The sequence below is a fragment of the Dermochelys coriacea genome, chromosome 3 (genome assembly GCF_009764565.3).
Source record: "Dermochelys coriacea isolate rDerCor1 chromosome 3, rDerCor1.pri.v4, whole genome shotgun sequence".
Taxonomy (NCBI): domain Eukaryota; kingdom Metazoa; phylum Chordata; order Testudines; family Dermochelyidae; genus Dermochelys; species Dermochelys coriacea.
Window position 1 is genome coordinate 169489507 of NC_050070.1, and position 124580 is coordinate 169614086.

General features: G+C 44.3%; 1 protein-coding gene and 2 long non-coding RNA genes across 3 annotated transcripts; all 3 read left to right on the forward strand.

Annotated features, from left to right (window-relative positions):
- The first annotated feature begins 15622 nt into the window (after nt 1-15622).
- Nucleotides 15623-115635, forward strand: LOC122459514. Its single transcript, XR_006280259.1, has 3 exons — nt 15623-16351; nt 28688-28810; nt 115515-115635. It is a non-coding gene; the product is annotated as an uncharacterized LOC122459514 (long non-coding RNA).
- Nucleotides 16348-24410, forward strand: SLC30A1 (solute carrier family 30 member 1). The gene is made up of 2 exons (XM_038394269.2): nt 16348-17133; nt 19261-24410. Exons 1-2 carry the CDS (start codon nt 16512-16514, stop codon nt 20163-20165), a joined length of 1527 nt encoding a protein of 508 aa, XP_038250197.1. The 5' UTR covers nt 16348-16511; the 3' UTR covers nt 20166-24410.
- LOC122459513 lies at nt 69827-71182 on the forward strand. The gene is made up of 2 exons (XR_006280258.1): nt 69827-69863; nt 70567-71182. It is a non-coding gene; the product is annotated as an uncharacterized LOC122459513 (long non-coding RNA).
- Nucleotides 115636-124580: the final 8945 nt, after the last annotated feature.

Below are 124580 nucleotides of genomic sequence, written 5' to 3' on the forward strand. Positions count from 1 at the left end.
CATTTTGTGACACAGTTTTGAAATTTTGCTCCCAAAAAGGAATAGTCCCAAACCACCTTGGAAATGCAGCCACCTCCAAGAGCAAAAGCAGCTCTTTGCCCCAGCAACAATAGACCAGAGTGTTTTTAGGACTGACTTACCTAATTGGAAGTATTAGGAATGTAGAATGTAGCACTGAAAATAGCATACTAAGTGAGACCTAGTATTTACCTTGGGTGTCTGAATAATCCTTTGATATAAAGGAGAGCTGTATTCTTCCTAGTAGGTGCTATGGAAGCATTTTTCTAGCAGCGAAACTAAAAAACTAGATTTAATTATCAGCTCCCTTGCCAGCACACCAAGTTCAGCAGGCTGCTCATGTCCTCCAGAGATAACAATGCTCTGCCACACCCAAAGGCTAGCACACAAAGGTGTTCATTACAGTGGAAAGATTTGGGCATACATTTCTCTTTATAGGGCTGTGTCTAACTGAGATAAACCCATGTTTGGGAGTCGGGGTGGGGGAACCTTTGCAAACCAAACTTTGGGAACTGCTGCAGCTTGTTGTATCCCTCTTGCTGGGAGGAGCAGTCTTAATGCTCTCAGTATCCAAGCAGTCCCAGAGAGGAAGAATCTATGCCCTTTTTATTTTTTGGGCTTTCTGGGTGGAGCACTGAATGTGAAACATGAAACTGTCCTGCATTTAAGCATAGGTTTATATTAGGACATGTCAGTAAGTGGATTTCTACTCTGAGTCTAAACACCACAATACGCTGTGCTTTGTTCGTCAGGAATCTAAGGATGGAATAGGGCTATATCCTCCTGGTGGAGAATCTGTAGGGGGATTTCTCAAAGTTCAGCAGGTCACTGGGCAACATTTCTAATCCCCTTCTTTCTGCCAGGCTGGTTTGGTGTTTGTGACTCTGGTTGGTGGAAGGCTGTGATAAGGCTGGTAAGCATTCAGACACATTTATTATCATTATTATTTGTGTTATTGCAGTCATGGACCGGGACCCTACTGTGCTTGGTAGTATACACACACAACAAAATGCCAGTCTCTGCCCCCAAAGAGCTTACAATCTAAGACAAGAGACAACAGCTGGGGAATGCAAGGAAACAATGAAACATACTGGTCAGCATGATAGGTGATGGTCTGTGCAGTAAATACCAGCAGCCTAACTTCTAGCCCCATATGATGGTTAGATGGCATATGTGTTACTGGGACAAGATGCTGTATTTTAGCTGGCAAATAAAGACCCGAAGAAAAACTCTGTGTGCGCTTGAAAGCTTGTTTCTTTCACCAACAGAAGTTGGGCCAATAAAAATTATTACCTCACCCACCTTGTCTCTCAAATAAAGACTTCACTCCCCATTCTCCACCATCACCAGTGTGTACAAAGATGATCATCCTGACACAAACAGACAGAATCGGTTGTGATATACAAGAACTCCACACTTAACGTTGTAGTTATGTTCCTGAAAAATGCGACTTTAAGGGAAACAATGTTAAGTGAATCCAATTTCCCCATAAGAATGAATGTAAATGAGAGGGTTAGGTTCCAGGGAAATTTTTTTCACCCGACAAAAGACTATATATATATATATACATACACACACGCACACACAGAATATAAGTTTTAAACAAACAATTTAATACTGGTACACAGTAATGATGATTGTGAAGCTTGGTTGAGGTGGAGGAGTCAGAGGGTGGGATATTTCCCAGGGAATGCTTTACTGCCAAATGAACTAGCAATTGACTGAGCCCTCAAGGGTTAACTTGCACACTACAAGGCAGCAGGAAAAGAGGGAGAGCAGACAGAGACACAGACACACACCCTGTGTGGGAGAGAAAAAAATGCACATTTCCAGGCTTAAGTACACTGCCTTGTTAATTAAATCAGCTTGCTGAGACCTGAGACCACAGCTACTGCCTAGAAGCTCCCTCGGTGGTGTGTCTCCCCCTGCTCTATGGAAGATGGGGTAAGTGGGGTGCAGGAGCAAGGGGAGACACCCTGACATTAGCCCCCATCTTTCCCCCTCCCCCATACAGCAAGAAGGAGTCTCTGGGAGCAGCTCCAAGGCAGAGGGCAGGAGCAGCAGATGGCAGTGGGGGGAGGGACAGCTGCTGCACAGGGAACTTAGGGGAGTGGGGAGCTGATGGGGGGGCTGCTGGTCCACCCTAGTTCCAACCACCCACCAGCTTGCTGCAGTGGGCTGCTCTTCCTGCAAGCAGTGGACAAAACAGGTGGCTGCCAGACGTTAGAAGGGAGCAGTTCATAACTTTAAACCAGCATGTTCCCTAACTGATCAGCAACTTAACATCGAAACAAGTTAACCTGGATGACGGTTAAGTGAGGAGTTCCTGTATGTGTATGTGATGGGATATTCACCACACTCTAGCCTGGAAAAGGGAATTACTGATGCTGAGAAGGGGTTAATTAAGCAGATAGGCCATGCCTGAGGAGAACTAGGTGGCCTAAGTAAGCCCTGGTTGAAGATCGAGCCCAGCTGAGAAGGAGCAGGTAAGGCTAATATAAAGCCAGGAAGCTGGCAGCATGAGAACTGTAGTCACTTTTCTGATATAAGAGAAGGAAAAGAGAAAACCAAGCAGGAGGAGTAGAAACCGGGGGGCTCCAGACCCTGCTGGAAGGGTTTTCCCAGAAAGCTGGTAGTGCAAAAGGCAGAGTAGGAATAGACTCAGGGAAATAGCAACAAGGTGGGATGCTCCAGGCCTTGATTAGAAGGTCCTTGAGCTGGAAGCTGGAGTAGAGAGTGGGTCTGGGTTCCCCTACCAGCCGCTGGGGAAGTGGCACAGTCAGGGCAGTGGATTTGAAAACCTCTAAGGACAATTCTTCCTGTGGGAGTTTGATAACCCAAAAGGGGGGAAACCCATAGTAAGCTGGCTGGAGGACCAAGTCATGAAGACTGAGAGCAAGAGAGGATGTGGCAAGAGCAAATGATGGAAGGGGGCGTGAGACCTAGACAGAACTAATCCCCTGAGCAGACAGGAGGAAGTGCCCTGGCAGTAAGTAATAAAAGGGTCAAAGGGAAAGCATGGCTATGAGGCCATCATTAATCTTCTCAGTAAGCAGAACCTAACCATTTCCTATAGTAGACAGCCTAGAGCACCACATAACAACTTTGCAGGACTGTCCAACAAGTCCTCATTGTTGATACTAACAGTTTAGACCCAATACCAGGATAATACTACACATAATTACAGTGTGACAAGTCTCTATTAAAACAGAATGAAGAACCACAGCAATAGCTATAACCCATCCCTTGTTATCCTGCATCTCTTAATAAAGTAGAATTGAGTAAGGGTTCAATAACATCCAACATTTCATGTCTTTGACTCCATTAATAACACATCCTAGAGGACAATTCACTGACAGTTGCCACATGTCCCCAAATATAGCACTAAGTTGTCATACTGTTGGGTTCCCTCACACAAATGAACATAACAAACATTCTTGACCCATTTCATTGTAATGTGGATGCACAGTCACTTAGTGATGCAGAGTAATATTCAACTGTGTTTCTGGGTGCCTACATGCTGGAATGTGAGACTCCAGATGTTCTGAGTATCATGTGGGATGGATCACATATTTCACAAGCTGCCACCCTGATTACATGGAGACTCTGTGGACACGTCCTTCCAGGGGTGGCTACAATCCATTCCATATTCCTGATGGCTAATGTTTGTCTTGTGATCTTAATAGTGGCAGTGTTGTTGTACAGATGGTTTCACTCAGTTGCATCTGCAGAGGGTGTTGAGCAGTAATTAATCCTTGTGTAGGGTGGAGGATCTTTTCTGCAACATGTAGTCTGTGTTTTCACAAATGGTGAGATAGGAGAGTCTATATGGGTGCTGCGCTGTGCTAAAAATGCCCCTTTTGGGGGATCCTTTTGAGCTAAAGCAGATGTGTTGTGCCAGGTTCAGAAATCCCTTCTGGGTATACAGATGCCTCTGGAAAAGCCACATTTTCACATTGCAATCCAGGCAAACAGATGTATCTGCTTCTTATCTCAGATCTACCATGCAAACCTCATGGATGTATATGGTTTAATATTTAACTAAAGTAGATATAAAGTAGGGAAATACAAGTTGTGCTCCCAGGTACATGCCACTCACAATCACCATTTTATCATATGAATGACTTAATGATCTGTATAGAATAACAGTATGAGAGGTTTGGACCAAGAGTTTTAAAACTGGGTGCCTAAAGTTAGGCTTCTAAATCCTCATTTAGGTGCCTAAATAAATGGCCTGATTTTCCAAATGGTTGAGCACTCAGCAGTTCCCATTCGCTGCCATTTATTTAGGCAACTAAATTTGGATTTAGGGACCTAACTTTATGCACCTGTTTTTGATAATCTTGGTTCTGGTTTAGTGGTGTGACGATGGGAATGGGAGGAAGGACCACTGCGTTTTACTTCTGGCTCTGACACTCTCTCTGTGGCCTTGGGAAAGTCACTTAGGCTCAGATCCTCAAAGGTGTTTAGGTGCCTAACTACCCAGGCCTGTGGAGGGCCATTTAAAGTGGGGTGAGGATTTAGCTTTGCCTGCCCTCCTGAACCTCTTCTTCCTCTCGCAGGTGCCCCCCATCAGCAGTCTGACCTTCCATGAGCACCTATGCCATTCCCCTTCCAAATTTAAGCAAGTGGTGTTGCACTCTGACACATGGGGTCACGGTGCCACTCAAATTTGGCCCGGCCGAAAAATGGTTGGGTCATGGGCTGGGTAGCCCCCGGGCAGCTCCAAAGCGTATGCTCCCATGGATTTCCATCAGAATTAGGTGCCTAAATACAAATACTTTTGAGAATCTGGGCCTTATCCCCTCTATCTCAATTAACCCTGTCTGGAAAATGATGATGATAACAACACTTACTTGTCTAACTCCAAGAGCTGTTGTGAAGATTAATTGGTCATCTAGCTGAGGGATTTAAAGGTAGAACACTTCAATTCTGCAAGATGTTAAAACCCCTCTTCCCCCACTGAAGGCCATAGGAATAGAGGGTACTCAGCACCTTGTAAGACTAGGTCTGAAAAGCATCAAATGCTATTGTCCCTTCCAACAGAAAAGCAGTTTTTAAAATGTAATTAGATTTAACACACATACTGGCTGATCATTCGTTTGAATCTCTGTCCGAATTTAGAAGGTATGTTTAGCATACAAAGAAAGCAATAGAATGCACAAGAGCTCAGAGTCTGGAATGCAGCATGAGCCAAACCATGGAACAGAACAGCTGGCAGGTCCAGGTAAATGTTGGTATTAGATGACTTAAAATGAGCAGTGTTGGCAGACAATAAAATGTAGCTTTGCCTCTGGGTGAAACTGGTGTTTCAAAAGAACCAAAAGCAGGTATTGAAAGAAAATGTTTATTGTGACTGTGTAGATCCAATTGTGACTGTGTAGATTTGATTGCCCAATATTTCATGCCACAATAGGACATTTCTTTTATGGCAGCATTTACATATTTAATAATGTCACACAATTAGGGTCTGTTTCCCCATTGCATGTGTTAACTAATTTTAAACTAAAAGTGGTGTCTTTTCATGACAGATGTGCACACTCATCATTTCCCCACAGCATTCATTTTTATAAGTGTCATAGTATCTCATGTGTATCAAGCATCTTGCCTTCTGATGGATTTCTTCACAAACCCTACAAAATGCATCACTGAAATTCAGCTGCATATTGAAAGAATTTCCCCAGGTTCCTTAAGATGTGAATTCTCAACCTGGGGATTGCAATTGTCAGGATGGTCATGAACAAGTGTCAGAGGCCACCCTTATCCTTTCCTTATTGCTAACTGGCAGGGGGCTCACAGGGGAGTCTTGGTATGAAAAAGCAAGTCCTAGTGTAGGAAAAGTTGAAAATTACTGCAATGAGAGATTGGGGGAAGGGCAGGAGAGGCCCTTGCTCCAAACACACAACACAAGAATGAGAAGAAAGCCTTGCTCTTACAAAAGCACCATGGGATCTTTAATGTCAGCACAGAGCAGACAGGACCTTCGTCCGCAATTTTCAGTGCCTAAGTTTGGCACCTAAATGTGTGGCTTGGTTTTTCAGTAGTGCTGGGCTTTTGCAACTGCCTTTTGTTTCAATGATAGTGCTCAGAATCTCTGAAATTCAGACTATTGGCCTAAATATGGATTCAGGTGCCTAGCTCTAAGGGCCAAAGTTTGAATATATTGGCCTTAGTTTTTAAGGTCTCTTCTGAAAGACGCTTACAGTGCAAATGTCTCTGCACTTACTTTATCTACTGTGCATCAGAGACTGATGAACTGAACTTGCTGGGATCTGAACCTATGGTTCTAGGGAACATAAGCATGCCTAATAAGCTGCTTAGATCAGTAAGCCACTCCTATTGGTGATAGAGCTATATCTCTTAGGTTCTTTTTAAAGATAATAAATATGTAGTCTCAGCAAGAATTATGATTTGACAATGTGATTTATTAAAAATATCACATAAAGGACTATTCACTTCAGCAATAAGATACAAGTATTCCCCACCAATCACTTGAAAGATAGTTTTTCCTTCCATGGGTTCAATATTTATAGACTTCCCCCCCCTCTTTGTTGAATCATTATTACTTGTCTTTCCAGCAGAGAACAGATGATAGTCTGGAAATGTGCATGACATTCAAAGTAATTTTTTCTAGAAGGTGATTAACACAGTGGTGAATATTTTTCAGTTTAGAACCTAATTCAGAATGCATGAGAGCTAAAACTGCTACAGAAAAAAGTGTTAGCTCAAATAATTTTGGAATGATTCTGAACTTCATAGCTGATGAGAGCAATAGTTTTGCCTGTTTACATGTGAATTTGGAGAAAATGTCTGTCTGGAACTTAAATTAGATCAAATAGTAATTAAAGGAAATCTGTTGGAAGTTCAAAGGAAAGTACACATTCAATGGAGATATTCATAGATTGGGTCTGTATTTAATTATGGCAGATGGTCTGGAGGTGTTGCCGACTGTCATGCAACTTAATCAAATGAATAGATTACTAGCAGGAACACACACTGGTTAAGTCTAATCACGAAGGGAAGGCTCAAAAGTTGGTGGAAATGGGTCATTTCCCCCTGCCTTGCAAGGGTTAGGTTAAAAAAAAAAAGGGTGAAATCCTGTTCCCATTCAAGTCAATGAGAGTTTTGCCACTGATTTGAATGGGGGCAGAATTTCACCCAGTGTCTCCTTGGAAGAAGAAAAGAAGTACTTGTGGCACCTTAGAGACTAACAAATTGAGCATAAGCTTTCATGAGCTACAGCTCACTTCATCGGATGCATTCAGTGGAAAAGCATCCGATGAAGTGAGTTGTAGCTCACGAAAGCTTATGCTCAAATAAATTTGTTAGTCTCTAAGGTGCCACAAGTACTCCTTTTCTTTTTGTGAATACAGACTAACACGGCTGCTACTCTGAAACCTGTCATCTTGGAAGAAGAAATATCTTTGCTTTCCCGAGTGATAAGATGCTCTTCATGTCTTATCTCTAGGCTGATAACAGCAATATGTTTTCATTTTAAAACCACAGTTCAAGAAATCAACTAAGCACATGCTTTAGTCGATCCCTATTCAAGAAAGCACTTACCCAGCTCTACGCACATGCTTAAGCACTTTCTTGAACAGGGATGCTTTTGTGAATTAGAGCCTCAGATTGAACTGAAATAGGGCTATATATGTAGCTGATTTACTTTTCATTTGTATTGTTTTCCATCACAATACATAAACTTGTTTGTGTAGACAACTGTAGAGTAAATGCTGTTGTTATTGCTGACTGGATGTAATCTGAAGGTATATTTTAAGGACAGCTAACTGACAGAGACATTGCCTACTAAAATGAACACAGTCTCTGTAGGCTTCAGAGCTACAGTCTCTGAATTGGAACAGACTGATAGAGTCATGCTCACCAAACAGAGTCCAAAAAGCCTCTCTGAGAAGCAAAGACAGCTCTGGTGACTGTACAGAAGGGGAACAAGTTAAGGGTCCATAGAAGTCAGAGTGCACTGTGAGGGCCAGTGTTGACAGAGCATAGAAGAATGGATGATCATGAGAAGGATCTCTGGGATTATCCATCTGTCATTATAGCATCTGAGCACATCCCAAAGTCCCCGGGTGAAATACTGGCCAAACTGAAGTCAGTGGGAATTTTGCCATTGACTTCAGTAAGGCCAGGATTTTACCACAAATATCTGATTACTGCATAAAACACAACTTAATGTAAGTAAGCTTTTTTTTTAAACAAAAAGAAAAAAAGAGGGGCAGGGGGAACTTCAGCAATGTAATTGCAAATTACAACCCACAAGAGGAATTTTGTGTGTGACTGTTCTAGAGGTTTATGGATAAAGTTTCACCCTTACCTGTGGGAATGCCATGGAGTGATGCAATGTCCTAGATGGCTGGAGTCTTGGCACATACGACTTGTGATTTGGCACACACATTCAGAGGAAAAGAAGTGACTTTATTTACACAGCAAACATGCAATAGTTCTTTTCTTTCCACAGCTCTCAGCTGCTTTTAGATATTGACTGAAAGATCACTCTTTCAATGGAATTCAGCGCAAAGCACTTTGCACAGTAACTGACCATGGAAAGAAGCTCTTTGGCAAGACATAAAGAGACTAGACTATGTCCAGGCAGTAACAAGCCCTAGATGGGAGATTCAGAATTATTCTCCTTTTGAAACACAGATAAAGTGATTGAATACATTTGAAAACTCTTCTTCACACATGTGGACAGGAAGCAAACTCTATAGAAAAATCAGAGGAGCCATTAACGATGCCTGGAAGCCTTTAAAAAACAGTCCTGACTGCTCTAGAGGTATGGTACTCAAGGAGTTAATTCAAGTTGGGAGAAAATGATCTCCTATAAGCATACCTGCATATGGCTTAAATCTGTGCATTCCTACTTAGGCTGCATTTTATGAGGCAGTCCTATGGATTTGTCCAATGACCTACAAATCCCAAACGTTGGGTCTGCTCCTGTTTTATTGAAATGAATGGGAATTTGGAGTCATATTACAATAGAAATGTGTGGGAATGGCAGTATATGGCAACCTAGTTTATGGGAATGACACTGGGGTATGGTCAAGGAGATGCAATATTGTGAGGACAGGAGGAAGCGGCAGCACACTGAGCATGGTAGATACATTTGCCTGGCATCTTTGAGTAGGGTAGGATCTTCCTTAGTTGAGACATTTGAGATCATGTAACTTGGGGGCGGGAGGGAACCAAACCAATCAGGCCCTTTTTATGCTTCAGAAAGGAGCAAAGAAAGGGCTTAAGTCACAGGATCATAAGGTTTAAGACCATAAGAGACCACCAGATCATCTAGACTGACCTGCTGTTTATCACAAGCCAATAAATGCTACCCAGCCACCTCCCACACCAACCCCAGCAACCAGAATTAGACTAGCTCTCAGAAGACTAAACTTTTGTGTGCCACAGACAGAGGAAAGCTAAGGTACACCAATGTCCAAGTCCCCTGCAATGGTAGGGAATTGATTAAATGAGATACAATCAGAAAGCCTCTCCCACACTTTTCCCTTCCTTCCAAATCACCTTTAAGAACGAATAATGAAATAACCCTGGGTCTTTTAGCATTTTTTTTTCTAGTGGGGGCCCAAGTCTCAGAAGTGAAATAAAATAAGGGGCTTAGCGATCATAAATTATTGTGATTTAAGCTGTATTGATTAAACTGATATTACTATATTGATACTTTATATGACTGAGGAGCGAGCCCAGTACTTTCAATCATCAATGAAATCCCACAGTGAGAGAGATGAGGAAAACCACTAACATCCCTGTCAATAATAGCAGCTGTAATGCAATAAAGGACAGAGTTTAGAGTCCTCCAAAATGCCTCCTGTCCCACAAGTAAAATTCCACTGGATAACACAGAGTTCTTATAAAATTAAGACACTCTCTACCTGTAGGACAGGAGGGATTTTAAAGAATGAAAGACATATTACCTATTTTGTCCCCAGTTTATGAATAATGCTTCCTTATTAACTCACACTTTGATATAGAAGATGGTGGTGATAGCGGGGAACATGGAAATGCTCCGTGTCAGTATAATTGGTCACCAACTTTCTGCTTATGTATAATGATGTATAATGTATTATTAAATCATATTTTGAAACAGAGGGAGTCAGATGTTTGGGAAAACATTTCAGCAGTCTAATTATCAACTCTATTATAATGCCTCTCTTTATGAAACTCATTAAAGCATTGCATGCAGTTTTCTCCGCAGAACAATTAAAAAACAAACAAACAAACAAACAAAAAAGACCTAGATTTTTACATATAAACAGACGCAGACAAAATGAGGTTCTGGAAATTGTATATAAGTTAGTATAACTGGACTTATTTGTACTGCCTGGGCAGTCTGAGTAATATGAGGAAGATGATCTTAGTAGGAGGGGGGAAGAGGACATACAAGATGGCATGTAGGATGATGATAATAATAAGGGAATCATTAGACTATGAAATGCTTGGCTGAGGTTGGTGGAAGCCAGTGTTAAACTCCTGGGCCTGGTTATGCTGCTTAGGTATTTCTCACAGGAGTAGGAACCTCTTCAGTAATCTTATAAATGCACTGGGCCTAGTTTTCAATCTCAGTCTGTCTGAAACATATTGTATCCTCGTGTATTACGATGCCTTTGATATTTCTACCTGTAGACTCAGTCTCTTGTCCTCCTATTGTATTCTCTTCTCATATTCTTTCTGCATTCTCTCCATTTTCCAGCTGTCTCTGCTGCCTCTGCTTATATTCATCTGAATTAGTTACAGCTTCAGTTCCCTCCCTCTTCACCTCACTCTATAGCTCCTCCAAGCATATTTCATTCCTTGATTTTTTTTTGTGTGTGTTTTGTTTGCTATCCAGTGTTTGTTCTCTTTTGGCCTCTGAGAATACCACAGGTGAGGCAGGGAAAACATCTCTGGCGCTCATCTGGACCTTTCTCATTCATTGTGAAATTCATCTCAGTACAGAGGGCCCAAGCAAGGTTTCGTGTAAATCCCCTATTTTTTGGCCAGCTCTAGATTGGAAACGATTTAATGAAAAAAAATTGAAATTTCAAAGTTGTTTCTATTTCACGTGATTTGAAACAGAATAACCAGTCATGTTTTTCTACATTTTTCTGAATTTGTTAAAGATATTTCAAAATTTGGGTTTTCCCCTTTCTCTCTCTTCTCTTCTTTCCCCCACCCAACACTTTCCTGCACTGAATACAAAGGTGCTGGAACTGGGGGTGCTGCTACACCCCCTGACTTGAAATGGTTTCCTTTATATACAGGGTTTACAGTTTGGTTCAATGGCTCTCTGCACCCCCGCTGTACAAATTGTTCCAGCACCCTTGACTGAATATAATAAAATGAATGATGTCTAGTGTAGTAATGGTGATGATTGGGGTTATTTTACTCTTTTAATTTATTTATTTATTATGGTACATGGTAACTTTCTCAAACTTTCTCAAGTTTGGAAAAGTTATAGAATGGCAAAAGGAAAAGAGAAAAAAGGAGGATGAAAAAGTAAAAATACCCCCTTTCTCTCCCCCAGAACTAGACAATTCATTTTGTTGTATTCAGTAGCAAAAAGAAATAAAGAGAAAAATGGGGAGGAAGGGAGGGGAAACAAACAAAACATTGAAACTTCAAAATTCAGAATTCAAAAACTTCGAAATTTGAAATTCCAAACATTTTGGTTCCAACAAAAAATGAAAAATTTGGAAAAATGTAACCCTTTTGTGAAAATTTTTGGTTAAAAGGCTATTTTTCATCAAATAAAAGTCTAAAATGATTTTTTTTAACAAGTTCTAATCTAAACCGCCATGGAAGGAGCATGGCAGTATTAATGGCATACAAGGAACAGATGCTTTGGCTCATAACTTGGTTGCAGAGCTGAACAAGATGACCAAAATATTTTTCACGCAGATAGTGGGGGAACTAGAAAAAGATTACATCTAGAATCAACTTTTATCTGGATTAAGTATCTTTCTCAGTCGCAGTCACCCTTCCCCACAAGTCTCATTACACTGGTTAGATTTGTATTGGCTCGGCCACTGATGCTATGTAAGACTTGGTACAACAAACAGATGCAACTTCTTAATATTCATGTTTCCTATTCAACCTTCTTAAACTCCATAGAATTTGGCCACCACTTCAGGGCATTCTCCAATATGGGGCCAGCTAATGGAAGTGGAATTCTGCCCTGACAATGGGATATATTCGCTATAAAAATAATAATTATTATGCCCGGGAACTGATTTTTCAGAGTGGTGAGATAACTGGACTACAGAGGTGGTAGGGGAGTGGTGAGGAAGGACCAAAGATTCACAAAATTAATGTAATTTTCTGGGGAAATTCTTGTTCACTCATGCTCCTCTCTGAGTCAAGGTCAGTCCTGTTAAACCTCCTCTAGACCACTGGTGCTCAACCAGGGGTCCGAGGCTTCCTGGGGGCCCATGAGCAGGTTATGGGGGGGGGGGCTGCCAAAATAAATTCGGTTTCAGCCAGGTGGCCGGGGGCTTGGGCTTCAGCCTGGGTGGGACTTGGGGAGGGAATGCCACTTCCACCCCCTGACTCACTTCAGTGGGCCACCCAGACTGTCCGGGTTGGAGAGGGGGCTCAACCAAAAACTGCAGAGTCACTGGAGAAGAGAGATCTCCCCCTGCCATTAGAAGGGGTTGCCACACAGCCATTGACTCCATGAGCAGGCAGCAGCTAGCCAAGGAGATACACCACTGCTCTGCACATCACAGAGCAGGGCCAAATGGAAGGCAGAAATCTTGGGGGGGGGGGGAAGGATGTGTCCTCACATGACCCCCATATGTCACCTCTGATTGGGGGTCTCCTGGCTTGTCTATTTAAGGTTAGGGGCCACGAGTAAAAAAAGGTAGATAGCCACTCTGGACAACAGAAAAACAGGAATAGCTATTATGTTTATCTGTCTAAACATAACAGTAATGGTTACTCTGTAAATATAGGAATGGTCACATAGCAACAGTGGCAATAAGTGATGTCTTCCACAGGAAACCACCTGTTTCATTTCATGTATCTAAGACTGAAAAGTTGGAGACAACATTGGCTCCTACTTTGCTTCCAATGTCAATTCAGAGCATTGGTCTTCACAGTCATGAAGGCTGTGAATGGGTTAAAGTCTGGCTATATCAGAGACTACTTCTCCATTTATGATCCACCCAAAAATGGTCAGTCCTTGGGGGTAATGCAGCAAAACATGACCACGGTGAATCTATAGAGTGCCAGAGATTTTCTGTTAATGACCGTTGTCTGTGGAGTGAATTACCAGAGGAGATAGGACTTAACTTAAAACTCAGTCGTTTCTTAAATTTTGCATATCACTAAATAACCACCATAATTGGCTCCCTTGTGTGCAATCTTAGTAGAGGCAAAGGGAAACTGTCCATTCATTTCAAGAAAGGTTCCTGCCAAACATTTTACACCCCACATTTTCCAGGATCCTCCCTATTTCATTAGCATGATTCTATTTCCTCTCATTGTGGTGCTAGGATGTTTGCAGCAAGAGGGTGGGGGACATGAAAGATTGTGATATAATGTTTTGATGCAATGCGATAACTCTTTCAGCCTAGGAGTTTCAGCCTGTGTGACTGAATGCTACTGGCCAGGCCAAAAATCCAGTGGAGTTTGGCCAGTCCCAGTCCATGTCTAATTACTATTTTCATCATAACTGTGGCATCCAGAACAAGCAGTCACTGAGGGTTCAGTCTTATGGTTGAGCTGAGGTCATGGGAGGAGGAGAAACTTTGCATGTGGAAAGAAGGTAGCCACAGGGTGATATTATTTTCCTCACTGCTGGTCTTGAAGTGGTGAGCAGAATGGTTTGGAGGATACCCCATTAACAAGAGAATGGATGAAATGCTGGAATCCGAAAATTTCATGGCAGTTGGGGGCTTGGCAATTGGGAATGACTGTTGAGTTGGCTATTGGGAGTAACACCGGAGGTTGGCTGTCAGATCTGGCAGGTGGAAGATTGGCTAGTGGATTTGGTAGTTGAGGGAATGGCCATTGGAACCAAGAGATTGAGGGTTCGTTGTTGGCACCATCTGGCTGAGGAGAGCTGCTCTCATTATGAGGTCCTTCTGGTGGAACAGAAGAGCTGCTGATCGTTAAAGTAATAAATAGCATGTCTCAGTGTCTTATGACACTACATTCTATGACCGTGTCTCTCTAATATCTCCCAGCTGAATCCAGCACAGCTGACTACAACAACACTGCAAACCAAAGTCTTATAAGTGTGAGAGTTTTAAGAAAAGGAAATATTTCAAAATAGTTAATGATCACAGGAGAGGGAAAGAATAAGATTTTTATAGAACAGGGAAAGAATTATAGGAATGACTTATGGTGACTAGGGACCAAGAGACACATTTCTGTGGCACTTCCAGTCTTCTGCCTTCTCCAGTGCAGCTCTAGTTAAGTCTCAAACATACATACCCTATCAACCTCTGTATCCAGACATCCAGTTGTTGTGCATGAGAACCACAAATGAGGAAAGTTACACAATGGTAACTGTGGGATGATGAGACTGAAAAGTCTTTAGCTACAATTAAGACAAAACCCTTTGCAGTCTATGTACTAGGAAATCATGGAGTGTTTTGCATTATTTTTAACTTGTTTATGATTCTTTTTTACTCATTGTAGAAACATTTGATTTAACAAACGTCTGGTTAAGAATCTGATATTAATTTAGGATACAGTGATTATTATGGATAACTTCTAGTCCAGGTCTGCCAAGCTGACAGTCAATAAAGCCAAAAACTTCATGTTTCCCTCCTTTCCTCTCCCATTCCTAGCTTTGATGCTTACTGTGGGCAGGTGCTATTGGTTTACATAAGCATTATCCTGGTATGACCTACTGGCAACTCCAGTGCTTTACACAGCCGCACTAAAATTAACTTTCAAAATGTTGCAAAGAAGAAAAAATGGTTCTCCGAGGGGTAATGATTATCTTGAAACTAAACAAGCTGCTAAGTTTCTGGTACTATTTCCGCAGGCTGGCCTGAGTAGGCTGACCAGATAGCAAGTGTGAAAAATCGGGACGGGGTGGGGCGTAAAAGGAGTCTATATTGAAAAAGCCCCAACTATCAGGACCGTCCCTATAAAATCGAAGCATCTGATCACCCTAGGCCTGAGCCACCTGTGGCAGTATCCCATTGAAGCGGGTGTTACTTTTGTAGTCTTGTGGGGGCTGTAAGGGCCCCTCATTCCGCTGTTTGCGGGGCAGCCCTGCAGGGGTGTTGGCCCCAGTTAAGGGGTTAGGAGGCGGAGGGGACTCCGTGGGAGCAGGACTCACTTTAATGGGTTCAGAGGGCCGCCGATGGGTGCTCAGAGAGCTGTGTGTTTGCTCCTAAGGGTGCAGGCCGCCTCCGCAGCGCCCCTAGGGCCCCCTTACAAGAGAGGTGGCTGGCGGGTGTCCGTGTCTCCTAGAGGGGCTCGGCCCCCCCGCGGTGAGGCTTGTGGGGGTGCCCAGTCCCGGGAACTGCAGACCAGTGATGCGGGGGGAGGGGCTCACTTCGAAGCCCGAGTTCACGGGGCGGGGGGTGCCCTTTGCCCACCCCCGGGCGCTGCTCTCGCGGCGGCGGGGGGGGGGGGGATTTCCGTGCTCAAAGGGACCCGGGCCCCCTCGGCGTCGGCGGCCCGGCCGGCCCCAGTGCCGCGGGGCGGCGTGCGGGCAGGGGGGCCTGCCACCGCTCGGGAGGGGCGGCTCCGCGCAGACGCTCCCTGGGTGGGGCGAGTACCCCGCCCAGCCCGTGGCGCCGGGCAGGCAGCGAGCAGCCGCCCTCGCCCTCAGGCCCGGCCGGGCCGTGTGAAGAGCGGGCGCGGCAGGACGATACTCGCCCCTCGTAACCCCCTTTTTGCACCAGTCCCGCAAACAGCCTTTCGGGGGGGGGGGGGGCTAAGGGGACACGGCGAGAGCGACAGGGAGAAGCGTCCAATGGGCTTCCTCGCCCCGCCTCATTGGCCTCCTCCCCGCTTCTGGCCCGGCAGAGTTGGCGGCCGGAGCCTATGGGCGCCGCGCTGGGGGCGCGGCCGAGCGCTGGTCGTGAGGGTTGCGGGCCAATAGGGGAGAAGATGTGAGGCAGCCCCCGCCCCGCCCGAGCTGGGGCCGCAGCCAATAAGACGCGCGGGGGGGGGGGGGAGGCGGCGAGCGGGGGTTCCGTGTGGAAAGAACAGGGGGCTCGGGTGCAAAGTTTCGCTTCAAACCGTCTGCAAAGAGCGGCCGAGGAGGGGGAGTTGTTGGAGACCGACGCCCCGCTCGGCCCGGCTCCTCCTGCCGCCGCCGCCGCCTCTCGCGTTCCCTTCGCGGCGGTCCTTGCCCCGCCAGGTGAGTGCGGAGCTCGCCGCCGCTGCCCGGTCCCCTCGCTGCGCCCCGCCCCGCCCTCCCGCGGGCTCCCTTCCCCCCCCCCCCCTTCCTGGAGCCGGCAGCGCCGAGTCCCGGGTCCTCCCCCGCTGGGCGCCGCTCCCCGCCGGAGCGGAGCGCGAGGATGGCGGAGAACGGGGCGGGCGAGCCCCGGCAGCCCCGCTACCGCCGGGTGCGGCTGATGTGCATGCTGGCGCTCACCTTCCTCTTCTTCGTGGTGGAGGTGGTGGTGAGCCGGGTCACCGCCTCGCTGGCCATGCTCTCGGACTCCTTCCACATGCTGTCCGACGTCATGGCCCTGGTGGTGGCCCTGGTGGCCGTGCGCTTCGCCCAGCGCACCCGCGCCACCCACAAGAACACCTTCGGCTGGGTGCGGGCCGAGGTGATGGGCGCCTTGGTCAACGCCGTCTTCCTCACCGCCCTCTGCTTCACCATCCTGCTGGAGGCCATCGAGCGCTTCACCGAGCCCCACGAGATCCAGCAGCCGCTCGTGGTGATTGGGGTGGGGGCCGCCGGGCTGCTCGTCAACCTGCTGGGGCTCTGCCTCTTCCACCAGCACGGAGGTGGTGGCGGGCACGGGCACGGGCACGGGCACTCGCATGGGGGGGGCCAGCACCACCGCAGCGGCAGCCGCACCAAATTGGAGCCGCCTTCCGGGGAAGGGGATGCTGGGCTGCGCAAGGAGGAGACCAACACGCTGGTGGAGAATTGCAGCAGCACCAATGGAGTCAACCGGGAGAAGCTAGGTAAGCAGCCCTGCCTCCGGGAGGAGCCCTCCCTTAGCCTGAGGGATGGAGGGGGCGGGGGGGGGGGAATCTCTCTCCCTCCTAGCAAATTTAGGAAGGAGAGGGGCTGGTAGACACTCTCAGTGTCAGACTGGGAGGTGGGTAGGGGAGGGGTTCGCTTCCTCGTTCTCAGAGGAGATGAAGTAGGACAAAGTAAGGGAGATCAGACTTTGTCAAGTAACGTGATAGAGGGGCAACGACATAGAATCATAGAATCCTAGAAGGTTAGGGTTGGAAGGGACCTCAGGAGGTCATCTAGTCCAACCCCCTGCTCAAAGCAGGACCAATCCCCAATTTTTGCCCCAGATCCTAAATGGCCCCTTCAAGGATTGAACTCACAACCCTGGGTTTAGCAAGGCCAATGATCAAACCACTGAGCTATCCTGGAGTGCGCAGTGGATTTTGGAGGCCACCTGCACGCTGGTGGAAGAAAGATAAGAGACTCCCCTATTAGATAGTAGTTTATGTAGTGATATCTTGGCAACAGTTTCTGTTCCTATATTAGCTGGTCAAGGGATCCACAGGTACTCAGTACACTCATGCACACTCCTTCTCTGACAACTTGCTTTCTGCATTGTGCCCTTATTTGGCAGTCCAGCAGTCTTCAGTGTGGGTTCGGGGGAAATGCTTCTCTACCAGACACCTGTTGGGTAAACAATGAATTACTTTACAGATTCTTGTTCTCTCAGTGTCTAGCGTAACATAAAATCAATCAGCTAATCATTGTGTAGTTGGGCTGTATGTTGATTTTTAAAAGATGGGCTTTATGATGATATAGGAAGGTTGCTCTAGTACCTTAAGCGTTAACTTGACCACTTAATAAGCCTTAGTGTTGTTTAACTTCCTAGGTAAGTATCCTAGTTTCAACATAAGTAACTCACTGAGTTAGAGCAACAAGGTTGGTAAGGTAATATCTTTTATTGGGCCAACTGCTGTTGATTTGAGACAAGCTTACACAGAGGTATTCTGTTACATGGAGCTGTACTTCAGGTCTGGGAAAGCTCAGAAACTTGTCTCTCTGACCATTGGAAATTGGTCCAATAAAGATATTACCTCACCTACCTTGTCTCTGTAAAATCCTTAGGCAGTTAAAGTTAAGTATATCTGTGACAGAACCTCATTAGACTATTGTGATTTGTAAAGTTGAAATGCTTGGAAATCAGAAAATGCAGAGTTAAATTTCCATGAAAAATGCTAATTCTTTCTTGTCATACCTGAACACCATATACCTCTGAAATTTGTAGTACCCACTACATGCCTGCTATACTGTCATGGGTCTCTTCTACACTAGAAAACATTATATAAATACTAGGGTTAAGCATGACCACCTGATAAACTTAAAATGTGGTAGTACTCCGCATAGACAATGGCTAACATGTCTAACATTGCAAACATTGCGAATACAGACTAACACGGATGCTACTCTGAAACCTGTCATTATGCAAGGCACTGAATTTAGCCGTATAGAGTGGATTTTTTAAAAAATTTGTTAGTCTCTAAGGTGCCACAAGTACTCCTTTTCTTTATGTCTAACATTGTGTGTGTTAACATGTGTTTTTAACACTGTTGTATCCTAGTGCAGACAAGCACCAACAATCTACATTTTAATCTAAGTACGTCGACTTCAGCTACATTATCCATGAAGCTGCGTAACTTAAATCGATTTCCCCTCTCTTCCTTCCCCCCCCCCCGCCTCCCCAATGTGTAGACCAGGCCTTTGAATTAACTACAACATCTTTTTTCTTACCTGTTTTATACAGACTTCTACTTTCTATAGTAGAATAAGAAAGGGACAACCGTTTCACAACTTACTCTGTACAGATAATCAATAAACACACTTCTCCATCCACTGTTCTGCTATAAGCTACAAGGACACAAATTGAATTGCTGGGATATAACTGTAGCTGAATTGTGCAGTGGTAGAGGATTTAAAAAACAAAAACCTAAGTGAAGTCACTTTGCTACAATATTTCACTGTAGTAATGTGGTTTCTAAACTTACTGTGAGTTAATACCATGATATAGTAAAATGTTTCTAGAATCTGATATTGTGATGTAGCATACAACTGTTTCACTGTTTTCTTTGCAGGTGATGGCAAGGCGGAACTACAAGCGAATGGGAGTATTGGCCCTAACTCTCTGGACATTGAGGTCGAAGAAGATTCCAGTGGACAGCTTAACATGCGTGGAGTTTTTCTGCATGTGCTTGGAGATGCCTTGGGTTCAGTGATTGTGGTGGTGAATGCCTCAGTCTTTTACTTTTCTTGGAATCCATGCCCCAAAGATGGGTCCTGTTTTAATCCATGTGTTGATAGCCATTGCATAGAAAATGCTACTGTAGCCCCACTGCTTGACAGTGCTGATCTGCTCACACAAGAGGGTATTCATGTAGCTGGTCCCTGCTGGGTGCTGTACTTAGATCCCTCTCTTTGTCTGATAATGGTTTGTATACTCCTTTACACAACTTATCCATTACTTAAGGAATCTGCCCTTATCCTTTTGCAAACTGTTCCCAAACAAATTGATATTTATTCTCTGAACTTGAAACTACGTAAACTTGAAGGAGTTGAAGCAGTCCATGAACTACATGTTTGGCAGCTGGCAGGCAGCAGGATCATTGGTACTGCTCACATAAAATGTCATGACCCTGCATCATACATGAAAGTGGCAAAGCACATTAAAGAGATTTTTCATGATGAAGGGATCCATGCCACTACAATTCAGCCTGAGTTTGCCAGTGTAGGCTCTGAATCAGGTGTTGGCAAATGTGAGTTTCCCTGCAGAACTCAGTGTGCTCTGAAGCAGTGTTGTGGGACAGCAGAAGGCAGTACTGAAAAGAAGACCACAAAGACCTCTTCAATTGCTATTTCATGCTCAGAAATAATCATTGACTCTCCACACCACAAAACTAGGAGGACTAAATCTGAAAGTATACCTGCTGTTAGGCTAGAGGCAGACGATGACCCAGACACGCAATTTGAATCATCTTTATAATTCCCAAAGTTGTGCTGTTTGAGTTTTGATGGCTTCAACTGCAGCTTTATTGCAAGAGGAGGAGTAATATTTGAGATGCAAGTTTGTCAAGCAGTGTAATTGCTGAAGTCCCTGTTCTTGTCACGTTGCTAAATCTAGAATGCTTGTTTTAAAGAACATAATAGCATTGTCATGACACAATGTGTTTGTGTTGACTTTGTAATAAGCGGCACTGAAAGTGTGCCAATGCTGTAAAAAATTTGGAAAACTAGTTTCAACACTTCAGCAGAAAGACTTTTTTGTGCTTCAAATTAAAATATTTTCTCCCCTGAAAAGCTGCTTGAGGGATAAGTACATTGGAACTCAGTTTGTGTTAGACTTCTCATTGGGGCTACTCTTTCCCTTTAATATTTGATTTGTAGATATTTTAATATATTGTTTGTAACCCATATGAAAACCAAAGTTCATAGAATGTTTTTATGGAAATAACATCAAATTAGAAACCACTTTGTCAGTTTCACACTTTTCCTTAAACTTAAACAGTGAACTATGTGAGTGCTTTTTTTGGTGGATTTATTGCATAGCATAAATAGTAGCATATTTTAAAGGAAACATATCACATGATTGATAGAAACCTGTCCAGTTTTTTTCCCCACTGGGGCTATGGGGTAATTAAAATTGGCTGTAAAAATATCGGTTGTGAAAGTTATGTTCTGTTAAAATGTAAGTTCAACCTGCTGTATACTCCTCTGATCAGACTGAGAGATGAAGTGACTGATAAAGTAACTAATTGTTGGCTAATTCATAAAATATGCATTCTGTGTTCTTCCTTCTTCACAAGTTCAGTTGCACTCTTGATTTCATTAGATCATTATGTAAATATAAGAATTTGCCAGAACCTTTTAAGTTCCAGTGCTGCAACATTGGAGTTGGAACCTTTATTTAAAGGAGTTGGTATTTATCATCGTAACTCCAACCTGCACTGTTAAAGTGGAGCATCTGTCAACATTGGCATTCTATTTCCTGGGTTTCAAGGGTTTAAATTATAACTGCAGTAAGTTTCAATGCAGCAGTAAGTACTTTTTACAGTAGGTGAAATCCTGGCCCCATTGAAGACAATTGACGCTTTGCCATTAATATCAGTGGGGCCAGGATTTCATCCAATATATTTTACCCTTTTTAAAGTAATGTGTGTCAAAGAATTTTACCTATTGAATTTGTAAATATTCAGTTTAAAAATGTTTAACTCAACTAAATAATAGACTAGCTCTGAAGAAGCTGTTAGTGTGCCATCAACTCATACTTTCTCAAGAATTGGGTTATTGACTCTTTTTGAGTCAGTAGGGTATTGGGGAGAACAAAGGCAATGTAAAAGGGGACACTAAGGGACTTTGGTCCCATGCTGAGAGTTGTGTTCCAGGCCAAAATGTACCCTTAAATCCACCTTTTGAGTTGCATATGTACAATGAGAAACAATGATTAGTAATTAAGCACAGGACTGAGAGTTGGAAGGACCTAGTTCTTTTCCCAGCTCTGCCACTTACATTGTGTGACCTTGGGCTAGTCGCTTAACCTTTCTCTGCCTCATTTTACCCATTTTTAAAATGCAGATAATGCCTACCTCATGGGGTATTGTGAGGCTTAATACATTAGTTTCTAAAGACCTTTGAGATCTTCTGATGGAAGGCCCTATAGAAGTGCAAAGTTGTAAAATTGCTTATTTTCCGACAGTGGCTCCTTTTACATATGTGCTGCAATAGCCAGGCACAACAGGATAACTTAAGGACCGTTTTGGCCTTATTTATGGATTTACTGCATACTGTGTTTTTAAGGCCTTAAACAGTATTTAAATTTAATATATTTTGTATTAAAAATGTTTTGGTTAGTGAAGGAAATGTAGGTTCTCTCCCCCCGCCCCCGAATATAGAGCTCTTCACTAATTTGCACATCTCTAATTAATGTTCCCTATAATACTCACTCATAAGTGGTTCACAACTGACTGGTGCCCTTCCAGAGGGGGACCAGGCCTGTTTGTGACAGTGGGCTTCCTCAGCTTCTCAGAAAAGCATTATAATGAGGTTTTACATTAAGATTGTTTGTTTGCAAAATATACTACCATATATTTACTAATGTGAAATGAATGAAGCATTGTCAAACTGCACCTCTGACATGAACAAAGTGCACTTGAAATAGATAACCTTGCGTTTTTTTTTTTTTTTTTAACACTGTAAGCTGTTTGACTAGTATGGTTAATAGTTTGTATTTGGTCTCCCAGTCACTAATGGGAATTGGCAAGGTCCTGCTGTATAACTGTCACTAACAAAATATAAAACAGTTTATTGCCAAAAATATAGTAGTACTGAAAGTCACGACTATTTGTTTTCCTTTTGCTTTTATAGCGAGGCTACTAGTCCTGACATGGTTGTCCTCTTTAGGTAACAGTCACAGATAAATACATTTGAATAGGTCTAGAAATGTAGACACTAATTCCATTTTAAATTTTTAATCTGTTTGTGCCAGAAGTCATATTTTTCTAGTGCTATGTCCATTGCAGTCAATGGTTATCTTTAAATAAAAGGAAAAAACTTTTCCCCCCTCGGACTTGAGTACAGTATATATTCCGTATTAGGCCCAAGGTGGGAGTTTGTACAGCAGTGGCAGTAAGATTTGTACATTCATGTTGCTGTAATTAGCCCAAATCGTAGCCTGATAACTTGCAATACATCTCAATCTTTTAATCTGATTTATGCAGACTTGATTTAATTCTGAAGACCGTAATTCCAGAATACTGGTAGCTTTCTTGAATTATTGCATAAATTGTTTTTTAAAGCATGAAATTAGTGACTCTCGTATGAGTAAGCACTTTACCAGGTGGGACAGGAAAGCAGCTAATTGTCTGCATTGTGCATTCCTGGGTGTAAGGTGTGTGGTTTTTTTTTTTTTATTATAAATTAAAACATGGAACACTGATTTTTAGGAAAAAGAAAAGTGATACTTCAGTGTCTGTTTTTGTTTGCTTCCCATTAAATGTTACTTGGTAGAGTATCTTATATCTGCTAAAATGTTTCATTCATAAATATATTTACTTTAGAGTCCACTTCCTAGAGGTGGTAGTAAACAAGTAGAAGTAGATCAAAATTGTGACCACTTGAGGAAAACTATGTAGGGGCTTGATACTACAAACATTTATATTCCTGAGTAGTCCTGTTGAACTCGGAGGGAATACGTTGTGTGAGTGAAGTTACTTGCCTGTGAATAAGTGTTTGCAGGATTGGACCCTAAATATGCAATGTGGGGGCCTATGGCTTTTCAAAACAAGCCTCAAAAGCTAGGTGCTGATTTTTAGTGATTATTTTAAAATCAATATAAAATGAAATGGGTGGTGGTATAGAGTTTTTTTTTTTTTTCCCATCAAAATTATGTTACATAAGTAGTACTGGCTCTTAACTGAACTTTTAACTTTTGATCTGACTTTTTTTTTTTTTTTTTCAAAGGCCTTGAGCACCAATGCTCTTACTGACTTCAGTTGGAACTGGTGTTGCTTAGCACCTTTGAAAAATAGGCAATCAAGTAACTCAATGGGTAGTTAAGAGGGAAACAACATTTATTTTTAGAATGCACATGCTAACCTATTCTGCCATAGGGAACTGTTTTTTTGTTTTGTTTTTTTTTTCTGAATTTTTATATCTAGACATTTTGATTTTTCATGTGATGGGAGTGAGAAATGCTCTATTTAAGGGTATTTAAAAAGCATATTAAAACATTGGATTTATTTCATAACACAGCATCAGTTATTTAGCATTCTTAGAATTCTGATTTTTATGTTGCTTACTCAATTCTGTGATTGATTTTAGCCTTCTACTTTGAACCTTTTATTTCTCTCATGGATGGAAAGAGGGGGTTCTTCGTGTGCCTGAATTGAGACAGTCCTGAAAGCTTTCCTGCAGCCTTACTGATAACAGGAGGTCTGATTCTTCTTTATGACCTTTAGTTTGTGAAATTAATTGCCTATATGGGATACCTTTCAATATTGTATAAATGTGAGCCTGATACCGATTCCATTCATATATCTGAGTATTCACTTAAAAAAACACAACACCTTTGGGCTATATTTCCCAAAGCATGTGGGTTTAGTTAGGATTCTTTACTCACACCATGAGTTTAATTTTGTAACCACTGTTGAGGGGACCTACTTGACATGTTTGTACCTATTGTCTAGACTTCATCAATGAAAAACTGGGTTTGGCTACTATTAAATCAACATTACTATTTTACAATATGCTGTTTCTTTTAAAGTCCTGTGAGAAAATGTATCTATGTAATGAGAAGAACTTAAATAATCTTGCTGTTCTGCTTACAAGGTCAGCTGCTTGACCACTAGCAGTATACTTTTACATGCATTCAGTCTTTGTTTCTACTTACAATATTCATATCTTTAAAAAGTTGGGAACTGAGTTGTAAAACCAAATTATCATACCTCCTGTCATGGTTTCTGGTGCAAATATATGAATACTTACTGAGTTTGTGTCATAACAATAAAGCCTCTTTCAACGTTTTTTAAAGAGGTAATCTTTGAATATCAAAATCTCCCCACATCGCTGCATAACAGTAATTAAACTTTTAACATGTAGGTCTCTCAAATTTAAGGTAGGTTTGCTAGATCTATGACATACACCTTTCACTTTGCTTTCAGAGTTTTGTAGATTTTAACTACTTAAAACATTGTTTTGTGTTCTATAGTTTAAATTTTCAATCCAAAAACATTGCAGTCCTAAGGAGTTGTTGCTAGAAAAGTATATGTAGGGTTCATTAATGAGTCGTAGGACAAGAATGCTCTTAAGTTAACAGCACACTGACATGCATCAGTGTGTTCTTCATGAAGCCCTTATTTTATATAACTTTAGTGTTTGCCTGGGGAAAAAGTGATGCAGTTTTATGCAGTTGTCATCTTCCTAACTGCAGATCTGTATGTTTGGGTTCTTTTACTTAAAAACATTGTAATGTCTATGAATATATGTAATAATGTACATCATTTTACAAAGCTGTTTCTACCTCAGTATGAGGCTTTGTGAACTGTTCGTGTATTATAAATGTTCTATGAGACACGCTATTGTGTTTATTTTTTTGTTTAAAGTTCAGTGAGTGGTGGGAAGCTGTAACTAATTTTGTAGTCCTGTGGGTATGGTTCTTTCATCTATGCACAGATATTTTAATCACTTTATTACAGGAATATAAGGCCCCAGGTGTCACCATTGCCCCCTAGGAAAACTACATGTAATGTATATCTCTGTCTGAGTTGCTTCAATGTTACATTACTGGTGGTGGTTGTCAAAGTGCTGCATCAAAGTCTCCCTCATTCAGTAGCTCCCCTCTGACCTCTAACAGCCCTGGTATCAGTGGCCAAGCAGTCTGCCTCATAACTCCACCCCCGAGCAAACGTTTCATCTTTCGCTTCACAGAGAGAATGCAATGTACAGCATGTAGCTATGACCATAGTAATGTTATCCTTGGTGAGATCCAACCTGCCATAAAGGCATCACCAGTGCACCTTTAATCTGCCAAAGGCACATTCAGCTGTCATCCGGCACCTACTGAGACTGTTGAACCGCTCCTTACTGCTGTCCATGTGTCCCATGTAAGGTTTCATGAGCCATGGCTGTAAGAGGTACACAGGGTCCCTCAGGATAACTATGGGCATGTCAACACCCCTCCTCACCCCACTGTAATCTTCTAGTTAGGAAACAAAGTCCCCGCTTGCAGCTTTCTGTACAGGCTGGTGTTCCTGAAAATGCATGCATCATGCACCTTTCCAGACCACTCCATGTTGATGTCAGTGAAATGCCTAGAAACACCCACAGTGATCCACAAGCATCCGCAACACCATGGAGAAGTACCTCTTCCTCTTGATGTACTCTGTCGCAAGGTGGTCTGGTGCCAAAATTGGAACATGTGCCATCTATAGTCCCTCCACAGTTAGAGAAGCCCATTTCTGCAAAGCCTTCCACTATTTCATGCAAATCCTGGGTTGTGACCACTAACCTAAGCAGGCTTTGAGCCTGGTTCCTATTCAGATGGGAGACCTCTGGAGAAAATCCTTATGCTACCAGAAGTGGTGGTTATTGTAGAGTAAGTGGCATTTGCACATGCATCATTATTTTGCCAATGCCCTAGCATCATGATAGGGAACACTGCCGTTGTGAAGATACAAGAGCACTTGACCTCTTCAGTTCATGGTGTGTTTTTTTTGTTTTTGTTTTTTGTGTGTTAAATCTTTATAGTAAATATAAATTTTAAAATAGGACTGTCAGACTTGTTAGTCTGGCCAAATTTTAATTCCACCTGAACTTTGTTGGGTAAGGTAGTCACTTGCTGTCCTATTAAACTGTTAGGTAGTCTTTTTGCTGTAATTAGTTGCTGTCTCCCATCGTGGACATACTTAATCCACTACTGAACTGGAGCTATGTAGATCTGAGTACATCCTGCAAATCAGTGTGAAGTATTGTGCCATCCGCCTATCTGGAAGGTGCTATTAGTGTCACTGTCATTGGAGATCTTAAGCCTTGGGTACACTACCAAGTTTTGTCACCAGAACTGCTGTTTGTCAACTCAAACAGTGAGTGCTTACACACTGCAAGGTGACTTTTGTCTGGGAAAATGCCCAGTTTTTGTGACAAAATACATCCACCCTCACGAGAGATTTACATTTTTCCTCTACATTTTTGTCAACAAAGTGCAAGTGTAGACACCACACTTCATTTCATCGCTTTAATTGGCCTCCAGGAGGTGTCCTACAATTGCCATCCTGACCACTCTGGTCATCAGTTTGAACTCAACTGCCTTGCAGCCAGGTGAACAACCATCCACCTCCCCCCTTAGAAGCCCTGGGAATTTTTGACTTCCATTTCTTGTTTGCTCCTCCTGGAGAGGTCTCATCGCATCTTTCCCAGGTGACCATGGCAGGTTATCGTAGCAAACGCTCTCCTGCTTGGATCATTGCAGAGCTGTTGGATCTGCTCAGTATATGGGGAGACGAGCCTGTGCAGTTCCAGCTGCACTTGAGCCATAGGAATTGGGATACCTATGGGCAGATTTCCTGAGGCTTTTGCAAAAAGGGCTATGATCAGGACATGCTGCAGTGCAGAGCGAAGATAAAGGAGCTGAGGCAGGTGTACCATAAGGTGAGGGAGGCAAACTCGCTCCGGTGCTTCACTTAAGACCTGCTGGACCATATCCTTGGTGACCCCACTTCCATCGCCAACAGCCCTGTGGATACTTTGGAGGGCCCAGAGGCAGTGGAAAGAGGACCTAACTTCATCCTCTGGGTTATTGATGATGCGGATGTGCAGCTCCTAGTGGGGTTGCCCAGTGGGGCAGGTAGCCAGGAACTATTCACCACTCCAGAGGTGTCTAGCCAGTCTCAGCAGTTGCTCTCTGGCGAGCAAGAAGCAGGAGATGAGACTCCTGGTAAGTGGCTGTGGCTTGTATAGGGTGGAGGTCGATTCAGGGCATAGAAATGTGGGAGGCTGGCTGTGTTTCTTTGAGCTGGGCATTTCCCTGTGTAGCTAATCAATACGGTGGAACAGGTGTTGATGCATGCTGAGATCTCATGGGAATCCTCCAAAGAGATCTCCAGGGAAGTTTCTGTGTTAGTCTGTATTGGCAAAAATAATGAGGAGTCCTTGTGGCACCTTACAGACTAACACATTTATTTGGGCATAAGCTTTCATGGGCTAAAACCCACTTCATCAGATGCATAGAGTGAAAAATACAGAAAGCAGTATAAATATTACAGCACATGAAAAGATGGGAGTTGCCTTACCAAGTGTGGGGTCAGTGCTAACGAGGCTAGTTCAATTAAGGTGGAAGTGGCCTATTCTCAACAGTTGACTAGAAGGCGTGAATATCAAAGGAGGAAAATTACTTTTATAGTGCTAATGAGGCCAATGCAATCAAGGTGGACGTCTCCCATTTCCAACAGTTAATGTGGGTTTTAGCCCATGAAAGCTTATGCCCAAATAAATTTGTTAGTCTCTAAGGTGCCACAAGGACTCCTTGTTGTTTTTGGAGGTACTGTAATCCTCTGCTGAAGGTTCTATGGCAGAGCAGCTTTGTTCTTCCCCCATTGTAGGAAACTCTCCCGTGCCATTCGGCAATCACTTGTGCAGGGACCAAGCGGCACATAGGCAAACAGCATAGGGAGCAGGGCAGAAGCCACAAGCATGTAGTAGATGTACCCTCGTTTCCCTGCTTACCCTTAGTGAAATGTCTGCTAGAATTACTCCTGCCTGTGGAATAGTGTGGGAGAATTTGTTCCCTAGAATGCTGCACCACGACCCTTGCAAAGAGTGCGTGCTCTTTTTCCCATGTGGAGCACCCCTCCCAACACTCACCATGCTTTGGGCGTTTGCCGTCACTTTCTCACTGACCCTAACCAGGCATACTTCTCTGCAATGTTGCAAAAGGTGTATTTAACAGAAATGTTTCAATGTTGTGCGTGAATTTAACATTCCTGCTTCTATGCATTGTCCTCTGTGCTTCACTAGATGTGGCCTTCAGGAACACCCCAGGCACCCGGCCGAGCATCTCCCCCAGATAAGAAAGTGCCCAAGACACAGCAAAGATGACGTGTTCTGGGAGGTCCTGCAGAGCTCCAATGCAGAAAAAAGGTAATGTAAGGAGTGCTGTGAAGCCAAAGGGCAGGACAGAAAAGAGAATTATGCTTTTGTTAAGGATGTTACTAAGCAGATTAAAGTAATTAGAGGAGCAAATGCAGATGCTGAAGTTCTTAATAAAGCTGCAGACTGAGCAGATCAGTGCTCGATCTCCACTGCAGCACATTCAGAACACTTTTTTCCATGCCCCTCCCTTCCCCCCCCCCCCCACGCTGCCTGCACATTCCTTTCTACCTTCCTGGACTTCTCGGTTTCCACATCACTCCACCCTCTGACAAATTTTACAATGATAGCTAGACCCTCACACAGTAGTGAAAGTCTGCCGTTCCCTGGTTCCTCCTTTCCCACCAAGCATCTGTCTGTGCTGTTTCCTGTGCAATAAAAGCAAACTTTTGTAAGGTAAATCATCTTTATTTTTTTTCTACAAGGTGAAATATATGCACAGGTATTTTAATCACTTATATTCCTGTAATAAAGACCCCAAATTGTCACAATTGCCCCCTAGGAAAACTACATGTAATGTAACATTGAAGCAACTCAGACAGAGATATACATTACTGGTGGTCAAAGTGCTGTCTGAAAGCCTCCCTCATTCGAATAGCTCCCTTCTGGCCACCTCTAACAGCCCTGCTATCAGTGGCCAAGCAGTCTGCCTTGTAACTCCACCTCTGAGCAAACCTTTTGTCTTTAGCTTCACAGAGATAATGCAATGTACAGAATGTAGCTATGACCATAGTAATATTATCTTCAGTAAGATCCAACTTACCATAAAGCCATCGCCAGCGTACCTTTAATCTGCCAAAAGCACATTCAACTGTCATCCGGCACCTACTGAGCCTGTTGTTGAACCACTCCTTACTGCTGTCCAGGTGTCCTATATAAGGTTTCATGACCCACGGCTATAAGGGGTACACAGGGTTCCCCAGGATCATTATGGGCATGTCAACCCCCCCCCCCCCACTGTAAGGTTCTGGTTAGGAAACAAAGTCCCCGCTTGCAGCTTTCTGTACAGGCTAGTGTTCCTGAAAATGCATGCATCATGCACCTTCCCAGACCACTCCACGTTGATGTCAGTGAAATACCTAGAAACGCCCATGGTGATCCACAAGCACCTGCAACACCATGGAGAAGTACCTCTTCCTCTTGATGTACTGTGTTGCAAGGTGGTCTGGTGCCAAAATTGGAACGTATGCCATCTATAGTCCCTCCACAGTTAGGGAAGCCCATTTCTGCAAAGCCTTCCACTATTTCATGCACATTTCCCAGGGTCATGGTCCTTCGTAGCAGGATGTGATTTATTGCCCTGCCCACTTGCATTAACGCAGCCCCAATGGTCAACTTCCCCACTCCAAATTGATTCGCAACTGACCAGTAGCGGTCTGGATTTGCCAGCTTCCATTCCGCAATTGCCACACACTTCTCTACTGCGAGGGCAGTTCTCATTCTAGTGTCTTTGCACTGCAGGTTTAGGGCAAGCTCCACGCACAGTTCCAGGAAGGTGACTTTCCACATGCGAAAGTTCTATAGCCACTGCTCTTCATCCCACGCCTGCATCATGATACGATCTCACCATTCAGTGCTTGTTCCATGAGCTCAAAAGCACAGGGAAGACCATCGCACGTGCTCTGTGAACGCCAAAAGCAATCTAAAGTTGCTCCTATCCATAGTGTGTAGAATGTCTGGTGCCTGTGAGTCTTTTTCAATTAGGAACTTCATGATTAACTGCACTGCCATCTGCGATGTCTTCCTGACAGTTAACAGAGCATAGGAGAGCAGTGCAGGATCCATCCATTCTCACAAAGATGCCGGGGTGCACAGCAAAGAAGGGCCATTTGAAAAAATGCCAAAGAATGGAAAGAAAGGTGGAAGCCCATGGAGTGATGGGACAGAAAGCACTGATCATGGGACATTGAGCTCTGTCCCAAGATGCGCTCCGATCCGCTCTGTCATCCCACAACACCTAGTGAGAGACAGACTGTGGGATTGGTACCCACAGTGCATTGCTCACACTGTCAATGATGGTGGCCCCACTGTGGATGCAATCTGCTGACAGAGGGAGTAAGTGTCAACACAAAATTGCAATTTTTATTATGTCGACTTTTGGGTAGTGACATCATTTTTGTCAACACAAATTGGTAGTGTAGACGTGGCCTTAGTGTATCTGACAAATATGGTATTACTCCCACATTCCTGTTTAAGTAGATAGTTACTTCTAACTTTTCAAAGGTATTGCATGGTGTTTTAGCCACTTTTGGTAGTTGAGGGGTGGGGAGGGGCATGCAGACTTACTGCTTTTTGTGCCTTTTGAACATCTCCTCTGTATGCATGTATATTACCTGACCTTCTAGACTATATTATGTCTGAATAAACTATATGTAGTAACACATAGTTTATTCAAACACAATACAGTCTAGACGGGCAGATATTCAGATTGCACAGATTAAACTTTTTTTTAAAATGAGGAAGGTATTCAGGCTTAACCAAATCAATCACATTGGCCCTTGAACAACCTCTTCCCAGATACTCTTCTTGCAAGGGAACATCATCAACCAAATTTTGACTTCTTATAATAATCATAGAAATGTAGGACCAGAAGGGACTTTGATAGGTCACCTAGTCTAGTCTCCTGCACTGAGGCAGGACTAAGTATTCTCTAGACCAGAGGTGGCTGAATTTACTAAGCCTCATACAACAATCTTCAGAAGTTCAAGAGCCAGGGCACACGTGCTGGGAGTCCAGGCTTCAGCACCTCGGGAAGTGCTTGCTGGGGCTCGGGTTTCAGCCTTGTTCCTGCTGAAGCCCTGGCAGGTGTGCCCTGTGGGTCTGAAGCCCAAAGGCCCCCCCTTCCCACTGGGCAGAAGCCCCTACTTCACCACCCCACCATAAGGCAGAGGCCCCGAGCTCTTCCCCCCTGCCCCTTAGTCTGGTAGGTGGAGAATTGGGGGCAGGAGGCTCCAAGAGCCACACTTTAATTGTAAAAGAGTTGCATGTGGCTCGCGAGTCACCGTTTTTCCACCTTTGATCTAGACCATCCCTGACACATGTTTGTCTGACCTGTTCTTAGAAACCTCTGATGAGGGAGACTCCGCAACTTCTTCCAGTGCTTAATTACCCTAACAGGAAAAATTGCCTAAATCTCCCTGCCTGCAATTTAAGCCCATTACTTCTTGTCCTATCCTCTGGTTAAGAACAACATTTTATTATTCTCTTCTCTTTAACAACCTTTTACATATGTGAAGATTGTAATGTGCCCTCCCCCCTTTTTCTCCAGACTAAACAAACTCTTCACAGATCTTGTTTTCTAGACCTTTAGTCATTTTTGTTGCTCTCCTCTGGACTTTTTTCCAATTTCTATACATCTTTCCTGAAGTGTGGTACCTAGAACTGGACAGAATACTCCAGTTGAGGCCTTAGCCGTGCTGAGTAGAGTGGAAGAATTATTTCTCATGTCTTGCTTAGAACACTCATAGTACATCCCAGAATGTCGTTCACTTTTTTTGCAATAGTATTACACTGTTGACCTATATTTAGTTTGTGATCCACTAGAACCCTCAGATCCTTTTTGGAAGTACGCCTTCCTGGGAAGTCATTTCCCATTTTGTATTTGTGCAATTGATTATTCCTTCCTAAGTGTAGTACTTTGCATTTGTCCTTACTGAATTTCATCCTATTTAATTCAGACCGTTTTTCCAGTTTGTCAAGATCGTTTTGAATTCTAATCCTGTCTTCCAAAGTGCTTGCTACCTTTACTGGCTTGGTATCATCTGCAAATTTATAAGTGTAGTCTGTATGCTATTATACAAATTATTAATGAAGATATAGACCAGACCAGACACAAGACAGATCTCTGCAGGACCCCATTCAATATAACCTTCCAGTTTGACTGTGAACCACTGTTAGCTATATTTGAGTGTGGTTTTCCAGCCAGTTGTGAATCCACCTTATAGTAGGTTCATTTAGGCTATATTTCACTAGTTTGTTTGAGAATCTGATGTGAAATGCCCTTCATATTCCAAATGATGTGTCTCTACATCAGTGACAATCTTTATCTGTGCTGCAATGAGACAACTGTGCTTTTCTGGGCAATAAAGGTCATGGATGAAGTGAATGTGAGAACCTGGGCTGAGTGGGGGAATACATTCCTGGTTGAGATAGATCAGGCTGGGAAATGAACTCCAAGGGGAGGTCAGACTAATTCAATGTCTTTAGCCCTTGTTGAGAGCTTTTCCATGATAAAGCCAAGCAGAATCTCTCCTAACCAGGGAAAAGAGAAGAGCAGATTTCTCCATGAAGTTCACTAGGGCCTTTCCTTTGTAGAGCTAAGCCCTTCCCAAGTAAATTAGATACTATGGTAGTGGGTGCTATAGAAAGATTTCAATATATTTTTCCATTTCACATGGATCTAAGACAGCATTTCTCAAATGCAGCCACCAGGGGCTTTTCTTGCAGCCACAGCCTACTGGGAAATGACTGGGAGAGAGAAAGCAGTGGCCCTTCCCCCAGGGCCACCAGCAGTAGTTGGGCCCTGGCACTTCCGCCACCCCCCGGAGGCACAAAAAGCTGGAGGAGCAGGCAGCCAGTGAACTCCCCACCTTCCCGGGGGCAGTGAGGTCGGGCTTCAGCCCAGAGGTGGTGGGTGGCAGGCTCCAGCCATGGGGCTTCAGGCTCTGTTCCCCAGCCTTTTCATGGCAGGCTCTGGCTCTGAGCTCACCCCTCCCCAATCACTCCTGACCTCCACTGCCTCCATACCCACCTCCCCATTCAGGACTTAATTTGTCCCCAGGCTTGCCAGGGCTGAATAAGTCTGCTGTGAAGTGATATTTATTTGTATGTTAATAGCACTTTTCACAGCAGACTTAGTAGCTAGCAAGTCTTAAAAGAAACAAGAAAAAAAGACAACATGCAAAGCACCTTATTTGTGTTTCTATTCTGTTTAGGTCCAGTAAAGCATAGCAACAACTGTACATTATTTTTATTATTGAGTCTGCAAAAAAAAAAACCCAAAAAACAAAACCCTACATAAATAAATTACAATGATTCGGACATGTATATATGCATATTTATTTGTTTTCCCCAAAGTTAATTAAGTATTTTAGGAAAAAGTGTCAGAGCGGCCAGAAGCAAGAGTTGGTGGCCACACTCTAAGGCCACCAAAAAATATGAGAACCCCTGATCTAACATATCTTGCATGGATTAAGGGCTCTAGGCGCCCTTTAGAGTTTAAAAAAAAAAAAAGGGGCACTTTGTGTTCTCTTAGGTGTATAAGTTTACAATGGGATGCAAAAAAGTACTTCATTTAGAAAGGAACAATTAATTGCAGACATGCAAAATGGGAAATGACTGGCTAGGAAGGAGTACTGCAGAAAAGGATCTGGGGGTCATAGTGGATCACAAACTATATATGAGCCAATAGTGTAACACTGTTACAAAAAAAGCAAACATCATACTGGGATGTATCCAGGGGTGAAAGTAATATAAAAGACTTACTGGTATGGGGGCCCGGAGCTGGGCCCCTGGAAGGGGCGGGGCCTGAGGCAGAAGGGACAGGATTAGGGGGAAAGCCTCCCCCAGCTAGCCCTTCCACTCTGCCCAGCCCACGCTGCCTGGGGCTCTGACAGCCGGGAGCCCTGGGCCCTTTTAAATCCCGAAGCAGCTGCCCCTTTTGCCACCCTCCATCTGCGGCCCTCAGGGGAGACAAAAGGGACAGCGACATTAAAGCACTGCCGCAGCAGCGCTTTAATGTTGGCTGTGTACAGGCCAGTACTGATTGCCACATCTTACCCGTACGCCATACTGGCCCACTTTCACCTCTGGATGTATCAGCAGGAGTGTTGCAAGCAAGACACGAGAAGGAATTCTTCCGCTCTACTCTGTGCTGGTAAGGCCTCAACAGGAGTATTGTGTCCAGTTCTGGGCACCACATTTCAGGAAAGATGTGGACAAATTGAAGAAAGTGCAGAGGACAGCAACAAAAATGATTTAAAGGTCTAGAAACTGTGACCTATGAAGAATTGGTTTGTTTAGAGAAGAGTGAAGGGGGGGACATAGCAGTTTTAAAGTACATAAAAAGGTTGTTACAGGGAGGAGGGTGGAAAATTGTTCTTGTTATCTCTGAGGATAGGACAAGAAGCAATGGGCCTAAATTGGAGCAAGGGCGGTTTAGGTTGGATATTTGGAAAAACTTCCTAACTGGCAGGGTAGTTAAGCACGTGAACAAATTGCCTAGGGAGGTTGTGAAATCTCTGTCATTGGAGGTTTTTTTAACAGGTTAGATGAAACCCTGTCAGTAATGGTCTAGTTATTACTTAGTCCTGCCTTGGGTGCCTGGGACTGGACCAAATGACTTTTGGAGGTCCCTTCCAGTCCTACCTTTCTATGATTCCCCACTATTGAAATATCAGTCTGAGGATGGAGCTCCCTGGGGACCATTTGTGAATGGTGACATATCTTCTGAGAAATCTAAATTGTTGGCCCCTGGAAGATGAAAAGCAATTGGAGTTATCTCATAAGACTGATGGATTGCCTCTTGGCACAGAAGGGGTAAATGGGCACCTCCCTGCTTGTTTACCATAATACATCATAGATGTGTTTGTAAGCATGTGTATAATGTAATTCTTTAAAGTTGAGAGGAATTCTTTGTTTGTCCAGAGTTCTAGGATGTGTATAGAAAGACTCATTTCCTTCTGAGACCATATCCCATGTATCTGAAGATGGTCCAGGTGAGCATGGATTCCCAAACTGTTCCTGATCAGCATCTGTGTAGGCAGAGGTGTGGAGAAGGATATTCCTTTCCAAATGTTCTGAGCATCCATCTACCATTTCAGTGCCAATAGAATATGAGCTGGGACCAAGGAATATGTCCGTTCAGTGTTTCACAGATTGATACAGTGACTCAGACAGCCCTGTAAGAGATGTAGGTTAAGTCCGGCTAGAAGTGCCACATAAGTGAAAGCTGACATATGGCCCAACATATTTGAGACAGGTTCATACTGTGATAGATTTATCTTGATACTGTAGAAGATTGTCTGGACAGACAGAAGAGCATGTAGTTCCACTCACCAGACTCACATACTGATAGATTGAAATCTGTCCTTGGGAAGGTATGCCTTTACTGATTCAGAGTCTATATGTGCTCCTCTTAATTCTGTTGTGTGCAGTGAATTACAGGACTTCCTGTGGGACAGATGGTCACAGTCTGGAAGTATGCATCTTGCAGGTCAAGCCAAAAACCGGTCTTGAGCCTGTGAGGAAGGGATGATAGAGACTAACATTACTATCTTGAATCTGAGACTACACATATATTTTTTCAGTCTTTTTTTCCTTTAGAGTAAGAAAATATTAGGAGTAGAAACCTCTTCCCTTGAATTTCTTTGGTTCCAAGGTGAAGCAGGGGGGCAACTTCTTTCAGTTGGCTTTCATGAGAAGGGCCTCTGAACAGGGATGAAGAGGGGCTTGGTTATGAGGCAGGGACTAGAATTTAATTGTGTGTCCATGGTAGGGGATTTCTCGTACACATTTGTTGGTGACTATTCAACCCAAGCCTGGTAGACTAGGGAAAGATGGCTTCTGAAGACAGGGTTTGCGGATAGCTCTAGTCTGGCTAGGTTGTTACTCAGACATGATGGTTGAAACCTGCTTTCTTGATGATGTAGGTTGGCTACTGACTGTAGAAGATGGAGGCCACCTTCGAGAGATCCTGAATTCCTGTAAGCATAAGTAGGAAGTTGTTGAGAGTAGGTGAGTGCTTCGTTTGGTCTGAGATTGGTGTCTGAAAAGCTTCCATCTTGAAGCTGGGATATAAATACTCAGAGATCTCAAAGTGGCTCTGGAGTTTTTCAAGGAGCTATTAAATTGCTAACCAAGTCTGTGCCCTCAAAAGGCAAGTCATCTATGGTGCTCTGAACCTCCTTTTGGGATAGCTGATACTTATCACCACTAAACTTTCCTCCCTGAAACTTCTGTGGGCATGGAACGAACTCTGTCTCAGACATGTCTGTGGCTGCTTGTAACAACGTTTTCTACCAGTTGCCCTTCAGAGATCAGGTTTTTAATTCCCCTCTGGCACCTGGAGGAAGCTTGTTCACAAAGGGAGGTTTTTTTGTCATACTTAGTAAATAACGCTTGGTACTTTGCTATGTGTAGAAGGTGTGAAGCAAAGGAGTAAGATTTACTTCCAAAGGGATCCAGCTTTTTGTAGTCTTTATCTTTGGTAGTAGCCTTTGGTATGTCAGGCAGTCTATCTTTCTCCTGAATCACAGAGACCACCAGAGATCCAGAAACCTTGTAGGTGCGCACTCGCTGTGGTCTGAGATTAGTGTCTAAAAGACTTCTGCATTGAGGCTGGGATTTAAATGCACATATATCGCAAAGTGGCTCTGGAGTCTTTCACGGAGCGTAAGGTCTCATCTGTTAAATGAGTGTAGAATTGTTTGAAACCCTTCTGCGGCATTACACATCTTTTTTTACTACTCTCTTTGCAGTTGGGGCTAAGGTGACAGGGGTCAGCCAGAGACCTTTGACAGGGTCCAACATGCCTTCCTTTGTTTATAGGTTCTGTTCAATGGCTTCATCAATGATTTAGATAATGGCATAGAGAGTACACTTATAAAGTTTGCGGACGATACCAAGCTGGGAGGGGTTGCAAGTGTTTTGGAGGATAGGATTAAAATTCAAAATGAACTGGACAAACTGGAGAAATGGTCTGAAGAAAATAGGATGAAATTCAATTAAGGACAAGTGCAAAGTACTTCACTTAGGAAGGAACAATCAGCTGAACACATACAAAATGGGAAATGACTGCCTAGGAAGGAGTACTGCAGAAAGGGATCTGGGAGTTAAAGTGGATCACAAGCTAAATATGAATGAACAGTGTAACACTATTGCAAAAAAAAAGCAAACATAATTCTGGGATGCATTAACAGGAGTGTGGTAAGCAAGACATGAGAAGTAATTCTTCCACTCTACCCCTCACTGATTAGGCCTCAACTGGAGTATTATGTCCAGTTCTAGGTGCCACATTTCAGGAAAGATGTGGAAAAATCGGAGAAAGTCCAGAGAAGCACGACAAAAATGATTAAAGATCTAGCAAACATGACCTATGAGGCATGGGTGGTGGGTGAAGTTTCCCCTTGGGGAAGCTAGCCCCCTTCCTGCTTCTTCCCACCGAGGCACTGTGCTTGTTCCAGTTTTCTGATCTACCTCTTGGTGTAGAGGAGAACTAATCTTTGGTGCTGGAGCAGCCATCAGTGCTGAGCTGGTCTGTGGTGTGTCATTGCTTCTGGCCTATTGGTGCTAGGTCAGACTTCTTACTGGCCTTGGGAGTCATGTTCTGACTGACTAGCACTGACAGACTAGGACTTAGACATGGAAGGTCCTGTCTTGAAGTTCTGTGCCCATTCTTCTGGATCCAAAGTACCCCAGACAGACTGCTGCAGAAGATAAGCAGCTAAAAGTCTGTCTCTAGATTGTCTCTCTTAAGGAGAACAACTGGGAGACAGAGCAACAGTCAAGTATATAACTCTTGCTGAGACAAAATAACTGCTTATGACCATCTGTAAGGGAAATGAGGCCATCATAAGACGGACAGCATTTGAAGCCTGAAGGCTTTGAACCTGCTGTTGAAGTGCTTGTGGTGCAGAGCCTAAGAGAAATGCTTTTAAAAGGAGTAAATTTAAAGGGAAAAGGGGGGAAAGGTCTATGTAATTAACCTTAACTATCTTGATCTAGAACAGGTTTGGAGAATGTGCTAAGAGATACCAGGCAGATATAGCCTGGTTCCATCTCACTGCCGTGGATGGTAAGCATGAACTGAGGGAAAGTTGTGCCTGCTCTGCCCTGGGCTGGGAGTGAGGGGGCAAGGACGTACAGGGTGCAGGTGTGGCCTGGTGAACACTATGCAAAGAATCAGGTCTTATGCTCACAGGATATGTGCACACTGGGTGGGATCCACATGGACGCATACTCTAAAAAGAATCTAGTTTTCCTTCATGAAGCATTACCATGGATGGAAATGAGAATTGCCTGTGTAATAGAATTGATAAAAGATGTGCACAAATTATATAAATTGTTTATAAATTGTTAAAGTCTGCATGTTCACTCTTCTGAAACCACTAAAATGCTGAACCTTAATGGATTTTATTATTGGCTTTTCTTTGGTGCTTATCACGGTAGTGTCCAAATGCTTCACAAACATTCATTAGTTTAGCCTCACAATATCTCAGATATAGAGCAGTACTATTATCCCTGTTTTCCAGATGTGGACTCTGACCCAGCAAAATAAAATGGATTACCTATGGCCACATTGTGTGGCAAAACCTGAACTACAACCCTGGTCTCCTGGGTCAAAGTCTTGTATCTTAAGCATAAGATCATCTTTCGGCTTTCAAAGACCGTGAAAAATCTGTGTACGCTAGCAGTAAATGGGAAATCTGGCTGTTAATGAAAAAGTTCCACTTCCTCATTGGTGGTGGTGGCTGAATGCATATGCTCCTCCTCAGTGGTGTCCTATCTCTTTTACATCAGTCTCGTACTGCCTGCTCATTGCACTGTTTAATTACTCTTAAAGTCACCACCCAAAAGTGATGAAACCTTGGTTATGATCATCGTGCTCAGGTGTTTATTTCATTCCTGCAATATTATGCAGGGTAAATGGTTATGACTGTTTTGAGGTGAGGAATACAGCTTTAATTTTGCTGTGCGAAGATTTATACACATCTTATTAACATAAATGACAGGTGAAACTGAAGAGACAAGGTGAGGTAATATCTTTTATTGGACTGACTTTTGTTGGTGAAAGAGACAAAGTCTGGAGCTTACACAGAGCTCTTCTTCAGGTCTGTGTAAGCACGAAAGCTTACCTCTTCCACCAACAGAAGATGGTCCAATAAAAGATAATACTTCACCCACCTTGTCTCTCTAATATCCTGGGACGGTGACAACAACATTGCAAATAGGTGAAATTGCAGATTCTGCAATGCGCTGAGACTGTACCTCTGAGTTGTGCAATAGGAGACTGTAATCAGTTTATCTGTTACCACAAATGCTAACACTCTGGCAGCATTTACACTGAACCCTATGTTTTGGTTTTGAGGGAGTGTATTAACTTAATTTTTAAAATCTGCTTTTCAGGAGTTTGTAAGTCCAGTAACCAGTTCACTCTGAATTCTACCCTCAAATTATTATAAATACTAGAACCAGAGGCACCAACTTCCCCAGTTCCCGGGGGGTGGTTGACTCCCACTCCGCCCCAGACCCCTTCACTACTCCTCACCTTCCCCCAAGCCCATCCTTCCCCCCACCTTTGTGCCCTTCCCCCCACCTCTTCCTGGTCCAGCTCCTCTCCCTTCCCCCTGAAGGCCGCTGAACAGCTGATTGCGGCGGGTGGGAGATGCTGGGGGGGAGGGGAAGGAGCTGATCAGTGGGGCTCACCAGTGGGTGCTGAGCACCCCCTATTTTTTTCCCATGGGTGCTGCAGCCCTGGAGCACTCACGGAGTTGGTGCCTATGACTAGAACACCTTTGGGCTTCTTAAAATTAGAGCTAGAATTACAATGGAATTATGATCTGATGGAAAATAGTTTCCACAAAATTGAAAACTTTGATTTTTGCTGAAAATCATGTTTTCCATTGGGAAAAATCTAAATGAAATGTTTTGGTTTGGGTCAATTTGACCCAAATAAAAATATTTATTTTTGCTGAACTGACTCAAAATGTTTAATATTTTGTTGAAATGATTTGAAACTAAACTACTTTTCCTCATCAGTGCATGCCTTGTGGGAATTGTAGTTCAAGCCCCCATTCTCTCTTATGGGTTTGGATACCTGGAGGACTTCATCTCCCATAATGCAATATGGATTCCTCTCTTATTGAGTTGTGTGGAGCATCATGGAATTCACATGACTTCTTTTTAATTGAAAATGTTTAATGAAACATTTTGATGTTTCCAAATCTAAATTGATAAGAATTTCTGTTCTGCTAAAAGTTTCAAACTTTCAGCTTTTTGTCCCAATCTGTGATGAAACAAACCTTGAAATGTCAAACTATCCCAGGGGATGGAAATTCCCAATTTCATTGAGCTCTGCTTAAAATGTATAGTAGTGGGTCTCCAAAGGGTGGTGTCTGGAGCACTTGCTAGCTGTGCACATGGGACAGGCTCTCCTTGTTTCCAGCTGAGATCATTTACTTTCCTGATACTGTTTTTCCAAGTAGACGATAGCTGCAGAAGCCATAGCATGAGAGGCGGTGGCCTATGTAAGAGACAACCACCTACTCTGGGGGGAGTAGGATCCACGTCGTGTCTCCTTTCCCTCCACCCCTCTCAGCCAGAGACTCCAGAAGATAGGAGAAGAAGCTGCCAAAGCTGGGATTGCTGCACTGGAGGAAGAGGGTAAAATAGGTCCCAGCCAGGGCCACCCCTCCTCTGAGAACTTCTCAGCCCAGAACTGTGTAGGGAAGATCCTCCACATATTGGGGTACTAGGACCCAGGTATTGTCTCCCTCTTTCCCCCAAATCCCCATGTGGAGGGGGTGACTGCACAGAGGAGCCAACCAGAGACTCCAGCTGGTAGGAGCAAAAGAGAAATTCCTGTACTTTTCACTGGACTTTCTCGGCCCTGTGCCAATTGGCTGTTTGCTCCAACCTTCTCACTCCCTCAAAGTCTCTTCACCTCCTTCATTCCACCCCACTGCCTCTCTTACCATTTTCTCCCCTGCCCTGGACCCTTCCTCACCCCCCTCCCCTTCACTTTTCTTTCCACTTGGCTTATCCCCTGCTAAATTCCCCCCACAAATATGGAACTAGCTTGTTTGCTGCCATCGCCTTGTTCATTCTGCTTGTCTCCCCTACTCTGTCTGTCCTAGCTAGGACTCTACAACAATTGAAGCAGAGAGAGCTACCCATAGAACTGATGCTTGGTTTTAGCTGAGATCCAGTACATGCTGGGATTGGTGGGGTTTAATTCGTTGTATATAACTATGCACCTGAGTGGCTGGGATGCATGAATAAAGCTTGAAATTAGTTGCTTAAATACTGAATCTATGGGCCTGATAAAAACCCATTGAAATCAATGGGAGTCTTTTCACTGATTTCAATGGGCTTTTGGATCCAACTCATAGGAGTTGTCTACCCTTAAAATGCTACAGTGCCACTATAGCTCTTCAGTGTAGACATTACCTACACCAGTGGGAGGTGGTCTCCCATCAGTGTAATTAACCACCTCCCCAAGAGGCGGTAGTTAGGTCCATGGAAGAATTCTTCTTTTGACCTAGCGCTGTCTATGTTGGGGGTTAGGTCAATTTAATTAAGCTTTTGAGTGAATAGTTGAGTCAACTTAATTTTTGAGTTTTGAATTTTTGAGGCCTTAGTGTATTAAATTAGGAGTTGCACTCTTAAAATCAGAGTCCCCCGTCTATGTAAAAAAAAAAAAAAAATTAAAAAAAAAAGTTAGGCTAATATCTTGGGCTAGTTTTCTTTCCTTTTCCACCAACCTCAATCCTCTGAACATGCCTCTTTGCTCTATATTGAGGCTTGTCTGAATTTGATTTTTATTTTTGTATAATTTTGATGGATATCATCGATGTTTATTTTTAAGCATGTCTATTTTTATCTATTTACATTTTCACAATTGTGGGAAACTGGAGGGGTCAGACAGTTGGGGAAGTCAGATAATTATTTAATGGCTGCAGACACTGAGATTCAAAAAGTTAAAGCTTTATAACAGCTAAAACACAAATTGTCAGCATCACATGTCACAATATACCAAGTAAATATCCTTAAATCAAACTAAGTTCTCACACAGCTGCATTTTCTTTACTTTGCCTATTAGTAAATGTTTATTATCAATGGAATAAATTTTCATTGGTTTGTGAGTGTGAAATTGATGTTTACCAACATTTATTGATAAAAATCTAATCCTTCAAGCCTAACTATATCCTATCTCTTACATGGAGGAGAGTCAGTCTGTTGTGCTTTCATTAAAATTACACAGGTGCATGATGAGTGTGTTTGATTTTATTTGATTTTGGCAAATTTGTGAACACTAGAAATTGAAAGTTGCATGAACATGGCATAGCTTCCAGCAAAATTGTAGAAATGCTATATTCTGCCACTAAGGCCTTGTGTGTACTAGAAGTCTAATGAATTAGATTTTTTTTAAACCTATCTAGTTAAACTAGCACAAAACCGGAACACACACTTAAAATGGTTTAATTGTTGGTTATATGGATCTAGCTTATGTAAATTACTGATTTTAAAATAAATTGATATAAGTAAGAGTTAAACTGGTTTGTGTGTCTAAGTGAAGTGTTTGGAATGGTTTAACGAGATTGATTTGAAACTACTGCACTTTGAAAATAGATAAGATCTAATTATGACTTTCAAATCTATCTTTCATATATCATAAATTCCAGGGAGTTAGAAACTAGTGGGAAATAACTGCCTTAGGAACTGAGCAGTGAAACAACCAATTTAGGTTATACAGTATAAAGAGTCCTGTGAGTAAGGCTACTAATTGGTTTGGACATCTCTGAATTGTTCACACAGCTAGCATAGTATAAAATTCTCTTACTGTCGCTGCATCTACCCTCCCCACTCCAGCCTTTTTGTCTCACCCACCTGTTACATCTTATCTTTTAGGCTGTAAGTGCTTTGGGGCCAGGACTATATCTCTTATTTGTACAATGGAACTCCAACTTGGTGGAGGCCTCTAGGTGCTATCCTAATACAGATTAACACTAGTGAAAAGTCTAGTTCTACTGAACAGTGGAGCTAGTTTACAAACTACTTACTAAATGAACAGTGCCAGCTTGTAAGTCATGACAAAGCCATGGTATCCATGGCTGTAAAATGACATCAGCACTGACCTTCTATGCAACATTATAATGTGTCACTTAGATGCCAGAAAAAGATAAACCTATGCTGCTTTTTGTGTGTGTAGTAAGACTATACTACAACATCCAGGCAGAAATGGCAACATCCAGGGCAGAACGAATGTAGCTTCCCTTGGTAATGGAAGTCAAACTGACACGGAGGAAAGAGATTATAAACTATTATTATTATTAAATATAAACTTTTTTTCTTTGCATAACTTGTTAGATTGACAGAAACGGACATCTGTTCTTAACTGTTGGTTATTAAAAACAAAAAAGTCTTGGAAAGAAGTTGGTGTCTGAGGACACAGCAGGGTTGCAGGACGCTTAATAAATACCCTGTTGTTATAATAGTCATCATTTTAGCATTTACAACCTCATGACTTTAGTTGTCTCATGATCACAGCTATGTTCTGTAGATTAGAGGAGAGAGCGATTGGTAGACTTAAGTATAAAGCATCCAGCTGTGCAGAAAGCTTTAAACTCTCACATCCTAAATGCTGTTGTAAAGCAAGCAGGCTGAAAGTGATATTGAGTAAGACTGCCATGCTAACAGAGCAGGAGGGAAGCTGAAGCAGTTGGGCTCTGCATGGTTTGGGTTTTCTTTGATGCCCAGAGAAGCTGGCAGAGTCAAAATAATGGGAGTTCTTTTATTCTCATTTTACTAAAATTGGATTCTCCCAGAAGCAGGGCCGGCTCTACCTTTCTTGCCACCCAAAGCAGCGAAGGAAAAAAAAAAAAAAAAAAGCAGCCACTGAAGAAGAAAAAAAAAAAAAGCTGCCCATTCTGATTTGCCGCCTCAGGCACCAGCTTTCTTAACTGGTGTCTAGAGCCGGCCCTGCTCACAGGTTCTACATAGGGAGAACATTCTACCTGGAGAGGAGATTTCCTACAAAGGCTAAAGAAAATGGACATTCTGGACCATATTCTGCTGCTGTTGATTGGTATAGGGCTATTCAATTCAATGGAGCAGCACCAATCTGGAGCAGCAGGAAATTTGCTCCAATACCTTTATGCTGTAACCTGAGGCCCGTCACCCTGAACTGAAGCTGAAGCCCCAGGCAATGGGGCTTGGGCTTCAGCTCCGGGCCCCAACAAGTCTAACACCAGCCCTGGCGACTCCATTAAAACAGAGTTGAGACCCACTTTGCGGTCCCAATCCACAGTTTGAGAACCACTGTTAGGCTGCCAAAACACAAAGATTTTCTTTTTTAAACTAAAACAAAACAAACCTGGCTAGGACCAACCAAAGTGTCAATTTTCAATTGAGAAACCATGTTAACAAACAATTTTTCTTTTTAAAAATTTCTCTTTAAGAAAAGAAAGTAAGCAAAATTCAACATAAAAACACCCTGCTGATACCTGCCAATTTTTCAATCTTTAATTAGGAAAATCACAGTGGTGCCAATCAAAATGTCTTAGATACTATGGCAATGGGTGCTCTAGAAAGGTCAGAGAGTATGTTAGATGCATGGCCTTTTCTGGTTGGATACATACTTGCAATACACATCTAATGGCATTCCTTTCAGTGTATTCAGCAAATAACTAAGTTCCAGTGGTATGGACTTGAGTGCCTTATAAGCTTGTGTTGTTCACTAGCATATTTATATGTTGAGGTGTCCAAGTGCAGCTTCTCTGTTGTGTAAGTGGTGTTATAGGGGAGATCTCTCTTAAGCTGCTTTACAGATGACTAGACTGTACACAGAGTAGGAGGGGCAGGTTGATTGCCAGATGACTGGAGTTCAGGAGATTGCAGCACACAGCTGGAAGGAGGGCAACTAAGTAGAAGCACTGGCAGCTGAGGGCAGGGAGGAAAGCAGCATCATGAAAGAGTGAAACTGAGCTGGAAGTCTGCAAGTTGGTGGGTGTACCTGGCTTGAAGTTAGTGGGCCAGGAGGGTTGAAACACTGAAAGGGGTATGTGGAGGATAGGTTTCCTGCAGCAGGAGGGACTCCATTTTGATGGGGCTGCTCTTTATAGAGGATCCCCAGAATATTTTGCATGACAAAGAAGTTTGCCTTGGAGAAAGGGATCATTCTGGAATGATGATGCATTTATATTAAGGTAGTGCTCAAAGGGTGCTAGGCACTCTGCAGACAAATACAAGGAGACCTCAAAGAGCTTTAAATGCTGATGTTTCAAGTCCAGAACGCTGAGCGCGGCTGGAGCAAAGGGAGGCAGGTGAGAGCCCTTCTGTTTGGGCATCAGGAAGGCAGTGGTACCCGAGAGAGAAGCTCAGAGAACAGGTGTCTGGATTTCAGCAGAGTGCTAGCACCTCAGTGGGCTTGGCCAGTAACAGAAGTTCAAAGGATGAACTGGAAAGGGGAACAGGCTGGAATGCTGATATTTGGGGGTTAGAAGGGTTGTGGAAGCTCAGTAGGGGGATTTTTGACTGGGAATAAGTCAGCTGCTGAGGTGGGAGGGGAAATTGTCCTTGCACTCTGCAGCAGGGTGGGACTCACCCCTGTAGCGCCTCCTGCTGGTCATCCAGGAAATTAGCGCTTCTAGCCTCTGGAGCACCCTCTGCAGGCTGGTGTCCCACTTGCCACTGGGCCCAAGTCCCTCCTGGATCCCAGTACCCCTTTCAGGCTGGGGTGCTGCCCCCAGCAGTACCCCCACAGATCTGGGTCTCCCCTCCCCAGGGAATCTCTACCCTCTATCCCCACCTCACCTCAGTCTTTGGCCACTGCCAGTCATCAACTAACCCCCATTCCCTGGGGCAGAGTGCAGTGTAAGTGCCACTCATCACCGGCAAGCAGGGTTTGGACCTGCTGCCTCCCCCTACCCTTGGGCTGCCCTCTGCAACCCCAGTACCTTTCTTTGGCCTTTAACAAAGCCTGGGGGCAGGGGAGTTTCCAGGGCAAAGTTCCCCAGTTCCTCTGGCCTTCCCCCAGCCCTGCTCCAGTCTTTGTACCCTGCTTAGCTCCTAGCAGCCAGGCCCATCCCTCTCCACATCTAAAGAAAGAGTATTTGCTCCTGTCCCAATGCCCTCTTATAAGGGCCAGCTGGGCCCTGATTGGGCTATGGCTGCATCTGTGGCTGGTTCTCCAATCAGCCAAGGCTTGCTGCTTTTCCTAGCAGCAGTCCTCTCGCCATCTCAGCCCTCTCTGGGGCCTGATTTCAGGGCAGTAGTGGGTGGCTACCCTGCTACATGCTCTGACATTGAAGAGCGGCACGGGCCAAGGGCCGTACTGGCCGCCGCTTCCATCAGCTCCCATTGGCCTACAGCAGCAAAACACTGCGAGCCGCGATCGGCCGAATCTGCGGACGCGGCAGGTAAACGAACTGGCCCAGCCCGCCAGGGGCTTTCCCTGCACAAGCGGCGGAACAAGTTTGGGAACCACTGGGCTAGAGAACTTATATGCCTAGAGATTTGCAGCTCAGAGGAGGAGCTGGATCAGAGCGCTGATATGTAAGGGTTAGGAAGGTGTTGGCAGGGGAAATGGGCTGATGTTACAAAGGTTTAGGCGTAAGGATAGGTATCAACTTAGCTTATGGCAGTGACTATGCTAATGCCTGTGCTAAACCTCTGGGCATGCCGGGTGTGAGCTGGATGGTTTCTGAAACCTGGCCAGGCACTGGCTTGCTTAGTGTTCACTTAGTTAGTAAAAAAAATGCTGTACTCTCCATCTGCCTCCAGCATGTTTTTAAATGTTATAGGGAGGGGAGGGGCAGCTTGGGGTGATATGTGACTGTTGTGTTGTTTAGGGACGGTAAGTCTAGGTTCAGCATAGGGGAGTTATCCTGCTTGGGGACTAGTATGGACATGCCAGTTGAGCAGTCCCACCCGGACATGACCTGTACTTGCAAATAATATCAACCCTTTACTCCAACAGTGGCTTGTCTCCTTCTGGAATGGCCCAGTGAGCACCCCAGAAAACACAAGTCACCCCGGTGGAACCCTCCCATACCAGAGTTCTTCAGATAGCCAATGTCTTTGAGAACAATTGCTATCGTGGAGGTGAAGCTTACAAACAAACAGAGCTGTAGGGCTTGTCCACACGATGGGGTAATGTGGTCTATGGGGGTGTGATTTTTTAGGCACGCTACTGTGGTGCACATTAATTGGTTCATGCAGACCCTGCTGGTGCACTTTAACATAGCGTGGTTTGAAACAGTACTCCATGAAAGCACTCTAGGGAGCCTTTAGTGCATACCAGCAGGGTTTACACAGACTGATGCCACTTTGTGTAGCCAGGCCTGTTGTCAGGCTCATCAAGTTTCATCTGTTCTTTTGAGAGGAAAATGGCCCAACAGCAAACCTGTTACTCTAGCAGTTGCTGAAATGCTATAAATTGCTCTTTGCAGAAATGAAACTGCTAATGCCAAACACGTCCGATTAGAATGTCTGAGCAGCACAATAGGTATTGTTAGCAGGAGCAAACCGACAGCACCAATTTCCAATGCAATTAATTTTTACCAAATCAGCAAATAGGTCCATAATCTTCTACCCAATTTTTAGGGCAGTGGTGGGATGTAGGTTTCAGAGTAGCAGCCCTGTTAGTCTGTATTCGCAAAAAAGAAAAGGAGGACTTGTGGCACCTTAGAGACTAACGAATTTATTTGAGCATAAGCTTTCGTGAGCTACAGCTCACTTCATCGGATGTATCTTTCCTGTCAGGTAAGCCCTAGCAGTGAAATAAAGGGATCCAAACCCCCAGGAATTGTGGGAAAGTTCAGAATAGATCTGCATCTGAACTCTTCATGTCAAGACCACCAGTACTAAGAATGACACTGGCTATTGAAGAGACTGGATCAGTTAGTGCCAGTGCTGCAGGGAGCTGTCCTCATTTATTTATGGCTACAATATTCGCTGAGACAAGGGCAATGTGTCATGGGTTTCTGCAGGAAGGTGATAAGGCATTTAGAAGTAGATGGAAAGGTGTTCACCAAATAAATTAAAAGGAAGAGGCAGTGGTGCAATTTCTCATGTTACCAAAGCGTGCAACAGTGCATGGAAGAGAAACTGGATGAGAAATGACATGACACGGAAGTAAAGTGACAAGCCACATTTGAGCTGCTTTCTGTGTTTTTGTTCTGCTTTTTGTTCTGCCTGTAGCAGGACAATCAATATCCCTTTTTCACCATTTAATGTTCCATCCCTGAAAATGATGATGTATTCACAGGATAGGAAAAATTAAGTAAGGGTGATTGTAGTCTTTTATAAGGGCTGGCTCTGAGGTTCTTACCTGCGTTATACAAACAGGAAAGTTAGAGATGGGCCTGAACCAGAATGTCTGCTGAGAACATCTTTGAACCACAGGAAAGGCTGGATCTGGCTTCATGCCCAAGCTTAAACTGGCCCCTGTTCTTTGCTGGGCCTAAGCAAAATCCTAGATTTGAACTCACAGAGACTTTGAGGAAGTAACACTTGGGCTGAACTTTGCCTGTTGAGCTCATCTTGCCGGGAAACATTCGACTCACAGACAGACACGTACACACTAAACACTCTTCTGCCTCTCTTATTGCATCACCCTAGTTCCTCATGGAAAGAGTCCTCTTGAATAGTGATTCACCCAATAGGCTTATAGAAAAAATATTCTAAAATCCTGTATATTTTAGAGAATAGTTTTACTTAACTCACTTATAGAATTCCACAGTAGGGATATTATCTCTTAAATTATATTAGATGATCTTGCCCCAAAAATCTATAGTAAGGTTCTGATTTTTCTCTTCAGTTCTGTAGGACTTTTCCATAAGAGGTTATTTGCAGGTATGCTTCAGCAAAGATACCCAGGGACCCATTAGGATAATCTAGAAGGTGATTGAATCCACACATACCCTACCCTCCAACATAGGGGGAGAGAGAGTGAGGTAGCATGCCCATAAGACTATGTCTGAGTACTCAGTATGGTTATGTGGTAACCAGTAAAGAGGATGTGGGAGTTGACAAGGGGAGGCAAGATAAGTGAGGAAGCCTCTGGAAGACAGGAGGAAGTCTTTACGTTTACTAGTGCAGCTGGTAGCGGCTCTGAGAAGCTTGTAGTGGCTGGAACGGATATGATAGAAATAGCTGGAGAACATGCAGCACTTCGCAGGTGGGGTTTTCAGAAGCACTCAGCACTGGCCGAGCTGCCCCCATAGAAATCAACAAGAGTTTTACTGTAGATTTTAGTGGGAGCTGAGGCAGGTCAGTGATGAATGCTTTTGGAAGCCCACCCTACAGGGAACTGCAGTTTGCTGTAGGGGCAGATCTGCAGGTGCAGGTAACTCTCATCTGAAATTCCAGCTTCTTCAAAGATGTGGAGTGACAGAGTTCCACGTGGCAGGCAAAATAGCTTGCCTTGGAGGCCTGACAATAGCATGCTATGCAACGGTGTGAGATATGGGATCAGAGAGAGGCTCCCCTATTGCTCCCTGTATTAGTAGGCAAGAAGGGACTGTGGAATGAATTCCCTCAGCAAAGCAGATAAGAACAGGTCCCTTTCTGACTAATGACTTGCTAGGTGGCTGCTCCCACCATGGCTAGAGAATGGGTGTTGATTTTTCAAAGAGAAAGCATTTCTGTGGGAAACAAAAAGCTTTTTATTCTATTGTGTAATCCTGATATGCATATAGGGAAGGACAGCAGCACTGCTCTGGCTTAACACTCTTCATATGGAGATGAAGTCCTTAGCCAAATTTAGCCTTGTCCTAGGCAGTCACTACTTCCATTAAATTCAGTGGGAACTGAGCCTGTCTACGCAAGGATAAATTTGGTCTTGTGTGCCTAATAGGAAAAGGAACTTGCTTGAAAGGAAGAGGAGGAATAAAATAGGGTAAAATTAAAGAATTTATGCAATTGGCTACATGGAATGCTCTGATGCTGTGAAAAAGGAAGAGGTGCTTCTAGATTAAGAGCCTGATTCCCAGGTTTCTTACTGAGAGGGGTATATTGTCTTTTCCCTGTGAATACTTTACTTGGGCAACCTAATATCATAGAGTATCAGGGTTGGAAGGAACCTCAAGAGGTCATCTAGTCCAACCCCCTGCTCAAAGTAGGACCAATCCCCAATGTTTGTCCCTGATGGCCCCCTCAAGGATTGAGCTCACAACCCTGGGTTTAGCAGGCCAATGCTCAAACCACTGAACTATCCCTCTCCCTCATGTTGAGAAATATTCAGGCATTGTCTAGTTGGGGATTTTGCAATCCTCTGGCATATATTGGGGCATAAATTTGGGGCAGGTGTGGGCTGCTGTGAACTTTCAAGGCAGTAAGCGCTGTTTGCCCAGTGGAAGCATTGCAAGATGCATTACAAACATCACTGTGCTGGAGCAAGCCAGCTGGTTATCGGAGGCATTTCCAATGATTGAGAGCTTTTTAGCATGCATTGATGAAAAACTTAAGGATCTGATCTTCTTTGATCTTCTAACTCCCGGCTGTTAATAAAATTTTGTGTCTTTATCTTGGCATGTTTTAAAAAAACAAACAATTTTTCTTAAATGCCCTACTGAGAAAAACATCAGTTAGTGTCACAGACTCCTAGGAGTTGGAGCAATTTGCCAGAGTAAGAATTGCAGGATTATTATGTGTTATATTTGTAAAAATGTTTGTTTGTTTTTTTTTAAAGAAAAGAGCTAAGTTCACATTGTCCAGGAACCCCCATGCAGAAATATTCCCTCCATTATTTTTCTTAAAAACTCTCTCCGGTTGAGTTTTAAATGACTCAGACCAGAACTAATAGGTCAAATGAGTGAGTAATTAGATCCCATAACCGAATGGAAGCTATGTCTCCATTGCCTTTGGTAACTATTGTGAGCGTGACAGTCTCAAGGACATACTATTAAGATATAATACAACTGGGAAAAGGCAACTGGACAGTTCTGATTAATTGTGATTAATTTTTATTTGTAAGAGAATGTGGTGCTTTACGAAATCTAATAAGCCCGGATCCCCGCTGCAAATAATTTACAATCTAACACAGAGTAATATAATTTAATGGGAGTGAAATGCTATTATTTAATATATCATAACATTCCTTGTACCTTTTTATGTAAAATTGTTGTATTTGGAGTTATTGTGAAGAGTCTGGAGACAAATTAGAGTGTGTGTGTGTGTGTGTGTGTGTGTGTGCATGCACACACGTGTTTGTTGGGGCTGACTTCCTTTTCTCAATGGTAAAATCAGTTGCTTAATTAAAATGACATGACCCTGTTGTCATTGAAGGCAATGGTAAAACTCCCATTGACTTTAATGGAGAAGGAGCAAACCCTTAGCTTTTAAGTTGCTTGGGACAAGGACCAACTTCTTTGTTTTGCCCTGTGCTCACTAATGATGATAGCAGCAGCAGGAAGAGTTGCTATTTCTGGCCCAACTACCAGAAAGCTTGTTCTTACCAGACTTTCCATCCAGGGTTGCAGATGTAAAATTATTCAGCGGAATATCAGGGTACACATCTGAGCTGAATCACTTAGGCTCGGTTAGCAGCTCATAGTTTCCTAATTCTAACCCACAAGGCTGAGAAACACTTAAACTCCTATATGTTTCCAACATGGGGGTGCTGAGAGAATGGAAAAGTCATTTGGAATGATGACTGGTCACGAGCGCTCATATTTAGAAATACAAATAGTTCCTGTGTAATCCTCCAGGAGTTTTGCTGCTATATGTTGGTTGCCTCCTCTTCCTATAGAATGTATGTGGCGCCTCATAATCCCATTCTGGGACACTGAAACCCTACTTACTTAACTACACATTTCTAAGGTGCTGATGGAGCAATGGCCAATTTCTCAATTTCTCACACAGCGTGTCTGTCAGGCTGGGGGTGGGGGTTGTTTTTTTTCTTCTTTCAATCCCATAGGTAAGGATCAAGTGGCTTCCATTTACTTTAATCCAGATGGTAGGCATCTCAGTGTCTTTCACTCCCTGAGTTTAGTGGTAGAGACTAGTTTAGATCAAATCTCCAGCCCAAAACGCTCTGGTCTTGTCTACATTATAAAGCGGAACCGTTAATGTTGTTAACAACATTCACAGTGCTGAGCATCATTCAGCTGTAAGTGTATACAAAGATAACCATGTCCAGCACCATATTCGCTAAATGTTGCTGCTGTTAATTCTTGTTCGAAAGTGAGATTAACAACATTTAGCTGACATAATGAGCATGTTCGTCTGCAGTCGGTATTAATAACTGTTGTCAGCAACAGTGATAGGTTGTGGTATAGACAATGCCACTGGGAGAGGTCAATGGTGACTCCAAACACAATTAGAACCAGATCCAATACCCACTGAATTCAATAGGGTTGTTTCTATTGGAATAGGCATTAGACTGGGCCATTGAAGAATAAGGATAAAAATTTAAAAACTGGCTTAGCCTTGGTCTACACCACAGAATTACTTCGGTACAACGTCACTCAGGATGTGTATCATCCACCCCTCTGAGCAATATAGCTATACTCACCTCAGCGCTTGTGTAGACAGTGCTATGTCAGCAGCAGAACTTTTCCCACCAACATAGCTACCGCCTCTCACAGAGGTGAATTAACTAAGCCAGTGGGAGAAACTGTCTCCTGTCGGCTTAGAGAGTCTTCATTAAAGTGCTACTGCAGCGCAGCTGCATCGGTGCAGCTGCACCAATACAGCGTCCGATGTATAGACCTGCCCTTAGAAGATTTATATCTTCCATGAAAATTAAATATGAAAGGAGATGCCTGAATGTCTTAGATCAGTGGTGGGCAGCCCGCGGGCTGCACGCAGCCTGTCAGAGTAATCTGCCGGCAGGCCGTGAGACAGTTTATTTACATTGACCGCAGGCAATGCCCCCTGTAGGCATGGCCCCCCGCAGCTCCCAGTGGAAGCTGCGGGAAGTGGCGGCCAGCACGTCCCTGCGGCCCAAACCTCAACCCAAATGGCTGCATAAAATCCCAAAATCTTCTCTTCTCCCTTCTTTTACTGTAAGGATCAAGAGTTTTCTAAGTGGTCAAGTCTGATAGATGGCCTATATGCAATCACAGCTGAAATATTTCCCTGGTGTGTTGATCCCTGGCTATTTCCATCATAACATTTTAATTACTACATCCAGTCTGCAAGTTACATTAGTAACTGTCTTTGGCATTTCCTGTTCTTGGGGTGGAATTTTCACCTGTGCCTTTCCTGGTTTCATACATTGAGGAAAATAATTATGTGTTTGAGATTGAAAAGTGGGACCTAAAACACTAGCTAACGGGCTGTTAAACTCTGAATCCCCTTTTATGGATAGGGGAAAATAGGAATCCCTCCTCTCCCTTTATTCTTTCATTCTGTGTTATTTTTGTTCTCTGACTCAATGAAATTCTCCAAACCAGAGAAATGTACACAGCAGGACAAAGAAAGTATGTGGTTTGGATGCTGGGGGAGAAGTGTAAAATGCTGACAGTACAGTAGGAATAATCAGAGAAACATGCTGACCAATACAGAATCTTTATGTATGATTGCTTATAGCCATGTGACCGCTAATGTACAAGAAAGGGATTCCTTAAAAGGAGTCGTCAAAAGGTTTCATTTCCCGACAGCAAATTCACATGATACCAAAATGTTTCTGCTCTTCCCCATTGCATGTGTGTCTGCAGCGCTGATGGTTTTAGCATACTGGCTGGATTGTGCAGCCAATTAGCTGATGCTAAAGTTTTCATAAGGCAAAAGCCTGTGGACTTAGCATGAACAGGTATGTGGAATCATTCCAGAAAATGTACTAAATAAAGCTAAATACACAGAGCAGTGCTTGTGTCTGGGGAACCAGAATACTTCGCTCAGTTCTGAAATCTGTGCAGTCAGTTGTGGGTGCTTAATTAATAACAACCCATGAACGGGGCATTTCCTGAGAAGTGATGATTTCTGGAAGGATATGGGGACTAGGTTCAGTGACTGATCTAATAGTGCTTAGCACTTAGGAGCCTAAATATCTTTGTGCATCTGGGCCTAAGCCTCAAAGCTACAACTGGTTTCAGAATAGCAGCCGTGTTAGTTTGTATTCGCAAAAAAGAAAAGGAGTGAGCTAAAGCTTATGCTCAAATAAATTTGTTTGTCTCTAAGGTGCCACAAGTACTCCTTTTCTTTTTTTAAAACTACAGCTGTCTGTCCCTCCTCGCTGGAGGGAAGGTGCTGAATTGGGATTGGGGAATCAGCTGTAACAAGGAGTGAAAAAAGAGTTAAAGCGACCCACAATCAAGGCAGAGGAGAAAGCTCACATTGGTTTTCCATGGGGACCCTTGTTTAAATAAGTTATCTTTTTCATAAACATAAGGAAAAACCCCAATAGATGTATTTAACCTCCTGTGTCGAGAAATTTGTTTGTTTAGCCTGAGCTAATCTTGCCCTTTGTTTCCTGAAGCCATTAGTACCCTCCCAGGCAATATACTATCCCAGGAGGTATGATGTGAAGACAATCCCTAGCCACTCACCTCTCCTACAATCAGCAGAACTTTGAACTCTGTTCTCCTGTTAGTTATAGTTACTGAGGTGTTGAAGGTGATAGTTAAAGCTGGACTGCCCAGATTTCATGCGATTTCACAAATGGAAAAAATATATAGATATAATTATCACCGATTAAACTTTTTACACAATTACATTTTCCTTAAGAGCTTGAGGTGTCTGAGCTGTAAACTTCCTGGTTTCTCTGCCAAGGTGAATGACTCCACGGTTATTGCCAGCATGGGGAGGTTGAAAGAAAATCTTCATTTCAGTTTCTTTTGCTTATGTTAGTTGTGATGTTACTCATTCTGACAAAGAAACCAGGGAGGGTGCATCTCAGATTTTGGGGATCTTTGAGCTGTAATATTGTTGAAGTGCAAAAGATACTTTTCAATGAACTCTTTGGGGGTGGGGACTGTCTTTCTGATCATGTGTTTGTACTGACCCAAGCACAACAGGGTCCTGGTTTTGACTTGGGCTCCTAGGCACTACAATAATACAAATAATAGTTACAGCCATATACTTTCCCCCTCTTCTTGAGTCTGACTGACAAGTTGTATAACTTTGTGCCAAGCCTGTGCAGTTTCTTGCTACAGTTAGAACCTCATTTCCATTATAGCATGACACTTTGGGCTGGTCTTCACTATGGAGCAAAATTGGTGCTGCTGCAATCGATGAAGCAGCATTGATTTAGCAGGTTTAGTGAAGACATGCTCAATCAATGGGCAAGTGCTCTCCCATTGGTTTCTGTACTCCACGTCAACGAGATGCAGAAGCAATGTTGGCAGCAGAGCGTCTCCCGTCGACATAGCATAGCATGGACCCCGTGGTAAATAGATCTAAGCTACGTCAACTTGAGTTGTGCTACTAACGTAAAACAAATTGCCGAGCTTAAATCAACCAGCAGCTGTAGTGTAAACAAGCCCTTTGTGACTTAAACACCAGGCTGGACGTTGGGGTAGCTCAGATCTGTTCCTGGTTTTGCCATATCCTTCCTGTGTGCCTTCATCCACTTCGCTGTGCCTCAATTTCCTACCTTATAAAATGACAAGACCAAAACTAATTTTACCCAGTGGGGTGTTGTGAGGCTGAATTAATTTAATGTTACATTCTCTAAGGTGTTTGGACAAAAGTAACCATAGAACTACAAAATATGACTATTTTTGAACCTCTTTATCAGCTGCACATAAATTCATGATAAAATATTTGTTTCTATTTGATGTAGGTTTTTATACTGCTCCCATCGGCTCCTGTAATTGTCAAAGGTTGTGTATTTGCAGGGCTCAAAATGTATGTCCTTTTATTAGCCTAACAGTTAATTTGTGTTTTTTTTTTTGAAGCTTGAGAAAAATCTATTCAGTCATTTTTGAGTTAGGTGAGTGAGAAAACAAATATAGAAGTTGTGGTGGAAGAACAAGGCGTTTGAGCGGGAAATACTTCTGGAGCAAAAATGTCAAGTTCTGTGGCAGTTTGAAACATCTGTAAACTGAAAAATATTTTATTTTCCAGAATTGGTTCTATTTTTTTTAATCTCTGTCCATTGCAGTTGACAAGGGCGTAACATCGCTAGGAGAATGGGAGGAAGCAGAATTCAATGAGAGGCATAATTATTAGTTACATAATGTGGTAGGTGTGCAAGAAATAGTTTAGAAGGAATGAGAGGAGCTGGCAACTGTTGCAAATGTCTGAGCGCACCAGCTGATTCTGGCAGGCCTACAACAGCCCAAGGATTAGAATGCAAAACTTCCCTTCGAGGGAAAGAGTTACACCCTCAGAAATACAATTTACAAATGGGATTGAAGTTCAAAATTGAAGAAATCTCTAGAGGTTACTGATGTGACATCTTCAAAAGTTTCCGTCTGATCAACTGGTTTTGAGTCAGCATTCTTTGCTCTTCAGTTGTTATATGCCAATGCAATCCTAAAGCAATTGGACTTAATGGATGTCTATGTTTTATCCTGCAGACCTAAATGTTGTTCATTTAATTGGCTGGGTCCCCCCCAGCTCTCGGACCCACATTACTATACAGCAAATTCCCTTGTATAAACACAGTTCTACTGACAAAAAAACTTTTTTTGTCAGCTTACTCCATTTGGGGAACTGGAGTAAACTACACTGGGAAAGGCACTCTATTGTTGGTATAAACTGTGTCTCCCCCTAGATGGATTTGCCATGTTGCTAAGCTGGTATATCTATACTGGCAAACCCTTTCCAGTGTACACAGGGCCTTCGATAAAGGGCTACTGAAAGTGGAATGAGGTGACCTATTAGGCTACCTAACCTACACACCCATAACACTGTAAGATTGTTCCTCAGATTGTGCGAGTGTGTGTGTATCTCTCTGTTTGGGGAACTGGTATAAGTTATACACCAACAGTAACTTACCCTGAAGGGGGTTCAGATTTGAGGTTCTGTTCTGGTTTTGACCGACTCTGCCACAGAAACACTTAAACCAGCTTTTAGAGCAGAATTCTCAAACTTTTCCATGGTGGGCCCCCTCACTGAGGAATATGGAAGGACAGGATGGTCATGACCCTCTAACAAGGGGTTGCTTACAAACCCTAGGTTAAAAACCTATATCTTAGAGTGCCAGATGGCAAAGGAATAGAGAAGAGCAGATCACCTTCTTTAATCATAGTCTGTTATGCAATGTTATTCTCTCAAATTGTCTGTATTACCCCCTTTTCTGCACTAAACTTGAGCAATAACCTTCCATAGGAGGCAGGGTGAACACGAAAGACTCTGTATTAACTTCCTCAGCTCTCTAAAATTAGAAACCCTTAGTTTTGGTACACCCATCGAATAGCTAAAGGACACTCCAAGCAGCATCACACCTGACCTATGAGGGTTGTCCTTCAAGGCACCTCACATCTTTCTACAACAGTAATTTTCAGTAATCAGCATCAGACATTGCTATATACAAGCATGTCTACAATAGTGGCCTACTTCCTAATATATCTGCAGTCATGTTGACAATGCTGGGATGGATACACGGAAGTTGACGTGAGGAGGTATAAGTCACACTTTCATGAACTACCCAGGTGCTGGAACTAGGAGTGGGTGTGCGGAAGGGTGCTGCCGTGCCCTCTGACTTGAAGTGGAATCCATTATATACAGGGTTTACAGTTTGGTTCAATGGCTCTCAGCACTTCCCACTGTAAAAATTGTTCCAGCATCCCTGCTATCTAGGCACCTTATGCTGAAGCAAGGATTCCCCCAGGCAGTATTCCTACCACCATCCCTTTGGGTTCCCAGCATAGAGAACAGCTTTAACTCCCAACGGGAGCACCACATTCTCTGAGCAGGCCCCATTCATGGTCAGGACTGGCTATTTTTTGTCTGTCTGCAAAAGAGACTCGGGAATTACTCTATCCTGTTAAACCTAAAACTTGTAAGGAGTGTTTGACAACTGTACCTTCCTCTTTCCTCTCCTATCTGAGCTGTCCAAAAATCCATCATGTCAACAAAGGGATTTGTTTAGCAATACTCCTAGTGTCACATTGTAAATTTCCTTGGAATTCCAAAGTTTGTCCAAGATGGGAATTCAAACAGGAGGGCAATTAAATAAGCTACAGGTTATCAAGGCATTAGGTTTCTATTTGTCCTAACAAAATGAAAATTATTTTAATAAATTATTGCATGTAACCAATCTGTCGCACTTTGAGTTTTGTGACATTTTCATAAAAGATCAACTATTGATTGAATAACTAGCTATCAAACGTTTACACTTCTGGCAAAAAAGTTAGAAAATAAATGGATTTCAGGATTGCTCTTTCTCCGAGAAAATATAAGATTAACTCTTTTCTTCATCCTACAATACCGGATAATGACATCCTGAGATATCATGGTACAGGTGTAATAACAATAGCTGTATCCTGGAAATTATGTCTTCTTGTTGTAGCAAGTATTGGTAAAGGGACAACGCTTGAATTGTTTTAAATTGATAATTTTTTAAAAAATTCCAGGTTCTTGCAGAGTGAGCTCTTTCAACAGGATGTGCTGACATTTTTTAAAAAGTTATTAACTTTTTATAACAAGTGGTTCTGCTTCCTTGCTGATGTTTACAAGGGTCTTTTTGGAAAGAAGAGACTGATCAAAGTGTGAATCCTGCAACTACCTGTATGTGGGTAAATCCTCCAGCTTCACAGAGCCACATTATAGTTGATGTGTCATATAGGCACAAAGGTGCATATGTGTGCAGTTAGTTGTAGGATTGGAGCCTGAAGAGCTGATCCTCCAAAGACTTGTGCACATGCTTAGCTTTCAGCACTGTGCTTCACTTTACACTTGTTGAGTTCATGGAGCTATTTGTGTGTATGACATTGCACTCCATATGACTTTATGAAAATATGCTAATAAGTGTGAATATAATGTAACTAGAATATGCTTCATGCAAAAGGTATCATTACAAAGCTTATAATCTACTGAGTGTGGTCATCCTATTTGTATAAAAGTATCGCTCTTGTATCTGAAACTAGAAATATGAAATATAACTCTGAGGTCCTATTGTAATTATGCAAAGTGTGGGCCATTCATGGTGGTTTGGAATCTTGATGACTCCCATCAACTAGGACAATTGACTGTAGATGGCTCTGTTTACTTGTAAGTCTTCCTGAATACCTGTGTACTGGCAAGTGGGTAATGAAGTCTTACAGTGACATGTGATCATGTCACCTGAACTGAAATCCATCTTTAACCTGGTGCTTTTCCATTTAGAAGGAGGTGTGGGAACCCAGAGAGGGACAAAGGATTCCCACCTTGTGCAAAAGATATATAAGGGGGTGGAATAGAACAAAGGGGGCGGCAGTCATGAGATATCCCCTAGCTACTACCTGAGCTGGAACAAGGACTGTACCAGGGGAAAGGATTGTGCCCAGACTAGGAAGGCATCCAGTTTGTGAAAGAAGCTTATTGAAACATCTCTGAGGGTGAGATTTTATCTGTATTCAGTTTTCTTATTGTATTAGGCTTAGACTTGTGTGTTTTATTTTATTTTGCTTGGTAATTCACTTTGTTCTGTCTATTATTACTTGGAACCACTTAAATCCTACTTTTTGTAGTTAATAAAATCACTGTTTACATTAATTAATCCAGAGTGTGTATTAATAACTGAGGGGGGCAAACAGTTGTGCATAACTCTCTATCAGTGTTATAGAGGACGAACAAGTTATGAGTTTATCCTGTATAAGCTTTATACGGCGTAAAACGGATTTATTTGGGGTTTGGACCCCATTGGGAGTTGGGTATCTGAGTGCTGGAGACAGGAGCACTTCTTAAGCAGTTTTCAGTTAAGCCTGAAGCTTGTGGGGGATGTGGTTCAGACTTGGATCTGTGTTTGGAGTAGGCAAGCGTGTCTGGCTCAAACAAGGCAAGGCACTGAGATCCCAAGCTGGCAGGGAAAACAGGCTCAGAGGTAGTCTAGACACATCAGGTGGCAGTCCCAAAGGGGTTTCTGTGATCCAATCCGTCACAATATGCATGTGTAAGGCTCTGCAGGGACAATGGCTCCCTGACTGGATGCAAAGAACTGTCAAGTGCACAACATAAACAAGCTGGAAAAAACTGGAAAATATTTATCCTTACTAACTTCTTCAGTTAGGGTAATCTTAGGGGTCATGTCAATCAGTGTAACGTTTTCAGACAGAAATGTGATTTCCAGTCAAAGTTTTCCCTTTAATAAAGTTTTTAAAAAATCTATACTGCAATTCAACAGGAGAGAGGGATGTTAGGCCCCAATCCTGCAATTCACTGCCTGGATGCAATGAAGATTTCAATGATGCTCATGCAGTCACAGCAATCCATCAGCACATAAGTTGCAAGAGAGGGCCCCTAACTGGTAGTAAATGGCCTCAATGTAGCACAATAGGGATTCAAACCTTTTCTTGCTTCCCCAGCACCACCCCACCTCTGTTTCAAGGAAGTGCTGATGCTGAAACATCATCTTGAACCAAATTGTATGTTTACTTTTTATTGAATAAATATCTGGACCCCTAACAAAAGGCACAAGAATGGGGCCTTTTGCTATATGGAGGTAGGTGCCGCCAGAGACTCAGGGCTCCTGCTCTCCAAGCTTTGAAAGGTATCTGGCTGAAATTACAAAGTCCTATTCTACCATTAAACTTTTCTGAGGGCATAGTCCTCTTTCCCTGCACTAAGCTGAAATCTATCTTTTTAGTGCTCTGTACTGCTGACCTCAGTGATAACATGACTAATGGAAAAAGACTAACTCTGTGCTGGCTTGCATATGTAGGTGTTAGGGCAAATGTTTATCCAATTCCCGCTCGTGTGGGGTCACACCCTAAGGGGGGAGCATGTGTGCTGCTGTTCTTGGACCTGAGTTTAGGTGAGGGCTGGGATCTGCTAGCTTCATTGTGAGTGGCGCTGAATGCAACACGCAGTCAGGCAGCAGCAGGCTGCTTCCCAAGCTCAGGAGGGGTAACAGGCCTGCCTTTGAATCCTGCTAACTGAGGAGGAGTGGGAGGTCGAGGGCATGTGGAATATGTAATGGAGCAAGCTTTAAAATGGCCGGGAGAGGAGGAAAGTGGGATCAAGGTACAGAGCAGGTAAAGGAGCTTAGAAATGGGTGAAGAAAAAATGGGGAAAGGCAAAGTGAGAAGACGTGCTAAAAATGAAGGGAAAGGAGAGGCAATGGAAAAACAGGAGAGACAAAAGCATAGAAAAAGCCAAAACCCAAGAAGGATAAGCTGGGGGGAAGATGGTGTGTGTTTGTGGGGGGGAGGGGTAGGGTTGAATGTCTGGCTTCTACATTTACCCTTTGTCCTGTAAATCCTGGCCGAAGCCCTCTTTGTACTCCCTGAGTCTCACTTTGATTCTTTTTTTTAATCAGACCCCAAGATCTCCAAGTGAAACTTCATTCAACCCTCCAATTTTGGGCCCAAACTATGTGAAACCCTTTGAGTTTTGGTGCTCTCACTCCAAAACCATAATTATGGCCACAGCCCCTCAGAAGTGGCCTGCACCTGCCTCGAGGCTCATGAAGTTAGTCCATATTTGGGGTTTGCAGTGAAACCAGGTGAGAGCTCAGTCTGGCCTGCGGTTTCACTAGCAAGGTTTTACAGCGCCCTTGACACGAAACTTGGACACTCAGCCAACACCGTTAATTTAAATGGGCCAGTCACATAACATCACTTTCTGGATGATGGTATCTTTTAAGTTGCTTTTAGGAAGTGGGTCAGAGATAAATAGGGGACTGTTTACTTAGCACCCCTCACCCCACCCCTCCTTCCAAGATTATTATTATTATCATAATTAATAATAATTAATAATAAGCAGTACTCACCTATGTTTGCCAGGGGTATTTCTTACTGCTTTTTGTATCACTCAGCATCTCCCAATAGTGTTTACGAACACTGGTGCAATAGCATTGCTATTAGCAATGGTTGGAATGTTTTGTAAATATTTCCTAGTGCAGACGAGGCCAAAAGAGCAAATCCAGCTTGCATTTAATCTGTGTAACTTCACTAATATCAGTGGGGTTGCAATTAAGAACAAAATTTGGCCATTAACCTCTCTGGCCGTGCTCTTCAAATCTTGGGGCTTCTAGTTAGTTGCTGCTAAATAAGTGACCAGATTTTCAAAAGTTCTGAGCACCTATTGACTTCAATGGGAGCTATCAGAGATCAGTTCCATGAAAGGACTCAGGAGCCTAATTTAGACACCGATGTTTGTTTGACAATCTATGCTTCTGCCTCAGTTTCTCCTCATGAGGCTTGCGCACTAACAGGGAAGTTGTGAGGGTTCATTTGTTAACATTTGCAAGTGCTTTGCAGATTGGAAGTGCTAAGTCTCAATGTTCTTCCTTCCACTTGAGCCACCAAGACCCCATTTTTTGCCATGATTCCTCCTTTTCCCTAAGGCTGCAATCTCTCAGACCGAATCATTGACCTCCACAGGCATTGCAATAAGCCTGCCAAAAAAAAAAAATGCTTTGAGTAATGCCACAAGAGATGATGATGCCTGGGAGATTCAATGACAGTGGTAACGTTTGTTGAGCAAGCAGAGTTAAGTGTCACACACTTTAATAACCTGCATGTGTCAAATATTGTGAGGTTCTGGCCACATCCTTCAACATGATGGTGAACACCAGCAGAACTGAGGAGGCTCTAGTTCAGCTGTAGGCTGATGGCTGATAACGATGAAGCATAGATAACAGCTTCTATCATATAAATACCCAGGTGTTTGTCATGTATGCCACAGCATAAAACTTTGAATTGCCGAGGACATTTCTTACAGTTACTGATAGGAGCTATGCATCACCAATACATCCCTCCATCCATTCCTCACTGAGTATATTTCCCTGTGCTATGAATCCTTTACAAAAGTCTGCCTTACTCTCCTCTGCAGATTTTTTTTGTGGTACTATCAGCTTCTCTGCATTTTGCTCCTTATTATGCTAAGAGGTCTGTGGTGGGGCGGATCGGCCCTGCACTGGTATGGAGGAGGTTAATCTTTCCCTCCTAGCAGAGGAAGCCCCACCCCTGAGGCTCTGCTGGGCATGTGCCACCTGGAAGTCAGGTATAAAAGCCTGCAGAGCTGCTCAGTCAGAGTGGACTGCTGAGGAGGAAGGACAGTTGGCAGGGGTGCCAGCCCAGGAGCTATTACAGCCCTTACCTATGGGGGCTGAAGAGCCAGAAACCTGGACAAGATGCCTGTTGCTATCAGAACCCCAGGGAGTGTCTGGTGCTGAGGAGCCTGGGGACCATGATACCATAAGGACCACTGCTGCAGGAAAGCTGGTAGAAAGTGACCCAGGGTGCCTAAGGGAGTGGTACCTCCCACCCTTATGAGGTCAGCGTGTTTCAGTAGGATTCCCCACTGACCCTGTGGTGGACCACTCCACTGCTGGCAGGGCTCTGGGTTGGGGCCTGGTGGAGTTGGGTGGGCCCAAGCCCCCCTACTGGGGACTATGGCTGCAAGGCTGTGCTACCCCATTAGGAAAAGGGGAACTAGGTGAGCTCTGGCCATTGGACTGCACTACCCTACAGGCACATTGAATGGATTCCAGCCGCTAGGCTGCATTACCCTACTTGGGAAGAGGCAGTAGATGGACTCTGACCATTGGGCCACACTGTGCTGACTACCGGGGGTGGGTTTAGAAAACAGGTGTAGGCATAGTGAGGTGGGGTTACCTCCTGCCCCCCTGACTTAAGGGGTTAATGAGGTACAGAGCCCACCACAAGGTTTCTTTATGAGTGTAGTGTGAATATGTTGCCTACTGACATATGCAGTGTGGCTTCTGTGATCTTTATTACCCCACTCTTGGTATACAGTACAAATTAAGGTGTTGATAAAAGTAACCATGATGCTTATTCTGTGAGGTACTCAGCACCACCTGTGAGGTATGGAGCACCCTCATCTACCTAGCTGATAGGAGTTGAAGTTGAGGGGAGCTGAGTTCACTCTCCAATTCATAGAAGGTTCAGCACTTGACAGTAGTGGGACCCACCTTTGCAAATGGACTATATTTAACAAGGTGAAAATAACACATTTATTTCCTCTTGTCATCACACTAAATGGGATTGATTTGATTGATAAGCATTGGAGATGGGCCAGAAGTCGAAACTCATCAGACTCAGCTCCTTTGGGGACTTTGGGCAAGCTTGAATCTGTATTCAAAGCCACAGCTGGCTCCTTGTCAGTTTAATGGGCTGACCGGAAAACTCAAGATGTGAACGCTCTTGAACCTTCGTATAGCTGAGATCTTAATATACGCTTGGCTGCTTGGAACCATCCCAAGTATCCATGATTTTGCTCAGGCAGTGGTCCAGCAAGGAGCTGGCTGGCTCAGGCTCCTGGCTCTCCTCTTTCCAGCTGCTAAATGGCACTAAAAAGTTAAAACACATTAAATATTTCCCTAATATTTGCCTTCCATGTAAGCAATAAATGTAGTTTTCCCAGGATGCTGCAAGATCACAAATGGGAAGGGAGTTCGTCTGCATGCTGGCAAATAAGAAGGGAAGTGGTCCATAGCTTACTCTCTTGCCCCCCTCCCCCCGCAAAATATTTTTATGGAATTTTCCCCCTTAGCAAACATTTACAAGATGAACTAGTCTATTTTTATTTTGTTTCTTTATTAATTATATATACATTTATCCTTTAATTTTAAAATTGATGTTATGAAAAGATTTGAGACTCCCTGTGCTAAGGGATGGGCAAACTGGCCTGGAAAACTTAAGAGCTAGCCTTGACCAAAAACCACAAGGTGAGGTTATTTTTGAGTCTAAACATACTGGATTACTTTATTGCATGTGTTTTATTATTTTCAGCGGCTCTGCAACTCCTGGCCCTTGTTGGGACTAGTGAAGGAATATCCTATGCTGTTTCTGGCTCCACAGGAGGCAGGGCATGCCAGAAATCTCACAAGAGAATCTGCTCTTGTGAAATAACCACCCTCATTTTGCAGACTGACAAGGTCCTGATCATTTGGATAAATGACATCAGAAACACAGGATTTACTATACCACAGCCTTGCCAAATTCTGCCCACACACTTGTCCTAGGTGATTAGCTTTTTGATGAGTGAGTAAAATGTGTTTCTTTGTTTGTTTTTTTCCTTATCCCCCAGTTGTGGGTGAATAACTTTTTGTGCTTGGGCTGGTAAATGTTTGCGACAATTATGAGCAGCTGCCATATTGAGTCAGAGCAATTAGTTTGTGAAGTCTGGTATCCTGCCTCTAGGAGTGGCCAATAGCAAAGGATACAGAGGAAAGCAAAATCCCTTCAGAGGACTCTTGGCTGATATTGCAGTGCTGTGTGTGTATATAAGGAATAGAAAGGGGCAGTTCCTTTCTCATCCCTCTAGTAAGTTTTCCCCCCCCCCCCCCCAAAGCAGGAGATTGATTACCCTTTTAAGGACAAATATTGTAATAGTTCATAAACGTATCCAGCCCCTTTATACAATACATTCACCTGTGGTATTTGGGGTCAATCCTAACATAAGGCTTCACGTCCATATATGGATGCTCAAAAAGCCAGGAAGGGCAGTGTAGGGTGAATCTCTTATGCCCAGATCCTGACTCTGTCAAAGCCAGTGGAGTTCACATGACTAAGCTAATGTCTATACGCTAGAACATTGTTAGAGGCTAATTGTCACCTGTTGCTACATTAATGCATTGGCATTTATGGAGACTTGATGTGAAGCTGAGACATTCATTCTCCAAGCAGGAGAGCCTCATCCTGAGACAGTACCCTAGGCTTTATTTCTCTTGTACCAAATGATAGATGTTGATGCAAACACAGCTGTACACTAGAAACTGACTGTCAGGATGCATGATGGCATTCCATGTTTATATTGCAAGCTCTTCAGGATAGGCAATATTTCTTAGCATTTCCCTCTGTGCTAGGCCCAGCATGGAGTAGCACCCTGTCCCCAACCTGCTTAGACCTCTAGGTGGTGTTGCAATATGAATAATAATCAGTATTATCTCTTGGCTGTTCCAGATCAGATTTGCTCAGTTTACAAGGTTTGTATCCCTCCTCTGGGCCATCCACAATGTGATGGGTGGTACACTTCAACAGATTTGATATTCTAGCCAGCAGAGGGCAGTGGTAGACACATGCACTGACCAGTAAGGTGCAACACTTAACTCCCATTGCATGGTAATTGTATGCATATGTAGGGTGACCGGATAGCAATTCTGAAAAAATGGGATGGGGGTGGGGGGTAATCGGCGCCTATATAAGAGTCCCAAAAAACGGGTCTGTCCCTATAAAAACGGAACATCTGGTCACCCTATGCATATGGGAACAGCAGAATAGACGCCTGATCTAAAGGAGGATTAGGATGAACTGCTCTGGGACGCCACGGGCCTAAATACTAGGGACTGGTATTGTCAGAAGAGAGAACATCCATGGCAAATGCAACTGAATACTCCTGTTTTTACATCCTGGCATTTCTTGGAGGGCAGGGTAGGGAGGAGACAGTGGCCTGATTAATTATTAATGCCTTGTACATAAAGGGGAAAATGGCAATATGCTAAGGGCTATTTACTCATTTTTCAGGAAGAGTACACAGGCTGCAACTTCATATTAACCATCCTATCTTCTAAAAACACACCTCTGCCATGATGCCTTCAAATAGCTACCAGATGACATTGGCCAGGCAAGTGATGAACTGAGACTTCTGGGTTTATGCTAAACTCTGTTTAATTGTTACCTCATACTTCCAGCCCTCTCAGTTCAGGCCCATGCGTTTTGTTTTATCTATCTGTTTTGTATCGTCTTAGACCTCCGGGGCAGGGATTGTCTTCTTTATCTGTAGAGCTGATTGCAATTTTTCCAGTCATAGAATCATAGAAATGTAGGGCTGGAAGAGACCTCAAGATGTTTTCTAGTCCAACCTCCTGCACTGACCTAGACCATCCCTGATGGGTATTTGTCTAACCTGTTCTTAAATCTTCTTCCAATGAAGAGATTCTACAACCTCCTTGGGTAACCTGATCCAGGACTTAACCTTATAATTAAAGTTTTTTTTTTTTTCCTAATATCTAACCTAAATCTCCCTTGTTTCAAACTAAGCTGATTACTTCTTGTCCTACCCTTGGAGGACATGGAGAACAATTGAATGCCCCCCTCTTCGTAACAACATTTTATGTATTTGAAGACAGTTATCATGCCCCCCTCAGTCTTCTCTTCTCCAGATGAAATGTGCCCAGTTCTTTCAACTTTTCTTCACAGATCATGTTTTCCAACCCTCTGCAATTCACTGTGCTTATCCCAGCAAGTCTGATTTTTAGTCCAGTGCCTGCAGTTCTGCTCTCTCCCAGTGGCAATGAGTGGTTGCCAGTGACCAGCCAGCTTTCACAAAGGACAGTATGTTTATTTTTAGGATGAAAGCATTAAACAATATATAACAAAAGAAAAGTCTACATGAATGCTGGCTTACCAGGTGTCATCCATCTTCTGCATGGAAACCCTGGCAGGTTCCAGTCCTTCATGCACTTTCATGCAAGAGGTTTTGCCCTCTTGGTTACAATCTCATGCCAGTTTTAGGATCACAATGAAGGAACTCGGTCAGTTTAGGCTGACCCATTATAGCACAAGTCCTTCCTTTGTCTGCTGAGCTGCCTGAACCTGGTCTGAGCCGACATATGAAATTCACGACAGTTCAGGGCAACTGAACCTGGTATTCTCCCTCCATGGCCCAGCAAGGGTGCCCACTTGGTGCTCCAGGATCCTCAGCAGTCACTTCTCTTGAGTAGAGACCCATATCTCTCTTCCTCCTGACTGGGGTTTTTGCAGGATGCACAGTTCACTACCTCCACTGTATTATTCCCAGCAAGCCAGATTGCCTAGACAGGCCAATGTCTGCAGTTTGCTTTCTCCTGAGAGGCAATGAACTGGTTAATTTCCAGTAGTTATAAGTTATCACCCAGACCTTTCTAACTAAGCACATTTATTCTTAAGGTGAAAGTATTGCAGCAAAAACATATTAAAATGATAAAAGAACCAACACACATACTAATAAACTTGCCAGACATCACCCACCACCTCCAGCAAGGGCTCTGGCAGGTGATCAGTCCTTCAAATTCCATCAAGGGGGTTTTCTGTGGTTTCAAATTCATAACAGTTGTTAGCTTAGAACAAGCACCCTTAGGAATCTGTGAGACATTCCTTTATACAGTTGGGCCTTTAATCTTGGAACCCTGGGAATGGGTAATCAGCAGACAAAGGTCCCCTGCTCAGGGAAGCTTCAAACGGCTGAGTTCTTGCATAACCACAGGTGGTATATTAGCATTCACCTCCCACTAGCAATTTCCTTGGAAAGCCACCTAATCCTGTTTGTCCCATAGGTTTATTCTTCTCTCACACATTGTTTCAAATAGTCCTCTGAAGTTCATAATGCTTCCTGGGGTTTACCTGGGTCACATCTCCCCCCTATAGAAGTTGCATACAATTCCACAATAATACATAAATTCTGCATTTATAGTAGAATGGACTCCAAGGCTATTTAAATTCATAAGGTCTCCCAAAGATACTGCAGAAAACTGCAATATCTGTCACAGATGGTACGTCTCTAGAGTAGTTTACTTATCTTGGGATCTGAAGTAATTAAGAACATAAAAATGGCCATTCCAAGTCACATCGAGCCCCATATCCCGTCTTCTCACAGTGGCAATGAACAGAACATGGCAGCTTATCAAGTGATCCATCCCCTATCACCCAGTCCCAGCTTCTGGCAGTCAGAGATTTAGGGACATCCAGAGCATAGTTACACATCCCTGACCATCTTGACTAATAGCCATTGATGGCCCTATTCTCCATGAATTTACCTAATTCTTTTTGGAACCCAGTTATCCTTTTGGCCTTCACAACATCCCCTGGCAACAAGTTCCACAGGTTGACTGCATTGTGTGAAGTAGCACTTCCGTTTGTTTGTTTTAAAATTGCTGCCTATTAATTACATTGGGTGAAGGGATAAATAACACTTCCTTATTCACTTTCTCCACACCAGTCATGATTTTATAGACCTTGCTCATATCCCCCCCTTAGTCGTCTCTTTTCTTAGTCCATGTTTTTAATTCTCTCCATATGGAAGCTGTTTCATACTACTAATCTCTTTTGTTGCCCTTCTCTGTACTTTTTCCAATTCTAATATGATTTTTTGAGATGAGGCGACAAGACCTGCATGCAGTTTTGAAGGTGTAGGTGCACCATGGATTTATATAGTGGCATTATGATATTTTCTGTTTTATCTATCTTTTTTGCTAATAAGTTCTAATATTCTGTTATCTTTTTTGACTGCCGCTGCAGACGCCTTCAGAGAACTAGCCAGGATGACTCCCATATCTCTTTCTTGAGGGGTAATAGCTAATTTAGACCCATCATTTTGTATGTGTAGTTGGGATTATGTTTTGCGAAGTGCATTACTTTGCATTTATCAACATTAAATTTCATCTGCCATTTTGTTGCCCAGTCACCCAGTTTTGTTAGATCCTTTTGTAGCTCTTCCACTAGTTTTAGTTCCTGGGGGAAGCTACGAAACCCTTCCCCAGGGGGCTAGAATATAATCCCTAGCTCACAGAGATGCATGTAACATTTATAGGTACACAAGTTTATGACTAATCCTTCAACCCATAGTCTGGCATATCTCAATATAATAGTCATTTGAAGTTTCAATGCTTCCAAGATCTCACATCTGTAACACATAGGTTTGCAGAGATTAAGACAGACTTTTTCTTAGTCTCTGATAACTGCAATAATGCATTTGAATTTATATCACTTCCCCCCCCCCCCCAGCAGAGGGGTTCAGACTATAGCGTATTTTCTTTCTCTCCTTTATTTTTGTGCTCTTCAATTTCTCTCCCTTCTGCCCCCCCCGCACTTGTGGTGTGAGTTGTTGGGTTTTTTTGTTTGTTTGTTTGTTTGGTTTTTTGTACCTGTTCCTCTCAGGCACTGCCATTGAGATACAGCACAGAGTTTTTAATGAGAATAGTGTTGATGCAAAGCATAGATGTGATGCTATTTATATAACCAATATGTTGTTTAAGAGATTTCTTTTTCCAGGGATAGATTAATTGTGCATGGGGAAGGCAAACTGAACGTTCCCCTGATTTGCCCTTCCCTTCAATATGAAGATGCCTGAAAGTCTTGGTCTAAATCAGATCTGGATTCTTCAGCCGTGGATGTTTCACCTCTAACTCATTGACGCTAATATGCCCTTTGTAGGTTGAGAGTCTGATCTGTTCAATGAATAGCCGGAGGACTTGAAACCTAACTGTGCCTCTGAAGCCTCATTTTCCAGCACTCTGTGATCCCAGCTGAGCAGAAAGGGAGGATTTTAATATATCACCAGTGGTTTTCTACTCATGCAATTAGTTTCTTTTAACTAGCCCTGGCTATATCCTCATGGATGGATAAGATAAACAGCATGCAGTGGAGAACAGAATGGAGTATGATCTTGGATAGACTGTTGTGGTTAACTCCCATGAAGTTTCTGCTAACTTGGAGCAGGAGGGGATCGGCTCATTAGCGCACATCTGTAGCTGCTGGAAAAAAGTGGGAAACAATGTTAATATCAGATTGGTAAAATATCACCATGTGGTAATCTGCTATTGAGCCTTTCACCTCCAGATTCAAATAGAGTCTAGGTAATTTGTGATTAAATGTTGTCACCAAATCATGGCGGTTAGATGATCTTGTGAAATGGATTGGTGGTCTTGCTCCTGTACCAAATGGGCGAATGTCACACCACAGTTGGCAGTCTCAGCAGCGATATCAAGGACTGAAGGGATATTTGAAGCTGAATGCCCTGCTCATTCCTAGAGGTGGTCCCTTCTAAACAGAGTTGAGGCATATTGGTGGACAAGCTGTACTTGTCCATGCTGTACTTGTCCTGTGGGTGAATAGGTGACTTCAAACTCCAGGGATATCAACCTGATGTCTTTCATGACTACTAAATTCACTAACTTTGGGATACTGTTCTGTACCTTTAAGGGATGAAAAGGCCAATAACGTGTATCAGTTGAGCTGCTGAACTTGTATGAACTTTTTATTTAGCAGGTGACTTAGTTGGTTCCATAAGGTTCTATTCTGCCCTTAATTATGGTCTTCAGATCTATGACTTTTATTTCATTTGGACAAGTGAGTGTTGCCAAATGCCTTTGTGATTCAAATCCAATGAAGTTGGCATTCTCTCTGCTAGATTCTGGAAGTGTGCCCATTGTGCATGCCTGGAGGCGACAGAGTTGATGGTATATTTCCCAAGACAGGTTGAAAAGGGTGGAGGGACTGGCCTGGCCCACACAAACAAGTAGAGTTACATTTCATTTCTTCCTTTAAATTCCTAGAATTCAGAGATTATGCATAACTGTTGATGGGGGGCACAATTTAAAGGTTCTAATGGTAATGCAGCAGGGTACTGGGCAGGGATGTAAACCTTGGCAGAAATCGGGGGGGCCATACCCTCCCAGCACATTGCCTGTGCCAGAGTTCCAGACTAAACTGGGTGTGTAAATTTATTCCAGCAAGCCTCAGGCAGGTTTCATTCTATGCAGCCAGTTTTGCTCAGCAAATCAGTGGCCTAACACTCACTGGTCTTGGCAGTGTTTGGAAGATAAACTCTTCTTTAGAAATCTCCACCACTCAAACAAGCTTTTCTGCAGCATCAGGCATTTACATGTACTTCTTTCAAATACATATGTTTGGGTGGCAATTGAATAGGTGAAACTTGCTCAGCTGCGGATGGCTGAGTTCCTTCTAGGGGTTTAATAAGAGCAGATGATGAGCCTTAAAAGTTGGTGTGGTCAGGAGGAAAGAGTACAGGGGGAAGCACCAGATAATCCCGTGTTCTAATCCTGGTTCTCTCTGTGTGTCTTTACACCTCACCAAGATTCTCTTTCCTTTCTCCATGTATCATAAAAGGAGAATAGTGACACCCCAGCCCTTGTGAGGATTAATTAGATAATGACAGTATGGTGGTCTAAACATGTAATATGCTCTTATTATCCTTCTCTCACTAAGAGAGGGGAACTGATCTGAGTAAGGTTAAGTATCCTGCCTGTCTAGTCACTCCCATTCTGGTGCCCTATCAACTAGACCAGGAGTTTTCAAACTTTTTTTCTGGGGACCCAGTTGAAGAAAATTGTTGATGCCCATGACCCAACGGAGCTGGGGATGAGGGGTTTGGGGTGTGGGAGGGGCTCAGAGCTGGGGAAGAGGGTTGGAGTGCAGGGGTGAGGCCTGCGGGGGGGGGCTGGGAATGAGGGGTTCAGGGTGTGGGAGGCGGCTCTGGGCTGAGGCAGGAAGTTGGGGTGCAGGATGGGGGCAGGGCTCTGGGCTGGGGATGTGGAGTTTGGGGTGCAGGCTGGGCTGTGGGTTTGGAGGGGCTCAGGGCTGGGGCAGGGGATTGGAGTGCAGGGTTGGGGCATGGGGTTGGGACATAGACTTATCTCTGGTGGCTCTTGGTCAGCAGCGCAGCCAGGGTGCAGAGGCAGGCTTTCCACCTGTTCTGGCACCACAGACCATGCTGTGCCCCAGAAGAAGCCAGCAGGAGATCTGGCTCCTAGGGGGAGGCGCACAAGCGGTTTCACGTGACACTCACCCTCAGGCACTGCCCCCCCATTCCCAATGGCTGGTTCCTGGCCAATGGGACTGCAGAGCTGGTGCTCTGGGCAGGGGCAGTGTGCAGAGCCCTGTGGTCCCCCTGCCTAGAAGCTGGTCCTGCTGCTGGCCGCTTCCAGGGCGCAGCACGGTGTTGAAACAGGTAGGCACTAGCCTGCCTTAGCTGGGCAGCACTGCCGATGGGACTTTTAACATCTTAGTTGGCAGTGCTGACCAGAGCGACCCAGTGCCTGACAGGCTGCGACCCAGTACTGGGTTGCAACCTGAAGTTTGAAAAATGCTGAGCTAGACCACACTGTCTTCTCTTTTCCTTCTTGCTCAGGATAGGAAAGAAATACAAAAGCTTGCTCTGTAGTCATGCTTTTTAGGTCCAGTATTAGAGCCCTCATGGAAATGCCAGTGCCCACAGCAACTAGCAGCTAGTGTGATTTTTTTTTTTTTTGTAGTCTGAAGGAATGACTGGAGAGATCCAGAATGGAGAGACTGTTGGTGAGTGGAAAGACCCAGAATGTGCCATCCCGTTCTCTAAATAGCCTGGCAACAGGAGATGTGTGGGCAGCACCTTTCTGGTCTTCACGAAGTAGCTAGAGATGGGCCTCAACCAAAACCTGAGAGAAGCCCCTGCTAACTTTGGAGAAGAAGAGGAATCTGGATCCAGATCTAAATTTTGTTGATCAGGTCCCACGCAAACAGCAGCTCTATTTGCAGGTAGAATTTGCTGAGGCAAGTTTCCCACTCATTTCGTAAGGATTCAGTATGCTTCCCGTGTGATGTTGTAGTGAGGAGGCATGGCATCCCTCAGAGTGACAGGAGGGACCACAACACACCCCCTAGTGGGCCGAACCAGGCGAGTCACATCCGCCCCGACAGAAGCAGAAGGGCAGCACAGAAAGGGTAAGTACAAAAGGCAGGTCCAGCAGCTCAGTTGTGGTGGAGCCACCACAGGAGATGGACATGTCCCGCCTGCTGCTGGAGCCTGCAGAGGAACTGCCTTCTGAGGTCTGGCCAGAGCTCTCAGGACCACTGGCCGACCAAGATGCTGCAGAGCTGCCAGGGCTGCTGCCTGAGGACTGGCTGGATCTCCCCGGGCTGCCAGCTGACCGAGATGCTGAGGAGCTGCCACCTGGGCAGCGTTCCCCCAAGATGTCTATTTTGCCTTTGCTTGGTTCTTCAGCATTCTTCTTCCCCAGCCTCGTTGGCCCAGTCTTCCTACAGTAAGGACATGCATCTTCTAAAAGTTGGGACTTTCCAGAGACAGATCTCTTCTCAACAAAGGAAAATGCCACGGACATGGTTTTCCTCAAGAAGAAAGAGATGTGTAAAGGTGACAGATCCCAGTCATGCACTTATGATCTACTTTGTTTTTCCTGTTGTTCTCTCTGAAAGCAAGGATATTCAAGATTTGCCAGGAGAAGATACTAGCTCTCATGGTAACACCCAGACAGCCAAAGAGGACCCTTCTTTTAGTGTTGGCAATGTCATTGGGATATTCTCTTGTGCTGTCATGTAAGAAGCTTACTTCATGGTCTGGCTTTATGCCATCTCCATGATTGACTGCATGGCTTTTTGAATAGAGAGGCTGAGCCAGGATAACTCTCCAAATGAATGCTTACTTACTGGTGGAAGGTTTCTTTGAAGCTGGCAAAGATTAAAACCCTCCCCTCGAAACGTACATCCGCTATTTTACCTAGCTGCATTTGTTGCATTGTTTCAGTTTATATAAGTTGTTTGGAGAAGGAACTGTGCATCTCTCAGTACCTAGTGCAATGAGGCCTCCACGATACAAATAATAAATAACATGCAAAAAAGAACAGTGTGTCAGCAGGGAGGATAGCTCAGTGGTTTGAGCATTGGCCTGCTAAACCCAGGGTTGAGAGTTCAATCCTTGAGGGGGCCGTTTAGGGATCTGGCGCAAAAAAAATTGTGGATTGGTCCTGCTTTGAGCTGGGGGTTGGACTAGATGATCTCCTGAGGTCCCTTCCAACTCTGATATTCTATGATTCTATGACGGACACAAGTACACCTGAGGGAGAGAGTAGAAAGCATCCCAGGGAAACCAGGCAACTGACTCGTAGGGAGCTGACCTGATACAAGGTCCGCGTGTTGCAGGCAGATCCCTGCTGACCCAGTGGTGGCCATTCTGCCACTGTTGGGGCCCTGGGCTGGGATGTGGTGGGCCTACATCCCCGCTGCCACCCTATCCTGGGGGTGGCAGTACTCCCCCCTCCTTAGACCAGGAGGCCTGCTCTCCTCAGGCAACCCTACCTGAGTCCCATGTTGTTGGTGCTCAACCCTGCCTGAGCCTCTAGACTTATTAGTGCTCACCCTTACCTGAGACCCTAGACTTTACTGGTGCTCACCCCTACCGGGGCTCATAGACTGCTTGGCTGCTCGGCCCTGATTGCAGGCCAGAGCCTACCCATTGCTTTGCTGCCCCTTCCTGGCTGGGCCTAGGGCTTATAGACTGCTGTACTGTTCTGCCTGGCTGGAGGGCCGGAGCACTAGGTAAAGCTAATTTTTCCCCCCCCTTTGAGCTCACCTTTATAGGTATGCGACAGCTAGCAGGTGTGGCCTCCTTCAGACTGACAGGGTGGGACGACCACGCAGCCTACAGATTTGAACTGGGAGCAAAGTTATAGTACACAGTGAACCAGCCTCCTGGGTTGAAAATTCAAGATGTGCTGCTATTTTCTGTATAACCGAGGTGCGTGTGCCTTGAGTGTGCAAGCCATCATTGGGATAATGGAGGCTGTTTGGACTGCATTTACAACCTCTTGTGGCTCTAGCACCCTCAGTCCCTTTTGGTCACTGCGGCACCATCAGCGTCCAGACTCTAGCATTTCATAGTCAGCACCTAGTCAGTTAGTTGGTTGCGTTTGTTTTTGAAAAAGGAAGGTTATGCTGTAGTTTGGGTTCCACAAGCCACGCAAGAAGCAGCACGGTCTAGTGGAGAGGGCACTGGACTGGGACACAGGAGAGAGGCTGTTCTCTGTTCTGCCACTGATCTGCTGAGTGACGTTGGGCACGTCACGTCCCCTCTCTATGCCTCTGTTTACCCTCCCACCCTTCATTTGCCTTCTCTTCTTAGATTGTAAGTTCTTTGGGACAGGGACCGCCTCTTACTAGGTGTGTGCACAGTGCCTAGCCCAACCTTTGTTAGGGCCTTTCGACGGTATTGTAATGTAAACAATAGCGCCAATAATGGTGCCAGCTGATCATTGTTTGAAATACCCTATTCTAAAGAGTAAGGGGAGAAGAGATTTGTTTTCTGGTGTTTCGTGACTGAACTCATTATGGATGTTTGCAGCTCTAGAAGCAGAATGTAATGAGTGGTCATAGACCTCATTCCATCAGGAATCCATAGCTACTGCATGCCCATCAGAACTAAGAAAAAAGATGCATTACATTTGTTAACTGTCCTTGGCACCACCAAGCAGTTACTCTTGAGGAACAGCTGCGGTAACAGGATCTGCATAAACTCGTGTGATCATCATTCCTTTGGGACAGAAAGGTTTTTTTGTTTGTTTTTTTTTGTTTGTTTTTTTGTTTTAATACAAATAGACTTGTTTTGTTCTCCTGGTCTACCTGTTGAATTGCCTGAACCACCCTCAGCACATGACACCAAAGTTTCATGACTCACACAGGTGTAATCATCTCAGTTTATTTGTGGCAGATAGATGAAGCTGTATTGCTTCAGCATAAAAGTATTATGGGGCAACATTGATAGAATGGTAGTGATGTTTTCATTAGTAATGTATGAGGATTCTAAATCTATGTAAAAGGGCAGAGCAAAACTTAGAGCAGCATTTAGCCATGCAAAAGGTATACACCTTCTTTAAAAACAATGATCAGTCTGTGTGAGACCATACTTAAGCAATGAAGTCTGAGACTGTTATTTTATTAATTATTATTATTAGCATGTATTCTCTGTATTACAGTTGCCTAGAGGTCCCATGCAGGTTGGGGCCCATTGTGCTAAGAACTGTACACGATATAGTAAAAGATGACAGCCTTAGTTTAAGACAGTACGCTGCAGAAGGATGAAATAAATGACTAGGTTGGGAGGTGGTGAGGTGGGAGGAAAGCTGGCGTAGCATTAAGACAGATATGTTTTTTCAGACTAGCTGTGTACTCAGTTTCTAGGTATGGTGGTTTTGTTGGTGTTAGTGCTTGTCTTGTGTAGGCATCGTGGCAGAAGTGAAGCTTCAGGAGGGATTTAGAGGAAGATAAGGTTGTGGCTTCACAGATTTTTGACAAGGAGGGCATTCCACGCAGAAGGGACAGCATGGAAGAAAGCTCAAAGGTGTTTGTGGGAGAATCAATGGGCAATGGAGGATCCAACTGCAATGGGGTTGAGAGTAGGTCATTTATGCAGGGAGGTTAAATGCTCTTTTGAATAGAGGAATTGAATTGTTTTTCCTGTCATTTTCTTTAGTTTGTGTTTGTTTGTGGAGCACTAGACTTTTAATGCAGACATCCTCTACAGATCATAGATTCTGTCATGTTAGAACTGTTCAGCCCCAGGTATAACTGATAACAGGATGTCACCAAAGAGCTTCATGTGTGATCCACCATGCTTATTTCTTTTTAACAACAAGTGAACTGCAGCCCCTGAAGTTTCACTGAGTCCCACAGCCTGTATTGCAAACCTAGCACATTCCGTTCCACATCACTAGATGTCACTGCTGCTTAGAATTCAAAGCAGTGATTGCAGGTCAGTTGACAGGTTTCAGAGTAGCAGCCGTGTTAGTCTGTATTCGCAAAAAGAAAAGGAGTACCCGTGGCACCTTAGAGACTAACAAATTTATTAGAGCATAGACGGCTTGGCCCTGAAATTGTAGGTGGCTGCAGAGGTCAGTAATGGAGCAGACAAGCCTCAGAAGATCTGGAAAGGGATGGTTCAGTCCAGAGAAACACCCTAAATTAGGAATCCTTTCCCAAACCTTATGGATCTGTGGAATTAGCCCAGAAATCTCATGGAGATCAGGCTTTCCCAGCAGTTTTTCTTTGTTTCCTGGCTCTTGGCAGTGCCAGCCTTAGTTCTATGTGGCCAAATAGGGCCCTGCCATTCCAAGGGTCTGCACTCTGTGCACACATCCTATCTCGATTGCCTAGGTGTGGACCTGTCTGACACCACTGCCATAGCAGAGACTGAACCCCCTAGTGCACTCCCTTATTGGAGTAGAGCAATTGTGAATAGCAAAAAAATCTGCAAATGTCTCCATCGGTCTATAGACCACTGGCCAACAGGGGATATTCTTCACATTTGATATATGAATAGCCCAAGCAGCTCTACTCGGCACTGAGCGCTATGTGGGCCCAAAGGGAGCTGTCAGAGAGAGGTGTGGGTGGACTGTAGGAGGTGGATATGGGAGGAAATGACAGCAGGGCTGTGCTATAGGTCTGGATTTCTGTTTGACTTTATTATTTATTGATTTTTCACTTATGCCCTATCATGGTTGTTTAGAACAACTTCCAAACTGTTGGGCTCTAATTGCTATAAACACATACAAATTCCTTCCTCTCCCTTTCTGTTGTGCTTGCTATGCCTCTCACATGAACTTACCTCATTTTAGTCCCAAAATGTCTTATGTTTTGGACAAATTTGCTGTGCCCTCACATTGATTGACAGTTAGTTGCATCAGAAACAAAAAATCATGACACTGAGGTTCTTGAAGGAGCTATTTAGTTGTAAGGAAAGATCTCATCACATTTTAAGTTTCCTGCCTGAGTATTTTTGTGTATGCAATGTTGTAGCCATGTTGGTCCCAGGATAGTAGAGAGACAACAGTTGGTCCAATAAAAGATAGTGCCTCACTTACCTTGTCTCTCTATTTTTATGTCCTTCCTTTTGGGTCTTGTCATGCCTTGCATCCTTCTTTTGGGCCATGGTAGGCTGAGATGTACAACCCTTATGTGCCCAAGTGCTACTTTCTCTGAGTACTGTCTGCCTACAGGTCTCAAGACTTGAAGAGATCTATTTTGGAATGAAGCCACAGTTGAAAGAAACACAATTTTCATAATCCCTTCACAATCCATTGCATGTGATAGTCACTCACATGCTGAATATGGTGAACTTTCACCTTCCTGCCAGAGCCAGTTCAGCATGGTGACTGTTTCCAGAGCTGAGCCCTTTGTCCTGTCAAGCGCACATCTCATGCAGTAACCCCTCTCTTGCATAGTTCAGAGGCTGAGCTCTGACCAGATCCTGTTGGTTTCAGTTTCTTGTTTTCTCTGCTTTCCCTGAATTCAGAATTTCATCAGATCATTACAAAACCTGATGCTGGTTTCCTCTAAAGGCTGTCTAAATCAGATGTAAAACAGGACGACAAACCGGATTTCATGTAATGGGCATGCTCTGAACCAAAGCACTCGCAGCCACACAGATACGGACAAGAAAGATTTGGAAGAGGTGGCCCAGTACCTTCCTAGCATATCGACTATTCAGCACGTACATAACTCTGTGTGGGGTGTTCAAATTACTTTGCACATACAGAGTCACACAACTTGGGTGGTCTGCAAAACCTTGGTGATGGGAAACCCCCCTGGACTGGAGGCACAGTGGTGCAATCGGCTTGCAATTCCAACTCAGCTGGGGTCCTGGAGCTGGCCAGTGCCGCCTAAAGAGTCCCTGAACAGCCAGAGTGGGAGCAGTGCCAGGGCACCTGGGAAATTTGTGCCAGCAAGGTTCTTCTGAAGCCCTATCTGGAGTTTAAGGCTGCCCTCCCTTGGTAAAGGAATCAAGACCTGCCAATTGTCATGCAGCTCACATTGCCATGCATTCCTGCAGCTTAGCTGGGTCCTTGCTCATCCAGCTGGCCTGCAAGTACCTTTTGCAGTTCCTACTGCTAGCTGCTAATGTCTGCTATAGCCACATGCTACTTCTCTCTGCTTTTGTGCCCAGCCAGCACAGAGCCCCAAAGAGGAGGAGATGGTGGCAGCAGAGGCAGGCCGAGAAGGGGCCTGAATAGAGGCTGTGAAGCAGGAGAGAATAGGACGGGGCTGAAAAGAAACAGGAGAAGAATGGGGGGTGAATAGTGAGGAGACTGACTGCCCTAGGCTTAGTATCATCCACTTCCCTTCCCTGCCTTTCCTAGGGAAGTGCAAAGTAGATCCCAGATTGTCTATCAGACTTTAGGGCTGGTGACTGGTATGCAAACATCTTCACCCAGTTAGGGACAGATTCTGCCCCCTTTGCTCGCACTTAGTGGTACCTTTCCCTTTGAGGAGTGCCATTTGTTTTAATGGGGATTATCACAGAGTACAATATTACTCAATGTCTCACATTATTGGGTGTTTTCTTAAAGCCCCAGCTCCTGGAGTCATGGGGTTATCTGAGGGGGGGGAAGTTTCCTGCCCTCATGGTTGCTTGAAAATGTTACCCAAGTGCTCCCTGAAAGGCTCAAAATCCAGAAGGCAAATAAACTCCACATTTATTATTTTTAAAAATTCTTGTGATTTTTTTTAAGCCAATTTCATGATTTTGGGGGACCTGACTCTTAATTTTTGAATTCTTGTGGTTGGAAAACATGATCTGCATGAGGGTGGCAGAATCTGGCCTTTACTGTATTTCTAAAGCAAAACCAGTAATAAATATTTAGGGAGAAGGCAGAGAGATGAAGAAATACTGTCCATGAATTTCCTCTGATGATTTTATAAATGCCGTAAAAAGGTCTGTTGCTGAGACTCTCCTTCCCCAGTACCTCAGGGGCCAACATCCTGGCTTATATCATATAGGAGGCAGGCAAGACAATTTAAGGTGTGGTCCAATATATTTAAATGCCCAAGAAGTCCAGAACTGTCTGTCGGTAACATCCTGTAGATTCCTAATTATCTTGGAAAACCATAGAAGGTAAATAAACTATAGCTGGCAAATTTACAAGTGGGGTCCACCTACAGACTTTGCTTACGGACTTGGATTCAAACTTTCTCAAAAGTTGTGGATAGCTGAATCCAGGAGTTTGAGTTTTGGCCCATTACGGAGTCGGGGTGAGTTGCACAATCTGGGTCTGAAACTGAACTTGGTCAAAGCTTGGGGCTGGGATTTTGGGTTTAGGACCACTTTAGTGTGAACAAAGAACATGAAACTAATAGTACCTAAAATAACACTTGGATTGACATCCTGATTTTAAAAAAAAAAAAAGTAGGGCCCATTCTTGCTGACGATAATGTCAATGGCAAAACTCCCATTGACTACAATGGGAGCAGGAGAAGGCCCAAGTGTAATAGGGAAGGAGTGAATGATTGTAATCCTGAAAATATGCAGGAGACTTCGCATTTGTGTTTACAGCGAGGGAAGCAGTCAATATCCCAAATAAGAAAAGGAGTACTTGTGGCACCTTAGAGACTAACAAATTTATTTGAGCATAAGCTTTCGTGAGCTACAGCTCACTTCATCAGATGCAGCTGACGAAGTGAGCTGTAGCTCACGAAAGCTTATGCTCAAATAAATTTTAGTCTCTAAGGTGCCACAAGTACTCCTTTTCTTTTTTGCGAATATAGACTAACACGGCTGCTACTCTGAAACCTGTTAATATCCCAAATGTTGCAGATATTCTGGTAACCCAAAGCTAGCTGTCTACTTGTGTATTAATCTGTATGTACCTGCTTGGGTTCTTGCTGCCACCACCTTCTCTCTCTCTCTCCTTTTTTTTTTTATTATAGAGTTTCTGTACGTGGCTAATGGATTAGATGTTCTTCCAAGAGTGTCACAGCAGCTTAAATGAAATTGACTGACTATTCGAGTCAGAAAAACAGCATCTGAAGAAACAGAACCCCACTTCTCCTGTGTAAGACCCACTCATAGGATAGGTGGAAAAGAAATCTTGTCCTAGGGAAATATAGAGTAGTCCTTGCTCAGGTAGGACTGCTGCCATCCTCAGTGGGAACTGCAGCGTTAGATTCCTAGGGTGAAATCCGGGACCCATTGAAGTCAATGAGTTTTGCCATTGACTTCAATGGGGCCAGGATTGGACTCATGTAGGACTCAGTTTTGCTCTACGGGTGCAAGACACAAAGACCAGAGGTGTTCACATCATGGATTTTGGCTCCTCTCATTACAGAGATATGGCTACAGTCACCAAATTCAGATCTGGAGCAGAACTTCACCAGAGTCTGGGACTTTTCATCTCTGAGGGTTTGGTCTGGGTCCAGCCCTTGTTCAAACCTTAATGCTGGAGTGTCTCTTATTTAGCTATTGAACTCATTGCTTTTTTATGATAACACATATGTTCTGTATTCTTCAGTTAGATATGCAGGGCCTGATTCTGATCTCGTATACTCTGGTGAGGCTCAGGAGAGAGGAAGGATGGTCCTTGGGTTAAAACACTGGTCTGAAACTTGGAACCTCTAGCTTCAATTCCTGCCTCTGCCACAGACTTCCTGTGTGACCCTGGGCAAGTCCCCTAGTGGTGGGATTCACATGAGGGATTTAGGCAGAGCATTATGGTGTCTAAGGCTATGTCTACATGAGCACTTTTGTCAGTAAAATGTATGTCGCTCAGGGGGTTGGGAAAAAAAAACACTCCCCTAAGTGACATAAGTTACACTGACAGAAGTGCTGGTGTGGACAGTGCTATGTTGGTGGGAGAAACTCTCCTGCCAACGTAGCTATCACCGTTCATTGTGGGTGAGCACTATGTTGAAGGGAGAGCTCTCTCCCATTAGCATAGAGCAGCTACATGCAAGATCTTACAGTGGTGTAGCTGCATCAATGCAGCTGTGCTGCTATAAGGTCTCTAATGTAGACATAGCCTAACTTTTTAGATGTCCTGCCATCTAATTGAATTCATATAACCCCAAGTTACATACCCAGACTCCCCATACGATGCATGGGGAGAGTTAGGCACCTAAAAAGGGATTTACAGAAGTCAGCACGCTGAGCAGAGAGCCACCTAAACCAATAAGAAATGCTCAGGAGAGGAGCCTGGCGTAGAGGAGGAGAAAATAACTGCAGTACACATTTGGAAACATTAGAGGAAGGTTAGGGAAGTGAAAGGGACACAAGAAGTGGAGAGGTGGACAATGATAAGACATTGGGGCTCTAACATTTGCCAGTCTGCTTGAATAAGGTATCCACTTCAACCTTCTTAACTACATGCTAATGTTCAAGGCCCTTTGCATGAAATTGCACACTAGAGCTAAATTGATGGGCAAGAACCCCTGATTTGTATGGTAGACTGCACTGAATTCTGGTCCATTGTGTGACAGTGTTAACTGATTACAAAAACCTTTTGATCACCTGGGAGGCTCCTAACTGGCCAGGTAATGCCAGTAGGCAATTAAACCTTGTCTTGAGGATAGCCAGGGGAAGCCTAGCAGGAAGGAAGCATCTGGCTGCTGGGGCTCTAAGCCCATCCACAACGGAGCTCCACATCAGGGGAAGGTCCCTTGGACATGGAGCTCCTAAATTCTGCTATGGGAGCTCTTAGATGGCTGCCTCCCCCTGCTTCCTTCAAGACTGCGCTTCAGGTCAAGATCCTCACAGGTATTTGTGCACCTAACTCCTATTGATTTCCGAGGGAGTGAGATGCTTCAATACCTCTGAGGATCTGGGCCTCAGCTCCTGCTGCCCCTCCTGCTGTGGCCTGTTCCTTTCTCCCTCACCCCCCAGCGCCACACTGTCCTCCTCCTGCAAAATTCCTGCAAATGGCAGGGGACAAGCTGAGGAGCTGGCAGGAAACAGACACATTTTGGATTGCTGCAGCGTGAACTGAGGTTTGTGAGACTTCTGGATGACAAGTAAATTTATGCAGCCATTTGTGAAGTCACATAACTGACTTCCACAAGGCCCTGTTCATTTCAGTCACGTGGCAGCAGGGCCGTTCCCCCATGGAGAAATCACTAGATATTTGTGGGCTTTAATATAGGTTGGCTAGCCTCTGAAAGCCTGGACCTCTAAGAACAAGGATGTGGGCACAGGGTGTGGCCTTGTAAAATGTGGCCACTTTCTAAATTATTTATGCATATAAGGAAATTGGAAACCAGATTGTTAAAATTGGCCAGAGTGACACATCTCAGGTCCTGGAAGTATCAGGTTTTGCCCTGCAGCTTTGGCTCAAACCACATACCTACAGATGCTCAGAGTGACTGTTCCTGGGCTGTTGGGTGGTGTCACCCTGCTCACTTCCTAAAGAGCATCCATATTAACAGGCAAGTAATTCACATAATGCTGCTTCCAGTGCAAATCAAGGGAGATCAGAGTTAATCAGACAGAAGGCTGGGAGGACATGCTCTGTGTGGGAAGGCGGGGGGGGGGGGGGGACAAGGGTAAGATTTGATGAAAGAACAGTTAACGGGATTAGAGCAGATCAAAGGACAGCAGGACAGAACAATGTGCCTGTTTCCCAGTCGTCATACACCATACTGTGGAATAGCAGGGCGGGGATTATCAAGCAATCACTGTAATGAAGCTTTCTGAAGGGTCAGGCCTTAACAGCAAATCTCACCAGGAAAGGATGGCATCTACAAATCACATACAGGCTCATCTTTTGCTGTCGCAGTTGAATGTGCTGCTTCTTTTCCCCTCTGCTGGGCTTTACCCCTCTTTGAGAGGTGAGTTCTTCCGGCAGTTTTGTCTCATGAAACTGTAAGTAATTCCAGAACAACTAGAGAGGCACCAGCAGCTTGAGAATACTAAGACTGCTCTTTTCTTAATAGCAGAAATAATTGTTTAAATCAGTGGTTTTCAACCTGTGCAGTCCTCTGGGGTCCTCACCTCCATTTGAAAGCTTTTAGGAGTCTGGAAATGAAAAAAGGTTGAAGACCATTTGTTTAAATTCAATAGGAAAAAATACTGAAAAATAAAGAAAAAGAAAAGACAGAGATGGAGAAAAAGGAAACAGATGATCTGAGCGTGTTCTCCCTTCAGTACAGCAGCCCTTGCCATGTCTTCTCCACATGTGATTATAATTATTATTTGTATTCCAGGCACATCTACATGCTTGATCTGAGATCACAGCACCATTGTGCTAGGTGCTGTACAAACATGGAGTAGGAGACAGTCCCTGTCTCAAGAACTTGAAGTCTAATAGGCAAGACAATTTCTTTTTATCATGTCCCCATAATGTTTCCCACAACATCTGTGCACATGCAATTACCCGATCATTGCACTCTGCCAAGTCACTGGAAGTGCATTCATGCTCAAGCATGGCATCATAGGAGGCTGTCTACCACAGTCACAGGTATTGGAGCCAGTGATGTAGCTCCATTTGATCATCATGTCTTTAGATGGGCCAACTCCAGTGTGGCATCAATTAAGGTAATGCCATGTAGGCCAGGGCTTTTCTGCAGTGGGTGGTAGGTGCTTGATTGGTGGGAGCTGGAACTCACAGGCTGCAGAATTGTTCTCTACTCTTTTTTTTTTTTGGCCATAACTGAACCTTTGTCTGTTTGGGTGACAATGTTTGGGGTTTAACAGTGGCAAGAAAACTTTATTATGACTTCAGTTGACTCAATGTCAGCGTTATCATATAGTAGGTTTCTTGGATCTGTGCATTGCCTTATGCACTCAACTCTGCTAGCAACTTCCTGGGGTATATCAAGAGGGAGCAATACCTGGAAGGACGTAGAGGCTGTTGACATGGGCGGGCTTAAGGCATTCTGTCGTTTACCAGCAGGAGGTGTTAAGTTCAAGGTCTAGCTTCTTCACATGAGGGAGTTGTGCCCACACTGCAGAGGCGTATTCAGAAGAGAAGTAGCAAAGTGCCAATGCCGTTGATCTCAGAGTGAAGGGGTCTGCACCCCACTTTAATGTAACCAGCTTGCTGAGAATGTTGTTTCGTATGCTAAACATGGCTTTAGATTTCTTGATGTGGGCTCTAAAGGAGAGTGGGTGGTTCACAGTAACACTGAGGCATATGGGATTTATGGAATCAAATTTTGCCCCCAAGCCAGCTGCTGTTGAGTTTGGGTTTGGCCTTCAGTTTTTGAGATAGGATGCACTGACTTGCACCTTTGCATACAGTTGGTTGGCTGCATAGTACTTGTCCTTGGTGCTAAGTGTATTCACCAGAGTACTCTCTAATATGGCAAACTCCTTGTGCTGGGTGGTGACGCACAGACCATCTGCATAGGTAAAGCACCTTGTGCTAGGATAGTTTGGCTGGTGGTTTGTGTAGATGTTGAGTAATGTGGGTGCTAAGACTCTGCCTTGTGCCATTCTTCTGTTGTCACCATCAGATCCGTTTGCCACAAAAGTTCACAAAGAATCTTCTGTTCCTCCAGTATGGTCTGTCTTCATTCTCATTAGCACTTTGGCAAGGAGCCTGCGATGACTGACCATATCGTAGGCAGCTGAGAGATCAACAAACACCGCTCCTGTAATCAATCCTTTTTCATATCCATCTTTCAATTTGTTGTGTCAAGTTCAGAAGCTGTCAAGTGGATGACCAACCCGGGCAAACACTGGCCTGTTTGTTGATAAGAAGTGGTTCAATAACTGGTGTAAGTCAGCGATCAAGCAATTTTACGCTATCACACAAAAGTGAGCTAGATTGAAAGTTTTTTTTGAGTTGGATAGTTCCTTATCAGGCTTTGAAAGGGCCACTACCATGGCTTGTCGCCAGATTTTCAATATCTTGAGCTGGATGAAACAGGTATTGAACATACTCAGGCCCCTCTACTGTGTGTGGGGGCTGACATTTTTGCTATGCTCAGTTCAGATGTTAGCTAGGCCTGCTGCTTTCCCTATTTTCAGAGCACTGATTCTGGTAGCCAATTCCTCCATGGAGAAGGGTGTTGTAAGATCTAGCTTGATGGATGCAAATACCTTATACTCTGCTAGGAGAAACATACCTTATGGTTATTGGACAGAATATCCCCCTGGCCTAACACCCCAGTCAGCCATACTGCATGAGGTTTACAGGTGAAAATTCCAAGAAGACCCTTTTTGGAGATGACACAATAGCCACTGGTGAACATCTACTTTTCGGAAATAGTTCGAGAATACTTAAAATCCTGGCAGAACTTGATAGAATCCTTGGATATGACTCATAACAGCAAAAAAGCACGTCACCCATACATAAACTCTCTGACAATACAAAGATAAGTGGACATTTCAACATCTCAGCTGATCAGATTAACCTTCTCATTGAATAGCATTTGGTGGGCAAATACCAACTGGTCATCACTGCTTCAAATAAAGGGTAAAGAGAGGCATGGAATGAAGAATTGACTTGGCTCAGGTCACACAGCAAGGACTAGAACCCAAGTCTCCTGAGTCCTACTTCATTGTTCCAGCCACTGGCCCTTTACAGACATACATGAGCAGCTAATTTTGAGGGAGTTTGGGTCTAATGTGTAGCTGTGTCCCAGTTCAGGCTAGATTCTAATCTCTTTACTCTTGTTAAATAGCAATTTCATCTTCCTGCTCCCTGAGTCCCCCCATGCAGTGTTTGACAGGTACTGATCAGTGTGTGATCTATGGACCTTAATCTCCACAAATGCTGTTTCTGAAAAATTAAGATCAGACTTGGATTAACAGAGGGCCATGTGATCAGGAAGGGAGTGGGCAATGGGAAAGACAAATAAATCCTATCAAAAACATACAAGATTGCTATTTATTAATAATTAACAATTGATTTATTAATAAGCATCCCAACCACCCCCTTGCAAATTGCTTGTGATGTTGTATAACATCCTAAAACTTACTTCTTCTAAAAGCTTTAACAAATGAAACCAGTACAGGGATAGTCTGAATCAAAGAAGGAGAGGAAAGAAGGAAAAGTGGAATTGGTCAGATTGATAAAAGTTAATTGAATAGCAGTTTTAAGAGTGGGGGGGAGAGCATTCTAGATTAATGAAGTGGGGGAGCAGGTTGTGCATTCTATGATCAAGTACAGCAATGACCCAATCAGCTGCTGATTTAAGACCTGTGGTAGGAATCCAAAATTAGTGGATGATGTCTGAGTGCAGATACTCATCTGGACACGGCTCTCCAAAGATGTCCTGAATATTGGCAGGGGCTACACCATTAAAGGCTTTCAAAGTCAACATTGTCAGCTCAAAGTCAATTCCCCCTATATATAAGGCCGTTAGTGTGAAGAATGCAGGTGCTCATAATATGCACGAAAGCTCAAGCCAGTGAGCAAATGTGCCGCTTCATTCTGTGCAAGCTGGAAGTGTCGTTGAAGCTAGGCGGTAAGCCCTGCTCAGAGGGAATTACAGTAATCGGGCCTTGTGATTATGAAGGCATGTATTTCTGCTGTGAGATCTTGATACAATAAATAAGGGCACAGCCTACGCAAATTGAACATCTGACTATAAATCCACCTTTGAACCTGTCTGGATACATGAAGCTTTCCAGGGAAAGAATGTGGTTGAAAAAGAACACCATGATTTGCAATCTGACACTGTCCCTTGAACTAGCCCTCTCCAATGGGGGCCTGAAGGATGGGAAGGATTCTTGATTATGATGGCCTCTACCAAGCATCAAGACTTTTATGTACTCAGTCTTGAGGACAAGCAAGCTCTGCTTCCTCCTCAAGGTCAAAAACTGAGCCATCCATAATTATTAGTCACTGTTGCAAATCTTGGCTTTAATTTAACATGAGAGGAATGAAAGTCTGTTTATTTGCATTGAAGCAACTCTACAGCTTCACTGCACTATAAGCAGAGTTGCACTTTGTCAGATTCTGTTATAAGCAGGTCCCACTCTATAGAGATTACAATGTACCAGCCAATTTTTGCCCATAATAACACACCAAACAAAAGAAAACAAAACCGAAAACAAAACACAGCAATACTGAATCGGGTTATCATCACCACATGCACTGGTTTTCTGTATACATTTGGTCATTTTAATTTTTCATAGTCATACATTTTAATGCCAGAAGGGACCATTAGATCAGCTTGTCTGACCTCCTGTATATCATGGACCACAGAATTTAATCCACTTACTCCAGTATTGAGCCCAATAACTTCTGTCTTGATTTGAAGATATCAAGAGATGGAGAACCCAACAACTTCCCTTGGTAGTTTTGTTCCAAGGGTCAGTCACCCTCATTTTTGCTTTATTTCTAATGTGAATTTGTCTGCCTTTAACTGAAATTAAGCTTAATTAAAAGGTATTCATTAATATGCAAACCCAGCTAAATGCACACTCATTGTACCATGTATTGTTAGCAGTACTTCCTTTTATTATCATGTTCACCAACAATCAAAAGTTTAAAGTTTAAAATCTAAATTAAAATAAATGTTCTCCATTGGTTATGATTAAAACATGTGCGCAGGCGTGTGTGCGTGCATGTGCGTGCACACACACACAGTAATTTTCTCTTTGTTCTACCTTTCCTGAGTGCATCCCACTATCTGAAATGAGAACAGGGCTAGTCAGTTAACTAAGTATTATCCTACAATTCAGAATAATGATGCTAAAAATGAAACATAAAATTAAGCTGTCATTTTTCTGTCGCTCACTCAAGATATTAAATGTCCTCCTGTAATGCTCTTAATTTCCATTAGAATACCTTGCTGACAAATGCTTATCATTTCAGAAATACCCAGAACCCCACTGCAGTTTGGGTGCTGACTGCAACATTCTCTTTGATGCACCCCACAGATATATGGTCATTCTACTCACTGTTCATTTGAAGGAAAACTCTGCTTCTCCTATCACAGGTGCAGAGCCCTTCTTGGAGCAGAACAAGTGTAGTTGCCCTGCTGAGAGGGCACAGGATTTCAGGAGGCTGTGTATGGGTTGCCTACACCCAGTACGACAAGTGTCCAGCTATAGAGAAGTTCCCTGTGTGGCCACAGGCAAGGGGTTTGGGGTCAGGCAGGATTAGGGCTGATGGAGTCACTGCTATGTGGATCATCCAGTCCATCTCACCCGTGGGAGAGAGTGTTAGGGCTACAGAGGCTACCCCAGCTATTCCATTATGCGGGAGTAGCCTCCAGTGTGGCACTGGGGATGAGCATGTCCTGCCAGTCACACTGCTCAGAAATCCACAGTACCTGGGCTGTGGGTGGGTTTCCCCTGGAGGAAGATGCTTTAGCAATTTACTTATTATGCTGCTGCTCTAAGCCACTGAAGTTTGTTAGCCAGCAGTGATTCAGTAACAACTGAGGTGCAATTTGAAAACCTTGGGGCCAGAGTCTTTGCCGTGGGCAAGATCTGTTTGGCTCAGCAGGGACCTGGTTATGGCCCTGCAGTTCTCTGCCTGTCTCTGCCCCAGTGGAAAGCAGTGGTGCTTCAGCTATGCTCCCCTTTCATTCTTGGCAGACCCCTTATGCTGGGACCATGCTGGGACTGGCATAAGTGACTGATTTTATACAAACTAAAAATTCCCACTTGCTGAGGGACGTCTCAGCTGGCTAAAGACGAGCAGTTCTGCATGGTGCTGAGCAGCACCAAAAAGTTGGAAGGAGAAAGAAAATCTGGCCTGTGATTTCAGTTTATGCAATCTGGATGCATCTATCCTGGCAACAATCCCATGTGCAATTCAGCCCCACCCCATGGTTCCATCTGTGGAAGTTGCTGTGTAGGCAGAATTCAGGCATTTTGACCACAATAGCATCTAGCATAGACAGAGCTTCAATCCCTGTGCCCTGCCTAGCACCAAAGGAGCAGTACAGTGACACAGGGTACTGAGTCTTGCACAGTGTGGATGCAGTCCTTCATTTGTGTATGCAGATGATGGAATTTACCTGCCTACAGCTCATGCAAACTGAACACAAGCGAATTGAACACATGTAAATTCCATCTCGTCTGCGCACAAGGGAATGCAAAAACAACACAAGCTAGCAACTTTGCATGCAGATAAATCTCTGCTGATGCCACTTTGAAAGTCTGGCCCTAGATATTTATACTTCAGGTGATCTGTCAAATTTGATCAGTGTTTTCATCTGAGTTAAGGTGGTTGGTGTTTTTCCCGTGTGGGTAGAATTCAAATTTGGCTGCTCTTGTGACTGAGACAAGTGTGTCTGTCCTGATTCATTAGGAGCTTTCTGTGGCAGGTCAGCTAATACTTCAAGTCCAGAGCAGTGAACAGCAGCAACATCTTGAATTAAAGCCTATGTTCTCACTTTGATTATCTATTCCAGTCTGTTTGGAAATCAGCCACATCAGATTAATTAAACAAAAATGTTTGCCTGTTTTTTCCCCTCCTGGTGGTTTGTTTGCATTGCACTTTGATATATCTTTTAACATTTACATTTGAGCCATGATGGTTACATGGAGAAAGGGGGGGAAATTTATATTTTTATTAATTTTTGTTTCTAATTTTATCTGAACGCTATTTGTATGTCTCACATTTCAATCCAAAGCCCTTTGAAACCCTTCACTCAAAATAGATTCATGGATTTTAAATCTTAAATGATAGACCATTATCATAATCGACTCCGACCACTTGCAAAACCCAGGCCATATAACTTCACCCAGTAATTCCTGCACCAAGCCCATATCTTGTGGCTGAATTAGAACATATTTTTTAGAAAGACAGGCAGTGGATCTAATCTTCACCTCTAGAAAGGGTCAAACTGAAATCCTAGATCCAAATATAACTGACCCCTCTTGGATTGTCAGCAAGGTTTGAACCTGGACCTTCAGTGCTGAAAGCATAAGACTGCACCACTTGAACTGAAGGACTGAGACCCATAGCCGATATCTGTAGCATGCTCATTAATCTCTCATGCAGCCCCAACACTATAGGGAGACACAGACTCACACTTTCCTAGAAACACCATTGAACTTTGAATCTGAACTTTGCATCTCAGGCCAACTATAAACTACCACCTTCACGAGCCCCAAATTCACTCTCAAATTTTAAACATATACAAATTATATCATAGAAAAAACAAAGAACTCAAGAGTGAAATTAATCTTGCTGATCATTTTGACTCCAAACAGTTCCTATGCACATGGCTGCACTCATGATCCAGTGGGAATAATGGTGAAATTTCCTAATGATAGACCAGCTCCTACTTCCATTGAAGTCAATTAGAATTTTACCACTAATTTCAATGGGAGCAGGATCAGACCCTTGGTGTAACTAAGAGGCATTCAGGGACATGTCCCTAGTGTTCTGTCACCTGTACAGACATGTTCAAGCATAGCTGCAGCCTCGTAATGAGTATTTGAGCGCTACGCTATTACTAGTTCAAGCTTCATGTTCAACGAACGTGTCTGTTCCTAATGATGCTTACAATAAGTGCAGAAGGAGTGGTGAACAATAGAGTGAAAAAGGACATGCGAGGAAGGATTTTCTTGAGAACCAGGCCGGTGTTTGTAAAAGTCCTAACGATGGCGAATGAATTGTGGAAACTTTCCAGTGGCTCACAGTCTGTTCATCTATTGTGTGAAATTCTCAGCTATAAAGCTGTACCATCTTTTAGGAAATATACCCCTAGTTATAACAGCGTCATATATGTTTGTTTTTGCTTAAAAACGGTGTGACTTTGGTGCTTCTGATAGTGAACAGCTTCTGGTTTTACCAGTGCACCTTGTTTTTGACCTGTAATATTCTTGCAAGTCTCATCCTGGTTTTTTTTCCAGCAGAAATTGTCAATCAGGTTCAATTATGTGAAGATTTTATGCTATAATTAGATAACAACCACTACAGACTGAGGCTATTTACCTCATTGTCATCTCTAACATGGGTTTCCTCGAGGCAGAATGCTCTCTTGTGAACTCTCTCTGGTGCTTGGCCAATTCCCTAGTTCCTGAAGAGATAGTCAAAAGGGGCTCATAAATGGTGCTATAACGGATTTAGAGATGGGCCCAAGCTGAGAAATTTGAATCCAAACCTCTCCAAGCATGGCGGAGTGCAGAATCCATTTGGTTTGGAGCCTCTCTCCTTTCAAATGGACTCCCAGTATTGCAAACCAAAGGCTTGTGCCATTAACTTGACAAAGCCCTTAAAAGTAACTGAAAATTACCCTTTATGTCTGGCCATAGAATAAAAATTATTTTTTTTACAATTCCAATCCAGGCCGCCCTGAAGCCTTAGCTAGATTTTCATGGTACTGATGCTCTGATATTATGAATGACTGTGACGTGCCTAATCCACCAAGTAAGGGTGCCCAGAATCAGAGCCAAGCATATGAGAATCTTCAGCCAGCCTATCTCAAGCTTCCAAAGAAGAAAAATGACTCATTCCCCCTTCATTCTGCTTCTGACACCTCCACACACCTGCTTGTGTTTTTAGATTTGTGTGCCGGTGATGATAACAGTTTGTTTGTTAAGTGAGGCAAAGCAGGGTTTGGGGCATTTCTGTCAATAATTAATAACATTCATGTGTTCCTAGGGCATATGAAATCATTTTGACATTGTCAGTAGTATTTTAAAGGGGAAACTGTCAGGTAATTTAGGCCCAATGTTACGGGGTACATTCAGTAGGCTAAATTCAGGCCTCAGTTGCACCACTCAGCAGACATTACTGAAGTTAATGGGTTGCACAGAGGCAGAATGGGTCTAGTTGATAGACACAACACAGACAGGTTCATCACAAAAAATTCAGATAAGTGAGTCCACTGACTTCAGTGGAGATATATCATTTAAAACCAAAGATGAATTCTGCTCTCAATTATAGGAGAGTAAATCCAGAGTCACTCATTTGAAGCCAGTGGTTTAAGATCAATGTGAAAACAGGGATTGGTCCCCCATGATAACTTCTCTGAACTGACACAGCACTCCCCAGGTGGGGAGATGTATGAGTATGCACCTTATTCAAAGACCATTTAAGTCAATGGGCATCCTTCTGTTGACTACAGTGAGCAATGGATAAAGCCCTACCAAGCACCTTCACTTCAGAGTCAGTTACTTGCTAGTTTCAGGTTTCCTAATTAGACATTTTTTCAGATCAGTTGTTTGTGGCCTTTAAATCTGTGAGGGTCTCCTCCCTTAAATGTAGATGCTAAACATCTGTTCAGAAAAAACAAGGGTTTGTATTTTTAGCATCTCAGTGTTTGTGAGGGGCAGCTATAGAATGCAGTAGAAAACCTTCAGTTTTCTGGTATTTCCTTTATTTTCAGGTAAGGTTATCCCAGGCCATCCCCTACAGGGGTTCACAATCATTATAACAATGTTGTAATCTGTAATGTTTACAGCAACTCAATCTATGTTATTTCTTATTTACTGGCCCAACAGACTGTCACAGCCTACGTGAATTGGAGTCTTCATCTCCAGTTCATACATAATTCATACAGTATAGTTCCTGACTCCCAGGCTACCTGAAACACAGTTTATCCCAGGGATAGCTCATTACAATAAAGTCTTATTTCTCAGCCCAAAGCCTTACTTAGATGAGAGCTACAATTATAGAGTCAGCTCCCAAAATGTATCATATAGGAACTGTTTATGTGCCATCCTTCTTTCCTAGATATGATCATCATGAAACCATTCCAAACTGTTAGAAGGCACAGTACATATTTTCATTTACTATAGAGCAATCATTCATTACAAATTCCAAAGCTAACATTCTGAGAAACCACTTACTAAGCAACAGACCAGGTGTAGAATGGGGAAAATGTCATCTCTATTATTGCACATCTTTTGATAGCTGCTGTTTGACCTGTGCCAATATATATATATATACACCAGCAGTGGCACCAAGTTTGGTTGTACAAAGGGACACAGTACACTCGGTCAAGTTGTATTGCTCCTGTTAATTGCAGAATCAGAGAAGTGATGTATGGGGCCAGATCCTCAGCTGGTGTAAATCATTGTAGTTCTGTTGACCTAAATGGAGCTACATTGATTTATACCGGTGAAGGATTTTTCCCATTAACTAGGCTGACAGTCTCAGTCTTGTTCCTCTTGGCTAGGTGTCTGCATGGCAGCTGCCACTTATTTGCACCATTGTTGGCAGTCAGGCGGAGAGGTCAAGGACTTAGTGTCAATGGTAACTGAATAACGACGCTTTTTCCTCTGCAGGTTGCCCCTCCTAGTCAGGGTTGAGGCACATGTAAGAGCAGGAGTTGTCCATACTGGACCTGTTCTTTCAATAAAAAGAGGACTGGTCTTCAGGATGATTAAACCTTTCACGATCACTATAATAATAAAGTACGCACAAGGCACTTATTGGTTCAAAGAGCAAGAAAGTTTCTTAAAAATGAAGTCTTCAGCTAGTCCTATCACAGAATTCACTTGAATTATGGAACCTCCAAGTCCCTGGGAGATTTAACCAGCAGTGTTTCTGCTGAAGGTGGCATTCCTATTTCTTATTAGGATTCCATTTAATTTGCTATTGTCACTCAGAAATCCACTTATCCCGCCTTTTGTCTGTCAGAGACCAGTACACCTTGACATGAAAATAAAATGCTATTCTGTGAGCACAGTGAACTCTTCCACTCAATGAAACTTCATGTTTTCTTCATGTTGCTGCTGTTTTGAGTGTTGAACCTTGTCTTTTAAAAGGTACAATAGTGCCACAGCATCAACCTGTTGGCTTCTTTTCTACATTTTTAGTACTTTACAACAAAGGACTCAGTCAAAGCTGGTAGGCTTAGGAAGACCAATACCTCTCCCACACTAAATGATGTCCAGTGCCTTCAAACTGACTCCCTGTGACACTGCTGGAATAGGAAACAGTGCACACAACTACACGTATGTAACCAACCTAGCTTGAGCTGACTGCGGAATTGAACCCAGCACTTGCAGTGCTAAAAGCATGTACCACAACCACTTGTATTAAAGGTCTGAGAACATGAGCCAGTGCTCATTGAACTCCATGGAGAGCCTTCCACTGACTTCAATGGGCCTCACATCCAGACCTTAAATAGAAAAGTCTATACTTTATTCCTCCTGTTCTCAGCCCTGGTACTTCAGCTGCCAAAAGGGCACCATAGATTTTAAGGAGCATTGCATGTGATCACATACTTAGTGCATTTCTAGAAAGGGTGCTTCTAGTTGCTCTTTGTCTATTTTACACATCAATGCAGCAGCCAGTTCTCTCCCTGAGGGATACAAGTAACTCCCATTTGACTCCAAGAATTGAGCCCCATGATTCAGCATGACATTCAGTGTGCCTCTTCCAAATCCACAACAAAGCATTTCAGTAGAGTTAATGAAATGTTGTTCTGCAAAGCATTGTGCAGTTTCTGGAACACTGGACTCAGACATTACAGAGCTAATCCTCCTATAGCTCTCTACTCTGTCACTAAGAATACATGAGCAGTTGTCTCTGTCAGCGTCTTAGTATCTGAGCTATTGTGCAGGACTCTTTCATTCGCTGACTCGTGTTTCATGACTCATGACACACCCCTCTGTAGAGATGATCATTCTAATCTTCTATTGTTGTCTCCTGAAGCATTAGGTTTGCACTGGATAAATGTTTACAACAGAGAATGGGCTGACCCAAGAATTTCAGCTTCAGATCCCAATCTCCCCAAAGTTCAAAGGAGTTAAATCTTGGTGTTCCAGTTTGGGCTCATCTCTAGTCTACAGTTTACCTGGGTTTATGACAGACACAAATGACTAGATGAGGGGGTGGGCAGAGATGAAATGGAGGCAAGGAAGAGAAGGCATAGAGCAAAGATAACCCTGAAATATGCACTGTGACCCAGATTCTTAGGTGATGTGAATCTGCATAAGTCAACGGAGCTACATTGATTTATACCAGCTGAGGATTTGGCCCATGGCATAGAAAGTTATCAGATAAAATCCACACCAATCAGAAATGTACTGCATCAAAAGAACTAGATAATTCAGTTATATATACCAAAGTCACCCCGATTAGAACTGCCTTGACTTCCAGAGATGAATCTTACACACACACATGCTTGGTCTCGTACCAAATTACTAACTACAGATGACTCCTGCCTTGTGTATTCTGGAGTGTCAGTTCATATTTAATTACTAGGTTGCCAGAAAATATTAACAAGGATTCACAGCTCGTCCTTGTGTATATTTGAGGGCACTCCCCAGATTTCACTTTTGTTTTGAAGTTCATTTTATTCTCATTTGGACTTTGGACCAAAACAAGAAAAGGAACAGAAACCTCCATATCCAAGCACAGTGCCAATCATTTACAGAGATCCAAAAGAGCCTCAACTTCCAGACAGCCAAGCAGAAAGACCACAGAGTGTTTGAAGAGCAATATTGCTTAGGCAGAGTGTAAGTCTGGAAACTGGTATTTATAAGAAAAAGTGGCCAAATTGTGACTGCCTTTTGTACATAAACACCTGGCAGAAAAACATGCCAAGAGGGGCAATGCAGGAGCTAATTTTTGGCCTCCCCCCAGTTCTAGCTTTCCCCAGTACATACAGAGAAGCCACTGGAAGGCTTTCTGTCAAAGGAATTACATAAGGACATTATGAGGCAGAGCTCAGTACTAGGAGCCAGGTGGTACAGTCTGTTTGTTACTGCTAGAAGTGTAGTAAGCCTAGCACTAGCACCTGCTGCAGTTTCGACCAAGAGGGGTAATGTTAGGGCCCGCAGCTGCGATGCAGCAGCATAGAGTGCTGTCCTGGGGAGAGAGACAGCCAGCCAGAGGGCAGCTCAAGCCGGAGAGGGAGTTCAGAATCCGCCGGATGGAGCCAGTGGGAAGATGGTAAGAGAAGGAGATGAAAGAGTCAGTGCTGGGGTATAAAGGGGATTTGCTGGGGAGAGGAAAGCTGGACCTCAAAGCGGCATCTGCCAAGAGCCAGCCCTGAGGGGCAGAGAGCGACTGACCATTGGGATGCTGACAGAGGGATACAATTTGGACACCTGGAGAATGGGTGTGGCTGTCCAGGGGAGACGCTGTCACTCATGGGTCACCCTGTTGGAAAGAGGCGCGGTTGCCGAAACAAAAGAACAGTGCAAGCCAGGGATGGGTGAAAGCAGGATAGCAGGGGTGAAACTAGACTTTGAAGCCAGGGAGAACTTGTTTCCTTCTTGGGGGTGACACAATGCGTTGTTGACAAATTTCTTTTATTACAAGGGTAATTTACAGTATATTATTTTCCCCATTCATATTATTAATGTTCCTGCCAAATTTCTAGATTTGCCTTTATAAAGTTTATAGACGTAAGGTTATTTCCATTGCATTGGTTTGCCTCTGCCTCTCCACCCAGTAGCAATAGCCTCGCTGAGGCCTGGATAAGCTCCCTGGCCCAGCAATGACAAGTCTACAACCATTTCTAAGAATGCAGCTATCAGCTATAGGGCACCGTATCCCCAAGGAGGCCTGGTCTGCTGGCTAGTGCACATGCTGCTCTCTGCAGGGAGCACTAACTGTGTGTTCGTCCTGTGCCTCATCCCAGAAAGCTTATAGAAACGGGTTTCTTCTAAAAGAACATGTTGGAACACGTAGGCAGCAGGTGGTAGCATTAAGACTTCTGTGGAAACCTATCCTCTGAATGTCCTGGCTTGCTTTGCCCTTGAAATCTCATCACTAATGTTGCATTTCACCTAAGTGTGTTCATTTAACCTGCACATTTTTTTCTAAAGTTTCTCAGGCTATGAAAGGAATCTGACCCCATGTTGTCAGCACATTGTACTGGAAGCACTGCACTAACGGACTCTTGAGACAGCTCACAAACTGTAGGACATGGACAACGTGATAACATGCACATCTGCTCTTTGGTGAGAGGTCATTTTGCCCTTATCTGTATGCAGCTGTAAGTGGAACAGGCCATTTTTTTGCCTCTGTATTTCCATTGGGCACTCTCTCTGTTCTAGTTCAGGTATTATCGTTGCTGGTAAAAGCTGTGCCCGCAGAGAGCTAGAGCCTGAGCTCAGCAACACCTAAATACCTTTCAAGATTTAGACCATTATGCTTATTATTTTCAAAAGGCTTGGTTATTCATGCTTTTGTCACAACACTATTAATGGTTTGTCTACAAGGGGAAATTGACCAGAATAGCTATTGCACTCAGGGAGCTCTCTTGGAATTCCACAATAGCTGTTCTGGTCATTTTCCCATGTAGACAAGCCCTAAGGTGCTTTGCAAGCAGAAAGTTTCTGTTTTTTAAGAGCACTTGTATTCGGGAGGGATGAAGGTGGGTTAGTTTTTATAATCAGTCCCCACCTCATGTATTTACTCAGAGAAATCCTGCTCAGTGACAGTGAGCTCCTGATGTTCTTTGTTCAATTCAGCTGTGATTTTAAAAAAATGGTAAATGCATTCGATGAAGTGAGCTGTAGCTCACGAAAGCTTATGCTCTAATAAATTTGTTAGTCTCTAAGGTGCCACAAGTACTCCTTTTCTTTTTTTAAAAAAATGGTGTGAATTTAATGCTTGCAAATGGTGCCAGACTGTCCGCCCTGGGAAGCCTCTCTTTATCCTCTGAGTAGACACAGCACAGGCAGTGGGCGGTATAAGCTTCTCTGTATGCTACTCCCTCATCGTGTCTCAAGCCTGACCTGGAGGAAGCACCTTAAAACTCTCCCCTTGGGTATTTTCAAAGCAGTACCAGCTGACACTGGTGAGGCAAGGGGTGAGCTGATTGTATTCACTCACTTTACTGTTGCCTCGACCCCCTGTTATGTCTCATCCATCTGTTATGTTCTAAGAGATTGTGAACTTTTTGGGGCAGGGACTGTCTTTTTACAGTAAATTGTCCTCCAGGCAGTAGCAAACGTGCACTCAGTATTTTTTGCTAACCCCCACAGCGTAATTATTGGTTTGTTTTTTCTCTACGGATATGGGAACCTGAAACAAAGGTCTTATGCAAGAAGGATGACAGCTTTTTACCTCTGAAAAGAACCTCTCTTACTAGACATTTGCTATGCAGACAGAATCTGCTTCAGCTCTCAGTACTATCTGATCATCCAACTCTTCCGGGTTTGAGCAATCCAAGTACCTTCACTTGAATAGGAACATTTGATCTGATCTACTGGGTTAATGTGATCCACAATGTGGCCGATACTATGCAGTGCTCCTCAGATCTGTGATCTCTTGACAGGAAAGGTACACATGAAACTCATTAGTAGTACCTTGCAGAATCAGGTCCTAAAAGCTCTGGGCTTTCTCCCTGAGATAATACCAGATAAAGGAAACAAAAGCCTCTTGTCTGGCCCAGTTGGCATCAACATATTGATAAAGTCAGTATTCTCTCAAGTTTTTTCTCTCTAAGCTGTGTGACAGGGCAAGGCCAGATGGCTATAGAAAAGTAGTGGGAGATAGATATATTAGCTCCAGGCTAAACAAATCTCTGGTACCAGGTTAAGTGAAATGGCAGCTGCTCCAGGTCAATTAAGACACCTGGGGCCAATTAAGAACTTTCCAGAAGGCAGGAAGAAGGCTATGTTGATTGGGACACCTGAAGCCAATCAGGGGCTGGCTGAAACTAGTTAAAAGCCTCCCAGTCACTCAGGTGGGAGTGCATGTCAGGAGCAGTGGGAAGAAGTTGCGCAGTTGGAGGGGCTGAGTAGTACACACCATATCAGGCACAAGGAAGGAGGCCCTGAAGTAAGGGTGAAGTGGAGCTTGAGGAAGTGAGGGCTGCTGTGGGGGAAGTAGCCCCCGGAATTGTACATGTCATGTTTCTAAAAGGTCAGCAACCATAGCTGATACTATTATGGTCCCTGGGTTGGAGCCCGGAGTAGAGGGTGGGCCCGGGCTCCACCCCCCCCCTTTGCCCCCTGTTTAATCACTGAGACTGGGAGACAACAGAGACTGTACAAGGAAGGATAACTTCTCCTCACCTCCCTCGCTGGCTTATGATGAAAATGGCTCAGTAGACTGTGACCCTTGTCTCTAGAGAAAGAAGGGTTACGTGGAGGGTCACAGTGAGCCTCTGAGGCTAGCGAGATCCACCAGGAAACGCAGGACCCACAGAGGCAAGGACAGAGCTTTGTCACAACTGGTGTCAGGATTGGGATTTCATTCACAGCGTGGCGGAAGAAAGAGGTTTTAAAAAAAAATGTGCACTGGGGTTTTGGATTTTTTTTTGTTTTGGTTTTTCTTTGTTTGCTTTATACCACAATGGAGGAGGTGGTAAGAGCTCTGGTACAAGCCACGGCAGCCCAGCAGGAGGCCCCCCGGGTTCAGGCAATAGCTCAGCAGGAGTCTATGTGGCTACAGCAGGAAACCAATCAATTATTGATGAGGCAGGCGACCCAAGATCATGCCCTCTTGAGAAAGGTGGTGGACCAGCTGAAGATCCTCACCACCCAGGTCCGGGGGTCTGACGGGACGTGAACCCTGAGGGCCACTGGTTGTCTGCCAAAGATGACGTCAGGAGATGACGTAGAGGCATATCTCCTCTCATTCGAAAGGACTGCTCAGCGTGAGGCGTGGCCCCAGGAACAGTGGGCCAGCATTCTCACCCCTTTTTTGTGTGGAGAAGCCCAGAAGGCCTACTTTGACTTGCCTGCCACGGATGCCACTGACTATGCCCATCTGAAGGCAGAGATCCTAGCACGATCAGGGGTAATGGCAGAGGTAAGAGCCCAGAGGTTCTATGAGTGGAAATACCAGGAGAACAAAACCCCAGGGTCCCAGCTATTTGACCTCATACACCTCGCATGGAAGTGGTTACAGCCCGAGGTATGCAGGCCGGAGGAGATTTTGGAGACCCTGGTCATTACATGCAGGAACTGCCGCCAGATCTCCGCAAATGGGTAGGCCAGAACGATCCGTCCACGTACGACGAGATTATCACACTGATAGAAAGATGGATGACAGCCAGGGTACTGACCCGACTATCCAAGGAAGGCCCCTTTCGAAGCAAGCACTCGACCCCAACCCTGGAAGGTTGGGCAGCCAAACCCCCGGGGAGTCCTAGGTGGAAGAAGGGGGGGGGCCAAAACCAGCAGGGACTCAGAAGTAAGGGATTGGCCTGAGTGGGGGAACCCCGGGACTAAACCCCCTAACCCTCAGGATAGGGGAGTGATTAAAAGCAATTATAGATGTTATGCATGTGGGGAATGGGGACACATAGCAGCACAGTGTCCCAGCACCGAGGAGCCTATGAAATGTAACTTGGGGGATTGGGAGGTCCCATGCTCCCTTATCCACCTCGCGGGGGTCGCATTAGCCCCGCATAATTATACCAGGACAGTGAGGATAAATGGAGCAGAGACTACAGTGCTTGTGGACTCTGGGAGTGCTATCACCCTCATATCGGGTAAGCTGGTAAAAAACAGTCAGCTGCTACAAGCCAAACGCATAGCAGTGACGTGCATGCATGGGGCCGTGAGCCATTACCCCACCATCCCAGTGGAGATAGAGGTTCAGGGAAACCCCATTGAGGTGACCGTGGGCGTAGTTCCTAAACTTCCATATCCTGTAGTCATTGGGAGGGACTATCCAGGGTTTGATAACTGACTCCTCCTGGAGAGGCTGGAGGGAGGTGGGGACCCTGAGGACAGTGAGTCGTCACCGGGGGAATGTCAACCCCTGATGTTCGCTGAGATTTCTCAGGATCTGTTCTCAGCCTCCCAAAAGACCCAGAAGATAAAAAAAGAGAGGAAGGCCGCGAAGGCCTTGGGAACTCGGATCCTGACCCAGGGCCAGAAGACCTCCCTAGCAGGCAGATGGACATGAGCAGTCAACAGAGAAACTTCCACCACAGAAGGTGAACTATAAGGTGCGGCAGCCAGGCTGCCGGAAATCGGAGCAAATTTACCACATCAATCTTCTAAATCCTTGGCACGATCGAGAGGCATGCTTAGTCATGCAGGAGACCCTTCCCCAGGAGGATAACTTACACGAGCAAGTGAGGATATCATCCGACTTGACGCCGATCCAAAAGATCGAGGCAGCCGACATGATTAATCGCAACAGAGATGTGTTCTCTACAAAACAGGGTGGACGACTGAGACCTATCACCATATCCACACGATCCCCGGAGCCAAGGTAACGTTGAGACCCTACCGAATCCCAGTAGCCAAAAGAGAGGAAATCAAAGCTGAAGTAAAAAAATGTTAGAATTAGGGGCTATTGAAGAATCTTACAGTCAGTGGTCCAGTCCAATTGTTCTAGTGCCTAAACCTGATGGTACCACGAGATTCTGTAATGACTTTCGCCGACTGAATGAAATATCCCAGTTTGATGCATACACTATACCACGCATTGATTAACTGGTTGACCGACTGGGTAGTGCCCGATTCTTGACTACACTGGATCTGACAAAAGGGTACTGGCAGATTCCTCTGACCAAAGAAGCTAAAGAAAAGACAGCATTCTCCACCCCGGATGGGCTATTCCAGTACACCATCCTCCCTTTTGGGCTACATGGGACCCCAGCCACATTCCAGCGCCTCATGGATAAGCTGCTGTGGCCCCATACTAGTTATGCAGCTGCATACCTAGATGATGTCATCATCCATACGCCAGATTGGGAACCGACTTGGAGAAAGTTGAGGCAGTACTGCGCACCTTAAGGTGGGCTGGCCTCACTGCTAATCCCGCTAAATGCGCCATAGGGCTAGCAGAGGCTAGGTACCTGGGATATATTGTGGGAAGGGGCATAGTGAAGCCCTAAATGAATAAGCTAGAGGCAATTAAAAACTGGCCCTGGCTGACCCGAAAGAAGCAGGTCCGTGCCTTTCTAGGCATGGTAGGCTACTACCAATGGTTTATTCCCCACTTCGCCACTAGGGCAAGTCCCCTAACAGACCTGGTGAAGGCCCGAGGTCCAGACATGGTAAAGTGGACCGACGCAGCAGAGGGGGCATTTACAGACCTTCGGACGGCCCTCTGTAATGACCCCGTACTCATAGCCCTGGACTTTAACAGGGAATTTATTTTACAAACAGACGCTTCTGAGGTGGGGTTGGGAGCAGTTCTATCACAAATGGTGGGAGAAGAGGAACATCCGTTCCTCTACCTAAGCAGAAAGCTTTTCCCAAGAGAACAGAAATACGCAGTAGTCGAGAGAGAATGCCTTGCTGTGAAATGTGCTATGGAGACACTGCGTTATTACCTCTTAGACTGGCGATTTACTCTTGTGATGGCCCATGCACCCCTCCAGTGGATGCAGCGGAATAAGGAAAAGAATGCAAGGGTCACCAGGTGGTTCTTATCCCTCCAACCATTCCAGTTCCGCATATGGCACAGGGCTTCATGCCACCATGGCAACGCTGATGGTCTGTCACGAGCATACTGCCTGGCGTCCCAAGTTGCCCAACTCTATGGTGTTGAGCAGAGGGGGGGATATGTGACGGGGCAAGGCCAGATGGCTATAGAAAAGTAGTGGGAGATAGATATATTAGCTCCAGGCTAAACAAATCCCTGGTACCAGGTTAAGTGAAATGGCAGCTGCTCCAGGTCAATTAAGACACCTGGGGCCAATTAAGAACTTTCCAGAAGGCAGGGAGAAGGCTATGTTGATTGAGACACCTGAAGCCAATCAGGGACTGGTTGAAACTAGTTAAAAGCTTCCCAGTCAGTCAGGTGGGTGTGCATGTCAGGAGCTGTGGGAGGAAGTTGTGCTGTTGGAGAGACTGAGTAGTACACACCATATCAGGCACAAGGAAGGAGGCCCTGAGGTAAGGGTGAAGTAGAGCTTGAGGAAGTGAGGGCTGTTGTGGGGGAAGTAGCCTAGGGAATTGTACATGTCATGTTTCTAAAAGGTCAGCTACCATAGCTGATACTATTATGGTCCCTGGGCTGGAGCCTGGAGTAGTGGATGGGTACTCCCCCCACCATCTTTGCCCCCTGTTTAGTCACTGAGACTGGGAGACAACAGAGACTGTGCAAGGAAGGATAACTTCTCCTCACCTCCCTCATTGGCTTATGATGAAAATGGCTCAGTAGACTGTGACCCTTGTCTCTAGAGAGAAAAGGGTTGCATGGAGGGTCACAGTGAGCCTCTGAGGCTAGCGAGATCCACCAGGAAACGCGGGACCCACGGAGGCAAGGACAGAGCTTTTTCACAGCTGGTACAGATAAGCCTGAAACAAATCTTTCTTGTCATGAAGAATTTTCAAACACATCATATCTGCATCTGGGCAAGATTCTCGGTGTATAGAGATCTGACTGGCTGGCCTTGCAGTGACTATAGACTCTGACTGACAGCACCTGGCAAAAATGTCCTCCCCATACTGTTGATATATGCAGTTCCTACAAAGTAGGTGACCTAGAATGGATTTCCTCCAGTTTGACTGCTGTGGATATGTCTATTGAGATAATGTGGCTTGGGGATGGCAAATCTTAGTCATATGGAAGCCAAATTCTGCTCTCAGTTAAGCGCAGGCATCCTATTAAACTCAGTGGTGTTCCATGGATGTAACTGAGGGCAGAATTTGGCCTACAAAGAGCTAAGTTTTACCATGGCTAATTAACAGACAAAGAGAGAGAATGTTGTTGTCTAGTGATTAGGACAGCAACTGGGTAGTCAGGCTACGTTACCATGGACAAGTCATTTACGGTAGCCTCTCGGTGCCTCATATGAGCTACTTCTAAAATGGGGATAATAATAATGATGCTAATACCACCTTTGGTGGGGAATGGGAATTCATTTTGTTTGAAAAAGTCTTTAAAATCTTGAGTGAAAGGTGCTATATAAATACCAGCTAGAGCGAAGATGGTCTTTTGGTTAAGACACAGACATAGGCCTCAGAAAATCTGGGGTCAATTTCCACTTCTGTACAAAGTTCCTATGTTACCCTGGGCAAGTCACTTAATCTCTCTGTGCCTCAATTTTCCACCTGTAAAATGAGGATAACAATAGTTCCTTTATATTTAGATTGTAAGTTCTTTTCAACAGGGACTATTTTTTACTATGCATCTGTCCAGTGCCCCCCTAGATACGACTGTCAGACAAATAACATTTTTATTATTATTATTATTATTATTGTTCTAATTTTGCCATGTGGCAGAGTATCTGATCCATAAGGGAGTGTGTAAGGCCCAAGTGAGTTGTGCAATCATTTCAAATATAGCTTATATTAAAACTCCCATAGAGTGGTTGGCAAAATGCACATAGATTTTTTTCTGGCTATGCTTTCTTCATGCCTTAGTAGCAGCTAGGTCAGGAGTGGGCAAACTTTTTGGCCTGATGGCCACATCTGGGTATGGAAATTGTATAGCAGGCCATGAATGCTCATGAAATTGGGGGTTGGGATGTGGGAAGGGGTGAGGGCTTTGGCTGGGGTGTGCAGGCTCTGTAAGGGGTCCACAAATGAGGAATTCAATGTACGGGAGGGGACTCCAGGCTGGGGTAGGGAGTTGGGGTGCGAGGGGGTTGAGAGCTCTGGCTGGGGGTGCAGGCTCTGTGGTGGGGCTGGGGATGAGGGTTTGCGGTGCAGGAGGGTGTTCCGGGCTGGGACCAAGGGGTTAGGAGGGCAGGAGGGGGATCAGGGCTGGGGCACAGGGTTGGGGCATGGGAGAGGGTCAGGGGTGCAGGCTTACCTCAAGCAGTTCCCAGAAGCAGCTGCATGTCCCCTCTCCAGCTCCTACGCAGAGGCGCAGCCAGGCAGTTCTGCACGCTGCTCCATCCGCAGACGCCACCTCTGCAGCTCCCGTTGGCCGTGGTTCCTGGCCCATGGGAGCTGTGGGGTCAGTGCTTGGCGAGGGGGCAGCGTGCCAAGCCCCTTGGCTGCCCCTACATGTAGGAGCCGGAGGGGGGACATGCCGCTGCTTCTGGGAGCCACGCAGAGCCATGGTTCATGCAGAGGGGGGCAAGCCCCTCACATCACTCCCCAACTGGAGTGCCGAAGCGGAGCAAACCCTGGACCCTGCTCCCCGGCGGGAGCTCAAGGGCCAGATTAAAATGTCTGAAGGCCTGGATGCAGCCCCCCGGACCGTAGTTTGCCCACCCCTGAGCTAGGCTATGGTGACCTTCTGAAGAATGAACACAATAGCTACTAACACATGTTTAAAAGGGTTACATGACAGCCCCTGTTTTCTACATTGACTCAAGCCCATAATGGCAGCACAATGATTCTCTGTTCTTGACCTTTTCTCTCTCTCTTTTAATATCTGGAAAATAACATCAAAAGAACTACCCAGTTTGTTGAGAGGGGAAATGGAAAACTGCACTTCATATCCTATGTCTTACCAAGAGAGCTGACAACCCCCCCATAGCAGTTTCAGCAGGGTTAGAGGGAAAGCTTTGCAAGCTGGCTTCTGATATGTGTTGTTCAATGTTCTCCACTCATTTACATCACCTTTATATCTGTGTGACTCCACTGACTCCCAAAAACTGGTGTAAAGGGGGGGGAATCAGTCCCTTTGGTATAATTTTTATGATGAAAGCAGGATTCTCATTCAGTGACAAAAAGAGCTGACCTTCCAGTTTATTGCTTTAAACTCCGTTTCAGGAAAGATCTCCAGTACATATTTAAGTGCCCAAGCAGGAGTAAGGGTGCAGGGGTTAGTCCTTTATTCAGCTCAGCTTGTTTCACAATTATATAAACCTGCTGAATCTTTCCCAAAGAAAGAGAGGTCTAAAAAGGCACTTCACCTACAATAGGCTCTGCAGAGTAAAGTGGGGATGTGACTTTCTTTTTGACATATATCAATAAGGGACACCAGAGCACTGAACAGAATAGAAGAAAATAATTTGAGAATTGTATTTGGAAGCACTAATGTACATTTTGAACAGCTACATCTCTGCTCAAAACAAGAGCGTTTCAGAAAGTTGTCAAGCAACACAAAAGCCATATATTGTAATCACTATATAACCCAGACACTTGTGTCTAAAAAAAATAAAACTCTGAAGGGCAAACTGGAAAAAATATCTCCTTTGTAAGCCTTTGTTGTAGTTTCCTTTCTCACACACTTCTCCCACCCCCAGATTCATTTCCTGAGCTATGTACAAAGAAAAGCATTATCCAAGGAACAGCAGCAAAAAGAATGATATGGACAATGTACACACAATACTATAATACCGCAGCTCGCTAATAAGGAAATTCCAACTACGTCAGGCACTAGTAATCCAGTATGGACCAAACAGTGTTGCCAAATAAGTCTTGATATATACACAATGGGTGAAATTCTCCCCTTCGCAGAGGGACAGCACAGGCCCTACGAGCCATCTATGTCCCCCCGAGCCCAGGAGGTGCAAGGGTAGGAGCTGCACTCCTTGGGAGAATTGTAGCTATCAGAGCGGGGGCATTACTGGATTTGGTGAGGGGACCAGAGTATGTATGGGAGCATGGACAGAAGGATATCGTGGGAGGGGGAAGGGAGTATACTGTAGTCTCAGATAGCATTTTACAACTGGATTGCCCGCTGAAGAAATACAGATCAGGAGCATTTCCCAGGGGGAATTTGAGAACATGGTTGGAGGGGAATTTCTGGGCAGGGAGGAATTTAAGGAGGACATTGCTGAAAGTAGGAGTTTAATGCTACCTTTGCACCTCCTGCTGCTTCTGGTCCTATGTTGCTGGCTGATTGGGAGCACTATCAAAGATGACAGCTGTCAGAGCTGACTGCACTGTGTTGCATACACATTCCCACACAATCGAGGCTTTACTCCTACAAGCTCTCAGGGTAACTTCAATCAATTGTGTGGCCTGCCTATCAATCAACTGGGGTACATTTACGTATGGACACAAGGTGAATTTCAATCTATCGAAGGCCATTACAATTGATTGATCTCTCTGAGGTGAACAAGGCCTAGTTCAGGTGAAGAAAAGCAGCATAAGTACAGCCTTACAGCAGGGAAATTCAGATGCATCCAACTGAAATAGAGGGTTAGCTACCAGCTCCCCTCTATAGTATAACCTGTCCAGTTGAGTTTGTAAAGGGCAGTGGTGTACAAAAATACGAGTCAGTTCATTACTGCATATGTGAGTGTGAGGAAAAGTGGCAGGTGGTTCCTTGAAATCCTTCCACTTCTCCTCCATGTTCCCACAGCAACACACGCACCGAGTAATTAGTTGGCTGATATGTCTGTGTCACTTCTGCTCTACACTGGATGCTCAACTGTGTGTCATAGGCCCTGTATGCCTAATAGAATAGTGTATGCAGTGTTGTAGCTGTGTTGGTCCCAGGATATTAGAAAGACAAGGTTGGTGAGGTCATCTCTCTTATTACAGGGGTTCTCAAGCTTTTTCTTGCCCCCCTCAGCATGCTATAAAAATGCCAGGCCTCTGGGCTGGGGCAGGGAGACCCTTGGGCATAGGTGTAGTTTTACTTCTGGGGGGGGGTCAAGGGCTGGCGGGGCTCTAGCCTGTTCCGCACAGCAGGGTCCAAGGACAGCATAACACCTCCACCCCCTGACTCACTCAAGAGGCTACCCAGCCTGTCTGGGCTATGGGGGGATGCAACCAAAAAATGTAACTCACAGGGGGTACTCAATTCAAAAAGTATGAAAACTGCTCAGGGTGCAGGGAGGGGTAGCTAGAGGCTGTGTGAGGTGAGGGGAGTAGCTCAGGGTACAGGGAGGGGGTAGCTAGGGGCTGTGTGCGGGCAGGGGGGTAGCTCAGGATGTAGGGAGGGGATAGCTAGGGGCTGTGTGCAGGCAGGGGAGTAGCTCTGGGTGCAAGCAGGGGAGTAGCTAGGGGCTGTGTACGGGCAGGGGGGGCTCCCAGTGCAGGTCACAGCTTCAGCAGAGGGGAGCACTGTGGCTCCCAGCTTCAGCCCCGCGCTGCTCCTGGCTTGTGGGGGGAGGTTTGCCGGCTTCAGCACCATGCTGCTCCCAGTTGGGGCGGGGGGGGGGGCTGCCGGCTTCATCTCCTGGCTGGGGGGAGAGGGGGGCACTGACTTCAGTCCCGTGCAGTTCCTGGCTTCAGCATTGGGGCTTGGGGCACCAGGTTTCAGTCGTGGGGCTCTACGGACCCCCTGAAAGGGCTCATGGACCCCCAGGGGGCCATGGACCCCCCGTTGAGAACCGCTGTTTTATTAGACCAACTTCTGTTGGTGAGAGAGACAAGCTTTCGAGCTACACAGAGCTCGAAAGCTCTGTGATCTGAAAAAGAGCTCTGTGTAGCTCGAAAGCTTGTCTCTCCCATGAACAGAAGCTGGGCCAGTAAAAGATATTACCTTACCCCCCTGGTCTAATAGGCTAGTGAACAGCCATTCTCCTATAGCTCAAGCAGCAGGGAGCCTTTGCTTCCGGAGCAGGAGGGTCAGTTCAATCCCTGCTGCTCCTGTGGGGTTCTGAGCAGTCATGGTGAGTAGCATGGCTAATGACAGCCAAAGAGTTCCTGTTTGCCTGTGGATTTGTTACAGTATCGAGACTGACTCACCTTGAGAGCACACTGTCTTATGGATTGAAATGGCAGCTTCAGGCATTATCTATCCCTCTTCCTGTCCCAAAGGCAATAGTCTTCTCAATAAACAAAAAATTCCAGGAACCTGGTGTCAAGGTTCCTTTCCCACTCTGAACGCTAGCGTACAGATGTGGGGACCTGCATGAAAACCTCCTAAGCTTGCTTTTACCAGCTTAGGTTAAAACTTCCCCAAGGTACAAATTATTTTACCTTTTTGCCCTTGGACTTCCGCTGCCACCACCAAATGTCTAATACCGGTTACTGGGAAAGAGTTTGTTTGGAAACGTCTTTCCCCCCAAAATCCTCCCAAATCTTACCCCCCCCTTTCCTGGGGAAGGTTTGATAAAAATCCTCCCCAATTTGCATAGGTGACCACAGACCCAAACCCTTGGATCGTGAGAACAATGAAAAAGCATTCTGTTTCTTAAAAGAAGAATTTTAATAGAAGAAAAAGTATAAAGAATCACCTCTGTAAAATCAGGATGTAAATACCTTACAGGGTAATTAGATTCAAAACACAGAGAATCCCTCTAGGCAAAACCTTAAGTTACAAAAAGACACAATGACAGGAATATCCATTCCATTCAGCACAGCTAATTTTCTCAGCCATTTAAAGAAAACAGAATCTAACGCATATCTAGCTAGATTACTTACTAAATTCTAAGACTCAATTCCTGTTCTATCCCGAGCAAAAGCATCACACAGACAGAGAGAGAGAGGCTTTATTTCTCCTTCCCCCCAGCTTTTGAAAGTATCTTGTCTACTCATTGGTCATTTTGGTCAGGTGCCAGCCAGGTTATCCTAGCTTTTTAACCCTTTACAGGTAAAAGAGTTTTTCCTCTGGCCAGGAGGGATTTTAAAGGTGTTTACCCTTCCCTTTATATTTATGACACCTGGGTATTACACTGCCCCTCTAAAAATGGAGTGCAAGAGAAGAGCCCTCACCCCAGGAGTTCCCTTTCTCAAGGAATCCCTTCTGCTCTCACCTCCTCGCCTAACAGGCTTTTTTGAAAGTAAAGTTCCCTCCATTAAGGTGAACTGACAGCTAGGCACCTATGTCTCCTCAACCCCATGTTCCCTTTTGCCAGGCCTCAGTAGAGTTGCTACCATCTCTCTCTCTCCTCTTTTTAGCTTTCTTTTTCTTTGGTTGCCCTTTCTCTGGATGGCTGCCCCCTCTATCTCGCCTTCACAAGCTCTGGTGGCTCCATCCCACTCTCTCACATCATCAGATGACAACATGTTGCTCAGGGATGTGGCGGTCCCATGGCCAAGGACAAGAGAAGAGAAGTTTGGGCCACCACACTGCTGCCTAAGCCTGCAATCCTGTAGATGTGAAATGCTCATGTGGCCAACTGAATTAAGGGTTGCTGTGCAAATGAAGGAAAGCTTTAAAGGAGACACCTGGCACTTTTATATAGCCTTGGGAGTACGTGTGTTGTGTGTGTGTAGGGGGGGGAGAGGTGGGTTGATCTAGGGTCATATAGCTTGCACCTCCCCCACTACTCCTCCCTAGACTGATCTCCAAGTGGAGAAACACCATCTGAAGTTCTCTTACATCACAACTGCTAGTAACTGTTAACTGAGACCTCTCCATTCTTCTGCTGGCAGTTACAAGTGGTCACATATCCTATATTTTTGCAAACTTTACTTGCTGTATATCAACTGAAGTGCCAGAAGAAGAAAGTAGAAAAATCATTAAGCTGCTAAATGTTGTTAATCTTCGGACAAATACACTCTGAACAGCTCACAAGTTATCTTATGATTATACTGTAAACAGTCTGTCAGTTGGCTTCTGTGGGTAATCACTGATTTTTCTGAGATTAGAGCTTAAGCAACACTCTAATTTAATTGCATACCTTAGTCCTAACCATATTACAGAACAGCAGATTACTGTTACTGGTATATAGCTTGTTTAACCATTTAGAATGGCAACAGATTTCAGAAAGCTGCTACGATACAGTGACAATAGAAAATGGGCAGTTATCTCGCAAATAGTTTTTCTTGAGTTAGAATGTAAACATTTCCTCGGCAGATAAAAGGGTTACATCATATAGAATAGAGGGTAATATGGCAGATGAACTGCAAAATATTTAATGCAGACAAGGATCTCTACTAGGCAGAGCCTGAATTATCCCAAATATAGCTTTGACAGTTGCCGATCAACAGTTATTGTATATTCTGCTTCCATTTTCAGCCTTCACACTGCATATGTGTAACTTGACATTCCAATGGTGCAGCAAGTAATGACACAATGTGATGCCACCCATACCTGCATGAAAAGATTCAGAACAAATGAATGATTGCACCCAGACTAAATGCCTGCTGTAGGGAATACAGTTTGCCACAGGCATCTGCTTCCATAAATCATTGTCTGCTTATGAAACTGGGAGGGGATGTCATTGCTGAATAATTGTATTTAACTTCACCAGTGCAGCCTTTTTGGGGCATCCAATGACATTTCACTGGACTGTTGGGTAATGGGTACATGGGACAGCACAGCAGATGTGACTTGGCCTAGAGAAAGAAGAAATCGTTTAACTCAATTTAAAACCCAGCCAAAAATCACAGGTTCTAACTTTAGAATAAAGCTCAGAATTTTGGGAACCAGAGTTTTAAATATGACCACCCTTTTTGCGATTGCATAAATTGGTCCATGAGTAACTGATTTATGCCTGCAAACCAAGTAGAAATTCCACTACACTCCATCAGCATGTGTTTCAATTGGAGGAAATGCAGCTCTGGAAACTAGTAGATCCATGGCTGTTGCTATGTTACCAAAACTTAGCTGAACAATTAGAACCAGACAAAAATCCTCACCTGGAATTTCCACTAAGATAGACATCTAAATGGAAAGAAGAGAAGCCAAGTTGAGGTCTAAACATAAGTTTTCAGGCCCAGATCCTCAAAGGTATTAAAGTGCCGAACTACCATTGATTTTAATAGAAGTTTGACACCGAAATACTTTTAAGTATGTGGGCCTCAGTTCCTGCTGACTCTGGCAAGAGACAAAGTCAGGGCCACTCCTGCAGATTTTTAGGTTTATTCCCCGCGTGGTGCAGAAAGCAGGGTGAAAATGCCTTTCAGACAAGGATCTTTCTTGTTTGCCTAGTACAGGCTTCTTTATAGGTAGAAATACCAGAATATGGGGTTCTAGTATTACATTCCCTTTGAAAAATAATGGTTTTAACAGCAGGGAAATTTATTCCTTGAAATTCAAAGTGCAACAAAGGCCACACTTTTAAAAAGCAAGTTTGAGCGGTCTTGAAAAACCCAAAGCACCCTCATCCCTAGCTTTGCCTCAGGATGCTGACTCATTAGGGCTAGATTGTGACTTCACACAGCTGACCCTCTGCTACCCAAGGCTACCCAGACCTTGGGTGCACAGTAAGAAGGGGCTGCATGATCAGTTCATGCCTCATACAGCAGGTGAGCAGGGAATGGACAGGGCCTTGGCTGTTGGTTCCATCCCTTACTTTTGCTCACACAGCTAAGCCACTGTTCTAATTTTTTTCTGGTAGAGGCCAGCTGAAAACGTCTACCCCCATATCCACAGCAGGAGCAATAGTGAAGCAGCAAGGGAGTGGTTCTGAGGCACAATGCCGTCCACGGGTGGCACAGTTTACATTCACCCTTTCTTCAGGGCTGTGCCTAAAGGTGCAATCTAGGCCATAGGCAGCATTCAGAGGCCTGGGAGTGTGTGTGGAGGGGCGCAATGCAGGATTGTACCTCAAGTGATTATGTTAAACTCAGTTTACAGTCCATTGCTTTCCAAGTGCTGACTTAGAGAATGTGCGCCATGGGAATAACACTGGTGGCATAAACGGTATCCCAAAGGTCTTGATCTGAAGGACTGCTGAGCACCACTCAGGATCAGGCCCAAATTAGGCTCCCTCTGTGCATCTGAACATTGGACTTTCAGGACCTTTTATTCTTCTGCAGTTATTGTCAATAGGAAAGTGTGACACTTCCTGGGGGTACCCAGGGTTGTGAGACACCTTCCTACACTTGCCCTTAGCATCAGAAGCCTCGTCTGTGCCTGCTAGGGAGTAGGGTTTCTAATCCTACAAAACCAAACACCATAGCCCTGCCCCTTCCCCAAGGCCCCGCCGCCACTTCCCCGAGGCCCTGCTCACTACATTCCCCCTCACGCGATGGCTCGCTTTCCCCACCCTCACTCACTTTCACTGGGCTGGAGCAGGGGTGTGTGAGGGCTCTAACTGCGGGTGCAGGCTCCGGGGTTGGGCCAGAAATGAGGGGTTCAGGATGCAAGAGGGGCTCTGGGCTGGGGTGGGGGTTGGGTTGTGGGAGGGGTTGAGGGCACATCTGGGGATGTGAGCTCTGGGGTGGAGCTGGGGATGAGGGGTTTGGCATGCAGGAGGGAGCTCCAGGCTGGGGAGTGGGGCAGAAGGGTTCAGGGTGTGGGAGGGGGCTCTGGGCTGAGGCAGGGGGTTGGGGTGCAGGGGCATGAGGGCTCCATCTGGGGGTGCAGGCTCTGGTGTGGGGCCAGGGATGAGGGGTTTGGAGTGCAGGAAGGAGTTCCAGGTTTGGGGGGGCTCAGGGCTGGGGCACAGGCTTACCTCCAGCGGCTCCCGGTCAGTGGCACAGCCTGGGGGCTAAGGCAGGCTTCCTGTCCTGGCACCCTAACCCTAATCCAGCAGGTCCACTTCCTAGATGGAGGTGCGTCAGGTGGCTCTGCATGCTGTTCTCGCATGCAGGCACTGCCCCCGCAGCTCCCATTGGCCGTGGTTCCAGTCAATAGGCGTGTGCAGCCAGTGTTTGGGATGGGGGCAGCGCACGGAGCCCTGTAGCCCCCCCACCTAGGAACCAGACTTGCTGGTAGGTCTAGCCTGCCTTAGCTCCACAGCACCACCAACCAGACTTTTAATGGCCCAGTCAGCAGTACTGACCGGAGTTGCCAGGGTCCCTTTTCGACTGGGTGTTTCGGTCGAAAACTGGACACTTGGTCACCTTACTGGGGAGTCAGCTCCCCAAATCCACCAGCTGTAGGCAACACCAGCACTGCCCCCCTAGACCTATGTAGGCCCTGCTGTCTCTTTACAGGTTAGTGATGGGCACATTCCAATCCTCAAACACTTGGAGCGTCTCCCTGACTGTTCACTGGACACTCACAGTATTTTCAGATTCGCTGCTTACCATTTTCACCTCAGATCATTGCTCCACTGAACACACAGCACTTAGATATGTTTATAGTGGAAACAAGTAAAATTTGATTTACCGTACCATAGAGATTCTATTGATAGCAAATAGAAGTATTGGAAACAAATGGTTACATATAAAATAAAATCATAACACTCAGTCTAGAACCTAGACTTACTTATCTAAATAATCTCCTGTCTTACAGAGCAAGGCTCACCCAAAGTCCTTCCAGCATTTTATGACCAGGCTTGGCTGCGATCTTCCATTCACGAGACAAGTCATGTTGTCAGCTTGCCTCCTTGGTGAAAAATTCAGGCTGTCTCTTGGTACCCTTAGATATATCAGAAGAGTCCTTTGTTCATTTCCATAAGCAGCACACTTCCTGCTGATTGTTCTTTCCTGCTGCTTCCCTCACTTGTTGATTTTGAAAACTTTTGATTAGCATCAGGCTCAGTAGGCAAATAGACCACCACTGTGAATTGGACAATACACAATAACCAGACAGGGAGATAAGCATCTGTTTGAACCCTCTATCTGAAAGGATCCTGTTTGAGACATTTCACTCTCCTGGTTACCTGTTTTAAAACCATAATTTTCAGTTTAGAAATATAACTCCTTAAATATTATCTGTACACACATTTTGCAATGATTGTGATGACCAGTGGGCTACTGGTTCTCGGTAGAGACCTCGCATATCACTCACTGGTGCATTATGCTTATATCTGACTATGGGGATTCCTATAAAACTGTATGCACCCCTGTGCCCTCTGCCAATTGGCACCAAGAGGTTCTTGGGGTACAGAAAGTCATGCGTCTACCCATTTGACTTCAGCCTCACTCCCTATCATTTTGTCACTAGACTTGAAAATTCTACGTTTACTTACAGTACATCCTCTAAAAAAGACCCCATATAACCTTTTGGAAATACAAGGCGTATTGGGTTTGCCGTGGGAGAGAACTTCAGTTATCCTGACATGTGCTATTTCTTTACTGCAATCCTCATGGGGACTCTGAACATTATGAAGGAGAACTTTATGACCCAAAAGCAAAAGCCACCAACTGGGAAAAGAGAAGCTATCCAGAGGGAAGCAACGCTGAGAATGTGAGAGTATGAGGGAAACTTGGCACCAAGAACTATGACCTAAATGAATTTTGAAGGAGGCTGTGTTCATGTACACAGTACTATGGTGGCAACCAGTTAAAGGAACAAGTTGTGAGGAGTTTGGAAAACTAATAGCCAGGGTCCAACGGGTAGAAGTATTAAAAGCTTATGCTCCTGAACTGGATCTCTGAGACTTGTCCAGATACATTCCATCCTCACTTTTCCCTGGTCTAATGGTCAGTAGTACATGACCAGCATTGTTAGTTTTTCCTTTGTTTTGTTTTGTTTTTGACTCCTGAATCAGAGGATTTCTCCACTGCTGCCTCCTCCAGTCTCATATCCCATGTTACTGCTTTCATAAATACTTTTGCTTCTTTTCCCATCCGTCTCTCTTATAAGGACCATATCTGTTAATGTTGTTATTCCTGATGTAGTACATTCTATAAAGTTTCAGTGATACGATTAGCTTGCACTCTCCATGTACAGCAGCAATTATATTCCCCATATGCCTTGCATTTGTATAAATAGAAACTACAACATTATCACATTCTTTTCCTTGTAAAGTTCCTTTTCCTTTTGTTTTGTGGCCCATCCCCAACTTCATTAAGTACCAGATCCAAAGTCGACTGAAGTCAATGGGAGCTTTCTGTTTGACTTCAGCAGGTTATGGATCAAGATCTAACAGGGCAAAATCCTGGTTCTATGGAAATCAACTGCAACACTCCTGCTGAATTTCATTGAGACAGAATTTGGCCCAATAGGAATGATCCAAAGTCAATGGGAGTGTGTCCATTGATGTCATTAGCGTTTGGATCACGGTCTATAAGTGCAGACTCAAATACGTAGACAAATGCATATCTGGGCAAGAGGTAGAAAAAAGCTTGCAAGTTTTATGCTGAAGGAAAGAATGTGAATGCCTATATTCAAGGAATATTCTCATTATCCAAAGAGACGTCATACTAGTGAAATTATAACCCCCCATAAGGTCGACATTATGGGTTGTGATGTAGGTTCATTTTCAAAGTCAACAACCTTGAGGGTTCTTTTGAGATTTTTTTTAAAATAGCTTATATTAGAAAATCTGGAATCATGTAATCATAAAGAGTACAATTAAGCACATAATCTTGGTTATTTTTGACATCTGTGTACAGTTAAGAGTCCATGGCAATTTTTTGCATCTCCCCACCCTGCAACCTAGTGCCATCTGTGTTGTAATATTTGCTGCTCTGTTTGTGTTTCTACATCTGTGTTGTTGCTGAATATTCCATGACACTTGGCCATTTTCATTGATGCTGAAAAAAAGCATGGAACCAATAGTTGCTTGATTAAGACAATTATCAAGTACCAACAAGCAACTAAACAGAATTACATTTGCAGTCAACAGATACTAAAATCCCACTGAATGATTGTTTAGAAGGGTGAACAGAAACATGGAAAAGAAATGCTGATAATTTGAAAATTGCACAGCAGATTCTCTGGTAAAGATATAGCCCCTTTGTGGGGCTTTGGTTATTCACAGGGGCCAGAAAGCCACAGGATGTTCCCAGCTGAAGATTTCACCCAGCTCCTACACTGCCCACTCTGTAGCCCTCAGGACAGAGGGTAAGTTGGGGAAGAGGGGCATGATCTGTGCTCTGGTTATTCTCCACGAGCATAAGGGTTCTTTGAGGCCAGGGCTAACCAGCATACATTAGAGCAGTCCCAGGTTGCTATAAAGCAGGGATCTCAAAGTCCTGGTCCGTGGGCCATCTGCAGCCCGAGAACCTCCCCACTGCGGCCCACGGAGGAGAGACCCATGCAGCCACGCTGCCTGCTCTGTCTGCTGCAGGCTCTGCCCCACACAGCTGCCATTGGCTGGGAGAGAGGGACAGAGATATCATCACTAGTTGCCGGGCAGAGTCAGCCATGGCGGCAGGGTCACTTTTTTCCACAATGAATATAAATAAGTCAAAATACCAAACACAACTATCCGATGCACATCTTGCTGCAATCCTGAAAGTTTCAACTGCTCAGTCACTGAGGCCAAACATCAACAAACTGACAGAACGGAAGCATTGCCAGGTGTCGGGCCAACACTAAAAACTCTCTGGCAAGCAAAGAATTGTATAAAGTTGTATGACACTTTTATTATTTCTAAGAAATTTGAAATAAAAAATACAATATAAATGTTTTCTTTTCTGACATTATTGGCCCGCTGGGAGGATTTGAGGACTGGCACTGGCCCTAAGGAAACTGAGTTTGAGACCCCTGCTCTAAAGCATAGCAGGGTCAATGTATAGCCAACTCCTTCCCCCCACCAGCTGTGCTCATGCTGGTCTAAAGTATGCCAGGGTCAACATACAGTTAGCACTAGCTGGGCTCAGCAGACAATGGATGCAGCTAAGAATGCCTTGTGTATTTTTAATTCCTGGCATCACAGAAGTTAAAGAGAGAAAACTCCAGTTAAGTCATCCAGTCCATCCCCCTGCAGGGAAGCTCTTTTCTCCACCAGACTTTTTTTTAGTGTTTAGTCAGGACCTGCATGAATGGGACTTCTTCGCTTGGAAAATTGTTCCCTAGTCATGTAAATCTCAGTGTCTGAAACCTTATCCTGATATCTGCTACATTCCTTAATTTCCTTAATTTAATTTGGTTACTCTGAGTTATACCCTTTGTATTATGCTACATAATCCCTCTCCATCCTTGACATTTCAGGCTCTTGTTTTTTGCAGGTCCATCCTAACAATCTCACTAATTCTAAATTGGAGCAGGAATAAGCCATATAGACACTGCTGGAGATGGGAGAAACAGTAGTTGGTTTTTCAAGACCTCCCTTGTTTAGTTAGCCAAAGACCCTATTGTTTTCTCCTAAGAAAAGACAAAAAAAGGAAGAATAGAGAGGAAAGGCATAACTTGTGCTTACCAGGACATAATAGCATGTCTATTGCTCTTACTCTGTCAGATGAAAAGGTAGTAGAAAGAGGGGAATTCACCCACTTTAGAGAACTCCTCTTTCAAGGACAAAAGAATATGCTTATCTGAAGACAAAAATCCCATACTGGGCATATCTCTACCTTTAACACGTCCCCAGCTCTCTGTTTAACAGGTTTTTCTGAGGTGGTCCATTCTTCAGTCCTTCCTCCAGCTCCGCCAGAATGTGAGATCCCATTGAAAGCCTCTTTTGTCGTACTCAGTCATACGAGACAGTGACTCCTTTCTGAGCTGATGTTTCTCTGCATCATTTTCCACCAAATGCATCCGATGAAGTGAGCTGTAGCTCACGAAAGCTTATGCTCTAATAAATTTGTTAGTCTCTAAGGTGCCACAAGTACTCCTTTTCTTTTTGCGAATACAGACTAACACGGCTGCTACTCTGAAACCTATCTAAAATGAATGGATTTTTTCTCTTTGCTGATAGTGTACTTTTGCATGGGCAGACTGACTGGATTTGAACCAATTAACAGGAAGAAACACTTCTCTGTGACTGAAAAAGACAACTTTACTGAGAGAAAATAAATGCTACAAAAATACAGCTATGGATTTGGCACCTTTTGCAACCATAGGGCTTTGAACTTCAAAAACAGTAATGTTGTCCCAGTCCTACTTCTTCTCTCAGCAGGGTCTATTACATTTGCCTAGTAGAGCACACATCAGTAATTTAGCCAAAAAAACCCAACCAACGGGCCAAATTTTGTTCTGACTTGTAAACCCAGTGTAATGGAATGTACTGGCTTTGTGTGAGTGAGTGAGGTTGCCCTTTTGTGGCTGGGCCCACAAAGAAGATAAAGGACCTACTATTGCTTCTAGTTAAGGGAATTGTTCTTTAGCTCCAGCGTCCAAGGCCTATGTTCTTAGAGCTGAAAGACAAAGGTTTTATTTTTAACTCCACAAGGATGTGGTTGTGATTTATGTAGTAAAGAGTCTGGATGTATTCCAGTGAGTCAGTGCAGAATTTGGTGTGCTTCTAAACAAACCAACTAAAACAACTCTACATCTATATAACTGTGAACAGTACAGTGAAAGTACTTGCACAAGATGCCACCTCTTCTCTTAAGAGATTGCTTCAACATATCTTCAAAAATGTACTGAGTACAATTGTGCCCCATCTCTGTTAGAACGAAGAACATCTCCATTAAGCAACAGATTGCTGTTTCTCTTGAATGGTTGTTTAAGAAAGTTTCAATATAATCTTAAAATAGCATCCCTTAGATTTCACCTGCTGGGATGGGTTTAGGGGATTTGAATGATTTTTCTATTATGAGGCCCCATATATTCCCCCCAAAAGTCATAAATTGTTCCTTAATCATAAATCTTTGTGATTCATTGCAGGGCATTCCTGAGAATACAGCATGTTCAAAGTATAGTAACTAATTTACTAGGCACTTAGAAGTTCCCAGTTAGGGTTTGTTCTGCAGTAGAGTTGCAGTTAGAAAGATAGTTACTTTTGAAATAATTTTTTGTGGATAAGAACCTAAAGGACTTTAGCCATCTATAATGATGTTTGCGTTAAGTTAAAACCCCACAATCCTGTGATGGATGGAGCATACACTGAATGTTGTTATAAATCGCTGCAAACCGGGGAATCTGCTGGACTAGAGTTGAGGTTGAGGACAGATACATAATCCTCCCTGATTAATTAGAACAGAAGACTCTGCTAATCTCTCTGTTAGTCTGTTTGTGGTATTCGATCTAATAATAAACTGCATTTAATAAAAAAAACTCATCATGTTTTTAATTTCATCTGTAATATATATTGTTACAGGGCTCAACCAGGGGACTGCCTAGCTGGTCTGCTCTGAACCTTTGGCCATCCAGTCTCTTTCTTTTGCTTTATTCATATCCTCAAAATCACTTCCCTGTAGTGATATATACATTGGGCCAAATCTCCACTAGGCACTTTGTCTGAGTAAGTACTACACAGATAATGAGTAAGGACTTCACAATTTGGGCCCTGATTCAGGAAAGCACTTAAGCACATGCTTAAATCCATCCCTGTTCAAGACAGCACATAAGCATATACTTAAAGTCAAGCACTGTTAAGTCCCACATATGCTTAAATGATATCCTGAACAGGGATGCTTTCCTGAATCAGGGCCTTGGCTCAGTGATTGTTTGGCCTGGTGTGGCTCCCCATGAAGTCAATGGGAGTTTGGCCATTGACTTCAGTGGGAAAAGGACTGGCCCCTTAATGAATTTTCAGTGTGCTGTGTGATGCCATAAATGGTTTGTGGCATAGAGAAGGTGAGAGCTAAGCTGCATGGGATGGTGACAAACCATATTCTTCTCCCTTTGTTTCATATTTACCTATTGTGCCTTCCCTGCACACAGTACAAGGTGCTTGATGATGATTAATAGACTCTTGTTCTCATCTGACTTCACTGAGAATTCCACTCTTTTTCCACCTTGATTGAATTGGCCTTGTTAACACTGGACCACCTGCAACTCCCATTTTTTCATATGCTGTAATATATATACTGCTTACTGTATTTTTCACTCCATGCATCTGATGGACTGGGTTTTAACCCACAAAAGCTTACGCCCAAATAAATTAGTTAGTCTCTAAGTGACACAAGGACTCCTAGACCTGGTCTACAGTACGCGGTTATTTCAGAATTAGCCGAGTTACTTCGAAATAAAACTGATTCCGTTCACACGACCAAACCAGTTTTTTCGATTTAAAGGACTCTTTAATCCGATTTATGTACTCCACCTCGGCAAGTGGAGTAGCACTACAACTGAGATTGCAGTTCCAGGTTACAGCTACTGTGGACGCAATTCGACGTTATTGGCCTCCGGGAGCTATCCCAGATTGCTCCCTTGTGACCACTCTGGACAACACTCTCAACTCCGATGCACTAGCCAGGTAGACAGTAAAAGCCCTGGGAACTTCTGAATTTCATTTCCTGTTTGGTCACCATCAGCACAGGTGACCATCAGCACAGTCCACCATCACAGGTGACCATGCAGAGTCCACCATCACAAGAGACCACGCAGTCCCGGATTCACAGACGAGCTCCAGCATGGTCCGAACAGGAGGTACTGGATCTCATCGCATGCTGGGGAGACAAATCTGTTATGGCAGAACTACGTTCCAAAAAAAAAAGAAACACAAATACGTATGCTAAAGTCTCCAGGACCATGATGGAAAGAAGCTACTCCAGGGACACAGAGCAGTGTCATACAAAAATCATGGAGCTCAAGCAAGCATAATAAAAAGCCAGGGAGGCAAACAGGTGCTCTGGGTCACAGCCCCATACATGCTGCTTCTACCATGAGCTGCATGCAATTATGGGGGGTGACATCACCACTACCGCACCACTGTCCGTGGACACCTGCAAGGGGGGAGGAGTGCGGAGGATGCACGGAGCGAGGAGGATGAGTTTTTGGAGGACGAAGAGGAGGAGGAGGACAGTGTACAGGTGGCAAGTGGGGAATCCGTTTTCCCCTCTAGCCAGGAACTATTCTTAACGGTGGAGTCAATAGCCTCCCCCCACTCCCAAGGCAGGCTCCCAGACCATGACCCTGGAGAAGGCACTTCTGGTGGGTGAGAGCTTGATCGGAGCCGTGCTGGGCTGTTCGTGTTAAGTTTAAAGGGCTCCTCCCTGCTCAGAGCCTCATCGGAGCCATGCGGTGGGTGTTGTGTGAAGTGATAATCCCAGAGAACCCGCAGGCCCTCCTTTTATATGGCAAACCCACCATTGCTTGCTATGGGAAAGGGGGCCTGGCAGTTTGAAAGCATTGAAATGAATGTGGAAGAAGCAGAACCCCGCGTGCCCCTAAGACTTACCATGGCTGCCTGCAAGCTGAATTCTGTTGCCCGGCTGCATGTGATGGCTTACTCACACCAAAGTGGCAGGCACTTCAGTATAAGAGGCAAAATGCAACCTTGTACAGAAAGAACATGTGCTGTGTACTATGAATTGCCTGTTTCACTGAGAAAGAGAGTGTTCCCTTTGTTATCTAAAATGCATCTTTTAAAATACTACCCTCCCTTTTTCTCCTCCCACAGGTGCAAATGTTTCAACGCGGCCCCTATCTACTCCGTCCCAGAGGCTGGTCCAGATTAGAAGGCAGAAAAAAAGAACTTGGGATGAAATGTTTGCCGAGCTCATATAGTCCTCCCGCACTGATAGGACCCAGCTGAATGCGTGGAGGCAAACAATTGTGGAGTCCCATAAAGTGTTACATGAATACGAAGAGAGGAGGGACGTGCGCGATGAGAGCAGGCAGGATGCTATGGTCAAGCTCATGGGGGAACAAACTGACATGCTCTGCTGTATGGTGGATCTAATGAGGGAAAGGTAGCAAGACCACTGACTGCTGCTGCAGCCCCTGTATAACTGCCCTCCCTCCTCCCCAAATTCCATAGTCTCCTCACCCAGACGCCCAAGAACACAGGGGTGGGAGGGGAGGCGATGGGGACCCACACACTCAACCCCAGAGGATTGCACAAGCAGCAGAAAGCTGGCATATCTGAAATTTTGATTTGGTTTCTAGACTTGTCCTTCCCTCCTCCTCCACCCCCCTAACCCAATATCCTTCCCCCTCCCCCCGGTCTACCTTCTGATTTCTCTCAATGTTTTGTGCAACAAATAATAAATAACAGTTTTTAAACAACGGTGACTTTATTTCCTTTCATATATACAGGGGGCAGGTAACTTCAAGAGAAACAAACACAACTGTCACACCGTACCCTGGCCAGACATGAAACTGGCTTTCAAAGCTTCTCTGATGTGCAGCACGCCCTGCTGCGCTCTTCTAATCGCCCTGTTGTCTGGCTGTGCGAAACTGGCCGCCAGGCGAGTTGCCTCAACCTCCCACCCCGCCATAAACATCTCCCCCTTACTCTCACAGATATTGTGGAGTTCACAACAAGCAGCAATTACAATTGGAATATTGATTGTGCTGAGATCTAACCAAGTCAGTAAACTGCACCAGCGCACTTTCTAACATCCAAAAGCACATTCTACCACCATTTTGCATTTGCTCAGCCTATAGTTGAACTACTCCTTACTACAGTCCAGAGTGCCTGTGTATGTCTTCATGAGCCATGGCATTAAGGGGTAGGCTGGGTCCCCAAGGATAACTATAGGTATTTCAACATCCCCAACAGTAATTTTCTGGTCTGGGAAGTAAATTCCTTCCTGCAGCTGTTCAAACAGACCAGAGTTCCTGAAGATACGAACGTCA

What these genes read in the sequence shown, in the direction of transcription:
- SLC30A1 (XM_038394269.2), top strand. Translation starts at nt 16,512, where the DNA reads ATGGCGGAGAACGGGGCGGGCGAGCCCCGGCAGCCCCGCTACCGCCGG. An exon ending in AGTCAACCGGGAGAAGCTAG is followed by an intron (nt 17,134 to 19,260) that starts GTAAGCAGCCCT and finishes TTTTCTTTGCAG; the next exon opens with GTGATGGCAAGGCGGAACTA.